General features: G+C 41.0%; 6 protein-coding genes across 6 annotated transcripts; 2 read left to right on the top strand and 4 right to left on the bottom strand.

Moving 5' to 3' along the window:
- Positions 1–68,521: 68,521 nt before the first annotated feature.
- Positions 68,522–96,284, bottom strand: galt (galactose-1-phosphate uridylyltransferase). Its single transcript, XM_030085273.1, has 11 exons — positions 96,152–96,284; positions 94,943–95,112; positions 94,645–94,720; positions 93,821–93,869; positions 89,501–89,630; positions 88,567–88,623; positions 82,783–82,905; positions 78,893–79,025; positions 78,391–78,474; positions 69,745–69,899; positions 68,522–68,903 (listed from the first exon to the last, which is right to left on the bottom strand). Exons 1-11 carry the CDS (start codon positions 96,186–96,188, stop codon positions 68,826–68,828), a joined length of 1,092 nt encoding a protein of 363 aa, XP_029941133.1. The 5' UTR covers positions 96,189–96,284; the 3' UTR covers positions 68,522–68,825.
- A 369-nt stretch (positions 96,285–96,653) lies between these two features.
- Positions 96,654–100,195, top strand: sigmar1 (sigma non-opioid intracellular receptor 1). The gene is made up of 5 exons (XM_030085274.1): positions 96,654–96,846; positions 96,924–96,975; positions 97,477–97,625; positions 97,801–97,893; positions 97,987–100,195. Exons 1-5 carry the CDS (start codon positions 96,717–96,719, stop codon positions 98,214–98,216), a joined length of 654 nt encoding a protein of 217 aa, XP_029941134.1. The 5' UTR covers positions 96,654–96,716; the 3' UTR covers positions 98,217–100,195.
- Positions 100,196–100,754: 559 nt separating this feature from the next.
- On the top strand, positions 100,755–107,105 carry katnal2 (katanin p60 subunit A-like 2). The gene is made up of 16 exons (XM_030085460.1): positions 100,755–100,845; positions 102,074–102,144; positions 102,453–102,619; positions 102,788–102,824; positions 102,954–103,056; positions 103,137–103,238; positions 104,325–104,390; positions 104,491–104,568; positions 104,841–104,939; positions 105,755–105,818; positions 105,890–106,008; positions 106,090–106,181; positions 106,253–106,363; positions 106,444–106,606; positions 106,668–106,770; positions 106,845–107,105. Exons 1-16 carry the CDS (start codon positions 100,795–100,797, stop codon positions 106,979–106,981), a joined length of 1,563 nt encoding a protein of 520 aa, XP_029941320.1. The 5' UTR covers positions 100,755–100,794; the 3' UTR covers positions 106,982–107,105.
- An 8-nt stretch (positions 107,106–107,113) lies between these two features.
- On the bottom strand, positions 107,114–111,333 carry hdhd2 (haloacid dehalogenase-like hydrolase domain containing 2). Its single transcript, XM_030085461.1, has 9 exons — positions 111,278–111,333; positions 109,920–110,029; positions 108,903–109,005; positions 108,701–108,806; positions 108,479–108,563; positions 108,148–108,313; positions 107,939–107,989; positions 107,669–107,732; positions 107,114–107,541 (listed from the first exon to the last, which is right to left on the bottom strand). The coding sequence occupies exons 2-9, from the start codon at positions 110,018–110,020 to the stop codon at positions 107,438–107,440; spliced, it is 780 nt and encodes a 259-aa protein (XP_029941321.1). The 5' UTR covers positions 110,021–110,029; positions 111,278–111,333; the 3' UTR covers positions 107,114–107,437.
- A 2,909-nt stretch (positions 111,334–114,242) lies between these two features.
- Positions 114,243–115,100, bottom strand: ier3ip1 (immediate early response 3 interacting protein 1). The gene is made up of 3 exons (XM_030085462.1): positions 114,943–115,100; positions 114,681–114,782; positions 114,243–114,390 (listed from the first exon to the last, which is right to left on the bottom strand). Exons 1-3 carry the CDS (start codon positions 115,031–115,033, stop codon positions 114,335–114,337), a joined length of 249 nt encoding a protein of 82 aa, XP_029941322.1. The 5' UTR covers positions 115,034–115,100; the 3' UTR covers positions 114,243–114,334.
- Positions 115,101–117,110: 2,010 nt separating this feature from the next.
- skor2 (SKI family transcriptional corepressor 2) lies at positions 117,111–126,866 on the bottom strand. Its single transcript, XM_030084825.1, has 9 exons — positions 126,692–126,866; positions 122,853–124,869; positions 122,188–122,251; positions 121,489–121,569; positions 119,332–119,397; positions 119,142–119,240; positions 118,880–118,947; positions 117,759–117,822; positions 117,111–117,196 (listed from the first exon to the last, which is right to left on the bottom strand). The coding sequence occupies exons 2-8, from the start codon at positions 124,839–124,841 to the stop codon at positions 117,766–117,768; spliced, it is 2,424 nt and encodes an 807-aa protein (XP_029940685.1). The 5' UTR covers positions 124,842–124,869; positions 126,692–126,866; the 3' UTR covers positions 117,111–117,196; positions 117,759–117,765.
- Positions 126,867–144,179: the final 17,313 nt, after the last annotated feature.

Below are 144,179 nucleotides of genomic sequence, written 5' to 3'. Positions count from 1 at the left end.
TGGAGCCTTGAATTTATAATGGGACTCATGATAGATGGACGGCCTACAAGCACATCAGCTGTGTGTTACTTATGCATGTCATTAACTCGCTGCATAGAGTGGAGTCAAACTGCAGAGCAAAGCATAAACACTCAATGAGGAATGATAGATGGACAGTCTGGCAGGTAAATAGGCGGACAGGGAGAGCCGTGCATAAATATGCTGGAGGACAGAGAGCAAGTCGAATAATGAGGCAGATAGGAAAATTAAGTCAGACTAATAGATTACTGCGGCGCCGGCAAGATAAACAATTTAGGAAAAGAACAGACACATGGGAAAGGTGGTTTAGAGGCAGAAAGAGGAGCAGTGTTTACATGCACCCCAGGACCTCAATTACAGAGGACAGTCAGGATTTCATTTTGGTTATTTACACGGAGAGGAAGGACCACTCCTCGATCAAATACATTAAAGTAATTGTTGCTTATCCCCCACTGCACTCTGTGATAGCCATGATCCTGTTTGCTAAATGTGAGCTATTGAAAAGAGAAAAAAGTGGAGAACAAGTACCTGATTTCACTCTTTCTGGGTGGCTGAATGGAGGCTTCAGTAGGCCTGACACCATCATTGATGATAAAAGACAGGGGTGTCCAACTGCAGTCCTTGAGGGTCATTCTCCTGCGTGCTTCAAATGTCTCCCTGCTTCAGCATACCTCAATCTGATGTTGATCATCATCCAACTTGTAAAAAAGGAAAATATGAAACCCCTCATTGGCCTCAAAGACACCCTTGAGTGGTGGAGCAAGCACCCAATGAAGCCACAGTTGAGAAATCCAAAATTTGAAAACCACAGGAACCAAAATGAAGTGAGCTGCTACTGACGAGACATGCAGCGGAGGCGACAGTTCAGATAAGAAAGAGTCAATAGCCTGGAGGTTAGCAGTCATGGACCTGGGGGCTAAAAGACTAAAGGCCCGGTCACACTGCCGGAACTTTGCTGGAGCATTCCTTGAACGGTAGGGAGGGGGGGGGGCCAAACGCTCGTCACCGCGCACAAAATGGGAAAAAAATTGAAAACACGGGCGTTGGCTTCGCGGTGCACCGCTGAAAACGTCATTACTTTAGTGTTGGTTTAATGGTAGTGGGCATTGGTTTAGCGTTGACGCGAGCGTTGGTGTAGCGGCGTTCTGCGCATGCAGGCGTTGGCTTGGCAGGGGTATAAAGTTGGCTTAGCGGCATACCGCTTGTGACTACGGAGCTGAACGGATCGTTTTGATGCAAGTTCTGATAGATTTTTGATAGAAGTCGATAGTTGAAGTTCATCATGCGACGTGGACAAAAGAAGAGGAAGGCTGGAGAAGGAAAGGCAGCAGCCTCCAAGAAGATCATTACTGAGCAGGCAGCTGAAGCAATGGAGTCAGGTGAATAGATGTGGCCCACTGGCTGGGTCAAGAAATGTTTAGCAACTGTGAAAAAATACTGCACCAGTCATAGCAAGTCTCTCAGCATCCATTGTGATACAGTTTTACTGTAACTTTGAGCAAATTCGATATAGATGAGGTCTGAACTCAACGGCAGCTCGATTCCAAATGAGCTCCTGGTCCATTTCTCCCCGTATTTATAGCCAAATTCTGGTCCCGCTCCGACACCTCTATACCAACGCCAAATCAAAGTTCATTGCCGCCATGAATTGCTGCTTCAACGCCGGACACCGTTCCAGCAACCCCGTGTCCGCTCGTAAAACGCTTACAACCGCTCCAGCGAAGTTTGTGCAACGTTTAATCGCCGCCCGGGCAACGCTGGCGAAGCAGCGGTGGTCCAGCGTTCAAGATTTCTGCATTGACCTAGCGGACCCAAGTGTCCACGAACTTGCGTCTGGCGGTGCCAAACTTTGACTGGGCGTTGGTGGAGCGGGGGTGAATGTTGCCGGGGCGGAAAATTCCCCGCTCCTCACCGCTCGCAATATTTTGTGCAACTCAAAACTTTCGGAGCGGTAGGAGAGCCCCTCCAGAAACATCAGCAGTGGCCGAGCATATACGGCGTTGCTTTAAAGGGGGCCAACTTCTGTTAAACAGTGGTGAACGGTTACGAGCGGTGATGAATTTTTTTTTCACCTCTCCATGAACGCTCCAGCAAAGTTCGAGCGGTGTGACCGGGCCTTTATGGGAACAGGCAGAGAACAGACTAATGGGAGCATGATACTGGCAAGGAGAAGGCGACTCTCAGCAGCAAGGGTTCGTGCCTTGTGGTGCAGCAAAGAATCATCCAAAGTCTCACCAGACTGTGGCTGTGACAGGGTGCTGGCTGAGTCCATATGTTGGCCGGTTCCTTCTGTCACAGGGTGATGAAGGAAGGACTCAAAAAACTGGACAGAGCAGGTGGCGAGTCAGGCACTCCTTTATTAAATAACAGGGAACTCCAGAACACGAGGAATGCAACATAAAGAAAGCCTGGAGCAAAGATGTCCAAAAAACAAAACAGCAAACAGGACAACAGACAAAGAGACAAAGGTGAGGCACATCAGGGCAGGGAACAGCAAGGAACAGCAATCAGACATGAGAAAAGGGAGTCAAGGAGCTTAAAACAGGAAACAACTTGAGCACCTCAACATAACACATCAAATGGTATGGTACGAGTAAATAATTTATTTGGTAACTTACTAATTTCTTGGAATTTCTTCCAGGCTTACAATACTCTGTTTAGCAATCAATGAATGCATGAATAGTGCTGCAAACAGAGATAAGTGAAGCTTGGGTAGTAGGATTTTGACAGTCCATTAAAATGATGACAATTTTAGCTTTGAACATCTTATAACCATAACCTTGGTTTATACGTTTGATATGTTCAAGAAATGCAATGCCTTGTCTAAGAGGGACTGTGTTACTGATTTCATATTCTTCTTTTTTTTTTAATCAGTAGTTGTGGTCTTACAGGAACATTTGCATCCCTTACTTGCCAAATTTCCTCCCAGCACTGGTAAAGAAATGGAAATCCCAAGTTACCCTCAAACTGTTGACTCAGATTTTTAACAGGCAAAAACTTTCTTGGCTATTAATAACATTGTAAATCCACCACACAAGAAATGTTGCTCTTTTGGACTGTTTTGGAAGTCATACACACACAAAAAAAAAGAAAAAAAAAATGGCATAACTACCAGATACATACATCATTAGCAGATCGTTATGTGGTTCAGTTATTTACTGAATTGATGAGCAGTTCACCAAAATCATTACTTCTGCTCTAAAATGCAATTGGCACCACAACATTAATGTGTTTTTACAGAAAGGCAGGCTATCGTGGTCTCTCTTTAATGTGTCTGTCGTTATTTTTTACTGTTATTTTATTCTGTTTTTCCCAGAGCTACACTCAAAGACTGCTATCTATACCGCAAATATGAATTTTCCTCTCTGCTGAAACTCTGTTACCCTCACCATTTTCATTCTTGCTGGGCCTTTAAGTCATTGTCTGACAGAGCTTTATGCTCAACTTGATAACTCAACAGGTTTAACCTGGAAAAAAAAGAGAGAGCTTGCACTTCAGAGATAGTTTCAGAAATTTATACTCACACCTCTGAACTAGTATTATCACTGGCACTTCTGTCAAATATTTGTTGTACAATGCAAGCTTTTAAAGAGAGAGAAACGCGGCTGTGACAGCCTCACGGAGAGCAAAGACTATCAAGTGTTGAAGAAAGATTTCACCTGCTGATCAGGAGCTATTGCTGGACGGTTTCATCAGCTGCACCAAAACTTCTTCCACTGCCAGCCAATCGATATTATATTCTCATATCCGAAAGAGATATGATGTTGTGATATTTTATAACAGAAACATTCTGTGTTTAGATTGGTGATCAGTCAGTAATCAAAACACACATTTACTATTCTCACCTCATTCAGCCAAGTTTTTATTATTTCAAACACGCCAACGGGTTAGGCTGGATTTGTTTAATCAGGCAAAGTTAATTCATTTGACTTAGTGTTGATTTCATCAACAAAAATTTCGACAAAATATCCTCATCAACAAACCTTTATCATGTGACAAAAACGAGATGAGCAGAAACATAAATGGTGGTTATGTCCATCCATCCATCTTCAACTACTTATCTGGGACCGAGTTGCAGGGGCAGCGGTCTAAGCAGGGATGCCCAGACTTCCCTATCCCCAGACATTTCCTCCAGCTCTTCCTGGAGAATCCTAAGGCTTTCCCAGGCCAGTCGAAACCAGCGTGTCCTAGGACTTCCCCAAGGCCTCCTCCCGGTGGGACATGCCCGGAACACCTCCCCAGGGAGGCATCAAGAAGGCATCTTAAACAGATGCCCGAGCCACCTCAGCTGGCTCTGCTCGATGTGGAGGAGTAGCAGCTCTACTCTGAGCGCCTGACAGCGACCTGAGCTCCTCACCCTATCTCTAAGGGAGCGCCCAGCCACCCTACAGAGAAAGCTCATTTCAGCCGCTTGTATCCGGGATCTTCTCCTTTCGGTCATGACCCAAAGCCCATGACCATAGGTGAGGGTGGGAGTGTAGACTGACCAGTAATTTCAGAGCTTTGCCTTTTGGCTCAGCTCCGTCTTCACCACGACAGACCAATATAACAACGGCATCACTGCAGACACTGCACCGATCCATCTTTCAATCTCACACTCCATCCTCCCCCTCCCTCATGAACGAGACCATGAGATATCTTAAACTCCTCCACTGAAGCCAGGGTCTCTCCACTGACCTGGAGAGGGCAGACACCAAATCTGAAAAGTGTCTGTGGGCCTTGGACCATGGCCTCTGATTTGGAGGTGTTGATCCTCATCCCTGTTGCTTCACACTTGCCTGCATGTGCCTATGCTTGAATATGGTGCTCATTATGGACAAACTGTGACTAGCACAGAAGTCCCATAACAGAACAATGCTCGGGTTCTGATCAATTAGGCTGTGCATCCCAACCACCCCCATCCAGCTCTCACGTTGAAATCTCCCAGTAGAACAATGGAGTCCCCATTCGGAGAGCTTTCCGGCACCCCTTCCAGGGACTCCAAGAAGGCGGGGTACTCTGTGCTGCTGTTAAGCCTGTGAGCCAAAACAACAATGAGGCACCTGTTCCAGACCCGAAGGCACAGGGACATGACCTTCTTGTTCACTGGGGTGAACTCTGAGGTGTGGGGCTATAAGCAAATCCACACCAACCCACCACCTTTCACCGCGGACAATACCAGCAAAGTGGGCAATCAAGCCTTTTGAGAGGGATTGGGCTCCACATCCCAGGCTGTGTGTGGAGGTGAACCCGGCTATATCTAGCCAGTACCTCTCAACCTCTATCACAACCTCAGGCTCCTTCCTCCGCAACGAGGTGGCATTTCATGTCCCAATAGCCAATCTCTGTGTCCAGGGATCGGGTCGTCGGGCACCCTGCCGTTGGCTGCCACCCAATCCACACTGCACCCGGCCCCTATGGTTATCTTTAAAGTAACACATTACTGCCCATCACTGGTCCCATCAGTTTGACAAATGTGGGTTTGATTGTAATATTATTGCATTGTATGTTGCCATCCACTTTATTTCTTTATATGTTAAACTTCAATATATTCATTTTCTGTTAATCATGTGATGCTGTTTTATTTATTTCATTTAAATTTATGTGTGTGTACCTCCAGGTTTGGTTGGTAAAACATGTTGACCAGAGCATCTTTCATGTTTAAAATGGGTGTAAATTTCCTGAGTTTAAAAGGTAACAACAAGATAATATTAGGATAACCGCTAACTAAATCTAGACTAAAATTGTTCTGGGTTATTCTGACTGAAAAAGGATTAAAATGCTTAGACTTTTTGTTGACTAAAACTTGACTGGACGAAAAACAACATAAACTAATAAAAACTAAAATGACAGTTTGATACAAAGACCACACTAAAAGTAAAATCAATACAGGCTGACAAAAATCAACACTAATTTGACTGGAGCTTGAATGTCATAAAATCCAATGTAATGTATGACAATATGGCCTCAATTCAATGTAAATGCGTAGAAGAGAACTAAAATGTGTTTGTAACACACTGGAGGCTCATTTTCATTATTGTGACTGCCCTAATTCACATCATCAACAAGAGGAAATTGGTTTGTTTAATCTATAACTGGACTACCTGACACAGAGGAAATAATAAAGTAAAACAATATCACAGTGATTAGTCCCATGTGCTAAAACCTGAGATGAGATTTGCTCATTGATGCATGACATGACAGGCCTTAGCACTGCAGCATTTCACAAGGAAAATCTATCAAACCGTCCTCTATGCATGCTTTATCCCAGTTTGGAGCCCATCTACAAGAAAGGTACATCTTGTACAAGTTGAGAGTAATAAATTTAATTCTTGTGGATTCTTTTTGTAAGCAGGTCATAAGGTTACTAAAATTTCCGTGATTGCCGTAGTTCCATTTACACTCCAGTAAAGTTGAGTTGGAGCCCTGTTTTTTTTTTTTTTTTTTTTTTTGGAAGTTCATTTCCTATCTCATGAATCAGCTGCTTTGTGTGGAACCATATTAAGTGTGAGGGCTTTACTTTAGCTTTACTCGTGCTGCATTGACTCAGCGATGAAACAGCTATTCATCACGGGCACAAGGCATTGACATAAGCAGCTAATGAGGCCATTTGCTAACGCTGAACGATGGAGACTTTTAATAAGGAAAATCCGAAGGATACAGATGGAAAGCAGCTATAGATGAGTGATTGTGCTGAGGGAGCGGAAGATCCCCTAGTCATCTATTTCAGTAGTAAAAAAAAAAACATGACCTGAGGGAGGACGCATCCTGCAGATCTTCTTTTTCTCCCCTGATGACTTTTATCCACATATCCAAGTGTGATCACAGCTGAAGGGGCACAAACTGAAGCAGCAATGCATCTTAGTTTTTACTGACATATGGAAAAACTTTTTCTTTTCTCCTGTCTTTGTTTTGTTCCATCAAAAGTTCCTCCATTTTAAGAGTTGTCTGTCCTAGATACCAGATTTTATACAGGCTACACAGTTTATATGTATTTACTTTTTTTTTTCTTTTGCCAAATATGAGTGGTTGTTTTCTTTTCTTGTTTTTTTTTTTATAACAGATTTTCTTCAGGTTGGAAAAGAAGGGAAGGTGAGGATTTGAAGACCATAGTGAGACAGGATAGTTTTGATGTGTTGTTGCAATAGTAATAGTGGTTAGTGCTCCCCGGTTCATATCTGACCTTTGAGGCTTTTCTGTTTGTGTTGTTCCTGTGCATGTGCACTGGCTTCTTTTCAGTGTTAAACTTGCATCTAAGTAGGGTGACCAGATGTCATGCTTTGTGCAGGACAGTCCCACATTTACTTCCATATTTTTACACGTCCTGCAAACTGAGATGGTGTCTCCACATTGTTTGTCAGCAGTCAGGCTTCAGTTTTGAAATGCATGTTTTATAATCTGACAAATGGCTGTGTGGAAAAAGAAGTGAGGGCTGTCATCAGGAGGCAAGGCGAGTCTGCATGATTACATGAATGTAGGATATACCTCTGAGGTGCACGCACCAACAACAAACTAATCCAAACCAGCAAAAAATGGAGGGAAGGAAGGAAACAGCATCTGTACGATGGTGAAGAAAAGGAAATATAGTCACAACAAAAACTGGGAAACTATCAATCCCTGGGTGAACCCAGAGCAACACTAATACCCCTTTCCCACTGGCCAAAAAACCCGTTTAAACCCGCTAAGTCATGGCAGTGGGAAAAGGTTTGACCCGGGATTTCGACCCGGGTCGTTCACCCTGCAATCGACCCGGTAAATTCCCGGGTCAGCTTTCTACCGGCTTTTAGTGGGAGGGACACATCCAGGAACTTACATGATGACGTCGACGCAGCGCGGCTAAGTTAGCGCGCTAGTTGTTGTTTCTGGACACAGCGTGAGATTTCCTTCGGCAACATGACCCAGCATTGGCAAGATAGCGAGACCAGAGAGCTTCTCCTGATCCGTGGGGAACAGGAGATTCGTCTACAGGTAACAGCGTCTGTTTTCCGCTGCATTGTTTACTTTCGTTTTGCTCCGTCGCGCTGATGATGTCATCAACGTGGGACACCATCAGTGCGGGAAAACGCAGCGACGCGGCTCGCCAGCAGGAGGTGAGACGCGGGTCTGGAGGTGGTGGGAAAGGCGTCTAAAAAGGCGATAGTTAGCGGGTCGCAGACACGGGTCGACCCGCTAGTTGCAGTGGGAAAGGGGTATAAGTGGCGGCTGGCCAAGAGACACAAGAAACCCTAATAATGAAGTAACAGTGTATGTGCTTCATTTTCTTTAAATAATCTTTTAATAAATTTCTTTTAATAATCTGAAATAATAAAAAGCCAATAAACTTGGGGTGCTTTTTTTGTAGGGATTCCACCAATCGCTGATGAACAAGGACATAAAATTAAACCAACCAGTGCCAGTAGATGGCTGCAGCTTGGGGCTCCTTTTAAATCATCCATTGCTGTGTGGTTTATAAACACACTGTTTTTAAGTTAACACACAGAATACACACCTAAAAAAAACTGCAAACACTCCCCATACACAGAAAAGCGTAGTAATGTTAGAAACTGAGGGGTACAATGGAAATGTTTGGGGTTACTTTGGACTCAACAGATCAAGAATGTATCGGTATCTAACACTATCCCAAATTGCCCTGCACAAATGTAGTTTTTTGTCCCATATCTGAGAAGTTGGGATCTGGTCAGCCACCACCTCTGAGCCTGGTTCTGCAAAGATTTCTTCCTTTTCAGAAGGAGTTTTTCCTTTCCAGGGTGGCTTATGCTTGCTCATGTGGATCTGTTGGGTTTTCTCTGTAGAAACGGCCTACAAATGACTGTGTTGTATTTGGCACTATGTAAATAAAACTGAATTGAACTGAATTGGTCACTCTATGTATCATTGTCTGAGTAAGAGTTGTTCACTCGAAACGTCTTTCTGCGTTCACTGGAAGCTATGCGTGCCCTGAAAACATGCACCCCTCTCGTTCACCTTCACTGCACTCACAAACAATTAAAAAGCATACATTCTTCTTTAAACAGTGTTAAAAAGATTTCTTTCTCATGTACACAAAAGCAGATGTTCGGAAAGCCTGGAGGCCGGAGTTCCAGACTTATCTTGGAGGCCGATACAATGTGTTATATTGGAGCGAAGTTTATATGAAGCTTCTCAACGGACAGGACCACCTGTTTAGGTGTTGAGAGAACAGCAGAGATGAGGGGAGGGAGGAGGAAAGAGGAAGTGAGGTGGGTGCGGAGACTTTCACAAACACAGACGGAGATTCACAGTAGCCTCCGCTGGGAAATAAAGGAGAGGGAATAGGGGAAATGGGAAAGAGCAGAAAAGTGGGAACTAAAAAGGAAAGATTAGAGAAGGACAGACAAACAGCCTCATGGCTGACAAGACTTCCTGGTGAGGCCCCCAGGGGGAAAATGAGACGTTTGGGGAATAGAGAGGAAAAAACAATGACAAACACGGAGCGACTGAAGCTCGGATAGACCAGAGAAGACAACATCAAACAGAATGAGAAATATATTGTCCAAGTCAAAAACTTGCAGACGGAGCAGTTGCACACTTTTATCTTAAGTTAGGTGAATGTCATACCCTTGTGTCAAGTCTGTAAATGCACCAGATGTCAGTGATGCTCCTGAATATAAATATCCACATATTTAACATCAAGGCATGTTTGAGAGGGACCAGACAATTGGTAAATTATCAGGATATTGCTCATTTTCTTGCAGCCTTTGTGCATCACTTCTCACCTCGGCTTCGGATTGGAAGTCTCCGACAAAAACAAATGCAGAGCATAAACTGAGACTTAAGAGGCTGTAAATCTGTCTCCAAGCCAGATTTTACAATCTTTCTGCAGGTGTGTTTATTGAAAGGTCAGTTGCCGCCAGATTGGATGAGTAAAGTGGTGTATTAACTAAATTTACTGAGCTCACACCTTCGTAAACAGATGGAGCGAGTGCAGAGTGAACAGCTGATGGATTACAGTAATGCTTGGGCACACACGGGGCAAGCACACACACTTAACTGGGTTATTTGAACATAAGCACAAAAGCACATATTAATGTAAGACCCAAATTTGTGTCGGTTCACTTTATTCACATTCCAAATGCGAATGAAGCCAAATCAGAAAGGCAGGTCACTTATTTCGGGGTTTGATTTAAAGCGGCCAGCAGGCGGTTCACTCTTTGTGCGATTGACTTCTGATCACTCCTCTTTAAAATGGATTACAACAGAGAATTGGCTCCGGGAACCGAATTGCTTCCATGTTCAAACAATGACGGGGCTCGGTGTCCTAATCTGTATGCTAATGAGCGCGTTTGATATTTCATCTTAAGCCTCTGTCCTCCCTGCCTGCTCTGCTTCTCTGATGCCAACAATAAGCTGTAAGGCAGTGATCAGGAAAGCCAGACAGCTGAAATGGAAGTAGAAAAATGTCTGTTGTAAAAAGACCAGAGTACATAAAGCCATAAAAAGCTGCAACACTCAGCTGTGTCCCTGGAGGTGTGTTAATAAAAGAGCGTCTCTCTCCCTCTCTCTCTCTCTCTCTCTCTCTCTCTCTCTCTCTCTCTCTCTCTCTCTCTCTCTCTCTCTCTCTCTCTCTCTCTCTCTCTCCCTCCCTCTGTCTCGCTCTCGTTTCCAGACAAAGGAGGCTGATGAGAGGAAACACAATAGAAACTGAAATACAGGAACACATGGAACTCTGAAATTACTTAATTGTGAGGACACATTTTTTGGAGACTATTATGATCAAAACTCAATTTTGCATGTTTTGTTAAAATTCAGATGATTCTAATATGTGTTTACGGTACACAGAAAATTGACCTTGTTAAAGTTTGGACAGGATTTTGTTGAGTTAACATATTGCAACATTTAAAATCAAACAACTATGAAATACAAAAAGTCAGCAGTGTGATTAATACTTCTAAAGCAGTTTCAGTGCTGTCGTACTTCTCTGTCTTATCTCCAATCCCGCCTATAAAACTGAAACAATACATACATTATACCAATTTAGAACTGAGTTTTCATTTATCAAGCTTCCATCCATCCATCCATCCATTTTCTACTGCTTATCCGGGGCCGGGTCGCTGGGGCAGCAATCTCAGCAGGGATGCCCAAACTTCCCTGTCCCCAGACACTTCCTCCGGCTCCTCTGGGAGGATCCCAAGGCGTTCCCAGGCCAGCCGCGAGACATAGTCTCTCCAGCATGTTCTGGGTCTTCCCTGGGGTCTCCTCCCAGTGGGACATGCCCGGAACACCTTCCTCGGGAGGCGTCCAGGAGGCATCCTAACCAGATGCCTGAGCCACCTCAGTTGGCCCTTCTCGATGCGGAGGAGTAGCGGCTCTACTCCGAGTTCCTCCCTGGTGACTGAGCTCCTCACCCTATCTCTAAGGGAGCGCCCAGCCACCCTACGGAAGAAGATCATTTCAGCCGCTTGTATCCGGGATCTTGTCCTTTCAGTCATGACCCAAAGCTCATGACCATAGGTGAGGGTGGGAACGTAGATTGACCGGTAAATCGAGAGCTTCACCTTTTGGCTCAGCTCCCTCTTCACCACAACGGACCGATACAACGACCGCATCACTGCAGCCACTGCACCAATCTGCCTATCAATCTCACGCTCCATCCGTCCCTCACTCGTGAACAAGACCCCAAGATACTTAAACTCCTCCACTTGGGCCAGAGTCTCTCCACCGACCTGGAGGGGGCAAGCCACCTTCCTCCGATCGAAGACCATGGCCTCGGATTTGGAGGTGCTGATCCTCATCTCTGTCACTTCGCACTCAGCTGCGAACCGCCCCAGTGCATGCTGTAGGTCCAGGTTCGATGAAGTCAACAGGACAACATCATCTGCAAAAAGCAGAGATGAAATCCTGTGGTCCCCGAACCGGACCCCCTCCGGCCCCTGGCTGCACCTAGAAATTCTGTCCATAAAGATTAGAAACAGAACCAGTGACAAAAGGCAGCCCTGCTGGAGTCCAACATGCACCGGGAACAGGTCCGGCTTACTGCCGGCAACGCGGACCAGACTCCTACTCCGGTCATACAGAGACCGGACGGCCCTTAACAAGGGGCCCTGGACTTCGTATTCCCGGAGCACCCCCCACAAGACACCACCAGGGACGCGGTCGAACGCCTTCTCCAAGTCCACAAAACACATGTGGACTGGTTGGGCGAACTCCCACGAACCCTCGAGAACCCTATGGAGGGTATAGAGCTGGTCCACTGTTCCACGACCAGGACGAAAACCGCATTGTTCCTCTTGAATCTGAGGTTCGGCTATCGGTCGAATTCTCCTCTCCAGTACCCTGGAATAGACATTCCCAGGGAGGCTGAGGAGTGTGATCCCCTATAGTTGAAGCACACCCTCCGGTCCCCCTTTGTAGACAGGGGGACCACCACCCCAGTCTGCCAATCCAGAGGCACTGTCCCCGACCGCCACACAATGTTGCAGAGATGTGTCAACCAAGACAGTCCCTGCACATCCAGAGACTTAAGATACTCTGGGCAAATCTCGTCCACCCCCGGTGCCTTGCCACTGAGGAGCTTACTGACCACCTCGGTGACTTCAGCTTGGGTGATGGACGAGTCCACCTCTGAGACCTCAGCCTCTGCTTTCTCCACGGAAGACGTGGCGACGGGATTGAGGAGGTTCTCGAAGTATTCCTTCCACCGTCCAACAATATCCCTAGTTGAGGTCAGCAGCTCCCCACCTCCACTGTAAACAGTGTTGGCGGAGACCTGCATTCCCCTCCTGAGGTGCCGGACGGTTTGCCAGAATTTCTTCGAGGCTGACCGATAGTCCTCCTCCATGGCCTCGCCAAACTCCCAGACCCGAGTTTTTGCCTCCACAACCACTCGGGCTTGCAGTTCGCTTGACCTGCCGGTACCTGTCAGCTGCTTCTGGAGTCCCATGAGCCAACAAGGCTCGATAGGACTCCTTCTTCAGCTTGACGGCAGCCCTTACTTCCGGTGTCCACCACTGGGTTCGGGGGTTGCCGCCATGACAGGCACTGGAGACCTTACGACCACAGCTCCGGGAACCTGCTTCGACAATGGAGGTAGAGAAAATGGTCCACTCAGACTCAATGTCCCCAGCCTCCCTTGGGACATGAGAGAAGCTCTCCCAGAGGTGGGAGTTGAAAACCATGCTGACAGAGGGTTCCGCCAGACGCTCCCAGCAGACCCTCACAACACATTTGGGTCTGCCAAGTTTGTCCGGTTTCCTCCTTCGCCAGCGAATCCAACTCACCACCAGGTGGTGATCGGTCGACAGCTCTGCTCCTCTCTTCACCCGAGTGTCCAAAACACGCGGCCGGAGGTCAGATGATATGACAACAAAGTCGATCATCGACCTCTGACCTAGGGTGTCCTGGTGCCAAGTGCACTTATGGACACCCCTGTGTTCGAACATGGTGTTTGTTATGGACAAACTGTGACTAGCACAGAAGTCCAATAACAAAACACCACTCGAGTTCAGATCGGAGAGGCCGTGCAATCCAATCACCCCGTTCCAGGTCTCACTGTCGCTGCCCAAGTGGGCGTTGAAGTCCCCTAGTAGAACAATGGAGTCCCCAGTCGGAGCACTGTCCAGCACCCCTCCCAGGGACTTTAAGAAGGCTGGTTACTCCGCACTGCTGTTTGGCCCGTAAGCCGAAACAACAGTGAGGTATCTGTCCCCGACCCGTTAGGCGCAGGGATGTGACCCTCTCGTTCACTGGGGTGAACTCCAACACATGGCGGCTGAGCTGTGGGGCTATAAGCAAACCCACGCCAGCCCGCTGCCTCTCACCGCGGGCAACGCCAGAGAAGTGGAGAGTCCAGCCCTTCTCAAGAGGTTGGGCTCCAGAGCCCCGGCTATGTGTGGAGGTGAGCCCTACTATATCTAGCCGGTACCTCTCAACCTCCCTCACAAGCTCGGGCTCCTTCCCCGCCAACAAGGTGACATTCCATGTCCCTAGAGCTTGTCTCTCTGTCTAAGGATCGGGTCGCCGGGCACCCTGCCGTCGGCTGCCACCCAATCTACATTGCACCCGGCCCCTACGTTTCCCTCGGTGGGTGGTGAGCCCACCAGAGGTCAGGCCCACGTCGCCCCTTCCCTTCGGGCTGAGCCCGGCCAGGCCCCGTGGGCAAAGGCCCGGCCACCAGGCGCTCGCTTACAAGCCCCAACCCCAGGCCTGGCTCCAGGGTGGGGCCCCGGCTGTGCCATACCGGGTGACGTAACTGCATTTGTTCTTTTTCGACTCATAGAGGCTATTGAACTGCTCTCAGTCTGGCCCGTCACCCAGGACCTGTTTGCCATGGGAGACCCCACTAGGGGGCATAAAGCCCCCCAGCAACATAGCTCCTGGGATCATGCGGGCTCTCAAACTCCCCCACCACGATAAGGTGGCAGTTCTAGAGGGAGTTTATCAAGCTTCACTATGTCTAATTGAGTTGTTAGCTCCATGATCCAGGCACAATGTTTCATTGTTAGATTTGTTCTAAGTTGAGTTTCCCAGGGTTTACAGCCTGAATGGGAAGTAAAAATCTTAGCTAGGAGCAAAGAGGTTCAATCCCATCTGCCAAGTCACCAGACAAACTGTAACAATCTCATAGAAAACAATGATTATTCTTAAACACACTTCTTAAGAGTACTGGACAGGACACAATATGCTGAGATATCGGTGGTGCTGTCATGAAATAGAACTACCTCATTGCTAGAAACCAAGCCTCAAAGCCAAAAGTATCATATAACTGGCTTCATGTGGACATTGTCCCCATTCTTGGTACCAATGTTTGGTTTTGTAAAAATACAGGCATTTTTACTATATATGCTCTGCATCGCAATTAAAAAAACTTTAAAATATAAAGGTTATTATGTCACTATTTTACCAGTACAACCTCCTCAAGATGATATTGAGCCATATGTGACACTTGAAACAAAAATGTGTTTGACATGGGGTTGATTTAACAAGACTACTTGTCTGTAGACGTCGATTATAATAATTAGTCACTTCACTTAATTCCATTTATTACTTAGAATACTTTGACTTCCTAAAAAAGCAAGAACTGTATATTTCTATTCTATGCAGTTTTGTTTAACCTCCTGAGTAAATAAATGTGTTCCTCCTCCCTACACCTGTTAAGTTTTCTCCATGGATTTATTTCTTCTGCCATTGCAATCTACCTGTTTTCTCACATTTCACATTATGAAAAGGTTTCATCTGTGTCCTTTAACACAGGTTAACTTGGCCACAGATTGTGACACTGTGGTCTAAAGTTCTTCACCTCGTCCATCCATTTCTGGTGTGTCTCATGTCAGAATGGAAGGGAAATGCTTTACTTTACCATAATTTCATAACCAGGCATCAGCCGTGCAATCAAAATGTGTCTGAATCCCTTTAATCACATATCAGAATTAACACTTGTGCAACGCCAGAACATTGATCCAGAAGGTGGATCTCATAATGACGAGGAAGTTTTATCTGAGGAAACGATGTCCAATGATGCTCCACACAGTGCCAGCAAGCATTTCCTTCCAACCAAACAGGAAAGCAGCTGATTACACTGATTAGCACCTTCAACCAGTGAGGACGGTGTAATCACTGGAATCACCTGCTGCTGTGTTTGGTTGGAATTAAATCCTGCCTGCTCTCGGGCCTCTGTGGCATATGGCAGGAAATCACATGTGCCACCAGTTTGGAAATCCACTCATGTGCACCAGACACAGAAAAAGCTTGATAAGTTTGAATTGAAAGGGTGCACTTTAATTTAGAGCGCCAAATGAAAACACTGAATTCTGAAGGATCAAGGTTACAGGTCTTTTTGTGAAACTAAAGCATTTTTCCTTCAGATCCTGTTTTTTTCTTCATTTTTTTTTTCAGCAGGGTTAAATTGTTTTAATTTCTAATTTATTTAACAGCAAAGTTCTACAAAAATCTCTAAAAAACTCACATACACACTTTTATTTAAAGAAGCGCTCAGTTACTTTGTCAAGCTGTTGAACACTTCGTATGTCATAGTTTAGGTTTAAGATGACGCAAAGGCCAGCTATTTATTTTTAGAGGCTTAGAAATTCTTGTTTACTGGATGGTCATGCATGTTTTAAATGGATGTTTAATGATTTGTGCAATATTTGTAGTACTGTTCTATAATATAATCCATGAATACATGGGTTTGTAAAATATTGTCAGTATTCCAAATGATCCATATAAACACATTCACATTAAAATGGGTTGAATGTATGTTCTAAATAATTAAAAAAAAAAATTTCCCTTTTCTGACTTTCATTAAAATAAAGTGTAGGCGAGGTTTACTCATAATTTGGGAATTAATCAAACTTATTTTCTTACCTTTTGTGACACATTTAAATTGTTTGTACCACATCTTCTTGAGTAGGGGAAAAACCTCCTCAAATCAATGCTCATCAGCAGAGGATACTTTACCACCGCTTCATCATTTTCTCCAAGGGCTTTGATTCTGGTTATTTGGGTTTTTGGTTTGCTCCAATAAAATGAGCTTTTCCTCCACCAACAGCTGAGTCTGGCGCTTTGGATCCTCCTCTGAGCCAAACACAAAACCCAATTCCAACATTTTCTAGTTGCATTGCTGACTTCAATATCACAATGAGTCATGTTCTCCATGAAATGGTTCTATTCGGAATCAAGTGTAATATTATTAGATTTGCAAAAAATTACATCATTTAAAAAATATCATTTACCACAGTATTTTATCTTTAGAGAGAGTACAGTTCTGGAGTTTTCAGATTGTAGACATCTCAGAACAAGAACTAATAGAGAGTAGAATTACTTTGACCTCAAAATGGTACAAGTCAGGCCAATCCATAAAGATTTTTTTTTTCAACAAAAAAACTTGCTGTTGTCTAACAATCTTATCATCGAACCAAATAAAGAGCTGGAAGAGAGATAGAGAGATCAGAAGAAGCAAAAAGGGAAAAAAAAGAACATTTTAAGTTAATACACATCTGAGAGTTATAAAAGATTCCCAAGGAATGAGAAAATTGATCCAAGTGTCATGAAGAAGAAGATTAGAAATAATCTTATTTAGTGGGTTGATGCATCAGTGGTCAAAGGTTCACCCACACACTCACACATAAACGCAATCAAATGGAACTTATGTACCAGAGAAGTGTGATTTTTGGCTGTGGGAGGAAGTCGGCATCTCAGGAGAAAACCATACATGCAGAGGTGGAATATACAAACTCTACACAGAATTGCAACAGCCTGAAGCACACAAACACCTTGTGAGCATCTCAGGATCATATGAGTTGAACAAATTAGATCTTTATGACCAGTCTGATGTTTCCTACATTGTGTCTCTTGAATCTAGTGATTTTAACTCCAATCATATCGTTAATATTGACACAGGGTTCATTGTGGTCCTTTATATTCCACGTCGTGCGGCCATATTTTTCTTTTAGTGTCTTGTTAAATGACCGGTGAGCCACTTTTACTGTCTTTTTCTCGAATATAAGCAGCATCCTTTACTTCTCATAAAAATGAAAACCCATCTTGAAGTCAAGTGCTCAACTGGGGGTGAACCGCACTGCTTTTTGTCAGTTCTTTAAATATGCTGCTTTTTGTCAGTTTAAAAAAAAAAAACATTTTATGGGTACTAAAAGTGTATTTTTATATTCTGGCGGTCCATGCCATAATCTAAGATGAAGGGTGTTTCTGCTTGTGGTGGAGGATGGATGCGCACCTCCCACCGTTACCTCCTTTATTTATTCCATCCTCCTCGATGCTGAATCCTTTGTGAGGAGCTACTGGAGATGGCAGAATTCCACATTAAGTCCGAGAGGTTTTTTTTTTTTTTTTTTTTGCCCTTGTGGCTTGTGGTAAGAGACCAGAGAGGCACAAAGGATTTAATGAGGCCGGAGGACTGTAAAAAAACCAGCCAGTCTCTGGGAAAAGCACCGCAGCGCTCGAATTGAAATGTTTTCAAGTGCAGGCAAGACTTATAAGCCTGCGCTGTAAGTTGGCTGGACTAATTGAGGAGGCCTGAGCTTCTGTCAGACAGCTTAAACTGGGACAACAGTATCGTGAATGTGAAAGTTTTCCGCTTCTAAAAATATGTTGAATCCAGTAATTTATGATAGAGTATAAGTGTACAGTCCTTCGTGAGAAACTTGTTCAGATTATTCTCGTTGGATGCGAAGACAAAACTATATAACCTTGCAAAGTTTTCGAATATCAGCACAGCCTTTGAAATTTACATCTCTTAAAAAAACTGTTGAATAATATGTGCAGTTTGTAGTCTTTGGGTGGAAATGCTCCTGTTTTTTTCCCTACTTCTTTCTTTCTCAGTTTTTTTCTGCTTCTGAGCAATTTCACAGACAAATGACTTGAGCCGTTGCTTGTGTCTCCCATCGCTCCACTGTGGTTTCCAAATGAACGCAGTTTAATTCATTATTGTAATGTCCGTCCAGTTAATTTAACTCCAGCAGTCCGTGCAGAGAGGTTGGTCTAATTGTTGGTCCCCACCAGAGCCACCACAGGATCTCAGCGGGGCGGGAAGATGAGCCAAAAGCCCCCCGCCGAGAGCCCACTGCTGTTGTGGACTGAGACAAAGCAACAATTAGCAACAATTAGCAATTATTCTGAGCTGCTAAAGTGAAACTAACGGCTCACGCTGCTTGGCTGTGGGGATTAGCGCCATTGTTCTGAGTCCAAGGAAGAAAAACGGCACTGATCAGAGGAGAGTTTAGCTTAGCCCAGAGTGTCGAGGAAACATAATATGTAATTAGCCAAGGTCCATATTTGGAATTTGTGACTCTAGACTTAACTTGCTTTCCTTCCCCGTCAATCTGATTTGCAGAATACGCCACTAAAAACAGTCAACTTAACCTGATTTATTGTGATGATAAGTTCTTCTGATGTTCATGTTATACTTGACTGTAAGTGAATAGATTATTGATTAGCTTCAATTTCCAATACTTAGCAAGTGTAATTGGCTTTTAGTAGTTTTGTGGTTTCTTTTCTTGTGATGTTGTGACTCTCAGGCTTCATTTACACGACAACATTTGAGTGAAAATGTAAAATTTTCATTACGTTTTGGGTGTCTGTATATACAAATTAGTGTTCCCGATAATCCGAGGATGTGAGTGACGGGATAATCTTTGGCAAACAGACTCTGCTGTTCTCTTGCTATTGCTAAAGTCGTTAGGTGAATCTTTACAGATATCTCAAAGGTATTCAGACAGTTTGTTTTTCTGGTGAGACAATAGATTTATAAATATCTCACAATAAGTTGAATCAATGACCAACTTTGGAGAAGTTGTATACAAGGTGATGTTTGTGATGAAAAAGAATATTATGTTCCCATGAAAACGTAACTCTGTAACTACTGTGCTACTGTGTGTGTGTGTGTGTGTGTGTGTGTGTGTGTGTGTGTGTGTGTGTGTGTGTGTGTGCGCGCGCACCAATTTCTTTGTACTTTAAATGCACCTGATTCACTCAAAAAGGGAACGGACGCCTTTAGAGTCTCCAGTTCTGCTTATTCTACCCTGCTGACTGATACAGAAGTAAATGTCCCAGTGCACAGTAAACTGGGACGAGTGTTCACTCCCTCCCCGTCGAATAAACAGACATGACGCAGGCATTTCTCAGGTGCATTTGCAACACCGTAGTTCTGGGCTTAAAATTGAGAACAAGACGGAATAATGCACGACCGATAAATCTCTTTTCCTTCTTCATCATTTTGAAAAACACGAGTTTAAAAAAAAATATGTGACTTTCAGCCTAAGCGTTCAAAGGAACTCAGAGCTTTTTTACTTTTTCCAGAGATTTAACTGACTGAGTAAAAGTCACCCGAGTTGATCCTTCAGTCTTATACAACTTGTTCATTATGCAAGGTGACAGGAAGGAAAAAGGAAGACTCACCTCAAACTGGTTTGATGTTCAGTATTCATCTATGAGCAAATACAAACACCGAGGTTGGTCACGCTCCATTTGTTGGAATTTCCCTCCTTACATTTTATCCCTGATAAACCTCACTTTTTCCCTCCCTTCTTCCACTTCCCTGTTTTCAGAGCTCATATTACCTTCAATAGTTGACAACTCCTCAGAGAAGGAGTGTTATAATTGGATGGAGGAAGGTGTTCATGCTATGAGACTCAGCCCCCCCCCACCACACACATAAAAACCCCCTTCTCTCAGTGCTCAAAGTCACAATCAATAAAGACTTCCTCTCCGCTCTCAATCCGCCTTTCACTTTCTTCTTCATCCTTCCCATTTCTCGCATTCATCCACTTACCTTTCACTGCCTCTAATGAGGCCGTTGCTCTCACCGTTGTGTTGAAATTTCATTGTTCTCCCAAGCTTGTCCTTTCACTCTGCACACATGGGCAAGTGCGCACCGGTTTTGTGTGTGTGTGTGTGTGTGTGTGTGTGTGTGTGTGTGTGTGTGTGTGTGTTCTGTTTGTTTTTTTTTTGTTTTGTTTTTGGTGAGAGGACCACACAGGCAGTGGTGTTGAAAAGCGACCCAATTAGCGGCCCTGCTAACGAGCGAGGACACGGCGATGGCGGCGCAGTGTTTTCAGCGACGCGACTTCTTCAGTGCACTCCTTCAGAATACGGGAAGACGCGAGAAGAAGCTTGACGCTGCAAGAATTGCAAAAGCAAATCAAAGTTGAGTGGATGTTATAACATGTCACAGATATGGAGGCAGCTCAGCGGGGTGGGTTTCGTTTCAAATCTGAGAGTCTGAACAACCAAAGTCTGGGGGAAAGAGAAAAAAACAGAGTGTCAGGGGAAATGGTAGTCTGTTGTGGAGCTATGACATTGCCGTATAATACAATTCTGGGATAACAGTAAGCAATTATCAAATTAGTTGTTCACCTTCATAATTCACACATTCACAAAACAAATGTGCTATTAGTGGCAAAAACTAAAGGTGTGTTAATATTGAACAATTACAGGTCGGTATGGCCACTTGTCTTCTCAAAGTAAAACGTGGGTTTTGCTTTATGCCGATGATTGACTAATATAAGTATTTTGTGTGTGTGTGTGTGTGTGTGTGTGTGTGTGTGTGTGTGTGTGTGTGTGTGTGTGTGTTTAATGACATTGAACAACCCTGCTGACATTGGGGAATTTTTGACAGAAGCTTGAAAATACACAACTACCACACTGATTAGTAAATCAACCACTGAATCAGGAATTAAAGTAAAGAGAGCTTTTTAAAGAGCTCTTGAGAAGTAATAATGGGCTACCTGTGAAAAGTTACAAAAAGTTGAAATGTTCATCAATCTAAAATCCAAAGGGTTTGGAGATCCATGTACCTAAATATAATATACCTAATCTAATATCACAAAAGGAGTCAAAGAAACTCAAAAAATTATTGGGCCGCATTGGAAATTAGAAAGGTCGAAACCAGATCCTTGTGATCTGCAGGCAATCAGGCAGCACTGCATCAAAAATATGTATGAACCTATTATGGAAACTATTGCATGGGCTTCATAAATCATTGTCTGCACGCATAAAGCAAAGTGGAATCCACAAATGGTAGTTAAAGCAGAGGAAAAGATGTGAGAGGAATTCAAAAGTGACAGAATTTTCTCAAAACTAAAGCTCCTTTGAGAGGACTGAGGCAAAATATGGGGAGTAAAAATCATTTTATCACATGAATCAAAAGAAGAAAGATGGAATGAAAACATTCTATGCTGTGGTGTGAAACAAGAAGCGTGTCTGATGGCATGAAAAGCACCAGAAAAAGATTCTCTGAATCCAGAATAAATGTATGAAGAGGTTTTTATGGAAATATATGCTCCTATTCAACGTCTCTATCAAGTTGGGCATTTTCAGAAAAACAATAACAAACCAAATAAAGTATCTATCAAGATACCAGAGCTGACAAAAGCAAAAACCCAGAATGACTGGTCACCTTTAATGTTGACAGACAGAAGAGAGAGGACAGATTACCTGTTGATCAGAATTAACCATTTTCCATTAGATGCATCATGCAACTCTTGATCTTATAGATTTTCTGTGTTTTATGACTTTTTGTACATGAATATTGTTTTGTCCTAATCTTTTTGACATCCATACTCATACGTATTGGATACTAAGACATAAGGAGCATTTCATTAAGCTATCGTACATTCGCTGACCGTTTAAGTTGAGCAAACGCAGAACGTACCCTTCAGTGTAACGACGAAGGTGGTGCAGATAATTACAGCGTACAACAACACATTGAAAGTGACCCGGCGATGCTTGTATCATTACAGTGATTCATTCAAAAATTATCCCTTCATTCATCATCAGCTCAGCAGCAGCATTTTCACTGGAAGCTAATAATGTGAAAATTGCATTCCTGTACCTTTGACGGCTGAAGTGATAATGGCATGATTTGGGTGAGCCATTTCCTCATCCCCGATGTGTAAAAGGTGAACTCACAGTTAATTATAACCCACATGATCATGCGGCAGGAAATGTTTTTCCAATAACTGGTTCATGATTCTTGACAAGCTCCAAAATTAGATCATGATTTTTTGCTAAGTAGACTCATAATATGAAATTTTGGGCAAGCCGTGCATGAGCGTGTCTGCTTACAGAGTCACCAAGATGATTTGTGCTTTCGTCAGTTAGTCTTCAGCCCACATCAGTGTGAAGTAAACACGTGCAACAGCCAGCTGAGCTTCCAGACGACCCCGGAGCTGAAAAGAAATGGAGCTTTGTTATGCACACATGAACACACAGGAAGAAACACGGAGGACCGTGTGAGTTCCCTCCACATACAGGCTGCATCCCACACCTCCTGTTCATGGTAGGAGCTGTCCTATTTTGACTGGATCTCATTTACCGCAGCCCGAGGCTATCAATGCCACCCCCTCCCTGTCTCCTCACCCCAGCGCAGCATCAGCGGCTCTCCCTCTTCTTCTCCACAACCCTTCTGTTTACCTCTCCTCGTCTGCCTCTTCTCCCTTTGTCTCAATTCAATGAAGCCCTCGTGGAAGCGAACACTTCCGAGAAATCTCACTATGCTCTGCAGCAATAATGAAATGTTTCTGTCCTTTTTCATACAATTCAATCACAAGAAACTGTGTGCGGAGGTAGTTTATGAATACAGTTATTGTCAAAACAGGATGAAAGAACAGAAAGGGAAAAAGACATTCATGGCATCCTTTAGCATTTAAAATGCATAACCTACAAGACAGATGTCAACCTTCAAGCAGAAAACTATTCACATCCTTTCGAAAAGGTTAAAGATAAGGTCAAACTCACAACCAAAAATAAGCTTAATTGTAAGTGCAAAAAATATGAAATGATCAAACATTAACTAGAAATGTGATGAAATAACAGTTATATTGTCACAGGGTGTCATTTGTGGGTGGGCGGGCAATAAAGAGATCTACACTACTTCATCTGAAGGTATCCTTATACAGCTGAATTATTTCCATTCCAGTTTTAGTGGGCAGACTAAGCAAAACATCAAATATCTGTTCTGCCTCCACAAGTTTCACAAGGACAATCCTTGATATATTTCACATAATAACCTCGAGGACTGGGCACTGAGAACATTTTAGAAACATCATAATAGCAGTATTCTTCGAAGTGCCACCTTTAGTCCACTTATTCTCAAAATCATGCCTTCATACCTGCACAGTTAGATTATTATTGTGGTGTGCATTGAAAGAGTTTTGCTTGGAAGTAAGACAACAGAATGTATGTATTTAGTAAAAAAAAATTTCAAAATGAACATAAATACAGAACGCGGGATTTCAGAAAGAAAGATACCTTCACACTCACTGGGACCTGTTATGATTGGGATTGAGAGATGAGGACTCAGCATGCCGTTGTTGATGGAAAAACACATTTTACACCAAAATTCTAAAAAGTTTAAGAGAATGTGACCCAAATGAATAAGGAAACAGGAGGCTCGAGAGCACAACGGCCACACAAAGAGAGAGAAATGTCAAGAAAAAGACAACACAAGCCCATTTTATACCCAAGTCACTCGTTGGTGGCAATCACACACTGAGCCACGGGTGGGGAACAGAACTCAAACTTGAGGAAGGGAAGCCAAAGAGTGACTTTTACATGCTGGAAAAAATAATATCACAGCGCTTTATTACGTAGGTGTGCCATACTGCACACAGCCATCATGAAAATTAAACCTGGTGTCCTCAACGCTGCCTGCGAAGGTGACGTCTGAAGGTAAAGCCTTTTATTACCTAAACTCCAACGCATAAGAATCAGCTTGTGTTTCAGAGGTCTGAGGCAGAAATACTGTGGCAACCTTCATACATATTCAAAGTTCAGGCTTTTCAGCAAATATCAAGGCTGACAGTTTTTGCTAGAATAAAAACATAGCACTCTGACAGGCAGAATCTGTTAGAGGTATTGTTGAGCGCAATGCTGCTCCTCTCCAAAACCCATGACTCTGAAAGTATGAACTTTAAAATAGTGGGGTCATTTTGCCTGCATAAAACCACCTTTGCTCTGTTTTCCAGTCCTAAACCGCCATGTTTTTCTGGTGTAATGACTAATTTTCCCCTCTGGCATGCCTTCCCCTGAGGGATCAATAAAGTTAATCTTACGTTGCCTTACCTTATCATACTTTGGAACCCATGCTCATTAAAACACACTGGCACTTTTGCCATATGGAGGCTGAATAGAAGTAGGCCCAAGGCCCAGAAATGTGTCTAAAGCTTAACTCTTGTGGCAGCAGTGGCAATATGTTTTAATAAATCTCGATCTCTGACTCACGGGGAGTGCATTTCTCATTTTTTGTCCCTGACTAAAGGAGCTTTAATATCTCTGGAAATATGGGTTTGTGGAAGCCGCAGGGCTTCTGGTCCATCTGTCAAGCAACTGTTCATATCACAAAACTTTGCTTTCTCCCAGTTAAACAGTTGCTGGTAGCAATAGATGATATGACCCCTGAAATCAACCACAGTCCATCTGAGAAGGATCTATACCTTTTGCCACTGAGTGGTATCTATACCTGCTGAGGTATCTATACCTTTGAGCCAAGCCAGAGGCTAAAATACAACTTCTAACTATGCCTTCACTCAAAGGTAAGGCTTTAGACTTTCAAATGGTGAAACAAACTAACAAAACAAATGGTTCAGTTTCTTATTTTGTAAAAAAAATGAAAAATAATCTAAAGTTAGTAGAAAGTGATTTTATAGCAACTGTGTTGTTTTATTGGAGTCTGCTATTTAGCTTGTTACCTTTAAATCCACCACTCTGAAATCAGTCTTCATTTCTTTGCCATCAACCAGCATTTGTTGTAATTTTTTAAAGTCTCAACTTCAAGAATCTTGATAAACTAATAACAAGAAAAGATTAATTTCTGGTTCTTTCTTTTGCTTTGCAGCTACTTTATTCTGTTTGACCTCTCATTTCGGTCGATCCTTGCCATCGCAGCGATGAGTCAAGACGTCTAATTAACCTCCTGCCTGCACACATCGAGACCCCCCCCCCCCCCCCCCCCCCCCCCTCCCTGACGCACACACGGAAGTCATGCATGAGTCATCCCATCAGCGCCACGGTTTGTCTTTTGGGGTGTAAATGCTGGGCAGCACTTCTCGGGTCAGACGAACCCTGCCCCGCTGTCTCGGTGCGGAGTCAAGCCGCCTAATCTCCCACCTCCAGCTTCCCCATGCAAAGTCAACAGTAGCTGCCTCCTTCATTTACCTTGTTAGCTAAACTGACAGTGGGCTGTCTGGCCCGCAGCTTAACGGCTTTAATGAGCGGAGGGCCTCGTTAGCGCTGTGTGGATGGCTAGAGACAAATGAGCTTGTTAAGTCCAGGCCATGCATATTCTTAATTAGCCTTTTGTAACATGTTTGATAGCACAATCATCCCGAATGTGTGGGAGAGAAAGACCGTGTGTTCAACACTAAACGGGTTTAAAACTCCTGAATAACAGCCTTCAGGTTGATGAGTTAAAAATATGTATTCATTTTGCTAATTATGTCTTTATTTATGCAAGGTCAGTTCAGTGAAAAAGAGCACACAGTCACAGCAACACGGCACCGAGACACACACACAGACACACACAAACGCGGATGTTTAATATGCTTACAGCATGAATTACTGGAGAAAACCAGTTATTGGTATAGTTGCTCAAATGCAAAAATAAAAACAAAAAAGGAAACACTGATTAGAAACACTGATTAGAATATGTATGTAATTATCTTTATGCCTGCTGGCAATGAGCAATATGTATATAAGGTTACTTTTTGTCTTACTGCTGATGTGTTGTTGCAATAATCATCCAGCTCAGCACAAGAGAAAACAAAGGTTCAGATATGCGGTGTGGGATTGCCAATAGAGATGCATCATGGGGTGCAGCCTGATTCTGAACTCGGGCTACGTATCCCGTTTCCCAGGAAAACTGATTATATGCACTTCACATTTGTAAACGTTACTGATTTAAACAGCAATGCATCCATTCTGCTAGATTTAGCATTTGGCTGTCAATCCACAAGAAAGTGCTACTTAAAATCACTAAATTGGCCAAATGCCAAGAAAAAAAATGGATTGACTTTATAAAGAGAAGGAAGGAAACTAACAATAAGTGCCATGAAGATGGCGGCACTAATGCTGGCAAAGAGGAACTATTGGAGGGAGCGGTGCTCTGTGATTCTGTTAAACACCTCGAGGCTTCACAAAACCACCCTTTGAGAAATTCTAACACATGTTATTTGCTTTTGTATCGCAACACTGCCCCGGCGGCTAACTGCTACGTTCGATGTAAATGTCCGTAAGGTTCCAGGAGATTTACTGAAACGCTGAAGTTATGAACGCAAAGTCCAGATGGATGTTTTTGTGTGTTCCCATTTCCATATCGAATGCAGAGCATCGTCAGAAGAAATGAAAAAGAAATGTAAAGTGAATGTCTTTTAGATCGAAGTAAATTGTGACTGTCAGTTCTCACATTTGAAAATTTGGTCCAATTGCTTCAATCGATAAAGCATTTTAAAGTAATTATCTTTGCTCGGCATGCTGTGTTTTTATGTTTCCTGGCATGATGATTTTTTTTTTTCATCAAGCAGAAATATTGTTCATAGTATTTAAAAAAAACTAAAGAAAGTAAGCTCTCATAGAAAATTCAAATATGTCTGAGACAGCCTACAACCTTTGAAACAGCTCCATGCTCAATTCATTTCAATGGATCTGGAAAAAAAATCATTTTTAAATTGCACTCTTTTATTTTAACAACAGGCCACTTGAATACAGAAGGCAAGTGCGGATAACATGAGACTCAGAGGGAGATCATTAAGAATAAGAATGAGCAAACAGGAGGGTGGGGCAACAGGAATCCAGACACCAGAACATGAACATTTGATGAAATATAACGGTGGCAGTGCCTCAGATGGTAGACATTATCCTTAAATCACATGCTTCAACCCCTCATTTTGCCCTATTCATGAAAGTGTCGCTGAAGAAAACGCTGTACTCATGTCAGTCGTCACCAGTGTGTGAACGTATGGATGGGACCGAAAAAGTAAAGCGCTTTAAGGACTGCTAAAGCAGTCAAAAAGCTCCATATAGGTGAAATCAGACATTGAAAAATAACTGCCCAGAGACGTAACACTCAATATGTAATGATAGAGAATATTTTTTTTTCTCTCGTGCTGCACTTCAAAAACAAAATGACTTAATTATTTTTTTCACAGCTCTGGTCTGACTGTTCAGCTTCTCAAGACTCATCCTGTAGACTACATTGTCTGAATAGACAGAAATCTGAGTTCTCCAGTTTAGTTCAGTCTTTTTTTCTCTCTCTTCTCATCCCTAAAGTTCCACATCTTGTTCAGTATGAAATGTCCTGAGGCCTCATTTATGAACATTGCTTACGCTCAAAACAGGCTTGAAAAGGCCTTTCACTTTATACACCATCGTCAGGATTTTAAAAAAGTTAACGTTTACCTGACGTATGGAGACTTTGTACGCAGGAGAAGCCAACTGCACAGATGGTGAGGTGGAGAATTGAAGCCAGATTCATCGCATACATTTAATTTCATCACTTATCAGACTTCAAGGTTCCGAAGGTTTCTTGCACCTTTTATAATAAGCTGCAGAAAAAAAAACACACCATCTTTAATTAAGCTCTATTTTCAGACAGACATTACACACTACTCATCATGGATTTAGATATTGTATTGCAACACACTTCAAGAAAAAATATTGGTCTGCGTTAGATTAAAGACTGTCAACTTGACACATGCATCTGCCTCCTCTTTTGACCACATTAACTTTTTCCACATTGGCGACCCTGTCATTCGAAGTGGAGTCAAGCGCCGGGCCGCTGCGATCACGCTGCCTGACTTCTGGCAACACAATCCAGAGCCATGGTTCCAGTATATCGAGGCCCAGGTAAGCCCGAGGCCAAGACAAGGTACTCCTATACAGAGCCGGGTCTACGCAGGGGCAAGAGGGGGCCTGGCCCCCTCAAATAAATGTTGTGCCCCCTCAAACTAAATCCCCCAAAATATATTAGTGCGAGCACGCACTGCACCATCCTCGCTCCGACGCTACATGCGGATTCCGCCCCCCCATAAACTTGATATGCCCCCTCTGAAACTGATGTCTGGCGACGGGTCTGCTCCTATATGGTAGCGGCTCTGGATTCGGCCACCACCAGCCGAGTGATGGGATTCCCGCGGGATCTCACCGGCCCAAAACGAGTACGGCACCCTGAAGGTGCAGCTCCTCCATCTGTTCCAGCTGTCTGACGCCTATCGAGCCTAAACACGGACTTGGAGCTCTGCGGCAGTGAAACACTTTCTACAGAGGAAACTTTGACAGGACACCTGTCGACTCCTTGTCTCCCACCACTTCTGAGAACTCAACACATCAGCTGATGACATGCTGCCGTCCACTCGTTTTTCTTTTGTTCGTGATTCTACTGTCACCACCAAATATTGTTTTCCGGCCTTCTTCTACCCCACAAGCACTTCTTCTTCACTCTATGAAATACTGTATTTTCATGTTTTCTCTGCCATGATGAGTGGCAAAGTATTTGATCAGCTGGCAGAATTGGGGCCGACTTGACTGGTTACCGGCAGAATAATCAAGAGATGCTTTGCATTGATCATTTATGGTAGAAAGTGGGGATGTTCAGGGCGGGACATGAGGTGAATCTGCTTTCCAAGCCAGCTGTGATTTTAAAAGGGAAAAGGGCATGCAGGTGAGCCTGCACCACTTTTATAAATCTGACTTTTTTTGGGCATACGCCATTTATTGCTTTTGGACATACGTCAACTTTTAGTAGGTATCCTACACTATAAGTGAGGTCTCTGGTCAAAGTAAAACTTTGTTTTTGCCACCTCTTCCCCTGCAGTGTATTTATCCCACTTCAGAGGTTTCTGACAGGGTCCAGCTTGGGTGCCCTGACCAGGAGACTGAATTCCTACTTATGATAGGTTATGAAGCTCTTCAGGCACACAAGCCTCTTGAATCATATCAAACTGACTATCCTCCTGAAAGTAAAGGACCACGTCACAATTCCAATTATGGCTTTGATGAAGAAGGAGAACCAGCGAGGTTCCCTCTACAAAACTCCCATTCCTCAAAGTCCAGCACTCATTAGAAATCCCAAATTAAGTAGAAACTCAATGTTTCCTGAACAATATTTATACGAGAATATTTCCTTTTCTGTCTAACACCTAGATGCACTTGAAAGAGATGACTTGTAAACTTAAATCATGCAATAGTCAGAATAATGCATCTTTAAGAAATAGAGCAGTCATGTCATGAAAATGACCAGACATACTTTTCATGTATAGTTATAGACATTGCAAAATCGAGGCGAGTTTTACTAAAAATTCATCATATATCTACAAATTGAGAAAATAATTAGACATCTTCACCTTTAAACAGCACATTCATGACACCAGGCTATGTCTGTTTTAAGAAGAAGAAAAAAAAAACATGATTGTCCATGTTTTGAATGCAAACATTGTAAATTATTGCAGGTTTAGCTGATTTACATGATTTTATCCATCCATCCAAGTTGGCGGTTTGCTCGAGTTCTCATTAGTTGTATAGAGGCCAACCGTGTAAATGAATCTGACTCAGTAGAGATCAGGAAAGGAGATCAGTCGAGGACATCCACCAAAGCCTGATCAGTATGTAACACCAGCAGGAGGTTGTGGAAAACTTTGAACGCTAATTGCTCAGTGTGATTTTATGCTCAGTAAGAGACCAGTATAAATCATTTTGAATCGGTATTGACGCGCTAGGATCAGAAAAGCTACAATTAATTGAAACAGTCAAATAAAAAATAAAGCTGCACACCCACAGCAATAGGTGTATTAGATGTAAAAACAGAAGCGTTCAGGCTCCTTTGGGGGAGATCATCAAATATACAGAACCTCAGTGGAACCGAGCTGAAGAAATTGGCCAAACTTTGTGGAAGGAAACATTAGCCTTTGGCTACAAGCGGAGGGTCTGTTAAATTAGCTCCACTGGTAGTGCGGCCGCTTCTCCTGCTGGCAGCCGGGGAGCTCATGGGACAGGAGACCTTTAGCAAGCTCGCTGTAATTGGATGGACTCCTTGGAGCCCTCACTGGTCTGAAAGACTAATGCAGTCATAATTGTTAGACAAACAGTGTACGTCTCCACATTATGCAAACGTAATGTTACATTGAAGATAGCAGAACAATGGCAGCATTCACTTTTATTCTGCCTCTCATACTTCCTGTCCATCTGCTATTGAAGGATCTGCTGCAGGAAGCATAATCAATAAAACCGTAGAAGTCCTTCGGCACATGGGAAAATGTGTTCAGTCTTGGATGATTGGCACACTTATTGGTTGAGAGGATGGTTCCACTTCCCAGAATCAAATGCTTTGTTTCCAACCAGTCAGACTTGATTCAATAGACAACATCAGTTTGGCTTGTGCTAAACAAACGCACAGTTGACAGGCTTTGTGCTTTTCATAGTTTTCAAAAAGTTTTACTTGAAAATCAGTAAACAACACCAAGGATTAGCAGAAGTCAATTGATTTGTGTTTATTTTCTGTGAATACCGCCAGTTGTCTGTCACAACTCGTCTCAATGAGTAATAACAGTGCCCGTCTGTTAACCACATGCTTTATCTGAACAAGACCAGCAATTTAACATTCACTAATTCATTTCTGAATACAGTTCTGTTTTTTATTTTGATTGCGACAGAAAATGGTTTTTCCAAGAGCTTCGTGTGCTCTTTTCATTCCCATTTCGCTGCTCTTTCAGTGACACGCGCAGATAAAAGCTGAGCAATCCATGGCTTTGTGATAGTGTGGGACATCACCCTCATTAACATGTCTGACATCATTTTGGAGAGATGGTGATAAATCACAGTGCTGGCAAAGCCAGTAATTGGCTCCCTATGGTAATTACGGAGTGGACCTTTGAAGCAAATAATCATATAAATCCTTTATATTTCACTGAGATAATGCTGGGAAACAATCTGTTTTTTCTCCTCTACCTCAAATGTGATGAAATTGACGGTTTGTTTTATTTTGCTGAACAAACACGGCTTTTCCCCAGCAACACAATATCATAATGGAGATTGAAATCAGTGTCTCCGTCCCTGAAGACTGCTCCTGACTGGAGAATGATGCCAGATTTGTGTGTTTTGTGCAAAGGTCCACTGCTTTGACAACAAAGTCACTGACCCCCGCGCTAAAGGTCGCACAGGAGATGGTGTTTCATGCTGAAGTGACAACAGCAATCACAATCAAGAGGAAAACAAAGAAGAAAAATAAACGTGTTCCCAGGATTGTTTAGAGAAATCAGAAGTTATCCAAATATACTGGTTGGCTCAACAGATAGTCAAGCATTCACTCAAAGAAATCAGAGCAGCCACATCTTGGAATCTTATTTTGTGGGAAAAAACAACTACCTAAGCAGAGAAATTCTGTTTTTATCCAGATCAGGGGTGTCAAACACATTTTAGTTCAGAGGCCACATACAGCCCAAACCCATCTTGAGAGGGTGAGACCCATAAAATAGTGCCATAATAACTTTTACATTTAAACCTCAACCTTTTTATTTGTTGTGGCACAAAGTACACATCATGAAAATGTCTAGATTTTGTACCTATGTGACTTACAACATAATAAGTGTGCAAAGAGTGATGGATAGGCAAGAAGACTTGAAGATACACAACACGCACACACACACACACACACACACACACGCCCAGTCTTGTATTTCTATCCTTGTGGGGACCGTCCATTGACTCCCATTCATGTCTAGCCCCTAACCCTGACCCTTACCCTAACCCTAACCCACACCACAACAAAGCCTAACCCTAAAGAAATGTTTTTGCACTTTTACTTTTTTCAGTAACAACAACATGGTCAAGAAAACACTGTTTCTCCTACTTAGGACCGGAAAAAGGTCCCCACAAGGCACGTCGTTTCACGTTTTGCTATCCTTGTGGGGACATTTGGCCCCAACAAGGATAGAAATACGAGAACACACACACACACACACACACACACACACAAAATGGAACAAATTACATATGAATTAACAAATTAATGTGACACATTTGGGAAAAAGTGCTCAGGACAGCTTTCCCATGTATCACCTTCCAGGCCTGATTTTCATATAATACTTATAGTGTTCAAAGACATGTTTTCAGATGCAATTGAGAAATTTTATGTGGGAGCAAAGATGCTTTTAGCCCATTTTCAGCAATCATTTAAATTAATATTGTTAATTATGACAACAATACTATTACTACTACTACTAATGATAATAATGATAATAATATACAGCTGAGCTCAGAAATGCATATGTGTATAATTTCGTTGTGAGCTGGATCCTCCAGCTTTCAATAATTATATTGTTGTTGTCTTTAAGGTTTCTTTTCATAAAAACAAAACCTAATAAAAAGTGTATTGGGAAAAAAAAGATAATGTTAATGTTCATCATACTTTCTGATGCAAGTTAGAGCGAAATGTCAAAAAAAAAAAAGCTGTTTCATTATGCATGTTTTCACAAACTCATCCTGACAGCCTGGTTTTGAGTCTGGTTTGATGGCAACAAAGTATCCATGTTTCATGGCAGCATCACTGATATTTCTAATCAAGTATCAGTACTGCACTGTGTCTACCACTGTAAGAAATTTGATTGAAAAATAAATGTTTTCTTTGTGGCTTGATGGACTGGATTTGAACCTCTTGCAGGTTTTGGCCCACAGACCTTATGTTTGACACCCCTGAATCAATGAACTCTATAGAGAGGTTGTAAAACACTGCGTGGATGGTCTCTTTTCACAGAAGGATTTTTTTCTCTCCTTTTCATTTATTTTTTTCAGAATAAATCTTATGATGATGATGAAAATAATGATGAAACTATTAAATATTTCATTAGCTCTTAGTGAGATAGTGATAGTGTGATTTTTGGTGTCAAATTTAGACAAGTGACACAATTTTACAGATATATATCATTTTTGCAATAAGATTTTCTAAGTATCTCGTTTTTCAATGTAATGCATTGTAATATAACTAAATAGCACAAATTTAATTGAAATACAAAAGAAGAAACACAAACTTTGCTGGATTATAAAATCCCTTTGATCCATTCACTCAAATAGACTGATTTTCTTTCAATCCTTCATTTTTTTGAAGATTATGTGAATTTGTAGCCTTGAGTCTGTCTTTTTTTCTTTTCTTTTTTTTTCCCAGCATTTGACAGTCATCCAATCACATTGACTGTGCATGAGGGCTTTGGACTGTGGTTGGACTGTGAGATGAGACTCCCCTCTGTGCTCCTTAGTGCTTGAGCAGCATGAGTCATTGCGAGACTCTCATCATTTACTTGTGGTGTCCAGGACCTCGAGTCACCCCCACACTTTCTGCAACCTCCTCTTTTATCCCTCTGTGAGGGAGGGCCGTCGCCATTAAACTTTTATGAAGTAATATCAGACTTATTTTCTCTGTGCGAGTCGCCTTTCTGAAGACTGTAGTCAGAACACGCAGCCCTCAGATGACCTCTGTGTCCAACATTGTTGTTCCTGGGGTTCTGCAGAGCAGTGCCACCTCAGCAGTCCATCAACAGAGCAGTGGAATCAACTGGATTGCAAGAGATTGTTTGTCTGTCTCTTTGACGATTCCACTTATCGGTTCTGCTGCGTGCGTGATGACGCACCATGCACGGAGCGTAACGCTGGGCTCACGCTGGGCTCACGCTGGGCTCACACCAGCCACGGTGTGGCTGCAGTCCGGCTCCGGCGCCGCTGCAGAGCCTGTCTGGCGGTCCGGAAACTTTCAGCAAGGATCCTATTTTTCCGCAGTCCAGGGCCCTGCTGCGTCAATCTCAGAAGGAAAATAAATATGTGTTCCAAAAACAGTGATTTCTGAGAGAATCATTGGTCAAGTTTTTTAGGTGAGCAAATAAGGTGACAGTCATGCTACAGCCACACTTCACAGATTGAAATTCCTTTAATCTAAATAATAAGATTTGATTTATTGATTTGTTTAGCGATGTCAGCAGAATATAGAAAGGTTGTTCCATAAAAAACAAACTGACGTACCGAGCCTACTCCAGCTTTATTTGTATCTAAATAAAACGTAAACCATTACTTCGGTTTATATGAATGGTTAATGTGCCAACGCAAACCGAGATGCAACATTTGCACTAAAAATGCCAGCAGCAATTACATTATCTGTTAAACTGTTTGTCAACCAAACAAAGATCTCTGCACCGTCTTCTATGAAATGATAGCAGCCATAAAAAGCAAATGGATATCTCATTGGATCTTCCTAAGTTGATTTTTTTCATTTTCTTTTATGGGCTAAAGATATGATGTTTGAATTACAAGGTTGTAATGTTATTCGCTTCTTCCGGTAGCATAGGAATGCCTCTAAATCTCCCACAATGCCGCAGACTGGTCCTTTAACCGCCTCACATTTCAAACCACACTTGCCCTTGTCTCATTGGTAATTTACACCCTGTTTGATTAATAAGTTATATATCAAATTAAATAATTGATAATGAGACTCCATTAACATTTTCATGGGTAATTGATAAAGCAATTAGCCATCTGTTGATGAAGCGGATCTCTGAACACATGCTGACTGGTGTAATCCATACACACACACTGACAAAGATCAGAGGATACACACTCACAGCTGTCACCGCACGGCTTATTTTATCCCGAGCAAGGGTGTGTGTGTGTGTGTGTGTGTGTGTGTGTGTGTTTGTGTATGTTTACAATTACACATCACAATGAAGCATCGCCATGTGTTTCATTGTTGACCCAGCAAGTTGGAGGGCTTGTGTACTGTCTGTTTGTGTGTGTGTGTGTGTGTGTGTGTGTGTGTCTGTCAGGTGGGGCCATCTGCTCTTCCGGTTTTAGAACACAACATGTTTAAGCAGAAATGAGTCTGAATCAACAGAGCTTCACCTCACCTGTGACCGCGCCATCTGACGACAGAATTAAACACTTACAAGAGTAAATGTCATCGGACTGCTCCCACCTGCACCATCCTGCGTTAACATATTTCTTCATGGTGCTTCATCAGCCACCGCTATACTTTTTCTTTGATGTTTAAGGAGTCCATCGGGGAGTGTAACAAACATGGAAATGATTACGAGCTGCATTTAATACTGTCAACAGTAAATATGAAATCGTATTTCTATTTAAATATTGGCTTCAAACTGATCAAAAGGGGCCACATAAGGTGCAATAAACATTTATAAATAACATTTATACCCAGAGTTCAAATATGGGTCATGGCTTTCAAAGTGTATCATTTGCTTTGATTTTTATTTTCCTTTCATAGGAAGTTAAAAAGCAGTAACTTCACCTGCTCATGGTTTTTCAAACCAGTCGGTCCTTGAACAATGTTATTCAATATAAGTTATAACAATATAACTGTTCACACTTATCATGTTGTGTTCAAAGCACAGCTCAAAAATGATTTGTGGTAGATAAGGATATCGTTCAAGGTTTTGTCATTTTTCAATCTTAATAAAAAGTCCTTTCCATTCTTTAAACTACGTCACTGCTTCTTTTAACCTCTATCAGAATGATTTGGAGTTATTGAGAAAATAGTTTTGTTTCTGAATGAAAAAAAAAGGTCAAATGCTGATTGGGATCATTGATAATGCTAAATCTGGTGAATTTCTGTTGACAAGCATGATATTGTGTCTCAGGAAAGGTTTTATGACCTTAGTATTCGAGTTGAATCAGGATTTTCACATCATTTTCTTAAAAGTTTCTGTACTCTGGGACTGAATGGTGAGATCGTGCTTGGAGCTCTTGCTTCACTGCGAGAATGTTGTGGACTTGATTTCAGGTAAGGTTTTTCAGTGTGGAGTTTTCATGTTCTCCCTGCACGTGTCTCTCTGTATTTACCCTGTGATGGAAAGGCCGTCCATCCAGAGCGTGTTGGGATCAGATTCAGCCTCTTAGGATGGAATCGGATGGATGCGTAAACATGGGAATTACAGAAACTTTCATCCTCAATTTTTGTTATAGAATAGAATACAAACATTTTGTTAACTCCAGATGGAAATTCCTTAACAATAATTTGAACAAATATCAATAATCACATAAATGTGGCTACTCTCCATGTTGTATGTATATAATCTTGGATAACTGCGATTTGCTTCTGCAACCTTAAAAAGTTAGAGGAAAAAAAAACAGAATGAGTCTGTGAGATTTTCCATGTATTCGTCTTGGGGGAAATTAATCAGCACTTCAAAGATTAAACTGTCTTCCCGCTGAGAAACAGACTGGCCACTGAGTTGAGGACAGATGCTCTGCAGTCACGGATGTTTACTAATGAATATGCCATCCACAATTCATCTTTACTCAGCAACTACTACTTTAACACAAGCTCGGAAAATATGGTTAGAACTCTGGAAGTGTTTTTCCCTCATACCTGAAAGAAGCCTCAGGCACCTCTGTGAATCGAGAGACCTGTAGAATCTCTCACGTCTATTCCTCTCTGTCTGACAGGACATGTTTCTTGTGAAATGTTTGAAAAATAATTAGTTTTTTTTTTTTCAGTTTCTGATACAAGAACGTGTAGTTAGGTGATGGATAACTGGCTCGTGAACATAAAGATGCTATAATCCATCTTTAATGATGATTTGAACATCTTGTTATTAATTTACCATCAGGTTTCCTTGAAGTGACCCCGAATCCAAAACCCTGCCTGATATTTCCTCTCTTTTTCACAACTTTCAGCCACTTCCTGTTCACCTAACTTCTCTTCTGTTTCTCTTTTAATGTTTCTCTCTGCTTATTGTTACTGTCAGCTCTCATATCACTCCTGCTTTGTTTTTAACCCGTTCTTTCTCATTCCTTGAATCGTCCCTTCTCATTGGGCACATCCTCTCCTCTCCTCTCCTCTCCTCTGCTGGCAGCCAATTAATCTTGCCTAGCGCTAATTCCTCATGAGTGCCATTTAGTGGCAGCTCAGCGGGAGGACCCATAAGGATTTAATGTGTTTATTAAAAGTTTGACTGCTGGTCGATGGGGACTTCTCTTCTCCCAGTGGTCTACTTTCTGTCTCTGCCAGCAGGACAATGCACAGCATGTGCATCTGTGTTTGTTTGCCTCGGCGTGTGGATTCCTCAGGGCGGCTGCTTAGTAAATGACTCTAAATATGTGTGACAGGTTGGGTGGTGTAAAATGAAGCACACAGCCAGAAGTAGCCTGGTAATGAAGCCCCTACTCTGAATAAATGTCTGAAATAAATGTTTGAATAGATCCCAGATATTTCACCATGATATCCAAATAGGCTGTTCGGAAAAGAAAAAAAAGAAACTGATAGTTTCCTTTTTTAGACCATCTTAATTTGTCCAAAAAAGAGTGATAATGTAAAGTAATTTGGCATGGCAGTAGTAACAGGATGAGATGAGGAGATATTTCTCTGAGTGATACAAACCAGTAACTCCCAGCACTACTTTTTTTCCCCAGAATCCTCCAGAGACTGTCTATAAAAGGCTGCAAACTCATATCAGACCTTTGATTTTGCCAAATATCTAAAGTGGAGCCAAATGCTGCCAAACACACCCACTCTCAATAACCTACCAAAAAATGAGCCTTCAGAATTTAGTTTATCAAATCTGGTGTAAAATGTAAAAAAAAAAAAAAAAAAAAAAAAAAAAAAAAAAGTGTTGGTTTGGTTTTCTTCAACTTGAGTAAATCTAATTTTTACAGTCTGACAAAGCCTCACCCTTGTTACCACATCACTGAAGCTCCCATATGACTTATTCTTATAGGGAAAAGCACAAAACCATCAAACAACACGTAGTTATCATCTGTAGGCATAAGTGTTAATTCAAATCTTTAGGTCTGCTGACGGAATCATAAAAACAGCTCTTAATACACATACAATCACAGCAATCTTTGATTCTTAAGCTTTATCACTTGCTGAAAGTGAAGATTTGACTCTTTGAATGCTGCAGTTAGTGTGAGTAAAACACTTTTAATGCCAACTGCAGCCTCCCTTGAAATAACATGTAGTTCAGCACCACGGAGAGCTCCTCTAGTTTCACGTATCCAGACCGGATCTACCGAAGCATCTTCAGATGCAGTGCTGCTGTTTTTGTGATGGGAGATTTTTTTTCCTCAATTGGACCCCCACAACCTTTGCTTTCATACTTTATTATGAGATATTTATGTGTTGTATCTCTTCTTAGGTCTTACTATCATTTCTGAATGCTCAGGTTTTCTTGCACAGCTCCCTGACAGATTCTCCAATAGTTTTGACAGCTACATTCTCCAATTTATGGGATTCCACAGTGCCACATTTCATTGTGTGTTTGCGGGGTCTCGTCACTCCATCAACCCATTTCAAACACACAATTCTCATTTCTGTACTCCTGTTTGCATGGTGTTCTCCTTGATTGATCACCCAGAAAATTCAGTCATTCAAAAAAAAGTTACATTTTATCACTTAAGCACACACATGCATTATGCTTGTTACAGAATCTTATTTTTCCTCATAAATCGTCATTTTCCTATTTTATCTGACAGTTTATTTATATGGTTGTGGTTGCTGTTCCTATGAAACAGTTAAAAATCTGTGTAACAAACTCTTTGGGTGGCTCACACACATTCTCACACATGCAATTAACTAGGACGCCGCAAAGTTGTCTCTTTGTCATCTCTTTGTTGCAGCATAAGCACAAGGAGACAAGACCTTGCCAAAGGACAATCTGTCAAAATCTGAGCAGAACGCTGGCAGAAGACAACAACCAGACAATCCCAGATATCATGAGGCTCGCTGCCAAAATGAAGACATGGCGCTGGAAGCTGAGAAAGTGAAAGTTAAAGGCAAGATTCATGATGTTGGAGGGTGATTATGGAAAGAGATTGAAGGGCAAAAATATCCTTCAACTGACGCCACACACATTCAGTGCATTGACACTTATCAAAACAAAACATTCTTTAGTTTTGAATCAAAGTGAAGGATGAACGTGTTTGAAAAAACACTATTGTTAACTGTCTCGGAAAAGATTCTGAATTTGTGAATCATATCGATTTGTTCACTTGTGATTCTGAATTTCACCACGTTAAAACTGTCATTTGGAGAAAGTGATCAAGGAAAGGCAAAAGGTGGATCACCTGGAGGATCGCTGGAGACGTGACAGCAGATAAACTTCCATATTAACTAGAATGAGTGAGGAGCAGAGGATGGACACATGTCTCATTAAAAGCTTTCATGGTGACAGTTTTCTGTTGATTGACAGGAGAAAAGTTTTTGTTTTTCTTTTCTGTTTTTATTCTTGAAGAAAAGACTGGTTGGTCTCTGTCATTGTGGGACTTGAAAACATCCCTGTGTCCACAGGTGAGAGTAATCCCGGCTGTGGGATGGCAACTAATGAAGCTGCAGCTTCAGTCCACATTCCCTCCTGGAGGTAGTGTTTCATCTCCTCAAAACAAACACAAGAAAAGACTGAAGGTGACGAATGTCAGCTGGTATGTCAGGCCAGGCGTGGACTCAGAATACAGCCAGGAATCACTTTTTTAGGGAACCAGTATTTTTGTTGCCTCAAACATTTCAGAAGACTCACTGGAATGACATAGGTCTTTTGTCTCATACATTAACTCCTATTTCCTTTGGATTTGAACTGAGATTTTTGCTTTAATGCCACCATTGAACTTTTCCTAAATTATTTTGAAGACCAAAAAAATAAAGGCAAATACAAATGTGACGACCTACAGAACCCACACTGTTGCAATTTCTTGAAATCTGTGTAACTGTGGGAATTATTCCTTCTGGATGCATGGTTCATACATTGTGATCTGCTTTGCATCTGAGGGCGCTTTCACACCTGCAGATCTCAGGCTGACCTAGTTGAGTTTTGGTGCTGAGTGACGAGTTAATCGGGTCACTCTGATGTGCCCCAAAATAGCTGCACCGAGGCTGGTGTCACAGAGAGCTCTACCCCACTCTTTTCCTCACCAGGAGACAATTTTCATGCTTGTTCTGATGTCTCTGTCTGTACACTTACTGCTGTGCATATCTTCCAGATACATATAAAGTTCTCTTTGTCTCATTACTGAACATTTTCTGTTCTTGTCTTTGTACCACAGTCACAACACGAGAACATTTATATGATGCAACAAAATGTTTTCACATAAATTAATGGCTTGATATAGCCAATCTGATGCTAGCAAATAGGTAAAATAAGTTTAATTTGACAATAAAGTATGTATGGGGAATATCCACACCACATGACTTCAGTTTGAATGGTTACAGCTAAATCAGACAAATCAAATTTACCCATCGAAGCAAACTCATTTCTTAAATGAAATTCTCATATAGAATATGTTGTCTCTTCACCTTTAATGAATCCAATGTTCAATATAAAAATAACAAACTGACCTGAAACATGTGGTTTTTACACCATTTTACATCTTTGCAATCAAAACATGCACATACTTACAATTGCCAAGAAAACAATATTCAACATAGCATGAAGTAATACAACTATTCATGAGCCTGGAACGCTTATTTTTCTGCAATTTTTTGCTTCCGTACATGTGTGATGTTTAAAGTCTCTTTATTTGAAGCAGGAAAACAAAACATGTCAAGACCATTGTGTTAAGTGTGATTGTGTTCATGAAAATTAAGATTTCACTCACGTCCTCCTCCCACCCAAAGTAGTTGAAAGTAGTTATGGCTCACATCATCTTGTCTCCCCACTGAAAGACTTGATTGTTTCTTCTGGCAGAGAAAAACCAGTGAGCTTGCATCTGACAGTGTTGACAATCTTTAACAGTTACCATCACCTAAAACCCATTTTGGGAGCCTAATGTTCTTTATAGGAGCCATTCTAGCTTAGAGCAGCTGGAACATAAAAACAGATTGGAGCCTATATACATAAAGGGCAACCTGATGAAGTCCTGCAGATAGTTTCAACTATGCACGCGCTGAGTTTAGCTGCTGCCATCTCTGCTATCGTCTGCGTATAAGAGCAAAACTGACAAAAGAAAGAAAAGTAAGGAAAATCAGGGTTTATTTTCACTTTCAACTTCATTCTTACTTTGCACCTCTGAGTAGATCGAAAAGTGTCTATTCTGCATTGAGTGGGCTCCAGCTCTGAAAGTTTCAGCTGAGTTATCGTCTTGTCTTTAGGAGATTCAACCTTGATTTGCCTTTGAGTTTAACCACCTGTATTTAATGCTCTCTGGAGGGGGGAAGTGCAAACGCCATGCCAACACTCACTCAATCTCTCTCTCTCTCTCTCTCTCACACACACACACACACACACACACACACACACACACACACACACACACACGCACGCACATACACGCACGCACCTGCACCAAAATTGACCACACCTGTATTAAATGAGCCAGCAAATGGAAATCCGCTGCCTGCCCACATGCATATACACTAATATGCACATACATTCCAGTACAGATATCCAGAAAGCCACGAGAATCTGCTGGTGCAGAAGCACGCAGAATGGCGGCATCATTCTGTGCACCCCGACAGGAACGACTCACAAAGGAGCAGTTCCACAAATTATTGTTCGAACCTGGGCGTATAAAAATCATATACATATATCCTGGTTTCCCCATGTGTCTCTCTCTCTTCCACACATACACAGTCACATTTAAATGTTTCTAAACAGATCGCACAGAACATTCAAGACAGCTGGAGTGCCGTCCATTTTTATGAAACTATTTCACGGTCTGTTTGCTCAAAAATTAAATTCACTCACCTTCCCCATTCTGCATTCGCAGACACTGTCATAAATACACATAATACTGCTGCACAAAGGTAGATGTAAAGGATCCAGTTTGAAGTGAAGGATTTATACACAACTGTGACAGAAAAACATGTCAAATAAATTAGATTTAACCTAGTTTAAGACATGTTGTCTCAACATAAACCAAACAACATGATGTTCTGTGAGAATCCCTGGAAGATTTCTATCTAATTCAGATTTTACATCATGCAAACATAAAGGACAAACAGCTTGATATTCAGAGAAGATCTCTGTAAACATTTATACGATCTTTTTTTTAAATGAATATATCTTTTTCTTGCAAATAGGATATGTAACCATACATAATTACAAGTGTTTTGCAGAAGTATGAATAAATGTTACCATGAAACATAATGTAATATAATGCAAACATACCTCTATAAATACTGCATTTTTTTAATCGTGATAATGCTCATTTCTTGCAATAATAAATTGCTTAAATGACAAGTTTTTAATTGACTTAAATACTGAAATCAATACAATATCTAGTATAATTTCTGCCTTATTCCATTTGGTAGCAAATCTAAGAAAATATTAATACGGTGCAATTAGCTGAATAGGACAGCTTCCATTGTGTTGGTGATGTTTTATTAAGATTAATCCATGAGAGGACAAATGACTGATACAATCTGGTACACTGCACTGGCTGACATTTTTTAAATACACATCTTTATGCCTCTTAAGTCAAGCGTTGTATCGAGTTTGAGGAATCCACATACAGTGATGAGATTGTTAAAACATCACCGTATGTAGCACCCTTAAAAAGACTGAGTACACTTGAGAAAGGGCAAAGGTTTATTTCTCAAACTTTGGCATTTCAGCTCTTTTCAAATGGCATGTTTCATCCACAAATACATGCACTTCTTTATTGTGACAGCCTAATCAAAATAATAAGTTCTCCAGCCTCCAATTATTGGAATTACCCACAAACTTAAATCTTATCCCTGCTCTGCCTCCTTTAACAGACTGTTTCATTGGACAAATTGCCCTCAGTCTTGCTGAACAGCAAAAGCACAGATGCATGGATTCTCACACACACACACACGCACACACACACACACACACAAACACACCATAACAAGGTTTGAACCTTTGCTGATCAGTCACAATAAACCCACACTGGAAAGATAAGTGGACCCGAAGCCATTAGAGCTCTCTAACAGATACTGACATGCTGAGTTTAGATCAAGTGTGTGAGTGTGCGTGTGTGTGTGTGTGTGTGTGTGTGTGTGTGTGTGTGTGTGTGTGTGTGTGTGTGTGTGTGTGTGTGTGTGTGTGTGTGTGTGTGTGTGTGTGTGTGTGTGTGTGTGTGTGCGTGCACCAGCAGGCCCACTTCATTATCTTCAGTCTGTCTTTACTAAGCTCAGAGACCCTACGAAGCCCAGCAGCTGTCATTTATATACTGTCATCTACCACACACATTTCAGACTGACAGAACAACCCTTTTGTGTTGACACACACACACATACACACACACACAAACAAACACACGCAAATGCACAACACACATGCACACTGAGACACTTGTCATGAATTTGCACTCCTTTTTTGCGTACTCTCTGGATAAAGTGTTTATCCTGATGCATGCATGAGTGCGCATACACACACACACACACACACACACTCTTTCAGAAATGCAAAGTTGATGGCCTCATCAAGTTTTAATCTACATTGTACTTTGGACAACAATTACCATCCTTCCCATTCGTGGTATCGCTCAACAGAAATTGGTCACTCAGGGTGAATCGCTTGTTATTGCAGTAATTACATACAGTGGTTGTAAATCTCTTCCCACAGTGCCTCTTCTCATTTATTGTTTCACATTTCCTCACACTGCTGCTTTCTCAGATGCATTTTTTTGTGCTGCATTTCTCACAATCCTCATCTATGCCAGCTGTTTGGATTGTTTTGCTGATAAATGCTGGTGGACGGATGCATGTGTTAAGACTCCATTATCCATTTATTCATCTTCAATACCTCTTTTTTCACCTCAGGGTCACAGAGTGCTGATTGAGGAGTTAGGCGTTAGGAACCTGAGTAGTGACCTGTGGTGATCGAGATAATTTGGGAGCACTGCTCACCAAGCGTTTTACATTATTTATTTCTGACTTTACAAATCTTTCTGAAGACAAGTGAATCTGTCTTCATTAAATAGTAGCTTGATAATGACCTGCTTGCATTAATCGGGCCTCTTTAAGTATGAAGCACCTGAAACATGCTGGTCAGGAGGTTTGCCAAACCCATGAGTAAGAAATTCAGATTTATTTGATTGAATTAGCCTTACATGGTTTAATGAACCAGTGGGTGTCCCGCACACCTTGCAAGGTATCCTGATGAAATTACTGAACCACAGAGAATTAACAAGTAATACATTAAGTGGAGATATAACCTGAGACATATGCAAATGTCTTATGACAGCTTATTTGTAAAACACCCCCTTTCAGAATAATGTCAGAGAGGGCAGTTTGCAGCAGGGAGTGGATGATTGACCTGGTCAGCAGGACTTTGTTCAGTCATGCAGATTAAACCAATGCTGAGAATGTAAATTAAATATAGCTGGGAGCTTTAATGAACAGAGCGAAGTTCAAAATCCATCAGAGTATCAAAGGAGAGGGTGGATCTAACTTTAAATAATATGGAGACTGAACGATGTTTCATCCTGTTTGTGAATTTCTGAGTGTGTAAAAATCTGAGAATCAAAAATCCTCACATAATTGTTTTTTTTTTTTCCTGTACATGCATACATTTGATCAAAACTAAAAGAAATCTGTGTCTTTGTTGTCTATATAATTTGAGGAGAAACATCAAATATGTGCAAACTTTGTATTCATTCCGAGTGCAACTCTTCTGCCGCTTGCAGGCCTTGGCTTGTGCAAATGCCGCTATCATGCCACTACGTCTACCATGCACAATTACTGGAAAGATCTCTTATGATATTCAGGCAGGTGGACAGAGTCCTGGTGAAGACCTGGAACGATGTGACAAAGCCATTTTTCAATATATTTTTTCTTTATTTTTTGGGAGTTGGGGGTTGCTTATGCACCCTGATCTTCGACTCTTTGTGCACTGAATCTTGCATCCTAATGAATAGCTGTGCTTCTTTCTTTTTTTGTGTTTCACAACCGCATCACCAGTCAGCAAGCATCTAGCAGGGGGTCTCATCAGGGAAATTTCCAATGTGGCAGTGCAGTCCAATAGGTTCTCACATCAATATGGATCATATTTTAGCTCTTTTTTTAATTTTCACATGGTATTTAGGGGGGTGTCAGGGGAGATTAAGGATATGTCCAACTAATTGCTGTTGCAGGCAGAGTGGTTCCATCCGATTGTCACTGACACGGACCGATATCTGCTCTCGATCTCTGGCCCCCTCTCAGCTTGAGGCTTTAGGTAAATGTCTCCCTGGCGAACCCCGTTGCAAAGGCGGCAATTACAATGCACTCTGTAGCTTTTAAGTCAGACATAAATCATTTCCATGTCACCACTTCTGAACTCTTGCATTCCCAGGCTGTCAAGTGATGGCGTCACTAAAGCTTGAAACAGCAGGGAACTCCACTGGTTTTACCAAACTGCTATGTCTTTCAGAGAAGTCCTGCTATGTTTCTTTCTCTGCTTCTGTCCTGTATCTCCTTAGGCCATAAGGGCCATAAGAGTAAAATTGGTTAATATCTGACAGTCTCAAGAAAACAGGAAAAAAAATGAGTTCAGGCAAATTTATGGCACTGTAAGCTTTTCCAGTTTGCATACGAAGATGCTGGGTAGGACAGACACACACTAAAGCGGTTTGCTAAAGTGGCAAAATTGGTTGCTTAACTTCTTCTTCGTTATATTACAACGCTGTAAAAGATTTGACAGCTGCTGCTTCAGCAGCTGGCCCTCGAAAATCTGTTTCCCTCGTGTTTCTCTTGTTGTAATAGGACCAGAAGTTCATAACATGTGCAATTAGGCGCTTGGCTGTCATGCTTCTTCCAGAGAATACTTTTATTAGATTAAAAATATTTTACAGCTAATTGAAAAAAATGAGGAGAAAAGCACTCCAGAGGGCTATAAAGCTGGAAGTGGGGCAATAGTTGACATGGTGAAACAGCTCTAATATAGCAAAGGATCTCAGCTTTATTTTAATTTTTTTTTTCCTTAATCTTGGAATAAAAACAAAAATAATAACTGAGTGATTGACATATTCTTATTTCTTTTTCATGGGCCACTTAAAGTTTAATCCAATATGAATTGGGCTGTGAAATGTCATAAAGATGATAAATCTTCCCTTATTGTTGGTGAATAAAATGTGCGCCTGCCAGAATTTTGACATTTCAAACGCCTCTTACAAAATTAATTAAGACAACAAGGAATTTCATTAAACTAAAACTGGAAATTCTGCCTGCCACAGAGCTTCTTCTCAGACAGAAACGTGTAAAACAATGACACTTCTCAGTACACATGTGTCATTAACTTTCTTGGGGCTGGATTTTATGTGTTGTAACTATTACCCTACTTGTTACAGTAACTGAACTATAAGAGGCGTTGTGGTGAGGATTGTACTTAATATGTCAGTACAGAGACTCAAAATATTAAATGAACATGAACAACAACACATATCTGTTGCACATTTTGCAGAATCTTAAACATCTGCAGGTGAAATAAATGAGCGGTTTTGAATTTCACAAGTCCGACTTTATTTCGGGAATACAAACACAATAATGTGCAATAAACGCTGAATAACATAACTGATTATGGCACCAAACAACAACAACAACTTAGGAACAATAACGGAATCACTTTTGAACCAAGAAAACAGCACCCCCCCACCAAGAACATGTCCCACAATGCCTTTCGGCCACTCACCACAGGCCGCCGCTACAGTATAATCAGTATTACCCAAATAACTCCGCTCTAATGTTCAGTCTACTACTGATGTGAAATGAAATGTGTATTTGATCAGGTATCTGCTCCATCAAAATTATCAGCAGGCAGTCGCTTTGTGATTGGATTTAACTGTCAGAGAGAAAAATCTCCTGGATGCAGTACATAAAGAGGGATTTAGAGAGCTGCAGTGGAGCGCGGCTGTGACAGGCGGTATTAATCTGTCCTGTTCGGCTCGGTGTCAGTATTACCAACGAGACCTGAGTGTGCCTGTGATCTGTGGACATCATCCACTGGACCTGTCTTGTTAGAGTGCAACCCCAAAAAAAGGCATCGGCACACGAAAAGGGAAGGTTCAAGCACTGTGTGCCATCCACGTTCACGGCAAAAGAAAGTCTATGAGCTGCTAAAAGTGTTGTTCAGCCGTCTTAAACAATCGTAGGATGAAGTGGATTAGTAGATGTGGGACCTACAAACAGCCTCTGCCGAAAGATTGTCGTGTTGTTTTGCTCCTGTAGCTAGTTTTCTCTGGAAGTGTTTTATTACCGATGTCGTATCGATAACAATGAGTCTCACTCCTTATATTACAAGGGGAGCCTTATGAGAGCACTTCTCTATAATGAAGGCCTTGTGTCGCAAAGTAGACACCTTTTAATTTGCTTCATTGATACAAGGAAAAAATAATTGGCAGTAAACTAATCGTGTTGTACATAGGGACCTCTGAATCCACACGGCAAGAGTTTAAATTCACATAATTGGTTTTGTGATGCTGTTATAGAACAATGCAATGTTTATGACAGAGTTTCTAAAAATAGTCCTAATTCCACAGCAAAAGTGACTAATCATCACTGCTTCACAGCTATATTTTATTTCAGTTGGTCTGACAGTTGCACTTGACAGACAGTGAAAAGGTTTCTCAATCTGGGACCTATGGTTTTTTTTTTTTTTTTTTTTAAGGAGAAGGCAAAATATCTATTGTATCCTGTTCATGTGAGACCTTTTTATCTTTGCGCTGTAGAGCAGTTGCAGCCTGTGCTGCAGAGATCAATAAAACCACGGCCCACTAAAGAAGGCCTCTAAAGAAACGTATAATGGTTCCTCCATTAACTGTTTAATATATTTAAGATGAGCCGAACACGACTCCATCTGTTAATCCAAGGTATTTGATGCACTGTGAAACTGGGAAAAAACCAGCTAGGGAGTGATTATTCTAAAAACCCCAAAGCTAGTTTTAAATAGAAGATAAACATATCAGAAGTATGTCATTTAAACCAATTCCAAAATATAAAGTCTGTGCTGCTGCAGCACTTCTCATTCCCAGATTGCTTTTAATAAAGGTTTTGGACTTTCTCTCCTACCTCTGATTGCTAAAAACATTACAGTGATGCCAAATTCTGGCAAAAACAGGGTCCTTGAAAACCAAAACAACAGGTCGTGTCCGACATTGACTTTAGTTCATCATAGCTTGGTTTTGACAGCTCAGTAAGAATCCCTCTTTGTGCTGAATGCTGTTCATACAGCAAGCAATGATATTTTGAGTGGGCCAATGTTTTGATCCAGACATTATCCTGAGTTATTGCGCTCATTCTGTATGTACATTTCATAAAATGCTCGACCGCATTTTCAGATGCGGTACCTTCATTTTCAGATCCGAAGAGGAGTGTTTTTATTTCTGAACCTGGTGGGTAGTTAGTGCCAAAGCTAGTGTGGACTGTGTTTAACTGTTACTCAGTGTTGTTAAAGCAGATCACAGACAAGTGAGATTGCTGTGCGTGTTCACGAATTAACCGTCTGCTCATTGTTGAAGCTCCAATTTCAGACATAAATCTTTCATTTTTGCTTGTAAAATTCTGCATATGCTGTTTTTAGGAGCGTCAAACAATTTGTGGAGTTTGTATGTCTGTCTCTGTGTGTCTGCCCTGTGTTGGACCGTGCAGGTTAGACCCTCTGCCTTCAGCCATCAGTAGCTTGGATTGGCTCTAGTGGCCTGTGACCCTGAACTGGACACAAATGGCTGTTTAATATTTGGCCAATCAGATGAAGCCCTAATCATTATATTTCACTTCAATATTTCAATATAACATCATATCAGGTGGTCAGAAGGGCCAGACGTCAGAAGCACAAAAGAACAAGAATAAAGGAATAATGACTAAAACCAATCCGTCAGCACCGGTGCAGCATCTAAAACACTGCCGTATTGAACTGCAGATGGAAATATGAGTGGTACAGTTTCGTGAGGTTGAAATTGGCTCCAAGAAGAAGCACATTTACCTGGAAGTGCATATCCCAAAACACAAAGACATCAACATTGTATATTGAATTTTTCATTTCTTCATATTATGACAGCAGGACTCAACAACGCATGTTTACCTAATATCATGGAGCCCTAAAGACAATGTATATGTGATGCTGAACATGAAGACAATTCTAAAGGGAAAATGAATACAAAAACTAATTTTCTGTCTTTTATTTTATTCCCTCACCAGTTGCTGTTGCTGACTTTTAACCTATGTATGGTACACTGCTTTCATTTTTTGTTATGAAAGCCTTTTTCGGTTTGCCTCAAATGATCTGCTCGTACATTTGGGCCCCCATCCTGAGAACATTTCAGTCATTTGTGAGATGTTTTGTATTTTCAGTAGTGACCTGATAAGGGCTACAACAGAGACAACATCCTGAAATAAATTTTCAAAGCATAGTCTGCTCATGAGATGCATTAGGCCCATTTCCTGTTTATCTTATTTCTGCTGGTTTTGCATGTTCAAATGGTCTCATAGAATAAGATCATATTTTTAAAAAGAAGCTTGTCAGCGTTTCCAACAGTGTAGCACAGAGAGATAAACATTATTTATTGAAACTCTTAGAATAATTTATAATATTAAATCAGAGATGCATCTCACAACAACCATAAATTCCCATCAGGATCAAGAGGATGTTGAGGACAATGCTGCTAACTCTCTTTTCCCCTCATCTCTGACTCCATGCAGTCGTCCTTGCGATCCTCATGTCGAGGCCGTTTCCTGCTTCCTGGCTGACAGATTGGTAACTGCCCGATAAGGTCTGGCTGGTTTGGTGACCGGGCAGATGGCAGCTAACTGGCCTCATAGTCGGCCAGCAGCGGACGGCCATTCAGACAGTCTGCCAGCCGACAGTTTACCTGCGGCTGCCAGCCCGTGGTGGGACGGAGGCCGGATGCTACACAGATCGGCTTGTCCTCTGCTTGAGTGACAGAATCAGTGGGGTAAAATTTTAAAGCATGGGTCAACTTGAAGAGATTTCTATTGTTGCCTTTCAGAGGCATTCTGTGAGTGTCTTAAAAAAAAAAAAATGACCCAAAACTTTATTTACTCATCAAAAATGATCATTCGGTGACATTTAAGGAAAAAAAAAAAACATGAAGATTATTCTGTTTTATCAAATGTATTGTTCTTCTTGTCAGTGCCCAGCTTACTTTGCAACTGTTTATTAAAAACGACAGAACTACCCAAGGTAACAAGAGAACAATTTTCTTGGCCGTTGTACATTGGTTTGACAAAATATTTGTGTTTGCTGTTGCTACTCAATTACAGACGAGGACAGATCACCCATGATTTGATTCCAAACATTAGCCTGTTGTCAGGAGGATTTTTCACTGTGCGGCTTTTCAGAAAGAAGTCCTCTTCATCTCCCGTTGTCAGTGCCTTCCTGCATGGTTCAGTCCTCTGAGAGGATTAGGATTGATTCACTATAGATTGGTCGGCCATGGCTTGTCAGCAGACAGACGGAGCACCAACTGACTTGTGCTGCTGCGTATGTAAACTAGCGTTAAGAAAGATGGGTTTGAAAAAAGGCACGTGTTGTATTGGCGGGTGAAGAAAGAGATAAACTAGTCCATATACATCCCCCACTAAAAGTTTGTGAAGTTGTGCTGCTTCTCTTTCGCCTCAGAACTTTCACACTGCAGCTGTTTTCAGTATTGTCAATCATAAGCCGTAAAAGACCCTTCGACTTCAGCCTGGTATTTTGAATATAAACTTGTCAGTAAGAACTCTTTGAGGCTCATTCACGCTCAACATTAGAAATGCATACTGATAGGCATGAAGCCTTCCATCCAGACTGCGTTCATTTCATTTCATTCATATTTCTGTTTGTAGCTTTCAGATATAGAGCAACAGATCAGTACAAACAGTATACATGAGGGCAGTGTGGCCACTGTAGAGACATGAAAAGAACTATTTGAGGACAATTTCTAAGTTCTTTTTCTGATACTTAAATACTTTTATAGCATCGCTATCCCCCCAAGACAAAACCTCTGCTTGTCACCTCCCACTGTCGTCCTTCAGGGAAAACCACGTCCATATTGTGTGACCCACCTCCCTGATACTGTAGCACACGGTGGCAAATCTAAGTTTCAAACTTGCTTTCTAACCTCGCTGCTTAATTCCTGTGGCGAGGAACAGCAGGCAAATGGTGAGAGGTTCATTCCGGATGTGAGGCTCCTCTTGGCCGAACCAGTCGCAAAAATGCCCCAGAGAACAATGTGAAATATTGACAAAATGCCTGTCATCGCTACTTTTCCTCATACCAGAGAAAAGAATGCTCTATCCTTCAAATTCTTTCAATTTAACAGCCTTCTTGACAATGCCGCCTTCGTTTCATCCTTCCTCTCATAAGGTACATTGTTAGACTCTCTTCAGCAGTTGCTATGTTTGCTGTTATCAACACACCTTTCGCTCCTCTGTTGCCAAAAAAAAGAAAACTGCTTCCAGAAACTGCTGTTTCAGAGTAGCTTGGACAGAGCAAAATGTCCAAGCAACGTGCGAAAATAATTTGACCAGGACACATTCATTGCTGAGCGTACCTTGGGCACAAATGAGCCTTTAGGGTCAAGACTATCCCAACTCACACAAAAGGTTTTTGACTCATTCAATAAGTTGTGCATAGAGCTTCACTGCAGTGTTTGCTGAATGTTGCACTGCTATTGCGAATGAAATATCCCATTGTATAAACACAATGTTTCTTGACTCAAAATATTTTGACATACTTGAACACTACAGTCTAGGTTTTCTGAGTGATTTATTTCTAAATGAGGAATTCCGAGCACAGCAACATTACTATCTGCAGAAATATAACATCTTGGTAATGCCAGGTCATGTGAGTACCAAGAAATCGATAAAAAATAAATAAATAAAATTAAAAGCTCGAGAAGAGCATATGGTTGAGTAAAATGGGCCAGCAGAAGTAAAACAAGCAATGGATTCTATCAATATTTATCTGTGAAAAGCCCTAAAGGATATAAGAAAAGAAAAACCATGGGAAAAGGCTCAAACCAGAATGGTAGCTTATGCCTGTTTTCGAATGATCATCAACGCTACTGAGCTTGAAGCATGACAGAAACGGTATCATGGACAAAGAGATGGGAGAACAGAAAAAGAGAAAGGGACGTGACGGGGCTCAGACTGGGAACCTGTGTTAGCCAAACAGAATGAACCGCCACTGGAGCCGTGCCCTGACTCTGATCTCAAATAGCTTCTTTTCATGTCTTTATATGCTGCCATCTGGTCAAATCCTCAATCTTGCAGTTTTGTTGTTTTTATGAGACTCTATAGGATTAACTCGAGAATGTTTTTCAGCAGCTTGAAGTGATGAGATTCTTCTCAGACTTGCTGCTCTCTTCCCCGTCCTAATCGCTAACGCCCAGGAGCTGCCTTTGTTGCTTCTGTTGCCTTTCTCACATGTTTCTGGTTCTCGGCTGTCGCTCCTCTGTTGTCCTCATGTTCTGTTTAGTTTTCTTGTATGTTTTCGAGGGAGCCTTTGTTCCTCTGCCTATTCTTCTCTCCACTCTCTGGAACACAAAGAGTCCCTCCATTCTTTTGTTGTCAATGCCTCTCTGCTTTGGGTACAGTCTGTGCTTTCCTCTCTTCTAATTTCTGTGATGCTGAAAGCCTGACATGTGGAGCGTAAAAGACACAGCAAACTTAGATCATCATGCATTTTATCAACGTTTATGATATTATTCAAATTCTGTACTGTTCTGCAATACATTGTTATGCTTTCTCACATTCACAATGCCAACATTTGGTCTTTTGTTTCTCACTTATCTTGAAGCCAATGGCTCTGTAAGTGTGCTTCAGATAACAAATCTCAAACGTGATATGTGTTCAGCACAGCTCTGATAGACATTCAAGTGCAATCCACAAACTAAAACTGCATTAGTGATACGAAAAGCAACTTGGAAATCTAAATCAGAGCACAGACATTAGAAGTGAGTACTCATCCTTTAAGCTCAACTTTCTAACTCAGACTTTTCCAACTTCTAACATATACATTTATAGGGTTTTTTTAAGCGGGGAGGAAAGATGAAGTAAGCAGAGCAATCATGAACAATTGGGAGTCGAAAAGGTCCAATTTCCCAGTGGGAATAGTACAGAATGCTCTCAAACGTGGAGGATCCAGCTGAGAAAGTGAGAGGTTTTGAGAGAGCAGCGAGAAGCAGGTCTGAAGTTACTCAACTTGTCAGACATGTTGATGAAAGTTGAAAAAAAGCTGAATTCAAATAAGACGTCACCTTGTTTTGCTCTTAAGGCATGAATTCCTTCACTTCTCACCACCTCAGTTAAACAGATTTTCAGTTTATTTTTATAAAGCCTTTGATTGCCCTATATACCCTATAGTGATTGTTAGAATAGCAAACTGTCAGTTTTCCAACAAGTGTATTTATGAGTGTGAAGACAACTTTTAGTTTCAGGTTCTTGATTATTTTGTTAGACCTGTAAATACCGTGATCATAATTTTGCGCCTACTGAAATTTAACACAAGTGTTGTTTGTGCAGAAAACCGTTGATTCTTTTTATGTTTTCAGGCAGTATTAGGTGAACCCAGGGATGTATTTTATGTGCTTGCTACAGTATAAGTATGATCACACCAGTATGTTTGCTTTGTTTGAGGATTTTTATGTAGCTGGAATGAAGCAGAACTTCTGATCTTTCATATTTTATATCTAAAACAATCACTTCTGTTTTTTCTGCTAAGCTGGATGAAATTGTTGCTCATTCATTCTTGACATGAACACATTCACTTAATAAAATTATGTGGTTGCTGTCGTGCAATAACACTCTAAGATAATTTTTTTTTAATTTTGTCGAAGACAAAGTTTTCCTCCCTCCGATGCCGGGCCGGGCTCTCCTCCGGTTGCTCCTCGAACCTTACAGATTCTTTCTTGGATACCAAATTGAGTGCAGAAATAAAGAGTCCCAATGCAGATTTACAACACTGATTACGATTTATTTGTGCAAAACCTCTCGACAGAATTGTGGTCCTCTGTGTCCCTCGTCCATAAGGCCAATAGAAAAAAGAACAGAAAATAGTAAAATAGTAAAATAGTAATAGAAAATAGTAAATTTGTAATAGAAAATAGTAAAATTCCACAGTCATCAGCATAGAAATGGTGAAATATGTTTTAATATTCCATAATCTGAGCCAAGGGTATGTTAAACAGAAGAGTTAAGTAGAGGCAACCTGAGGACGGACCCTTGAGAATATGCGAACAATGTTTGATCAGATTCATAATTACCAATTGAAACAAAGTAGTCCCTATGTTCTAGATAATTTTTAAATCAATTTAGCACAGTCTCCCTAAGTCCCTCTCATCTCCCCAGACTGTTGTCATCACCTGTGTTGAATGGAGCGCTGAGATCTCAGTGCTATGATACCAAAGCAGTGGCTTTGCAGGCATCACTATTCCGTCAGTCCCCTCTCAGTGCTGTGATGAGACCAAAATCCAGATGAAGTGGTGTGAAGAGTATGTTTTGAACTGAAACACAAGCTGGTTAAAAAAACAAACACGTAAAAAAACATCTAAACCTCTCCAAAAATACAAATTTTGTTGAGAGTCTTTGGTTTATGCAATCCGATATATGTACTTAAGATTTTATAATGTTGTTTATAGTATCAATCCTAATGTAAAAGCTCCAGATGTGAAAACATCAGCTATGATATGAGAATTACTTTATGGTGGATTATTGCTACACTAATGGGAAAAACATAACAGCTAAAATTTAAAAATTGAGCTTTCATAGCAAATTACTTTGCTTGAGATGTCCTCACTTTAAAATTCACCATAAGGCTATAGTTGTACAACAATTGTCATTATTAAGTGTTTTTAACTTCAATAACAGTCTTTGATCTCTACCCTTCAAATGATTTAACTCTTGTTCAGAAAACCTAGAAATTGCAGACTGCACCAGATATAGGGCTGAGAAGACAATATACTTAATTTCTCGACTTTTAATGTCACTGATTTCAGCTGAAATGTACAATGCATGTAAGCTTTAACATGCTTATCTTTGCCCTCCATGTTGTAATGACTGTTTTTTCTTGCTTGCCCGCCTGCACCACATTCAAAGTGTTCTTTGAAGGCCACCTCTTCACCCGCAACGTGTCTGTCTCCAACCAGAGATTAGTCAGACGTTGGCTGTCAGAAATCATTCTAGTCACGCCAACAGTAGATGATAGATCTACTTTCAATTCGCGCAGAGCCAACTGATTTGACTTTGCGTGTGCGTGGCTCTTGGGGAATCGCTCGTAGCCCTGCGACCTGCATGTGTGGAGGACACTACGCCACCGTATTTACAAATGAAATGAGGCCCACAGCACCAGAGCCAAGCGAGCTCTCTTGATTGAGTTTTTATTTGTATCATGTCAAACAAGTTTAACAATATTCATATTATGAATAATGTGTGTCCATGTAGTTATGCTCATTAAATATGGTATTATTTTTATGTATGAGTAATTTGTCTAGTGGATAAAACTCATTTCAGCTACTTGTGTCCCTTATTTCATTATTTTTGGTCAAAGTTCATGTTCATAGTTCCCCCAGAAGAGTTTAAAACAGTAAAACCCATCTCTGACTCTGCAGCCAGTTTAACAAACCGCTCTCCAAACCAATACTTTGAGATGTTCTTGAGCTGATGCTGTTTCCTCTTATAAGTCACAAAGATTTGGATTTTTTTCTCCACATGCCCTCCTTTCCCATCTCCCCATTCTGAAACTTTTCTCCCTGTATTACAAAAGAATATCGAAGTACAACTGTCCGTCTAGACAGCAGACAGACTTATTTGATTGCAAGAGACCAAGACTTGGCATTTATAGACACATCTGTGGGAGGCAGATTAAGAGTCTACCTATCAAAATCAATCGCAACTTCATAATGTCACCTGTTCTGTTATTTTCATTCTACCTATCCGGATATCAAAATATCACCAATAATCCACACAGTTAAAATCTCGTCAGCTCATGGCTTTACTTTTTCAGGTCACCGTTGAGATTTCTATCTTGTGCAAAAATGACAAGTTATGAAAATATCAAAAGCTGCAGTAGAAATGGGAGCGTGCTGACGGCCATTTGCAACTCAGGTTCGTCTCTTCACATTTTCTGATATCGGTGGCTTTGGACAGAGGAAGAAGAAAGAAAAAAAGCTTGTGTTTTTCACAGCCTTGCTTGCCTCGGACACGTAGAGAAGGATCGTCTTTATTGCTGGCAGATAAACAGAGGGAGCGTTTTCTCAGCACCTCGCAGTGGGATTTTATTTATCGCACTTGGGGGAAGACCACATGTTGTGCTGAGACACATGCTTCGCCACGCTTGATAAATTAATCTGTGAGCAACTCACAGGAAAGCGGACATCCCCTCTTTCATTCGAGGCGAGAAGGTCAAAGCCTCTTTCCAACTTTTCCACAGCCAGCAGTGAAAAATTGATTTACATTCGGGAATCAAAGCCTGAGGGAAAAGGAGGGGGCGAGAGGGAGCGAGTCGGGCTTCCGCCGCTCGCCTGAGCAATAAAAACAAATTCGACAAGACAATAAATGGCACAATAAACATAGCGGAGTGGCTGGAGAGATAACATCCGGCAGTGGGCAGCACAAGTTAACAAGTGTTTGTTTAACAGCGCTACGACAAACATGGATAGAAATACTGTTTGTTTTGTTCTTGTAGCTCCGAGACCTGGAGGCTGAATCCAGAAGCGTTCAGACTTTACTATCTTGATTTGACCAGAGTTGAGGTTATCACCTGCAGCCCGTGTGTGTGTGTGTGTGTGTGTTTGTTTAGATATCTGAAAGAAGACATATCTATCTTTTCACATCCAATCGTTTCTCTCCCTCTGCAAGCTCTTTTTGAAGATTTCAAGATACTGCTGCGTGTTTGTCTTGCTTGACTTGCAGACATTCATAAGCATTATAATCCAGCGGCGTCCTCCGTGGTTTTATGAAGTGGAGTTAAGGGACTCTGGGTCTGCTCTGAGCTACAGCAACTAATATTCACTTTCTGAAATCCATCTGCTTGGTAATTCTCTCGACGGCTATGAAACTCCTACGTAGCCATGTGGGGCTATCGATTGTATCTGTTTCACTTGTCAGTGTTGGAGGGGGGAGAAAAAAAAAAGTGGGGGGGGAGAAGAAACAGGATAACACCAACAGCTGCTTAGTCAGCTCTCATACAGATGAATTATCCCTGGTTTATCCCTGGAGGTGGGAGAGGAAAGGACAAATGTAGAGGGATAAGGGGAGAGGGGACAGAGGAGGAGAATTAAAAAAAAAGAAGACGGTGATGAAAGTAATAGCACAGAGAAGGAAATTAGGGAGACTGTAGAAATGATGAAGACAGATGGAGAAGAAGCTACTCAAGCATAAAAAAAAGCCACAGAGAGCAGCAGGAAGGAGATACGATCCTTCAGAGTTATAGAGGAAAATGTAAGAAGGTGTATCGCATATTGCCTGTGTCCATAAAAAAAAATAAAATATCTTTTCTTTTTTCTTTTTTTTTTTTTTAAATGGTGAAGACATGGGGGTGGTACCAGAAAGAAAAAAAATTAAGAAATGAGTGAAGTTGTTTTATTATAAGAGATAATTTGTTTCTGTTTCTTCTTATCCTTAATCTGTATCCTTTTGGGAAAAAGACAAAAAAAAACTATCAATAAGTTCACAATGCAGCATTGTTTCACAGTAATCTCCCATCAAAGTGTTAACGTTACCTTTCAGTAGAGTTATGGTAAAATGGTAAATGGACTACACTTATATAGCGCTTTTCACCCTGTACTGATGGAGCCCAAAGCGCTTTAAACTGCAATATCACATTCACCCATTCACACTCACATTCACACACCAGTGGAGCTGGTGAGTTCAGTTTAATTCCACAAAGTTTAGAATAGCAGGATCTCATATTTTTACAGTATTTTTAGTACTTACTGTAATTTTTACAGTGATGTTATTATTATAAATTTATTTTGAATAATTTACTAAAAATATGTTTCATTGATCGTGCACTGACTGAAAAATTTGCAGACATGTTTGGACGTCTGCGTCAAGTGTGTGCTAAACTTGACCCAGACCTTTCAGCGTGTCTGTGGAGTTCAGCGACACCGCGACGGTGAGCAGCGCAGCGGCCCTCAGCCCCACGGTTTACGCTGCTGCTGTCAATTTGCCAGAGTTTAGGCAGCCTGATCCGGAGCAGCTGTTTCAGTATATCGGAGCTCAGTTCCACCTCCAGTGGATCACAGTGGATGACGGGAAGTTCATTCACCGCTACCTTTTCGGTCAAAGCGCTTGGTCCCATTTTGGCCCCCCAGCAGTTAAGATTACATGTTGATGGCCCTCAGCAGGACAGTTCTAAATCCATTTTGTAGTTAGTTTAAGCTCTAGACTCAGCTTTCACCTTTTTGCTTCCATTTTAAAATTCATTTCACTGTTTTGTAAGGTTTGTAAGTTTCAATCATTATCCTCCCCATCTGAAATCACACCCTGGATGTCCTCCAGTCCCAGAGTTTGCAATAAATCATTAAGAAACCCTCTCTAATACTCGGCAAAGCGCCCAACTCCATTTAGTATCATTTTCAATCAATAAACGCTGTTGTGCATAATAGAGATTGTGGTCCCTGCTCATGAATGCGTAATAATTCCACCTGCAGACCCAGTGCTTTTTAGATATTCACACATTCTCAGTTAAACACATCAGGGTTGAGACAATGATTTTGGAGTTTTAAAATGCAGTTCCACAGTTAATTTCAGAAAACTAACAACTTGCTCAGCCCTGACAATTGATTTTATTTATTTTTTTTTTGTTTTGATTTAGTCTTTCTTTGACCAGATACATTCTTACCTGTATTGCAACCCAGCCTTTGCTGTAGCATGGTTACATGGGCTATTAGCATTATCTATTAGCATTACCAGTGCCTCTTGGAACATTTAAGTTAAGAATTTTCCTCAGAACACTAAGAAAACCCTGTGGTATGTTTAAAAACTAGAGCTAATGATGGAAAAAGCGCTGCAAGTACTTTGAATGTCTCGTTTGTTTCTGCTTCTAATCAGTGCCTATTTTGCTGTTTGTGTAATCAGGACGCAAGCAAAGCTTAGTCATATTATGGCAAATCGTCACTGTTGAAGCATGGGTGAGTACATAAAAATCTGACTTTAGAAGTTAATATGAAAAAAATTTGATTCCTCTATCGACCTGAGTTATCCAGTTTAGGGTGGTGGTGTCGAAACTGAGCAGGTCACTTGTCCGTCAAACACAGCAAGACATACTGTATAACCACACACCTACAGCCATTTCATTATCATTCAGTTGCCATTCTATACAATTTTCTTGTCAGTAATGTCACTTGTCATCTGTCTTGTGTGCCACAGCTGGGATTTTAAAGTCTGTTACTGCCCTCTGCTGATTGCATACATCTCATTTAAATAGTAAGAGGACAGAGTGTATAAGTAAACCCCCAGCTCACTACAGGAGCCGTTTCCACCAGTTTAAGTGATAACGCTGCCTTCCGGCTGTTTTGTTTTCAAAGTGCTTTTGTATTTAACTTTTTTTTTTTTTTTGTCGCACTGGAGAGTTTCCACATGCCATGAAAATCATTGTTCTCCTGTTCATTTTCATCCCGCCAGCTCTGCACGAGTCCGGGATCCTACTGTGAAAGTTTTTAGCTCTGTTTGATGATTACTGCTGGAATGACTTAATGTGGAGCGCCGAGGCAGAGTAAGCCTGGAAAACTTTCACAAATCAAACCAGTGCTTGAACAGAAACCAAGGTGAGTGTTTTTCACAATCACATTTTGGTCAGTTTGGGTGTTTTCAGCCAACGTTTACTCACTATTGATCGTCCTCATATCAAGAAAAGCAACTATTTTGTTAAATGAACACGGCACCATTGCAGGTGCCACTTCTGAAGGTTTTTTTTTTTTTTAAACTACTATGATTTGAAATAACTTTTAACATTTGAGATAACTCAGGGTCAGTTTCAGAAGTAATAATTAAAAAAAGATGGAAAATTGATGCACCAAGAAGAGTTTTATTGTCACATTTACAGCTGTCTAAAAAAAATTAATAACAAAAAAAAGGTTTTAAACAGTGCAGTGAAAGCGTTATCCTTGTTGATGCTGTAACCCTCATTCAGTGCTGCTACTTCACATATCTTATTCAACAGTGCAGAGGTTGACAATTACAATAAAAACCCTTTTTCACTGAATTCCAAATTTTGGATTTGGTCATTGAGAATCTTTTTCATATTTTAACCTTCTCATCGGTCCTAGTTTGCAAAGACTGTTTGAGCAGCTTAAACATTAGAGAGAACTATCTCATGTCACATCAATGTTTGCTCCTTTACATAAACATTTAGAAAACAGTCAACAATCATCGTTGTTCATTGCCGCCCACTGAACCACCACTTTTCAGGAAAGTCTCTGCTTTCTCTGCAACATCTCCACTTTGAACCAACTTCATTTGTATTGTCAGCCGGAAAGGTCACCTGGAGCAGAGCGAGCCACTCATACTGAAAGCAAATGCAAATGTCAGTCCGTTATACTCTGACACAAGTTAAAGCTCCAGCACCCAACACTTTTTAGAAACAATAAATCAGACGACCGTGGACAGCGCATAATGGAGTGGAAGGACAATTATCATCAAACTGTATGGGTCTGTGCGGCTTTTTTAGACCTGAGCTCATCGTTTTGGCTTCGTGACCTTCACATTCTGCAGTCGACTTAATTGACAATATAAAGTAACATTTTGGTTCTTGGCCAGAAACCCACAAAAGACACCTGCTCGGCATCTCGTCAGCTCCGACACAGTGAGCAGCAAGTCAAAATCGAAAAGTCAGTTTGAATCAAGTTACCATGAGAAATCAAATGTGAATAAGCCTGCATTCAATGATAAATCAAAAATATTTTAATCTTTTTTTAATTTCAGATTTTATATTTTAAATGATGAGTAAGCAGGTTGATTGTGCGACACACTTCAACTTGCCAAAAATGTCATCAGTCAAGCTAAATGGAGTGATGGATTTATCAGTAGAGTGCAGTTCTGTGAACCACGGTGCATGCAGGTTTTTTTCTGTTATTCACAGCAACAAATGTCTACTGAGAGGATGTAACATGTTTTTGTTCTCACAAAAGGTGTTCAGGTTAGGTGGAGGTCAGAGGTCAGGAGACAAAGCCTGAACAGTTCTACATGAAATCCGGAAGATGTGACATCTAAAGTCTCAAAATGAGTTACAGTCGCTTATGAAATGTTCAGTGGAGGTTAAAAAAAAAAAAAAAAGTATAAAACTAACCAAAACCTGTTCCCTAACCCTGCATCACTGTTTAATTTGATCAATCAAACCAGCTCGATCTGGTGTGGAAATATCCCTATTTGTTTGTGAAAAGACTAAATATGTCCCTTAAAACTACTGGAGCTTGTGGTTCATGTTTTGTTTCTGTTATTTTGTGATTCTGAGACGATCCCTCCCCTCAGGCTCTTTGATTTCCCCTCCGCATGTCTGATAGCTGTTTCTATGCTGATGTGTTTCACCTGTGCCTGAGTGTGTGACTGTCTGCGTCTGGTGGCAGTGGTATATACAGGGCCGGCACGGGCTTCTCAGGCACCCTGGGCAAACCTGACGCCCCGTGTAGTGTCGCGGAGAGTTGTTGAGCGGGGGGGGGGGGTTGAATCGGCACTATCTGTTGAGGGGCGCGAGCGAGCTAACCAAGCAGTGCGCTGCTCAAACAGCCGTCACAGCAGCGCAACTTGGGCAGTGCGCCTCACGGTCACATCAAGCGCCCCCCTATGGCTCGGCGCCCTGGGCAAGTGCCCCGGATGCCCAGCCTAATCGCCGGCCCTGGGTATATATTGGGTATCTTCTGTGTGTTTTGGTCATTGGTTTCTCTCGTGTTCTGCGTGGGCTGCTTTTTCCAGTGTCTCGATGTTAAATGCTGTGACAGCTTGATTACAAATTTTGTTGATGTAGGCCAAAGATTTTCACAGTGTGGTCGGAGGCCCCAGAGTGACTGAAACGCAATGCCACCATGTCTCTCAAAAAAAAAAAAAACGATTTCTGGTTGATACAGCTGTAGCCAGTCATCATCAACAAAAACCGATTTCTGGATGCTTAAGATTTGAAATGTCTGATAATCCTTCAAAGTAAGTCTGCCACGTTTAAAACCTTTGGTTTTGTATTAAAACATTTAAAACCCGTGTTTTCATAAAATAATTAAAGCATCACCTTTCATGTATTTTTTTTTTCAATTCACAATTTCTACTGAAAAAAAGAAAAGAAAAGAAAAAAACATGCTGGACAAGGTTGTAGCCCCCTGATCCCCCGGGTGTTTTCTGCTGATGCACACCTCTGAGGCTCTCTGGCACTCCTGCCTCACATTATGGAAGCCACCAGTGTAAGAAATTGTTGGAATAGGAGCTGTGCTGAGCTCAGGAGAAGGGGGAAGCAACGTGGCTGATGAGGTGGGACACACATGGAGTGGGAGGCCGCCTTGTCAGAGCTTCATAAAAAATGGCACCCCGGCAATAAACTAGAATGATTTGCAGGGATATACCACATGTAATGCAATCCAATCCAATCGACCTCGGATAAACAGCTTGATGGAACAATAAATTAGAAATGAAACAAATCATATCTCAACCACAGTGTTTTCTGAGTCTGTGGAAAGTAGCTTTTTACATAAATTTTAAATCAACTTAAAGAAATACATGGAGTCCCCATCCATCCTGTTTCTGTATCTCCTGCCATTCTTCTTCATCCTCTGTATCCTCATCTGCTTTTCTATCCAGGATCTGTAGAATCCAGAGTGGTGTCAGGTGAACTGGAAGGAGGCTCCTCTCTAATTGGGTTCTGCTGAGCAGTTCGCTCTGTGCCGCTCTCTCCAGTCAGGTATGAGAAGGATGAAAACAGTGAAAAGCAGAGAAGAGGGACAATTTAAATTCTTCTGTTCAACCTGGTCTTCTTAGAAAGATGGTTTTGGCATGCCGAAGCGGTCGTTATGCCTGAAAACAGAAAGCCAAATGTAAAAGTTTGACATATTCTATACAAGTGGTTTTCATACCGGAGGTCCAGGGCAGCTTTAGGGTGCCACCAGAGGTCACGCAGGGGTCGCAACACACTGCTTGCTCTGAGTTCGCAAAAATGAGATCAATACATGTCCAAGAAAATGAACAATAAGACACTTTTAGATTCCCTCAGTGCCACTTTCTTTCATTTACAGTGGGTGTGCCATGCAGCATTTGGCTTCAGTTCCCAGCTGCATGACTGAAGCACAAGACTGGAAAGGACACAGGAGTGGATGACCTTTGTTGCCATGGTAACACAGATATGTTATTTACATTAACAAGGTTTAGGATAGAAAATGAATTTAAGCAATATGTTTTTTTAAGTTTCAAACTTCCATATATTGACTCCCTTTTATGTCCTACCGCACTTGCCCCTTTGCTTCCAGTATGAATTCTACAGCTCACGTAGGTTGTTTGTGCCGTTTACAAAATGAACCATGATCAGCAAAACACAGCACACTGCTGTTGTTGTGTCCTTTGGGGTCTGAAAAGAAACCGAAATGAAGTGGGAATCGTTCGCACAGATGTACTTGATATTACGCCCGCTCCTCCTGACCGCCTGATGAGTGGTAATCTGATTTGCCTTCTCCAAGTTTTGTCACTGCTCAACTTGTTGCTACAATGAGGACACGCAAATTATATGGATCACATTTCATAAGGCACATTTGGCATCATTAGCTGCACTGGGAGAACAATTCTCAGCCAGAATGGGTTGCAAGAGACAAACAGCAAGAATTTGGCAACGGCACCAAAGTATCGTCTTTCCACTGCCAGCTCGAAGATGCAAAGGAGCTACACACACATACACACACCGCTTACTGCCTGTGTGGAGGTAGAAATATATATCTTCAATACACACATATGCACACACAGGCAGTCTCGAAGGAGTGATGAAACAGATAAGAAGAGGATCCGCGGTGAGCCTGGAGGACTGGATAAATATTGACCTGAATGAATGAGGTCTGTCACAGTACATAAAAAGACTATGCACTCAGACACACACACACACACACACATGCACACACTTTGATGCCTTATGAGGACAGTAGACTTGTTTTAGCCATTTTCTGCCATTGCAACTTCCTCTAAACTCAGCCATATCTACCACTTGCCACACCCGCCTCCCAATTTTAACATCTCCCGAACAGTGCCTTAATACAAACATGCACTGATTTACCAAAAAGGTGGCCTTCATTTCTTGTCTCCATGGTGACAAGACGTCCCATCGGTTTGTGTACAATCAGGTTGATGTTCTCCTCACACACACACACACACACACATACACAGGCACATCCACACAGTCTCACCAGCATCCCTGCCCTTGAAGAACCCTTCAGTGTGTAAGCTACACACACATCCTCACCGTTCAAGCACATATTTTAACAAAGCCTGGGAATCAATATTAATATTAATGAAGCGGGTGAGATTCAGGAGAAGTATTATAAATAATAAAAGTGGCGGGCGGATGAGTGTGGCTCATATTGTGTCTTGCTTTTCCAGAAAATCTGAAATACAACAAAAAAATTATAAATATTTTCCATTTCATAAGCGCTGAAGGACTGAAGCACCGAGGTGCCTTAAAAGTTGAGTACAGACAAGGCAATCTCTAAAAATGAAAAGGCAAGGTATTGGAGTGTAAAAACTCTGGTGTGGTTATTGCAGTAACACAAAAGGATGGTCTGGCTCCTGAATTGGATGATTTCAAGATTTATTAGAAAGGCAAAAAATAATGCAGGTTTGCTGCAGAACAACAATGTATGAAGTAGCTTTACGAATATTTTGTAATGCAAGCTAAAACTAAATTAGCAGAAACAGACAGTAAAACAGTAAATAAAGGTAAAGTGACTGGGATACAAAGTCCACATAAATAACTTTCAATAATACATACACTGACCTCGTGCCTCATCGGAGGCTTTCTAATACATAAAACATTCTGCTGAGAGCATTTATTAACTTATTTTCGTGGCTTCACTTGTTTCCATTGTTTTCCCTCTCTACTATTCCCACTGAGAGCTCCATTACTAATGCCCATCAATCCTTCCATACATTCATCTTCTTTACCCCTTATAGTCGACATTGGGTCCTGTCACACACACGGAGAGCAAACAAGCCAGACATCCCGGTCCGGCCTGACTGAGCCGGTCCCAGATCACCCTGAGATACAGAATCTCTCCGCTGGGTTCCAGGTCTTCTCCTGACTGGACATGTGTGGTAGACTTTCAAAAGGAGGCTTCACAAGATGCTTCTGCCACTTCAGTTGGATCCTCTCAATTCAGGCGAGTAGCTTCTTGTGGGTCTACCCTCAGATGGTTGATTGAGGCCCACCTCCCACGGAAGAAAACCCGCTTTACCCTCATGTCCATAATCTTGCTCTTTTGGTCTTGATGGAAATTTGACCACAGATGGGGCAGTAGATCGACTGGCTCCTCCTGAGCTTGAGTGATCTGGATCTCCAGAGTTTTGACCACTGGTAGCAACATGCTATGAACTGTCACTCGAAGAGGACAGTTCTGGAGTGACGACAAGATGACGACAAATCCAATGAAAAAAAAACAACAGACTCAGTAACCTACGTGTCCCGACTGGACTTAGCCCAAAAAGGCTACGCTGTAAACCTTTTCCAGATCTTTGTTGTTGGATGTCTACCCTCAGATGTGTTACACTGAATACCCACGATATCCCCTAATTCTTATCACATCAAAATAAAGATTTCCTTTTATTCACAGAATCTTTCTGCGTCTTGGCTCCTTCCAGCAGGCCGAATTAGCCTCCAATTAGTGTCTATTAATGTGCATGTCTGCTTTATTCCTCAGGCAATTTTATATTTTGGCAGGCTTTGTGGAACTTCAATTAATGTCTGTTTGTTTCTACGTGTGAACTGATTGCTTTAGTTGATGTTAATTCCCACTTACCTGAGGTGACGGTACACTCTGGGTGAAGAGGTTGATGCTCAGAAGGAAAACACAATCAGTCCTCTGTAGAGCTGTTGGAGAATTTGCAGCAGGTTGCTGTGAATCCTGCAAATTAGGATCTATTTAATGTTTTTCAGCCTCAAGTTTTGGTTCTGTGTGATTAAACATTTTTGAGCATGAATTCTGTGAGTGGTTCTGAGGCTTCAAGTTTTTAGCACCTTGTGAGTAAGATTTAAGGATGACCTGCTGAAATAAAATGGTGCATTCAGAATGAATTCAGACCGACACAAAGCAAACCCGTTCTCTGGCCCTTCTGCAGAGCCAGACGTAAAGCAGGAGGGTGAAGGTATTTGGATCAAACCAGAAAGCAGAGCGACCGAACTTGATGGTGATGAAGTAAAGGCCACAGCAGAGTTCAATTGTCAGGCTGAACCCAGGTCATCCACCTCACTTTTTAAGCAATACCACCATCTACTGTTATCAGGGTGAGAGCACATCCCATTTAGCATGTCAAATCTGTATTGTGTGTATTAGACACGTGTGTTTAAATTGTTTTAGTCTATTTGGTGGTCGTACTTAATTGAAAATCAAACTGATGAATCTTCTTGTAGCTCATTTGTTCCCACCTTTCTCTAATAAGTACATTTCGCCTCAACGTAGACTCAGTGAACTAATTTACAATAGTTAAGTCTCTGTTTAATTTACCTGCATAAATCTGCCCGTTTAATTAAATTGTAGTCGTAAGAATTAACATGTGCGCACACCCACATGCAGCGGCTGTGAATTCAGCATATGATGTAAAATCCATAAAGCTGGGTTAAATATTTCATGTGGCACACTGAGTTACTCCACCAGGTGTTGAAGGACTCCGAACGCAGCCCTGGAGCCGTATACCTGAACCAGCTGCCGTCGTCATTCAAAAGCCCCTGCCGCTCATTTTTAAAGCTGTCAGCTCCGCGGTCTGAAAGAGTCCCATCCTCCGACTATTCACCATGGCATTAGCACTGCCGTTAATATTCATCAGAACTCGGACAGGACGGTCTGCCTTGTCCACCTGTCAGTGGTATGTTTTTATTCATAAGGTCTTTTGTGGTCGTCCTCCACTATGGCTAGACATCCTTTTTAAAAAGCATACAGAATGACTGTGTTCGGTCCCAGAATTTGTTCCTACAATCTCAATTTGATTCAGGTGAGAAAAGTGCTGAATTATTTCTCCCGTTCTGTCTGGAATCATTTTGAAGCTCATTTCTCTGGTTTTCTCTCATGCCCCTTCACATTTCCATTGGAGGGCCTTTCGGCTTCAACCAACAAAAAGGGAGTCTTGCCACATCAGTAATGTGAAAGTGTTTAACAATGTTTCTCACATTCACCCATTCACACACACTAATGGACAAGGCTGCATGTGAGGCAAATCTTCACTTGGGGAAATTTAAGAGACCACAAACCTGCTCCTACTTGAGCCATGTTGACATTTGATGAACTATTGATGAGCACTTATGTTTGGTTAATCTGTTCGATTTCACTGACAGCTGAAGCATTATCAATGAAATTATGGGAGAAATATCTGCATCAGATTTGAGGGAACGCTTTATATTTCCTTTCTGTGTGGGGAACATCAACAATAGCATGAGCCAACACAGACAGTAAATAGGCGACCGCGCTCTCTATTATTTGGCTAGTCTGTTTAAAGCAATGCAATTATACCAATTAGACCATGAAGGGCTGTATTAGAGTCCATTACTTCTAGCTGAGTAAACCTCATAAGCAGGCGACCAATATGAATAATATGGACCAAAATTCTTACCAACTACATTCACATACAAAATTTTACATCACAATTAACAGGTGCAGAATAAGTAATAATTTGGAGAAAAAGTACATATTTTAATAATATATCATTAAAGTTCCTGTAAAAGATTCAATCTGTATTCAAGTTTTATCAACTTGTGTTCAACGTGTCAAGCTCCAAACAAAAGAAAAAATAATCATTCTGCCGGTCTCTAATGAACCACTTTAATGTAAAATAAGCACCACACTGCATCTTTGGAGTGGAAATCTGTCAAACAGGAAACTCATTGGAGACTATTTCATGTTAGAATCGACACAAAGGCTTTCATTTGAATCTCAAACAGCTCATCGTGTCGGTGGAAGAAAATGCTTTGCAGTCGAAAGCTTTCCAGTGTAAATACACAACAAACAAAATGTTTAAATTCAACAGACGGGACAGCAGGGAGGAAGGGAACAATGTTTTCTCTTTATTTCCTTTGGAAAATAGAGGAGGGGTTTCACGTTCAGCCTGAGGTCCATAATTCCAGTTAGGAGCAAAGAACAAACTTAGTGCATACATAAGTATATTATGTCGACTGAGTCCAGGGCAGATTAGAACATTTCAAAGCCCCGAGTCAGCAGAGGCACTTCCGCATGATGCTTTTTAAAGTACATTTAAAACAAGAGCAAACACACAAGTGATTTCCGAAGAGTGCACTGCGGCTGGAAACAGGCCCCTCCATCCATTCCAAAGACTTCTTCAAGTTTTATTTCCCTCCTTGTTTTTCCTGCTCCTCTCTGGTTTTATAATGATCTTCTGGAAGGTTCCTTAACTTCTCAGCAGCCTAAAACAAAAGTACAGAAATGTTGACTTATTGCAGTTTTTAAACAACACTACAGTTCCAGTGGGTAAACATTAAATATTTTCAACGAAAACTTTATTTTTTGGAAGCTAATTTTGGAATAATTCTGACACATTACTCTTTCTCTACTCTAAAAACATACAGATCGAAGTTTAACTAGAATAAATTAACTGTTGTAAATGTATACCAATATCAACAAAATGGTTTAAAGTACTGTGTGAAGTGTTCAGGCATGTATGAAAGAAATGCAATTTATCTAACTGACTCCAGTTTTACGGGAAACATGTCACTCTGTATGGTCAGTGTTTATTTTTAACATTTGAATTTTTATTCAGAAAATGGTTAAAAAACAGAAACCGAGTGGTTATTTGACTTTCATTTAAAAATTCAAAAATTAAAATTGAAATTCAACGAGTGTTTCTTCATAAGCTTCCAGGAGGGATAAACAAAACATAAAACCCTGGTTGATTTTAATTTTTTCTGGTAACAAATAATTAATTATTGGCCACGAAGTACTAATTCTGTCCAGAAAATATTCATTCACGGCCACAATTTAAAGTTTTATTTCATAAGTCATGTCTTGGGCTCCGCACTTGAAGTGGAATTAGGAGTCTTGGAATTAATATTCTGGTAAGGTCGTGACCTTAGGCTGAATCAAATAATACAGAAGATGTTTGTACAGAAATAAAGGTATAGAAAATGTGAAGAAACAAGAATGTTGAACTGCTCTACACGATCTGCCAAATTCACCTGAGCTGCTATAATAGCTAGAATGCATAAACCAGTTTCTGTGTTCAAATGACAGTATTTATAACCGTGTCACCTGCTCGGGAGTGAGGTCCCGCTGCTCCAGGGCGAGCATTTCATACCCCACCATAAACTTCTTCACCGTCGCCGACCGCAGTAGAGGAGGGTAGTAGTGAGCGTGCAGCTGCCAGTGGGAGTTATCTTCTTTCAAATGGGGCCCAGTTGGAGCTCCTGGAAAGACAAAAGACAGAGCAAGAGGTCCTCAGCACCCCCGTGTGTCGTCTGAGTATCAGCGCGAGGGATATGAGTAAACGCCGGCTGTTAGCGGCGATATGATGAGCGCGGTCTTTCACTGTTCCCCTGTCGTGGCAAATGAATGCACGCTGGTTTCTGTGAGATACACTTTCTGAGTTCAGCAGCTTAATATAATCTGGTCAACAAGCGACTCACAAAATGGAGGAGAAATAAATGAAATGCAAAGCATGACTGCATTATTGGCGATTGAAATGAAAGGACTATGGCTGACTATAGTTGACAAAATTAGGCCAGAAAAAAAAGAAGTGGGTCCCTGCTTCCTAATATGTTGCTTCATTAATACTTACTTGTGGTAAAAGTAATAACAATCCTGGCTTTAAAAGCAAGTATTGTCCATTATAGCCAAGAAAATTAACTCTGTGTTGTTATTTTTGTATAATTGGCTCCTAGTCTCTGACAGCTTGGGCTATTACTCCAAGCGAAGTTTCTTCAGCTGCAAAATAATTGAGTTTGTTGTTTTTTGTGTGCATTTCCTCTTTAAAAAAACATTTATTCTATGGGATTCCAATATAGGCTTTATTTATTTATTTTTTTTAACTAAGCGGCTCATTTTAAAAAAATTCCTTTCTGGTCAGTATGAGGATCATCTTCACTATGGCAACATGCATGCACATGTACCGTACACACAAACACACACAAGTTTACAACATGGATGAGAAGCACACAACCAGTCTATTCAGCTGTCATCCACACTGTTCAAGGGCCTCTGCACAGACACTCCTCAGTAAACAAGTTCAATTAGAAAAGCATCTTGAAATGTATAAAAGCAAATTTATCGATGACGTGTTTGGGTGAAGATGCCACATAAAGAAAAAGAAATTTTCAAATGTGCTTTTCTGTAGCTGCTCGACTGAGTCTCTAGTGACTCTGAAAACCATCGCATCTAATTTACTTCAATTCTGTGGCCATCACGGCCTGCAATTATTATGTTTCTCTCTGATTTTCTCCCTCTAAACTTGTCATACGTAGCCAGACAAAACTGCAGATAACTGTGTGAAAATGTGTGTTATTACATTAAATGGTAAAATCTTCTAAAGAGGGTCATGACCGAATCTACATTTCCACTGATTTTTCACTGTAACATTCAAATAGCGACTGTGCTGCCTTAATGGGGGGTAATGAGGCAATCAGGGGAGCACAGACAGCAGCAGCATATATCTCTTAAAAAACACAGAAGTAGGAAAAAGGAGAGCGAGAGGCATTGTCGTGAGAAGAAAAGCTTCATTTCAGCGGGCTTCCCGACAATGAGGGCTGATCAGGCGCCGATTCAGACGACAGCAGGAATGAAGAAAGGAAACTAATGGACAGCAAGAGAGAAAGGGAAAGCATGAATAGAGGCATGCTCCTATTAGTGGACAATTAAACAGGTTAAAATTGCCTGAGAAAAAAAAATTACGTGAGAAAATGCACATGTGAATAATTCACAAGTCACTGAAGCAAACTATACAGAATCGACTGTACATCACCGCCATGTAACTACTCTGTGTGTCCTGTAATTTATGCTCCGTTGTTACGATGGCAACAACTGCTTTAACAACACTTCTTCCATGTCTACCTGCATCCCGAGTTCCTGATTTAGCATATTGATGTTGTTGTACGATATGTTCCTCTTGAAGGATTAAACAAGTAGTCAAAATGAACGCAAGATTTCCCGGGTGGCTCAGCAGCATGTGACCGCTCCTCTTCCTCTCCACGATGCTGCTAATATTTCAAGCTCTAAACAAGAGCTGGCTGCTGTCATATGATGTCAAATAAAACTAATGGAAGACTCATTACCTGGCCCCGGTGTGTTTGTGGATGAAACTGTGTGTTCTAAGCTGAGTGGACAGTGTGTGCACTGTGTTTTCAGTACACATAATTATGAATATAGAATTAGAAATATTAGGTTTTAGGATGATCACAAACAACATGTACTTAGACTACTGACTGTATGTATATACATGTAAAGGATCAGGGAATGGGAGTGGATTTAAAACTGTTACTACAGCAAATGTTGACATGGAACAATTTAATCATGCTCTTTATCTTTATTTAATATTTTTGCATAAGAATTCCCTTAGCATGTTTAGAATAAGAGATATAAGTCATTCATATGATCTTTTGTCATGTATCTATACGGTTTTATCTCATTTGAAAAAGCTACAAATTGCCCTGATAAGACAAAGGGTTTTGAATCAAATACAAGTTGCCATTTAATCTGAAACACAGGAAGAAACTGGAGTTCTGGGAGAAAAACAGCACATGCAAAGGAAGAACATGCAAACTATATACAGTATATAGGTATAATGTCGGTACTGATTGAGTGAGAGAGATGGTTCAGTTTGTGTGAGCCTCCACAAATTGGACAATTACAGCAACATTGCTCAAATCAATAAAGCAATAAATAGTAACTGGATGCATTGAAACAAACAACAAACATGACAAAATAAATTTGAATATTTGTTCAATTTAACAATGCATCCTTGCATTTAATTAGATACTGTATGTTTAAAAAGGCTGTTTATTCCCCTTCTTAATAGTAACATACTAGTGAGGTGTTTGCATTTATAGGATGGTTTCATCCATGAAATACCTGCTCTGCTCATGATCAGTGGTTTCTTCCTCTGTTGTTATTGACTCGTGACCATTTCTCAGGTGATTGCTGCCTCTCGGTGCAGAGCTATAAGGATAAGACTTGGAGGTCCAAACTTTATCCTCCAAGATGATAAAACGGAGTTTATGAGAGAAAACCTCCAGAGTTTGGGATTACTGTTCCGGGGCGTCATGGCTGTATATATTCCTTCCACATGTTACTGCAGCTTCTCTTTCCTAAAGGTATGGATTGTTGACATAATTTCTTCGTAGAAGCTTCATCATAGTTTTCCTCTCATCTAACATCAAATCAGATCAATTGCAGAAGATCCTTTGCTTTCAAAGATAATCGTTCCACCTTGCTAAGTTCCTTTTAGTGTTAGTCAAGTCCATCTGAAGGCTTTGCTTTAAATGCTTTTCATATTCAGCCATATTGTAAGTCTGTGAATTTGTCAGTCAGTTATAAAGTCCTTCCTGTGCCACATTGTGACATGGTATCATCCTTGCTGTTTTTCTCTTCACGCCCTCTGTTAATACTGAGGTTAATTCTACGATGTTTCTCACCCTCGCGTCACTTTCCTCTCGCTCATCACCTTGTTTTGAATTACATGAGACGCGATGTTAACAAGCGCAAATGTGACATTTCACAAATCACAACAGATGAAGGATAGATCTCAGAAAAGAGACGTGGTGTTAAACTGACAGCCCGCCCACAAGCACAGAGTGTCATCAATAATGTGTTGCATGATCATTAACTATAATGTACAATTTTCATAGCGTTACTGAGAATTTCTGATTTACTGTATTTATTATTATTAATACATGAAGTTCTACCTTTTTACTTCATGTAACAGCCACTGAACCAACAACAATAACAATAACATTAAAAACACATTGACGGTCTTTAGAGCTTTACATTTTGGTGGCAGCAGAGAAAAAGACAAGGAGACTGCAGCCAAAGCTTAACATGAGATCTGTAGGAACTTTGTCCAAAAGCACTTTGACCCCAAGATGTGCTTCAAAGATTTGCTATCTGACAAAATGAAAAAAAAAAAAAAAAAAAAGAAAAAGTGAGGCCATGATTGTGCTCTCTGATGCCCTCCGTCCTTTTTGTGTATCTTTCTTTTTGGAAACTATCTTTCATGTGAGCTTTGAGTGCTTTTTTGGGGGCAGGAGAAAGGTGACAGATTGACAGCAGCATGACATCAACCCATGGTGGGTGAAAAAAAATAAATAAATAAAGAGCCCCAGCTTCCTTTTTTATATGCTCTGAAAATCAACACCATGAAGAAATAAAAGCATTGGGATTTGTTTATTTTTAACTTAAATATATATACATAAGGACACCTGAAAGATGCAAATCACAAACTGCAAAACTGACTGACTGCAAAAATTATGCAAATATGCACACAGTCACAAAAAGACTTGCCAGATGTTTTCATTTGAAAAGCCTCTAATGGGTAACTGTAACTAACTTTCCAAAAAAGGAAACATGAAAAATTAGCACTGTGCTACTGAGGGCTGAGACGTAAATTGACTTCAGTTTAGCTCTGTAAGGATTATCTCCTGCGAACAAGCACTTTATTTACTGATACTCACACCAGCTGTTATGAGACAGGGCATGTACGAGAGTTGAGACGGAACTCATCTTCCCACACTTTGAAAATCCCTGAACTTCTCAAAAAAAAAAAAAAAAACTCACAGGAGTACAACTGCAGCTGAAATTGAACCTGCAACCTTTAGCTCTCACAAGAACCACTCTGAGCACTCAGGCGCGGTGACACAGCTCTCCTGGCGCCGTTCATCACCCCATCGCATCGCTGCACCCCGTGACACTCCGCTCCGGTCTGAACCTGGAGCGAGGAATTTCTGTGTCTTAACTCACTGAATGTTTCTCACTGTTTGAGAACAAGCATCAAAGTTGGATTTACTTTGTAAAAAAGGGGGGGAAAAAAACTGTCTTGAAACTCCCTCCTGCATAAGTGCTGTGTTTTTCAGGCATTGTTTTTCTTTTTATTCAGTTCAGTGTTTACTGAGGAGTAATTTAGTACTTGTTGCCGAGGTGACATTCTGCCTGTGATTCTTTTAAACATGTTTACTCGCTTATTCGCCTGCCGTCATTACTGGCCTTTCATTTCCTATTGTGGGTAATGAGCAGCGGCAGGAAAATGGGGGTTGCATCGCGAACGCATCACAATAAATTAAAATTTATTAAACCGAACATATTCAGGATATTGAACTGCAACAATTGTTGAAAACAGCTACACAGGCTCACTTCTTTTCTCACGGAGTGATGAACACACACAATATCGCAGAGCCACCAAACAACACGTGGATCCTGTTGGACTGAAGTGCTGACACCACGGGGCACCTTCACCCTCTTATGGAAATGTAATATTAGTTTGTTAATCGGGTTCACAAATTGAGTGAATATGGATGTCATCAGTGGAATCTGTCACCTGAAGAGCTGATGAAATGAAAAACACATTTCCACAGGAATAATTATCTTGTTTGCGATTACTATTTTTACATCAAAATCCATCATTTTCTCTTCAAGAAAAGCAGTGTCAAACGCTGCAGTGGTTAGTTTGGCATCGGCACTGTCATGGCTGATATCAGCAAATTGGTTATCATTCAATGTTAAACTGGTCGCGCCCTTGAGATTATCTGATGTAGATCAGATCCCAATTCTTACTTTTTTTTTTGTCAGCAGTGAGTGGCAGACACACACAACATTTCATCTGAAATTTTCTAGTTTTTCAAGCCATTATGTTTCAATTTACAATCATTCACCAACTTTATGGGATATTTACAGTCTGTCATGCTACTGCAAAGTCACCAAAAAAAAAAAGGCTAATGTGTTGATATCCTCATTCAAAGTAATTAAATACAACATGTTTTGATGTTAAAATGCTACATGACAGTAATTACTTCTCCTCAGCTAATATAACTGTCTAAAAACAAATCACAATGTCAATATCCTACGTTTTTGGTGGTTTTGGTTTCTGCATTCTATTTCATGTGGGTGAAAGCCTGAAATTACTCCACAAGTGAGAGCTCTTTATCCGAGAGAGCGCCTGCTTTACATAAGAGGGCACTTTCTTAAAGCTTTAAATATTCTGATGGGTCCGAGTGTGCATTGAAGTGGAAATACAGTAGCAGAGTGGGGAAACATCAAAGCCCAGAGATTCCCGTTTAATTTATTGCAGCGGAGTCTTTTGAAATGCGACCAGCGTTTGCCTAACCTGTAAGAAAAATGCCGGCGGCACCTTAACTAACATATATCTTCCCCCATGACACCGAACAAGCAAATCGATATGTGTTGGTGCATGGTAAGTGCTTTTGCTAAAATTTTACGACAGAGGGGAAAAAAGACAGAGGAATCGGGGTGGGGGGGGGGGGGGGGGGGGGGGATGCTGCCGGAGGATGTGAAGAAAAGTTCTTTGCATGTAAAATCATATTGATCAGACATTTGGTAAAAGGGCGATCATATCATAGGGGTACTTCAATTTGAAATTAAAATAAGATGAATACAATGATGGATAAAGAGAAAGAAATCTTAAATCCTCAAGTTTTTTTAAGTCCTAAAAAAAATCTAAATTATAACAATAATAATGTGATATTATGGACTTATATATTGTATTCCTGTGATGGACTGCTGACCACTCCGGGCTGTATGATGCCTTTGCTCATAGTCAGTTGGGACGGGATCCAGGAATGAAACGGTCCAGAAGATGGATGGATGGTACTGATAGTGTTTTCATAATAAAATAACACATCCGATGTCCAAAGTAAGACGTTTTATCATCTGCCATCATCATACATCATGAAAGACTTCTCATCTAAAAGAAATTCAATGTCAGCAAATACATCTCAAAAAAAGCTGGAGCAGAAGCAACGAAAGGCCGTAGGAGTAAGTGGAAATTAAAATAGGTATTTTGTGGTCTATAGCACCATTTTATAACCAGTAAGGTCATTAGGTAAGACCTCAGTAACAGCTTGGTGTAAAAAGAGTACTGTAGTGTCCTGAAAAAGAAAAACTTTAAGAAAAAAGTCAACATAAAACCATGAAACTCATGATTTCAGCATCAGAAATACTTATTCTCATGAGTGAGGCAAGATTAGGCTACAAATCAACAAGTGTACAGATTCAATAGAATATGTGCTAACACCCAGTAGCATTTCTCTTTCAGGTAAAACCTTGCACATTTGAACAAGGCGCTGCTGGAACACATACCGTATAAATCACAACAATGTGCTTTGAAATAAAAGAGTCCGGGGGCTGAACTGGCCTTCCTGCAGGACAGATCTTTCACCAATAAAAACATTTGATGCATCATGAAATGGAAACTCTTTGCAGCAAAGACCCTGGAGTCCCGAGCAAGTATAATCCAGCTGCAGATTAGTTTGGGAAAACTGGTAATCTGATGTTTATATTCATTGCACTATAGTCCCTAACTACTTAAGTGTTGGGTTTCACCTTATTTTACTTTAGATAAGAGCAGGACTACCTGTTTTCTCCACTAATGTTCTTTGTAATTGCTGCACTCTGTGATCTACGTGCCGCTTAATTGTCTCCTGGGAACTAATAAAGCTTTGGAATGGAACTGAGCATCCGTCCTCACCCAACACTGAAGCGACCGGTTCAATCACTTCCTGGATGCTTACAGATAATTGTTGGAAGAATTGGTGTTACACATGGCCCCGTTTCAAAGTTTGGGGAGTGGTCCTCAGTGTTTAGTGCCTGGGGGAATTCTGTATGCGGTTTGCATGTTGTCCATGTGTGCGTATGAGTTTTGTCCAGGTTAAATGGTGGTTCTGCACTGAGTGTAGATGTGAATGTGACGCAGAAAACTAAGGCTAAACTAAACTGCACAATAGAAGATTAGAAAAACGTGGTTTGCTCTGATGAGTCTCATTATCTGCTGCAACATTCAGATGGCGAGCCCCCTTTCTATCAATTAAACATTCTTTAAAGGCCACATGTTGACCATGTCCATCTTTTTATGGCCACAGTGAACCCATCTTCTGACCAGAAGGATAATGCGCCGTGCCATAAAGCCTAAATCACCTCAAACTGGTTCCTTGACAATGACTTTATAGTAATCCTATGGCCTCCACAGCCAAGAAATCACCTTAGGGATATGGTGGAATGAGACATTTACATCAGAAATGTGCAACCAACAAATCTGCAGCAACTGCATAATATGGACCGAAATGTCTGAGGAGTGCTTCCAGCTCTTTTGTTGAATCTATGCGACCATGACTGAGGTCAGTTCTGAAGGCAAAAGGTGATCCGAGTCCATGCTGGAAAGGCATCCCTAACAAAGTAGCCTGTGAGCGAGTATAGAGAAATGACGGGGATTTAGTGAATTAAAAAGCTCAGGGCTGCAGGACCGTAACAGAACTACTGTGAGTAAGGTGTGACAGGATTTTAATGCTTCCCCTCCTTCTGTATTACTTCTCATTTCTGTTTAAATTAAAGCTGCAGTCGAAGTCTCTGAGAACCTAGACTGAACACATTCGGTATGAAATATTCCGAAACTGCTTGTAATTGATTACTGTCACAGATGATCACACTTTGCAAGGACCGCTCCAAGCGGAGTGAAGCGCTTCTAGCTGGCCTGATATGTGAACAGCCTCCACTTTGTAGCAGCAAACTGCTTCAATCCACTAATCTGTCCCAATAATATGAGGTATTTAGACCAGAAAAATCTCTTTCATCTTTTCGACCATCTGTCCCCTTCTGCTTCTTTTATTTAACAAGAAAAAAAAAAACCGTCAACACATTTAAACAAAAAACTTTTCTTTTCAAAGTGTGCTCTTCTCTTCTTACCGTGCCAGCCCATGGAGTAGGGAAAAGAGACTTCAAACAGATTGTCATACTTGGTCAGCAGTCTCTTCATAATGGCAGCCAAATCTGATAAATGGTGAAACAGACAGAGATAAGATGTGAGAACTGGAGGACAGTGGACTGAAAAGACGAAGAAGATATCCGCGCTGTTGACAGTGAATGACATGATGAAAGGAACTGAATTAGATGGAAAAAGAAAGGAGGAATGTTTTTTTTTTCCAGTTAAACACAGTTTATTGAACTGCCTGAACTTTTCTCAAATGAAAACTTCCTGCTGAGCTTTAATGTGCGATGAATGAACATCGAGGATGATACACATCAGGAATCCAACTTGCAAGTTCCTCTCTGACAAACAGACTCACCTCAGACTGCTGGAAATTGCCTTATCGCACTCCCAGTCACTCACTCTGTTAGTACCTCACACACACACACACACACACACACACACACACACACACACACACACAGACCCACACACACTCACCCTGTCTCTCGCCTGTTGTCAGGTCACTGATTCTGAGGACATGTCTTCGTGGTAACAGTAGAGTCTGGTAAGGCCATGTTGCCCAGTATGGAACCACGGCCAGCCAATCAGAAGTCTGGACCACCACACGCTCCTGACAAAGGAGAGATACATATCAAAACGTTTCACAGTGTGTGTGTGTGAAAGAAATATGGCTGCACAGTGCCCTTTCTCAGTAAGAATAGCCTCAGTTTGAGTCAGGTGTTCCAGTCGCCTCGATAGAAAGGTTAAAAAAAAGATCTAATTTAGAACTCCATGGCTTATTTGGTCCAGTTATTTCACAAGATTAGGGTGAAATGGAGAGAATATGCTGACAACCACCGCTCTGACAATATTTCCATCTAGTGAATAAAACAGGCTACTTAGGATTGGCTGTTTGCGCCTTAATTATCATACACCGTTTCAAAGCAGATTGTGTGTGAATCTGAGATTCAACAAGCTGAAGAGTGGGCACAAACCCAACCTGACCGTACGATTAATTTGGCATGTGAAAGCTTCATAACATCAACAACGGTTTGCATCAGGATCAATGATCCTGTATGAATCTAGCTTAAAAGGCTGAGTTAAAAGGAAAGCAATTGAAACGATTAAATTAGCTCTGATTTCTTTGTATGTGTGTTTCCCTCTGTCTCTCTGGACCATCCAAGGTGTACCTCGCCCTGAGCTCAGATCGGCTCCACACCCCATGACCGAAACTTGAAAAAGTCGACTGTAGTAGATGAATGGATGGATACAATCCTAGCAGCATGGTAATTAGAAAACCCTCTTTGTGGCGAGCTCTGGCTTGCCAGAACACTCTCCCGGTACAGCCGCACCATCAGGAAATCATCTATTCTCAGTCCCTCTGCCATCACTCATCACATCTCTAACCTCAGAACTGGAAATGCGATTCAATACAGAGCTGAAATGTATTCTGTCCGAAAGACGTAATTATCAGTAATCAGACACCCGACCACAAAGGGCTGGGAATGTCTCCCACATACGTTTGAATAAGCTCGTCCAGCGTTAGACATTAGTGCATAATTAATGGCTCCACAGGGAGAGCTGGGCTCTTTAAAAACTGGAGAGGAAAACACAAAGTAAAAGATCCTCAAAGTGTTCAGTTCTCTTAATGAGGTGTACCGCCTGTATAGGATAGTACTTAGCACCAAGCAAGATACCGCTTTGAACACTGCTTTGCTTTTAACATAATAGGGGATCGTAATAACAAGCACTTTCTCTCCGTGTATTGCAAAAAAAAAAAAAGCCTATTCTCACAAATTTTCACTATGTTTTGGGTCAAGGTTTTAGGTTTGTTCTCCCACTAGTTTCTCACTGCCCCTGTACTTTTAACACGATTACAGAGGAGCAGAATGAAGATGGGAAACTGAGCACAAGGATGAAGACGAGAGATTGAGGATGAGGTGCGAATTGAAACAGAAAGGGGAGGAAGTGGAGGGTGTCTGGAAACAAGACACCTCACAGACACCAAATCCCTAAGAGTTTTATTCAATTAGCTTAGAAAGTTTTTGTTCCAAAGTCAAGAGTGTCACCTGGGAGCTGGAGCCCAATTCAAACTCCTCTAAACACTGCAGTGTGCCAATTTACGGTCCTAACCTCGGGTCAGGGAGACAGGAGGAAAGACAGAGTGAGGGAGACGCTTGCACGCACACGAGTGGTGGACAAGGCATCCTTGCACACATCCTCACCTACACGTACACACAAACACACACACACACACACACACACACACACACACACACACACACATCTGCCTCCACTCTGATTTTATAAAGGTCAGTCCCCATGAGTAGCAGTCGAGGAGATCCAAGTGCCTACTCTGCTCTTCTCAAAATCTTAATGCTATCCTCTCTATCTCACACACACACACATACACACACTCCCAGAAGAAGAGGTCAGTTCGTTCCCTGAATGAATTATTTGCCGATTTCTCCTCTCCGTCTCATCCACCCTTCACTCTTTCCTCTGACTTTGCATCTGTTTGTCTCTCCCATGAATCCTTCTATTGTTTCATCTCCTTTTTTTTTTTTTTGTTCTTTCCTTGTCCTACTTTGCACTTAAACTCAGCTCAGTTAATTCCATACTTTTTAATTAAGCCCACATTCCCTATTCAGCTGCTTGATAAAAAGTAAGATCTCTTTTCTGAGTCACTCAAGAAATCAACTTTTAATTCGGGAGCGGAGTGGGAGCAGAAAAGGTCTCCACTCGAGTGAGACCCGGAGTGGGCTGTGGCTGTTTGTGAAGTGGCTAATCAGCAAAAAAAAAAAAAAAAAAAATTAAAGCCGAGATTTGTTTCCTAAAGTAGAGAAATTCACAAAACCGAAACGCACTGCTGCAAAGCTGAATTATTTAATCAAAGCTGAAGTGGAATATTATGAATCCGCCAGTCGAAACTCAAGTACACGTTTGTCCGTCTCAAACTGAAAGTATTTGAATAGTCTTACGGTGTTTAACAGGACTTTCTTGGGTTTTGGAAAAAGAATTCTTGGCTGTTAATCGTGTATATTAAACTACTGAATAGTAAATATAGTATAAAATGAGAGTGACAGTTTCTAATTGTTCATGTGAATGTTTTGGTGTCAATGCTGTGAAATTTATTGATACTGGATGCCAAATAAGTGAACTAAGTTAATGGATATTTACGATATAAAGCTCTGATTCTCTGCTTTCTAGTAGTTTTTGCACTTCTTATGAGAGTTATGTATACTAAATCTCCCTAGTGATAAGAGGGTGGAAATAAAAGGGTTGATTCACACAAAGAAGTTGACGAAAACATGAACATGTGCATGGCAAGTCACATCACACTAACAGAACGGACAAACAAGAATAGTGCAGCTATACTTACCGACATAGAAAAAGAAACTTGCATCACATTTGGTGGACTTATCAGTGGATAAACACAAGTGAAGCCGACTCCGCAGCTTGAGGCAGTCAGGTGAAAACTTCACGCCTCTATCGAAGCTTAACTCACCTGTGGATAAGTTCTTTCACAGTTTCCTCGAGCCTCGGCTCGCTAATAAGACATTTGCCAACATGCTAAATGCGCTCGGCGCCGTCTTCAGAGGCTCCGGCTGCCGACGCTCCACACACATTACTGGGGAGTCAGTCAGGCAGACAGACGTACAGAGTTTCACCTAATCTCCGCGCACTTTGAAGATGGATTCTGCAGCATTATGCTAATGAGCATGTCTGCTGTCCAATCACACGCTTCAGCGGCTCGGAGACGGGCAGAGGATGCGGACAGGAAATCAAGAGGACGATGAAGTAAAGAGAAAGAGGGAGAAGCGTGTGTGTGTGTGTGTGTGTGTGGGGGGGGGGGGGGGGGGGGGGGTGAAAGCAGATGAAGGAAGGTGGAGGGAATCATGCAGCCAAGGTGAGAAAACCAAGGCGCCGCTTTTTTATTGACGTCTTTAACACTTTATTAAGAGAGAACTATTGTGCTAATTTGCAATACTGGAGTCTTCACTTTAGAAAACTTCACAAAGTCCGCCTTTAAAACTGACTATAGATATGAAAAAGAAAACTTCCACTCACTGTGAGCAAGCAGTGTCCACCATTAGTAATTTGACACCAACATCATCAGTTCAGAGCAAATCGTCATATAAGGAATTCTGTGATATTCTGTGTTCAGATTAAGAACCCACAGTAATCTGAAAGTTGACTTTTAGACAGTGTATTACAGTCGAATTTGATCTACAGTGTGAGAAACGCCCTACCCTCATGATGTCTGATATTAGACTAAAGATTAGACTCAAATTTTCATAAATCCGAGTTTCACCTGTCTCCTCAGAAGTTTCTAAATCTTGAAACTGACCTGATTCAGTGGGCTGTTTACAAGCGCGTTGCCATACCTGCTTCTCGGCTTCCTGTTTGGCGTACTGCAGCAGCATCGGCTCCCCGTGCTTCTGAAAGTACGCTCGCTGGCAGCGGTCGGATAGAGCTGGCTCATTAGGCAGGAAGTTGCTGGCCCACACCTACAGAAAGCGGGAGGAAGATGGAGGCAGATGATAATGATGATGACGCTCTGCAGAAAATGGAGAATTGATGAAATGTGTGTATGCATCAGAACTGCACTCTGCATTTAGAAAATTAAAGGGACATAACGTAGACCATTGCCCCGATTCCGGATAAGAACATTACATCTGTGATTTAATTGGGCTATTTGTCAATATTACTGAATCAATAAGTGTTTTACAGATGTGGAGATTTTTCGGTTCTAGAAGAGTTTCATTTTTTCAGGCTATCCAGGATTGATAAATGGTTTTTCCCCCAAGCCACCGCTGCTCATTTATTTCAATACAACCTGAAATTCAGCTGACACTGAGACCTAATTGAGATGGCTACTTTATCACAGCACTGTGGTTATGTTCCATCCATAAGCCTTAAAAGCCCTGCAAGCCCTTTTCCCCTCCTTCTGAGCATATTCAGCTTGAAAACTCTGCGTCAAAGACCAGCCTCACTTCTAGAAACACAGCATAATGGTGGAAAAATCAAAGTGAATTTCTGCAGACTTCGGAGTAATTTTTTACTTTTTAACTCTTACTAAATTCTTTTGTTGTGCTTTGCTTAAAAAAATTGGGATTTTGCATGCAGTATAGATAATGAATTGATGCAGATCTAGCAGAACAAATTTCCTGTTTTAGCATCATCAAAGTAACGAAAGAGAGTGTGGAAAACCCCTTCACTTCATCCATGGAAAACCATTTGAGTATATTTAGGGATTTTTGTTATCTTACTGACAAACTGTCAAACTCTACCGAAACAAAACTTCTTCAACAGATCTAATTTTGAGTTTTCCAGAAAGCGAGTAATGAGCAATCGCTTCTAATTAGACTAAAAATGTAAACATTACAGAAAAATACAACAAATAATGTGTAAATGATCTCAAATCCAACAGTAGATACAATAAATTAGCAATCAGTCCATGTGGCAGTACAAACAGACACGAGAGGGAAAAAAAAGATCCCCATTGTGATATCAACATCTCTGGAACAACTGTCAAGTTTGAAGCAGCTGTTTTGATATCTCACTGTGACAAACGCATCGCTCATTGCTCTCATCAGCCACCAACTGGCATCCCCAACCTGATCACATCCGCCCCAAATGAGACGTTGGTGTTATGTCTGATTGGGAAAGTGAGCATCCCGGGAGAAAACAATGTTTGAAGCTCCACATCAGATGAGGCACGGCAGGTCATTTCATTTATGGAAAGAGAGAAAAAAAAAAAAGGAAAGAAAGAAAGAAAAACATTCATTTGCATTGCTCACATCAACAGTGAAGTTTCCAATCTGACTGAGGAGTATTTTTAGGCTTTATAATGCATTTCTTTTGCATACACATCAGTGCACATCAGGACAAACATTTCTATTATCCTTGTTTGTTCTTTATGGTAATTTCCTGGCAGATATTTCGATCACAAACTCAGTAATACATGATAAACTTGAAAAAAGTCAGTGCGGTTTTGAGGGGGGGGGGGGGGGGGGGGGGGGTGCATTTACGAATGAGTTCATTAAAATTAGCTTCTCCGCCGATAAACAGGAAGGCAGACAGTGCAACAGCATGCAATGTGCTGTGGATTCATGGCCTGATGAGTGAAACCTTCACCAGAATATTGATCAGTTAGTGCAGGAGTAAGGAATCAAACCGCTCGGGTGTCTGCGTCTCGAATGAGAGGGATGTTTCTCTCAGCTTTTTAATATTTCCCTTATTTTTCAGGAGGCTTTTAACCTTTTATCGTGTTATCTGACAAGGATTACCACGTTTGTGTCATCAGGAGGAGGCTCTCTAATTATATCATTGTGTCGCTTAATGAACAAGGTAATAATCAGGTGCTCTCTGCAGCTTTAAGCAGCGGCGCTTCAGACTGCATTGCAAATTGTTTCCCTGATTAAACACTCCTCCACCTTTTCACCCACGACGCGGTGCAGCAGCAACACTCCTTTGAATTCTGTCGTCACTTCACTGCACTACGACTGCAAAATAAGTTGGCATTAGAATAATTTGTCTGTCACTGAAATACTGTACCTAAGTGTTTGTAAAAGTGGCACATTCTTCTCAAAAAGGCAAAAGGGAAAAAAAAAAAAAAAAAAAGGAAATAAAAGTGGGTCTCTTGCACTCTGATGCTGACTGCCGGGGCTTTCAAGCCTTCACAGCGTCCAGCACCAGACCCGACACGGCATCGGCTGCAGTTTCCTTCCGTCTCGGTGACAGCTGAGTGGGCCGGCCGCTGCTCACCATATAATCACACATCCAAAGAAGTGACACCACCGGTCCACTGGGCTCCAGTCAGATGTTCTGAGCAGCTATTCAATAAACCTGCTCTTTATTTCAAAGCCAATTATATAAATCAAATCAGACAAACTAGAAAAACAGCAGCTGCTCTGGCCTCAAATCTGCAAACAGGCACACACACACACACATAAACATATTAATCTGCTTCACCTTTCGACCTCTTAAATTAGCAACAGTTTTCCCGATAACACCAATTACTTTGCAACCGATGCTGCAGGAATGTTGCAAGTCGCACAATCTCTCAGTGGAGTTTGCATCAAACATCTTCTGTAGTTCACATCACTTGACACTTGCTCAGCATTCGACAGGTTTGAGATATTTGCCTCTCTTGGACATATTTTTGGAACAAAACTCAAGCAGTGTGTTTACAAAACCGTGCATCTCACCAGCTAAAACCCTTTTCAAATAGTTTGGGAAAACTGTTTTGCATGTTCCGTGCTCCAAGTTGTCACAGCCCAGAGAGATAGGGGCATTCTCTGCCGACTTTGAAGCTTCCAGTCTCGGTGGCTTATGATAAAAAAAAAAAAAAAAAACACACACAGCAGCGTCCGGCAGAAAGCCAAAAATGAATGTGGTTCCACACACATTGAGCCAGAGAGAGGTAGAAACAGAGAGAAGCAGACATGCTTCATGTGTGGATTAAAAGTGCGAGGCTGCTCATCTGCATGCCTCCAGCCATGTGTGATAGTGAGCGTGAACACAAACGCCCGCAAACATCTGGAGCCACGGATCTATTTGTACACCTGTGTTTTTGTTTTTTTTTGCACGCGCTGACCCATCATTTTCCCCCAAAAAACTGATTGTTGATTCTTAAAGAGACGAGAGAGAAGACGGCACACGGGGAAAAAAAAGAATCTGTTTGCCCAAAGCTATGACTTTTCACCAGCTGCAAAAACACCGTCATCCTGCAAACTTCATGAGTGAAAATACCCACTTCCAAAGTTAATAATGGAGCGAAAACTGTCTGCTCCTGAGGGGAAAGCATATTCAAACTCATTCTGTCTTCTTGACCGAGTTACTACTGTATACACTTGGGTTGCTGATGTAAAAGCAAAAGAAAAAGACCATTGCTACTCCAAAGGCATGTGTTTTTCTTCCTACGCTTACATAGAAACACATACAGCTCGGCTCCTCAGAGACCGGCGTCAGAGGAAATGTTGCCTAAAGACCGTGATTAGCATTTTCTCCTCTTTATTCTTTCTTTTAGATCTATGGTTCGTGTGTTTTGGCCTGGAGGACGTACCTGATGTAACATTCGCATGTGCAAACATTTAAAAAGTACTTCTTTTTTCTTTTTTATAAGTTGACTTTGATGTATAAGGAAAAGGGGAACATTTTGGACAGCAGGAAAACACCAACAACCACTCAAAATGCCACACGAAAACTGATCATATTTAAGAAACTAAGCATGCTTCACATTGGCAGCGGTTATGTAACTCCATCAAAAAATTTGAATGAATATATCACAAATATAGACTTAATCCTAAAAAAAAAAGGGAAAATCTCCTACAGCTGAGGACTATTTTCTTCTGAGGTCACTTACTGCCCTCTTTTGGTCAGTTTTATATGGACAGTGGATTAAACGTATGCTTTCAGGCTGCATTCATAAATAACTGAGAGGGAGGAAATGTATCTGAACAGAGCCAGACTGGGAGTTTTCGTCTGGGAAAGTGACTTTGATGTCAACCATACTCAAAAGAATAAAATCAATTACTCAGCTAAATGGACTCGCTGCTGTTTGTCACAACACCAACTTTATATAATTGATTATAATGATTTTTCAATATATTAAAAGTGAAAAGCAAAATAACGGCTGCACGGCATAGAGAGAAACGATCGACCTTGTGAGATTCATTTCATCTTCCTCTGATTGATGTATGAGGTGAAACGCTGGTTTGTCTTTTTTTCTGGACTCTCCTTTCTGTTCCGTATTTGTTGTTGTGTCTGGCTGGAAATTGGGACTTTCCCAATAGGGGATCATCCAGACGAGAATTCCAGCACCAAATCCCAGAGTTCAGGCACAGGTTGATGTCCGTTCACTGAGATATTTGCTGGGAGAAGACAATGGTTTGGCAGATCATCCTCTCTTTGTTTGACACATTTCAATCTCATAAAAGCTATCACACCCACACTGCACCAGCCGAGAAGAAATTCAAGTTAATGTAGAAAATACTTTAGTTTTTCAGATCTTAATTTTGAACTCCCTTTTCCAGCAGAAAACGACACTTAAACTAAACTGCATTTTGCATCAGTGATTTAACCATTCAGTCACTAGTGAAATACCTGAGATGCCATTTTAAAAATTCAAGTATAAAAAAAAAAAAAAAAACTGGCGGACGACAATATGTGTCTTCATGTCATGAAGAAAACATCTTGAAGAGGAAAGATCTGTTAGGTGTTTGTATCCAACTTTGCCTCCATCATTAACAGCGCTTTTTCCTCTAAAGTAACATACTGTCATCTGTTTAAGCCTTATATTACAGTCTTAAATATATCGTTATAGGACAAATTAAAGGAGTCTGTGTGCAAAACCAGATCTTTTCTTCTTCAGTTAGATTTTTAAGAATCACACGAGAAGCAAAAACATTAAATAGAATCGCACTAAAGCAGCCTCTTCTTGTCAAATGCTGCTCTTATATCTGGTTTTAACCTTTTAGGACAATGCTATACAAGAGTTGAACCTTTTGAATGAGAAGCAACTGTTCAACAAGAATTTTGCTTCTTCTTCTTCTTTTTTTTTTTTTTTACCTGCAACTAACAGCCTGTCTGTTTTTGTCAGTCCCCCACCTGGTTGTATCTTTTTAATGCCATACCGTGAGGTGACAGACATAAAATAAAAATCTATTTTTCTCCTGTCTCTCTCTCTCCGTCTTTGGCAATCGACTGCATCCGGGTAAAAATCGGAAAGACAAGAAAGACATCCAGCGGAGTGCGAGAAAACAGCCGAGCTGTAATATAGGTGTGAAGATGCATCAAAAACACAATACGGCAAGAAATGACAGACACACAAGCCTCTTCCCACTTCTCACACACGCCGAGGCGAGACGCACACGGCTGCTGATCATCTCGAGAAGAAGAGTCAATTAACGGCTCCAGGTGCGAAACTTGAGAGTGCTTTCATAACACACTTCCACTCCATTGTCATATAATGCGAGGCGCCTGCATCTCAGGCATGCAAATGAGAGCAATGTGACAGATCGGCTTTGTAAAGAAGAGAAGCGGCATCTTAAACAGCTGTGCTGAAGGAAAGCGTCCGTGCTTGTGCGTTTCTAAATATCTGAACCTATTTTCACTGTGGAGGCCTTTCACTTATTCATCATTAGTGTGTGTCGGCGTTTTCTTACCTGGCAGTGAGGATGTGGATTCGAACATCCCATCATCGCCCCCTTATTCTCAAAAATCTAGAAGATACAAGAAAAGGAGTGCAATATAATCATCATGTCATATTTACTTAACAGTGTTATTTTCTGTGTTTAAGTTTTCGTCATATTTTACAAGAACCACAGTTTGATAAGACGCAGAGCTGGGTAATTCTGAGTATTTGCTTTGGATTGTAGACAACTTAATTAATAAAGTGGTTCGAAACAGCAAAAAATAGACACATCACATTCTGAGGTGCTTAAATATTTATACTTTTTATTACTTTCTACTTTAATTATATGTCAGGAAGTAGGCACAGTTTGACAGTTCTGGTTGATTTCATGTAGAGATTTGTCACAACAGATCGTTTAAAAGCCCTTTTTACAAAAATCCATTCAACAGTTCTATTTGATCTGGTAATTCCTTAAAAAGTAAATTTAGGTCTGTAGTTTTTGCTCTACTTTGTATATTTTAGAATACTGACTTGTCAAAACTCCAGAAGCTTTTTCAGATTTAGTGTGCATAACCTAGAAAATCACCATCAGGAGCTTACAGCCCCGGAATCTCCTCTTCAATAAAAAAGAAATGTCATTATATGATACGGAGTGGATTTCATTACAAGCTGTACAATGTCCAGCATCGTATCTCATTCATATCTTTCTGCGGCTGTCAGAATTTGTGAGTTTGCCCAGAAGCGTGATTAAAGTTTAACTCGGTGTGATATAAGATACATTAACATTTAAGATAATGGAATGAGCAGAAAACTAAATGATTAGTGACTCCGGAGGACAGACGGAGGGGAAAAAGTTCAGCTTTGACAGTGTTTGAAATGTATCCAGAACTGGGAGACATGAGCAGTGCCGAAATGTGTTTAGGGATGTGTGTGTGTGTGTGTGTACGTGTGTGTGTGCATAATACCTGAACCCATGGGTATGTCATGCCTAGTTCTTCAACGAGCTCCGCCCACTTGTCGATCACCTTGACAACCTCTTGCTGCTTCATGAGAGGAAGGGTGACGTCGGACCAGGGGTGAAAACACATGACTTTACTGAGAAGAGCATAAAGAAGAAGGAAAACATGTAGGATCCATGTGAACTTACACTTTTAATTCATTCCAAACGGTCGACTCTGTCTGGCTTTGGCTTTTCTAAGCTTGTTTGTTTTTCCTCACCTTTTCAGTGCTATTAATAAGTGCTAAATAATCGAAGCGGTTCTAGATGTATTTGGCCCGGGCTTGGTTTACTAAAGTGGAGTGACAATTTTCCCAGATTGCTGTTTGTATCTGTGGTGCAAACAGAATCACTGCTCTGCACTTTGCTGAGAGCGCCTGTCAAATACAAACTGCACGTCGACTTTGACATCTTCTTCTTCTTCTTCGGAGTTTCTGCTGGCGCTCTTGTTGCTGCTGACGTTGGAAGGAATAGTGACTGAAAAGTGCGCTGCACACGCTGTCACAGCAACTTTGACAATTTGCCATAGAACTGTTGCAAACTGCAAATACACTCACAAAAAAAAAAAAGACCAGAATTACATTTAATGGTTTGTGTTCAGTCTTGTATTTGGGGCCCAGCGGTGCCAAAGCATAGTTACCAGTATTGAAAGGGCGTGCGTTGTTGCATCATCTCACACTGTAACTAACAGAGTCAAGCAACCAAAAAGCAGTTTGAAGAGGGAACAACAGAGCCATGAACATCACATCAAATGTTGCTCCACAGCAATAAAAACGAAAGCTAAAAACTCCAGAGACTGAAACTCCCTACACTCTCCCTCACTATGAAACAGACGGAATGTACAAAGTTAAATCACCTCACCGGGCAGCAGAGAGCAAAGATGGAAACTATAAATAATGAAAAAGAGGCAGACCCAAATGCACAGAATCTACACTCGCTAAGATGGAGTAGTTCAGCTATGCAGGGTGTTGTTATTTATATCAAGGGAGTTTGATGTTTTGTGTATTGTTTATGAGTCTTTTTTTAATAAAATTGTATATTTTCAGGAGGAAGTTGTTGTTTACCCACAGTATTACTGCCTTCAGGCGCAGTTAAAAAAAAAAAAAAAAACTGGCAGAGGTTTTTAAAAATGTAAAGCAGATGCAATTCCAAAGCACAATTTCTAATAATTACAAAAAACAAGAATGCAGCTACAAAAGTGGTAAAACATACAGGATGATAATGTCTCCCAGGATCTCAAAGGTGGGTTTAATGGGAAACAAAGTGAGGTCTGACGTGATGATTGCACAGATAACAACAGACATGGATGAGTGGCTGGCCCTGATGAATAATTTCACAGCGTGTGAGCTCACCCAAGATTCACATCTACAAAAACAGAGCTTATGTGCAATCAGGCTTCCACTCATACCCTTTAGATCTGAATTACATCCTGAAACCAGAAACAGGTTATTAATGTTCTTAATTGTGTTCAGGCAGTTCTTTATTATACTGTTTTAAAACCTGTAGCACCAAGGAGAAGCAGCTTCACCACGAGGATCAGAATATTGAAATTTCCCTCAACAGGCGAGCTCGTCTTGTACCGGATCAATAATTGAACAGACGTGACTTTGGTGGTTATGCTTCCAGCAAAACTGAATGATCACATTTATAAATTGTACATGAGTTGTGGGAGGTTGGAGTCCTGCATGTGTATTTTAGACCTCCAGTCAAACTCGGCACGCACAAGAAGAACGTCAATCCAGACCACCTCCACCCTCAGCGAGAATAAAGCAACATTTATGGCGTCTGCTCTTCCCTGGATTTTGGCCCATGCGCCTTATGTTTGACACCCCTACGCTACATCATATGTTTAAAAAGTTGCAACCATGTGAATAAATCTTATTTCAGTTTCAAGATACGCCCTACTTTTGAAGCTTTGCTTCCATAAAAGAAAACAGTCATGCAGATGTTGGAGTTAAAATGGGACTTCAACCCTGGTTTCCTGGATTAAGGTGTTAATCCCTCCATCCTCCTTGCAAATGGCACACTTTTTTTTTCATCATATGTTTTATCTCCTGTCTCCCAATATAGCTTCTGTCATAACAAATGCAAACATTAGGTGCCATAAACTTTACTTTAATAATCATTTTAAAGTCAAAGTTGCATGAAAAGTAATTTCATGGGTAACTTTGTTCTTTTTTCTTTTTTAGTTATTCGTGTAAAATTTCAGTAGGATTTTCAGGAAACTTTCACAGAAACTGCAGTTATATAAGAATTCCCTTCCAGGGAATTTTAAGGAAGTGATCATGCCTAAAAAAAGAAAAGAGTGCATGGCTGAAAAGGTGCACTCATATAAATCGTTAGGCTTTTTCTTTCTCTCTCTCTCTTCCCTCACCACATCTCTTTTTGGTCTCCTATGACCCAGATCCTCCAAAATCCCATTTCCCATCGCGATTTCTCTTCTAATTGGCTCCCTGAATGCTGTTGCAGGGAAACAAGCTCCAGTTTCCTCTTCTTCTTCTTCTTTTTTCTTTTCCATTTTTATTTGGCCACGGAACCACACCGACTGAATGGACTGTGAATGCACGCACACCAGCGAGAGCGGCGGCATTGTGGGAGAAACACACATGCAGCTGCCAGGAAAGAAAAATACCCCGAAATGTAACAATCAAAAACAAAAGACGACCGCAACGCGTCAATCAAAGCTGCCTGTGCGCTTCATCACTCCGTGAGCGAGCATGGAAAGAAATCCCTCACAGCGTCTGCGTCTGCCAGCACATGGGATTTAAACACAGGGTTCAGTTTTCTCCCTGCACATGCAGCCCTGTGGTTTGATTCCCCGTATTATTCAGCTGTTGATGCTGCCTGACAGCAGAGTTGCATCATCCAAGTATTATATGGCGAGAAAAATTACCCACACACTTTAAAATATAGACTTTTGCGTCGTATATAGTTGTCAAAATCGGATGTGGATTTGTTGGAAGTCAAAATTCCAAACAGTTGAAATCAATTTGAACTGTGTATTTATGTATAATAGGAAAAACAAATAATTAGGTCTCCCCTCTATCGTTCCATTATGTTCAAAATCTTTTGAGTCCACATTTAAATAAGACTCAGGATAATCCCTTTAATTTACAAGCTCACAATGGTAAACCGTAACACAACAGTGAAATCAAGCCGCGAGGAAAGATCCCCATCTGCTGGAGCTGCTGGTGTTAAAATGCCTGCTGTGGACTTTTGCTTTGGTTTCACTCGAGTGCTGAATGCGGGAAGCGTGCAGTGCGCTGATTAACAAAATTAACTTCACCTTAATGGTTGATTACAATAACAGAAGATTAACTGCGCCTCGGCTTGACTGCTCTGATTGCACTCATCGGTTGAATTATTAATTATCCATACTTTTGACTTTATCAAAATTTAGAATAGATTTACAATTAAGGTGCATCTATATAAATATAAAACAAAAACCTAAGTTAACCACATGTCAATTTATAACTAAAAATTGAAAATAACTTTCATCACGATCACATTTTTTTCTGATATATTTGAATTTAATGATGAAGCCGGTCACTGTACCAAACACATACAGTCGTTTCAAATGTTTCTAATTTACTTTTATGAGATGTTTTCAGTCAATTTGCTCCCTCTGCATGTTTTAGAGAGTAACACACAATGCCCCACGTGAAAAAAACACAAACAGTTGGAAAATTCAAAGTTACAGTCTGTAAAATCTAAGTAATGAAACATTTCTACATTTGGTGGCTACAGGACTAACTAATCTCAGAATTCTAACAGATTCCTCATTGATTTCTTTCTTCTTCTTTTTTAATTGACTTGATACTGTATTAACAGAGCTAGGGGGGATTGAACAAGCTGGTTAGCTGTTTATTGTTTCTAGCTATTTGGTTATTTTTTAAAGTCTTAAATGAAAAAATGAAAACAGAAACTCTGTAAAAAAAAAAAAGAATCACTGACGGCGTACTTTGTGATCAGTTGATCAGTGAGATATTTTCTCACAGGTAATGGTAGAAAGATTGTCATTTTAAGTACATTTAAAGAAGCTATCAAGTGAAATGAAGACAACTTGCTGTATAACTCAATTTATTCTACATCTAAATAAATAAATAAATAAATACGTTAGTATTAGTTGTCATTAATCTTTGTGTTGAATGTGCTCAGGCATATTTTGGCTTTCTGATTGTGAAGGTGAAAGTTTTGTGGTCCTCAAAGTGATAAAAACTCCCCACCTCAATCTTATTTAAGTGCAATCTTTTACTGCTTGTCCAACTAAAATAAAACAGGTTCTTACCACACGCCTCTGGCCGCTTTAGACTGAAATAATGGATCTTGATCTGACCCTGAAGAGGAGAAAAAATTATATTCAAGTTAAAATTCAGCAAACAATAAGTGACTGTTTTACAAAACAGCTGAAAATCTTCAAGAATAACAACAACCAAAAGAAAAAAAAAATGTTACAGTCAAAATCTGAGAACAAATGTTGTTTTAGAGCAGTGATTACCAGCGCGACCTAACATCCACCAGAGGGCGCCAAACATTCAGAACAATCATGATTTTAAGAAGTGCAACTTTTTATGTTTTAAAAATGTGTGAATCTGCATTTATGCCACAAAACTACGATTTCTTTTGAAAGTGCCTACAATATAAAGAAATTTGATCTTGCAAAGTAAGCAGTGGGAGTAAAAGTGGTGCATCGGGCTGAAGAGAAAGATGAATTATTCAAAATGAAATTAAGACAATACAAAGAGAGTGAAATAGAATATGGCTTCATTGAAGCAATGGACAAAATTGGAGCTGAATTCACCTTTTACGATGAAAAACTGGCAAATGAAACTTTGAAACTGTGCAAGTTGAAGTGTTACCAGACTACCAAAACCTTCTGAGATTGAGTGTAAACCCAAAGATTTTCTCTTTAGAGAGAAAGAACTCATCGTTACACAAAATATCAAAGAAATTTCAGTTCATATATAAAGTGTTTTGCAGTTCCTTCAACTTTTTGTAACTGTATGGGGTGACAGGGTGTGGTGTTTAATTTACAATGGTGAAAATTTGGGAACCCTCACAGAAAAAGGTTAGAAAACGCTGCTTTACAGCATTCATGGCACTGGAACTCACCTGGATCCGGAGCATCCGGCTGAAGAGCAGGAAAGTCATTTTCAAAGACAAATGTACTGTCATAGTCTGGATTTTCCTTGAGAAAAATCAAGAAACACAACCAATGAAGAGAAGATGAAATGGGTTAAATCAGACATCTCAAATCTTGTCATCACAGGTTGGCTAGAAAACAAAGGTTAGTTTTATTTGGGTAATTTTTACACTTTTCCGGGTCCTCTTTGAGGCTCTTATGGTCCCTCTGGCAGGCCACAAGCCATGTGTTTGAGACTCCTGAACATGTGTTTCTACCTCTTCTTACCTCTCCATTGGCTCTCGTGTTCCCAGGACAGAGTGGGTTGCGGGGGTCATATCTGGGCACGTGGTCCTCTGGAGGTTTTTCCACCTGACCGGCCCAGGGTCTCTTCATGCGGTGGGCCGACACGAGAACCCAGCTGTCTCGTAGAGGATTATAACGTAGGTGCTGGTGCTCTGAGGAGAACATGGAATAAGAGATGACGGTATAAGAAAACAGAATCAACCCATCCATCTGGAAGGAACCAATCCCAGCAAACTACGGGACATGGCAGGATATACTCTGAACTCTAATCCATCACAGACAACCACATCTAGACTCACTTTCACACCAAGGAGCTTTCTATATCACCAGTTAGTTAACTTCACATGCATGTTTTTGGAACCCACGCGCACACAGGGAGAACGTGCAAACTCCACACAGAAAGGATCGGCCAGTGTTTTAAACCCATGCCCTCCTTACTGTGAGGCAACAACACCAATCACTACAGCTCTACAGAATAAACAGTCTTTCACAAACACAAACTTTAAAAAAAGAAACTGATGCTGGACTTTGATTTGACACTGATTAAGTAATTGTTGGAGGTCTACTCTGTCAAATAAGAGTGCAAAGTACAAATGCTTAGTCCTGCCTTATCAATCATTTACTCCTTCTCAAATATGTAATCAGTTGTAACAAATTTTGATTTAAAAAGGCATGCATGCCAGGATCCACCACATGCACACTCTGCAGCATGCAACAGTTCATTCTGCAGGAACTGAAGCTAGCTTTGAAAAAAAAAAAAAAAACTGCCCAGAGTTCACTTTGTATGAGCTGACTCATCACATCTGGACTGATGTCAGCAGATTAAAAATAGCATTTCCATGCCAACACAAACTGAGCAATTGAAAGAGGCTTTGTTTTGTTTTGGGGAAATATCTCTGAAACATAATTTGTACTGCCATGGATGCAGCTAGTAAACAAAGCGTCAATCAATACCGCATTTGTCTTGCTTAATTGCTACAAAATGTCATGTTTCAGGGGATATGTTCACGGAGGATTTAGCACTGATTCCTACAATTCCTATGGAGGCAATGTTCCTGATTTTTGACAGAATAATGTTGGATATGTCATGGATGAGCGTCGATCCAGGTAATGTCAGACGAGCCTTCTGCAGTTTGATCTGAGTGAATAAATTGAAGTTTTAGACTCGAATCAATCGATACCACTACATACCTTTGGGGTCAAAACTGACGTTTAGTTTCCCGCTCATGTCGATTCAGAATTTCGACTGTTAGTCGTTAATTCAGTGAATCATTAGATCTTCTGTGAACTTTCTCTCACTGTGAATGTAAAAACTGCACTCCCCTGCTTCCTGTTTTTCCTCAATGAGTGAAGGAGTGTGCTGTTTGAGACAAATCAGTGAATTATAATACATCAGAAAAAAAAACAAAAGTAAGCAAATAAAAGTAAAAATGCTTAGATTATGAATATACGTGTTATCATAAAGCATAAGTATTTCAAATAAAAATTGGAAATGTTTAATTAAAAAAACCCTTCAAGAAATATACAAAAGAAATTAAATTGAAAAGAGGGGTTTTTATTCTTGACTGGCAACCCAGTAGATGCTGCTGAGAAGGCGACAACCTCGATCTATGATTGGCTGAGCCGCTAAGCCCCGCCCCCTGCTAACCAGGAAGAAGCGGAGTGTGCGCTTCACGCCTCCCCAGCCTGTTGACCCGTCTGCCTGCATGTGGCCGCTGCTCTAAAACTCTTGCTGAGGCCATTGTTCACCAGAAGGATGATTTTAAGATTGCTTGTGTTCCTCGCAGCCTCCGTCGTGGGCGTGCTGCTGCTGCGGCACTGGATGGCCTCAAAGCAGTATGTTTTCGACCAAGAAGACATTTCCAAACTGGCCAAACAGTACGCAGGTGAGCCAGCCAGCGAGAGCAAACCAGGTCAGGACTTGAAGTCTTCGAAACGGTCTGATTCCCCTGTCTGTTCTCAGGACAGGACCACGAGCAGGCTTTCCTGAAAGTGGTGGTTGAGCTGAGGAAAAGGTAAGAGCGACTTTTATTGTGCACGATGCTTATATCTGCAGCCAGGAGCGTTCATAGACACTGGGGGTTCTTATCTCTTCCAAACCACACAGCCTGGTGAAATCAGTGTCAGTGCTGTGAACCTCTCTGTGCACTGCAATGCTCAAGATCAGGGGTGTCAAACTGATTTTAGCTCAGGGGGAACATGCAGTCCAATTCCATCTTACTGATAGTCTCACCATAACTTTTAATTTTACTCTCCAAGGTTTTACTTTGTTGTCACGCTAACTATATGCTTTCAAAAACAACTGGTCATAAAAATGACTGTAGTCTCAACATAAAGTCATTTTCAGTTATGCAGAATACACTGAAATGTCTACAAAACATTACAACTGGAGCATTTTGTAACTTGTCAAACAGGAGCAGCTGTGGCTTCACATGGAATATGCCAACAAATAAAAAAAAAAACAGGAAGTCATGATGACAGCTTAACAATGCTACATTGTTTAAAACAAATGATAGGTATCCTGGACACATCCTGCCAGACGAAGACCTGCAGTGGGTGTTTGTGAATGCCGGAGGCTGGATGGGCTCCATGTGTCTGCTCCATGCTTCTCTCACTGAGTACTTACTGCTGTTCGGGACTGCAGTGGACACGGGAGGACACTCAGGTAAAGGAAGCTGAGGTCAACCTTAGATTTCCTGTTTCCATCAAACATTATAAATACTTCACCGTTGTTATGAGGTTTGTGTGTGTATTTGGGGAAACACTGTTGCAAGTTTCTAGACAGAAATGTGGAGCTGAAAGAAAATGCAGTCAGATTACAGTTGCTCTGCTGTCTTCAGGTCGCTACTGGGCTGAGATCTCTGACACCGTCATCTCTGGCACCTTCAGACAGTGGAAAGAGGGAACAACCAAAAGTGAAATCTACTATCCTGGTAAGCTGTTAACACTCGACTCGGCGCTTTTGAATTTTATTCATGTTTACGGTCTATTATTTCTTCCTCTACTTCCACACTTTTCCCCCACAGGCGACACCATTGTGCACGGTGTGGGAGAGGCCACGTCGGTGCAGTGGAGCGCAGGGACGTGGATGGTGGAGTACGGCAGAGGCTTCATCCCCTCCACGCTGGGCTTTGCTCTGGCAGACACGGTGTTCAGCACCCAGGACTTCGTCACCATGTTCTACATCTTGCGAGTGTACGCCAAGGCTCTGCTGCTGGAAGCCGGCACCATGCTCACGGAGGCGGGACTGTTTTAAGACACGGCAGCGATTCGGGTGCAAACGTAACATGCGTCACCCCAAAATTTTGCCATCTGAGGAGGGGGGGGGGGGGGGGATGATACGCTGATCAATTCAAAGTCAACATCTAAAATTTTCAGTGAGAGGTGATGCTATTTTAAAACTGCCCAAAATCACAAACCTCAGAAAGCATTTTTATTCTGATTCAACCTCCAGCGGAAATGGTCAAATCCTTAAACAACCAGCATCTTTACGTGTTAATGATCATATTATTTCAATATCATCCTCTAAGAATTGAGCTTTTACAGTTTGCCTCAGTAAATTTGAGATACCATTTTGACTAGTTTTTGGAATATTAACTTTTTTAGCAACATATCACAGTCACAGATAATTAGGTTGCTGATCTCGTACATTTGAAGTTCAGTGAACTACTTTTAAACATGCAATGCCTAATTTGACAAATTATTGCAAAGCCAAAGTTATGGTTTAATTCAGTGATGGCAGTTTCCCGTCTATATGCATGTGAAGTCTCTTTCAGTCTCTTCATTCACCACTGCACACTCTTTTGCACTATGGTTATTTGGGGGAAACGCTTAAAAATGAAAAGATGCACTAAGAAAAACCAGAAAATGCTCGTGTTATGTTTCATAGCGGGTTCTTGTAAGATGAGAAACAGGTGAAATTTTATTTTTCTAGTTTACTGTCTTGTGCTCATCTTCTTCAGGGTCTTAGTGCAGCAGCAAATTTTAAACAAAGGTAAAACTTTGAATTGTTTTTTTTTTTCTAACAATCCCACATCTGTGGACTTGATGTTCAAGATTAACCTTTTTACTGTCAAAGCAGGTTTATGTACAACAGCTAATCATATGTGTGGTTTCCAGAGTCTGTCTTTTTAAACTATTGATAGGAGAATTTACACCACATATTGCATGAATGAGGCAGTGCATTTTAAATTCAAGAAAAGCAAGAAGCTGTTTAGAGAAAATTACTGTTCTATACCTGAGGTCTCTGCTGTCCTGTGCTGTAATTGTCCCATTGTAGGTTAGTATGCAGCATGGATTCACTTCAGAGCAACTTTCAGCGCTCGACTCTCGCTTTAAGTGTAACTGAGTGGCAGAATAACGTGAGTGTGTCCAAGGAGTTTGTGTCTGTGTCGAGATTTTTTTTCTGAATGCCAAGAAAACATGCACAGAAGTAGTCATGCACATGAATGTTTGTATACATGTGCTGTTGATGGATGCAATATAAGTAACTCCAGATGCACACCCAAGCTATTCTGTTTCTTCATTATGGTGCTTTTCAAGATTGAAGTTTGCTCTGACCTCAACTTGTGGGAGAAGCTCCATTTTACCACATCTTACTGAGCAACAATGTAATTGTGTTATTTTTCACATCTATGTAAAACCAAATCCCTGCTGCCCAAGGTTTGTACCTGCAACGATAAAAAAAACCTCATATATGGACTGTTTGCTAAACTAATCAAGAACCACTTACAGTTTCCACTGAAGTAGGAATATGCTGCAGCAAGGTGCAGACGGGCGCTAATCGGTTTATTTTCCAGCAGCATCAGCAGTGAGCTCTCAGATGAATGCTGGAACTGTGAACAGATTATTGGAGCAGATGTGCAATTTATTGAAGGTACAGATTAAAACTGACAGTGCAAGAAAAATAAATGTTTTTGGAGTAAAATAGTTCTGGTCTGTTTTTATGAATTGTCACAAACACCAAAACAAGATCAGTCTGGAAGTGGTGTGAATTTTGTTTCTAAGATAAGGACGTGCAGTTGAGCGAGAGCATAATTTCAGCCCAAGGAATTTGGTGCAGGCCAAAGAGATTTGCACAACTACTGTGTTGGTGCAACTGGTTCGGTTGGTTGGTTGGCTCAAAACAAAAAAGTGGCCCGACGCCAAATCAAGTTGCTGACCCCTGATGTAGGATAAAGGCAGTAGAACTATGCATAAAGGCGGGCCACAACGAAGGGCTTCAAGCTGAACTAGCAAAGGATCGGTCTCTGTTCCGGGACCGTGAGCAATACCAGAGAAGCAAGAGACTTGAAATTTGGGTGAAAACGTTCCAGGTGTTGTTGCATGTAGCTGAATAAATGTAAACTTGAGTCTTTATTTGCTGTATGTTTCCTCTCTCCAGTCTAAGAATGTGCAGTGAGAATTAAGGCTTCAGCAGCCAAAATCTTACAATGCAAGTCAATGCATCTTACAATGCAACAAACGTGAAATCCCACATACATCATCAGGATTTCCGGTCCAGTATAGAGCAATTTGTTTCAGTCTCATAGTGATGTGAATGAAAAGTGAGCGATTATGTCAAGCATCTTAACTTGAGGTTTGATAACACTGGATTTGCCTCAAAAACACTTTACTGGGTAGATATATGTTCTTCATCATTACTTCTGATTAAAGAAAGAATTAACAAGAATATAAAAGGTAAAATCCGATGACTTTATTCAGAGCCATTCTTTGAATAATTATCTGCATTGTTCACATAAAGGTACGGTGGCCCGGAGGGGTCAACTGCAGCCTCACAAGGCGACTGCAGCAACCGACCAACACACAGACTCACGAAGTTTCCCACAGCCGTAATGGAACTTTCCTATCAATCGATAAAAATCGCCCATCAAGCCCGGGAGGCGGTGAGTGGACTGATGTTCGTGTTTGTTTTATTTTCTAACAACTTTCAGATGAAAACGACAGCGAGTTCTCAACTTCTAGCTTATGAAGGAGCATTTACAGCTTGAAGTGACAGGTATAGGTTAATAGTAAATATTATCTCTTGTGCGCGTGTATAACAAAGCAAAGTCCGTGGAATCATTCTCATATTTCGCATGTAGCCTGCCATGCTAGTTATACCTTCATTTAGTACAAAACTAATCCGCGTCCAGTGGTTGCCTGGTTACCGGTGTTTCGGATTAAGTGGTTTCCTTGTTTACTGATGATCGACTTTCTTTCGTGTCCGTCGTTGCTGCTAACATAACATCATATGATTAAACAAGAAGCACAAAAGGCATGACACTTTGAAATCATCTATGGGAATGCGATTAAATGTTCCTCAGCAGGACAGCCACGAATTTCTGCCGTTTTTAAAAATCTACTGTTACCGGCAGTAACGAGGGACATGACCGGAAGTGAGTCCAGTTAGCAGGAACACCAGTCAATCCGAAACACCTCCTGGTGACTTTTTTTTATGGTGCTTTAGTGCCCTCTGCTGGACACACGTGTCACTCCATCCCTCTCATAAAGCGCTCCTTTTCACTACAAATATCAAAACACTAAACCTTTCTCATTTACAAAGTTAAAGTTCGAGATATTTTATGTTTTGTGCATTAACAGAAACATCTCAAGTATTTTCGTTTGTTTTTTGTTTTTTTTTTTTGCAGTTTTTGTGAAAGCAAAAATAGAAAAATACACTCTCTGTAAATAGTGATCACAGTGTTTTTGTTTGGAAGGTGTAATATGTGTTGTTGTCATTATCTGGTTTCTGCACTTCATGTGATGTGGAACTCAACTCTGCTAATGCTTTCAGTTCTAGATATCAGCTAAAACAAAAAGAGAGAGACAGAGAAGAAGAATTATGACAATATTCCTGGCTACGGTCTAACTGTCTCACTTTTAATGTTTAAGTTTATTCACAACAAACCGAGGAACTCATACATTTGCTCATTGGTGCAGTGGTTGTTACTTTCATTTTATTGCTCGTGAGTTGAATGAATCCATAGAGAAGATGGATGGATTACACCACCTCTCCTTTCTGTTTAACAAGTCAAAGTGTTTATCTCATCATTACTGCGCATCATTGTACAACAGACATCAGTGCTGCCGGGCCTCAGGACTGATTTCAGTGTTGTTGTGCCAACTGTATAGGATGAACTGAAGACCGAGACGAGGAAGAAGAACCTCCTCATCCTGATTTATCACCACCTGCTCGAACAAGGGTCAGTTGGGAGTTTAGATTTGGATGTTATTTCTATTGTTGCATCGTAAATTTACATTGCACATTTGAGGAGGAATTCAAGTCAAGTTGCCACTTTGTATTGTATTCATAGTAACAAGCCCTCAAATGGTCAAGAGTGGTGTGTTTGTGTGTCTCTGTGAGCGAGAGAGTGAGAGAGAGAGAGAGACAAGCAATTCATCAAGAAAAGCCATTGAAAGTAAATCATCGGGGACAGCAGATGTCATTGACCTTGGCTATATTACTTTCTGATGTTCACGGGGTGTGTGGGGCTTTCTCCGGCTCCACCAGCTACGTGGCAACAGCTCTGGCCTTGGACCAGGAGACGAATGGAGGCGTGAGGAGGTTCGAGGTCTGTGACAACATCGATCTGGAGATGGTGTTGATGGAGTATGAGAGTTATCACTACGTCAAGTTCCAGAAGTATCCCAAACTCATCCGAAGAGGAGCAGAGTCGGGTACACACACATTTCCACAAGACTGAGCAACACTGAAGTTTTAGGCTTTGGGGGGGATCATTTTTATCGTAATCCTCTAAAAATCACTGCTTTGTGTGATACAGTGTAACAGTATCACACATATATCTTAATATATTACATGTTTATGTGTTGTTGTTGTGTGTGAAGGTGAAGGCAGACATGCAAAAAGTGGTGGAGTCAAGAGGTGAGTCAGTCCAGGTTTTAAATCTAACGTTTACTTTAATTTCACAACTATCGTCACACATCATCCTTAAATTACGCTGCAAAAAAAAATGGAGGTTTGATCAGTTCCTCATGTTGTTCTGATTCCCAGGAGTCCCTGTTCAGCTGTGAAGCCTCTTCCTAAGATCAGCCCGGCTACACGCCCTCAGTCTGGGAACGGATCCAAGAGGAAAATTGCAGTTCTCCATTCAAATGTGCAGCGAAAAACTTTAAGTATGAGTTTACTATTATATTCACACAATGGATTATGTTGACACTGAAACTCCCGTGACAGGAGCAGAGCGGCGTCCCCGTTCAGCCAGAGCTGACAGAGTTTGGTCTCAATGTGTCATCCCTGAGAAACGGACCGGCTGGGGAGGCCGTCAGCAACAGGAAGGTAATGCTGTTACCCAAAGATAAATTCAGTTCAAAAAAAGTCAGAAATCTATCAATGAGAATAAATACAAAAATACTGAGATGTGCAGTTAAAGCTGACCATGAAAAATAAGGGTTAAATGCAGATACATTTGTGGATGAATCACAAAAAAGACCTGAAAAATGAATGCAGCGACAGTCAGATGTAGGGATTTAAAAATTAAAATCATGCTTTAAATGCAGTCAGACATTCAAAATGTTTTGCTGAAAAACATACTTGAAATAATTTAATGTAAATGTGAAAAAGTAGGAATACATTTGAAGCACATTTTGTTATTCACCATATTCCCGATTTGTTTGTGCTTTTTTAAATATCCTTGTAAATAAATGCATTTTTTTTACATTTAATGAATGTATTTGTCAGTTCTTCTGACTCAGCAGTAGTTTTTTCCATAGCACTGTTACTCCATACATGAATCACACTTATCCTTATTATAAATTCCATTGATTTTTAATCACATGTTTCTCCCTTTTTATTTACTCATGAACTTTGTTCAATCTTTCAAATAAAATGGGATTATTCTACACTTGTTGCACATACATTTATCTTCTTAAATATTCACCTCTGTCTGAATATTTTATCCTTTTCAGGCTTTCACAATCGGCCACAACAGATCCTTCTTTTTATTTGCAACATGGTGCTTGTCTGGAAAAAAAAGGCAGAATCCATATTGAGAAAATAAAATAACAGTATGGAATAAAACACAACAGGGTTATATAAGTCTTCCAAATTTGTCTTTAATCATTTTTAGATAACTGGCACACAGTAAGTCTGAGGAGTCTGACGTTTTTCAGTATTTCTAACACCTGCTTCAGCTTCACATGTAAGATCTGCTCATACAGTCTAATCCTTCTAAGGATGTGTTGATGGGATGGATGGAGCTCACAAATTTAGTTTAGAATCCAGCAGGAAGGAAATAGAGCTTTGCTCCTGTATACTTATCATTAAAAGGGACAATGGTCCAGCGGGAGGACTCATTCAAGACAAGAAATCCAAATGAATGAGTGTCTGGGCTTCTTCTGAATGTGTGTGTTGTCTTGTGAGCAGACGACCGAGGGCAAAGCTTCGATGAACGACGCCGTCAGGAGAGAGGGCCTTGACTCAGACCATATGGTAACTAACTGCACAGCAGGACCAAAACACTGGAGAACTAAAGCTGTTACATTGCTTAAAGCGCCGTGCCTTTAACTGCAGCGATGCCTTTATGTTGCAGGAACGGCTGCTGAAGCCGCTCAGTGGCTTTTCGGGGATGAATGTTGAGATGAAGGAACTGGCCTCTATCATCAGCAGGGTACTACACACACACAAACACACAGATTTCCTTTTGACTTCAGTCACTGAAAATGATGTGAGGATGCTGACTGTGTCCACTAGAGAGCAATAAAGAGCTTCGTGATGAATAAATGGAGCTGTCCTATTAATGAAGGCCCAGGCTCTATCCATATCCCTTATCCAGTGTCTTACTCTAAAGGACACCTATTTACGCAAGCCTAATGTGTGTGTGTGTCTTGTCTACATGCATCCCTCACTCTGTGTTCTGTGTGTGTGTGTTTCCCCCTAAAGGACATCTATTTGCACAGCCCCAACGTGCGGTGGGAGGACATCATCGGTCTGGAGGATGCCAAGCGATTAGTCAAAGAGGCCGTCGTTTATCCCATTAAGGTGCGGCCGCTGCCCGAGCAAGCTGGTATTTCAGCGTCGCTCGCCCGTCTTCGATTCTGAATACATCTCCTTTAAAGGGCTTAAAGAGAAGGAGGGCAGCGGGGTCAGGCCAGTCTATTAGACTGACATTAAATCCATATCTGGGATAATACGCCAGCGCCCATACATAGATGGATAGACAGGACGAGAAGGGAGATAACACACACACGTGAAATGCCCTGCAGAATTTATTATACCACGTTCACACAATTTTGCCTGGGCGTGTAGATAAAAGCTGGCACACACACACACGCACGCAGAGAAAATACACACTTCTATCATCATCACCCAGACCTTTCTCATGGATATGATGACAACAAATCAGGTTGTCTGCATCCTCTTGACATTTACAGACAGAGATGAGGACTGATGTGTCTATCCTGCCTCCGGATCTTCGTGCCGCCCCGTTTTATTGAATAAAACTGTCCCTCCGCATCTCCACCGTCCCTAACTTTTGTCTCCATTATTATTCATTCTGCTTGGTATAAGGTCATCGTGGTGATTTGACTCGGCCTCCGCCTGCCACCGAAAATGCAGACTAATCTGCAGCGCGTGGTTTTCGCAGCGATGCATCAAATGTTGTCAGCTTTCCTTGCACACAGCTCAGCTGGTGAAATGCACGTTTGCAGTTTTGAAGATTTCCTCTATTGAACTTTTAGTTATCGGGTGTGTTGTTTTAAGTCAGACGGGTTTTATTGCCACGGAAGTTTCATTCAGATATTTCTCCCTGCTTTTCTCACTTCAGTTACACTCTTCTTTTCTCTCGCTCTCTATAGTATCCCCAGTTGTTTACAGGCATCCTGTCTCCATGGAAGGGCTTGCTGCTTTATGGTCCACCAGGTAAGGAAAATGTTCCCATCAGCACCCTGGACAGCGACGTCTCCTGTCAGATTTCTGATCATGTCACGCAGGCACGGGTAAGACGCTCCTGGCCAAGGCCGTGGCGACCGAGTGTAAGACTACCTTCTTCAACATCTCAGCCTCCAGCATCGTCAGCAAGTGGAGGGGAGACTCTGAGAAACTGGTCCGGGTGGGTTTCTCGCTTCGCTGGGATCAGAACAAACTGCTTCACGCTTCAGTTTGTATGTTCAACCGGTTCGTGTGTGAGCAGGTTCTGTTTGAGCTGGCCCGGTACCACGCGCCATCCACCATCTTCCTGGACGAGCTGGAGTCTGTGATGAGCCAGAGAGGGAGCGGGACGGGGTGAGCGCCTCTTCCAGGAAACACGATGCTTGGTTTGGAAAACAGTTTAAACACGAGTGTGTTTTTCTCAGAGGAGAGCATGAAGGAAGCCGCAGGATGAAGACGGAGCTGCTGGTGCAGATGGACGGCCTGGCCCGATCAGAGGACCTCGTGTTTGTACTCGCTGCCTCCAACCTGCCCTGGTAACATACCGACCACCTGGAGGAGTTTTTAAAACACAAATCTTCCTTTTACTTCTTTCCTGTTTCCACTCCTCTCTCAGGGAGCTTGACCACGCCATGCTGAGGAGGCTGGAGAAGAGGATCTTGGTTAGTCTTCCCTCCCTGCCGGCCCGTCAGGCCATGATCTCTCACTGGCTGCCTCCCGTCAGCTCTCCAGGAGGGGTGGAGCTCCGGACTGACCTGGACTATCAGCTGCTGTCAGAGGTGCGACGATCGCCTTGCTAAAACATTACTTCATTTTGACCACATTGTGTTTGTGTGTCAGGAGACCGAGGGCTACTCCGGCTCTGACGTCCGATTGGTGTGTAAAGAGGCGGCCATGAGGCCAGTTCGCAAGATCTTTGATGCCCTGGAGTCACACCAGGACGGTAGGACGACACACACACAGAAATACAGAGTTTATTGGAACGAGTCAAGCAAAACATCGTCTCTTTCACCACAGACACCGACATGCCCTCCATCCAGCTAGAAACTGTCACCTCAGCGGACTTCCTGGAAGTGATCGCACACACCAAACCCTCCGCCAGGAACCTGATGAGCAGATACACAGCCTGGGAGAGAGAGTACGAGTCCGTATGACTCTCTCACACACACACACACACCCATTGGTTCGGCTTGACACAAGAAGAGACCCAACAACACAATGTATCCAAAGAAAACGTCATCTCCCCTCCCGCCATTACATTTACTGAGAACATCAGTCAGTTTTCCTCAGTTCTGTTTATTTGTCGGATTTGAACATTGCTGTGTTGAACAGCTTCAAACATTTAAAGAATAGTTTCTTTTTCACATCACTGTGTCAAAACAAAGCGGACATACATTGTGGGAACATGCTGTTTGACCAGTAACACCAATAAAATACAACAAATATTATCCGCTGGTTTTCATTTAACATTCAAACATTAATTTATACATTCTCCTGAAAATCCTCTTGTTGACATTTATTTTCCTATTAATGTTCTCCGATTCACCAACTCTATTCTCACCCGATCAATCCTACATAAGGGAAAACAGTGCAAATGAAGGACTGATGGATCACAGCAGGTTCTGCAGGATGTGATCTACAGCGTCGGGGAAACTGTCACACGTCAGGTGTGGAGGGGGGCTGATTTTATTCTCGTCACCTTGTCTGTATTTACCTGAAACACGACAAGAGAGGTGACAGGAACAAAGTTAGAGCAACGCTCAAGTTCTCGATGTCACGTTTGGACAGCATGTAAAAGGTTCAAATGAAAAGAAAAATGAAGGGAAAACTGTCCTGCTCACCAGTTCTGACCAAAATACCCAGCATGCCTGCATCCTGAGCCCCGCCCACATCGTCCCTGGCATCCTGCAGGAACCAAAAACACAGAAGACTTCTTATATTTACATCAGTGCATTCTGTAGTCAGTGGTTTTTGGAGAAAATGTATGGTGGAAGTGAAAAAAAGACAATGATAAACATAGTTCAAAAGCATATGAAGTGACTTCCTGCTCTGTTTTATTGAAGCTGCTAGGAAACTTTTTTATTTTCAGTAATAACCAGTAAAAGACTTACATCTCCAATCATGACGGCTTCGCCGGGGCTGCATCCCAGATCAGACAGAGCCTTTAAAGAGCACAAACACAGGGGAGTGAGAAAATACGAGTCTTTCATCTGAAAACCATCAAAACAAAAACCAGACTGACCGAACGCCGCAGTGAGTCAGAAACTAAACATGATTGATGAGCAGAACTTTTAAAAGTTTGAATTAAAAAAAACCTAACCTGTGTAAAAAATGTCTTTTCAGGCTTTCCTACTACAGTAGCTTTACAGTCTGTGGCGAACTCCAGCCCCGTCACAAAGGGCCCGGGGCCCAGGGCCAGGCCGTCCTTACGCTTGTAGTAACGGGCTTTGTGGATGGCGATGAGTGGAGCTCCATCCAGGATCATCCTACACACACATACACACACACATCCATTAATATATCAAGACGCGCAACGATGTTCAAAAAGAAAAACCACTGGATCACAACAGCTGTTAGCAATGTTTATTCTGAAGTGTGTTTAATTTTTTTCTTGACACAGTGTTACAACAGAAGGTGCTGGACATTGGAACCTGAAAGCGTTGTTGAGTGTTTGGTAGTTGAAGTGATCGGGAGCGAGTCCGATGACGACGGCGTTCGGCTCCGACGTGTTGAAGCCTGCAGAGCAAGAAAGACGCTGTGCTGATGATTAACATCAAACGACACACCGTCAGACTCTAGAAGCAGAAACAAAACAAAAATTTTGGAAAGTTTACAAAGACAAAAACCAAACTGCTGGTTTTCCAGCGTCTTACCAGTGAAGTCTTCCAGGGCGCTGTCTTCCACCAGCAGCAGCGGCCGGAGCTGCTTCTGCTCTAACAAACTCCTCGCAGCGCTCAGAGAAGTGAAGATCTCCTTTTCCTGTTAAAGTGGAGTCAAATTTAAGAAACAGACAGCAGCTCGTGACTACAGACAACACAGTCTGAGCTGCATCGCAGTCAATGAAAAATCTTTCACCTGGACGTCGAAGTTGAGCCGCTGCAGCCGTTCCAGTAGGTTCCTCTTGCTCTCCTTTGTTGTGTTGGTCACAAACTTCACAGCCACCGCGGCCTGCCGTAACCTGAAGGCAGTGAAGCACAAGGAGAACATTTCAGAGTCGCATCAGGGCGTCTTGAACGAGGAAGCATCAGCTGACAGCAGAGGTTTTTAATCGTGTGATTTGTGAACTGTTACGAAACTTCACCTGCAGAGCTGCGGCAATAATTCCAATTATATCTGTTTAATAAAAAAATAAAATATCCTAATATCACTGATAAAAGAAAAGATGATTCACAGTAATGATTTTAAGCAAGATTGTATGATTTACTCATGTGGCGTCTGAAGATAATGTGATACAGTAGGATGCACCACTCACCTTTTTTCACTTTATTTAATTCTATTTTTTGGGGTGAAATACCTCCACTACACTGTTGACATTTTTTCAAATTCACAATTAAATCCATCAACATCCTCTGACAGTCCTTTTTTTTATGACTGATTTTAAAAAGCACTTATTCCCTATTTCAATTTTTTACATGTGATTTTATCATTTTTAAACTGATTTCCACTTCACGAGCATCGTTATATGTTCAATATTTACTTTATTTTATAGTTGTTTTTACTTTTGGTATTTTATAGCTTTTTTTGGTAGTTTTTATCAATTTTTTTTTCCATCATGTTTATCACACCTGTACATTATTTGTTGTGTTTTCACAGAAATACTGTCAGGGAGCAGAGATATTGTACAAATAAAAAGCTGTCAAGTCACATATTAGTCTTAAAAGATCACTAAAGGAAAAACAATCTGGTGGTGTCAGCATGAAGTCGCATCCCATCAAACTACATTCTTCAGAAATATATTTAAAAAATGATTGAAATATAGAAAAACTTAACATGTTTTTGAATAATTCAGACAGAAAAAGACCCATTGATCACAGTGGGTTTTCAGATCTCCCGTTGCTGCGTGCTCTCCCTGATTCGCGGGCTGTTTCTGACCTTTTGAGGGCATCCTGAGCGCCGGGCACTGCTGAGTCTTCTATATGCAGAGTTCCACTCAGGTCGATAAGCACCGCCTTCAGAGCTCGTCTCCCCGCCATGCGTGCCACCTGCAGGAGGGCGCACAACAAAGGCCAAGATTTAAAATGACAGGGGGCATCCGAGTGATACATCAGAATATCCCAGCTCCCAACAATGTGTAACTTACACTTAAAGCTATTTAGGGAAGCTAATCCTCACTCTGAGGAAGGAAGTATGACTTTGGACATGGTTACTTAACAGTACAACTTTTAAATTACTTATTTTTATGCACTTTTTAAGGTGGGCAGCAGTCGATTTGTTCCACATTATAGAGAACATGAAGGAATCAAAGAGCTGCAATCTCTGATTATGAATTTGCAGCTAAATGTGACCACAGCCTGCTGTAAACGGAGCTTTACTCTGTTTATAAAAAGCTTATTCTGCCATAATAATGTATTATTTTAGAGATCGCAAATCATAAATCACATTGGACGAATTTACCAGATTACTGTGTTGTTCAATGCTACATGAGGACAAACTGAGAGGATTAACAACGAGCAGCAGCGGTGGGCTTCTGCCTGGAAACCAGATCTCTGATTCTTTGGGTATTTCAGATGGTTATCCCCCATTATTTAGACATGCTTGGATTTCTGTCATGTAGTTATCAATGTGAGGGTACAATTAATACTCTTAAAGCACACTGAGAATAACATACTTACACACACACACACACACACACACACCATAGATCTACCGTTGTATTTATCTGAGCTGATCACAGGGAAGTGAACTGTCAGGGAAATGCCAAAAATCTAAACAAGCTTAGAGAGAGTGTGTGTGTTTGTATGTGTGTGTGTGTGTGTGTGTGTGTGTGTGTGTGTGTGTGTGTGTGTGTGTGCCTTAGTACATTGCGAATAACAGACTTTGGAGGGTTTTTAGCACCCAAAAAGGAAACAACAAAAGTTTTATTTATTGTAATCACTGCAAAAAGGTGTGAGATCCTGCTTCTTGCAGTTTTTCTCCCCCGATTCATGTCCAGTATGGATTTCTCTCTCTCTCCAGCCAGAGTCTTATGTCTACTACTCTCAACAAAACTGTCAGTAACTCGCTGTTTTTTTCCAAAACACATTCACCATGCATGTCACTGTACTGTAATGCCTGCACTATCGCAGTTTGCTCTCCTAAACGCTAGCAGGGGTCGTACTGGCGTCGTCATTAAAGTTGTCGATTAGCCTGTCGTGTCCGCTTGACCAATGTGACAAAAGTGTTGCTTTTTCATTCACACAAACGCCAAAACAGTTTAAAACTGTGAATGAAGTGGTGAAACTGAAGCTCACCTGACAGCTCCCTCTGTTTACCTCCACCGCCTCCTCCTCTTCTTCTTCTTCTTTCGTTTCTTCTGGCGCTCTGTGTAGTTTTCAGCTCACTGTTCGCTGCTGCCACCTCCAGGTAAAAATAAGCAACTGCATCTTCTCGGCCCCGTCAGGTTATAAATATTCAAAGTATGGCGGGTTTAAATCATCCAGTTTCATTTCTTCTTCTTGAAAACCGCTTCACATCCTGTTTCAGACTCATGGAGAAATCCTCTCCAAGCAAATGTATATCATGGATTACAAGTTACAACCAGAAGAACAAAACTTTTTAAATTCATCTTAGATAAAACCTCACAAGAAACAAGTCACATTGTGATGTGAGTGTGTTTTAGTGAGGCTGATTAAAACCACAGTAAAGGCTGATTTTAACTTTAACAAGTGGGCAAACAATGTAGAGGAATTTGACAGTATTCAGTGCTTCAACAGCGTTTTAGTTCTGTTGTGACCTTATTTTTCTTTCTCGACTGTTTCTGATTTTGTATTTTTTTTCTTTAGTTTTTTGTAACTTCATACTTATTCTAAAATTATGTTTTCATTATTATTATTATCAGTATTACTCTTATCATTATTACAAATGGATACACATGAATCACTTAAGAGGTTTATCCTTAACCACTAAATCACTCATTATAATAATTTAGAAAAAAAAAACATATGTGTCCCATCACACTAACAAGCAGCAGATGTATCGCATTAATGGCTCTTTTCAGGACATTCAGATAGATTTAATATGGGCGTATTATCAAAAAGCCCTCTCTCCCCACCGTGCCAGACAGATCAAATCCTCTTTTCACATTACCGCCACAGAATAACAGGTTTTTTTTCCCCTCTGTTTTGTTTTTAACTCTCTTTTTTGTGGGTATGTCACAAATATTTTGGAATTTAGATGCAATTTTGTGGAAAACATTTTGTTGAGAGGTAATCTCAGTGTCAATGTGTTTGTCTGACTAAAATATTTCAATCAGTGTTGATTGAAATCTCTACTTTGGCAGAAAAAGCACAATCTTGGGTCTGCTTTTTATATTATAATTGTCTGTTTTTGTACTTTTTTGCTTTTTCAACCCTAATACAGCTTTGTCTTGTTGCTTTATTGTATTGCTCATCTAAATTCGAACTGTACCTCTTTTGTTTTGTTTTTTATTATTCTTTTTATGAGAAATCCTCATATGGTCACAACTCTTTTTTTTCCCTCTTTTTTCTAAACGTATGCATTCAGTGACATACCTTTATATTTATTTCTATATTTAACCAATTTTCCTCCCCTCTCTGCTTCTATTGGGTAGATTTTTCAAATGAACAAGAGCACCAATAAATGTATGTATGCTGATATATTCCCATCAGCAGACACCAAACCAAACCTGCCTCCATCCTGACCTGTGACACACACACACACACACTTTCACACTGTGATCGCTTACAGGTTTTTTTTTTTTTTTTTCAGTGAGCCTCTAGCTAAACTCCCACTAATCACATATCAAAGTGGCTTTTCTGTGTAAATCCTCCCGATAAACATATGCTTTTAATTCCAGGAGATCCTCACCCCATCCGAACCCCGATGCGTTCAGGGACAAAAACTGATGTTAATATAACTGGAGCTTACAGGAGAGGAAATGCTGATAATTCGCAGCATATGGGGATTATTGATAGTGAAAGGCAGGAGATAAACACTGAATAAACACAAATATATCAGTATTTATACAGCACTGAAATAAAGTATTCAAATGTAGTTCAATTACGAAGGCAGCAATGAAGCTAAGCATTAAGTAAAATTCCTGCATGAAAAATATCTGCTGTGTTAAAGTAAAGAAGGATTTATACCAAAATTCGGTCAAAAGGAGAGACAGATGACAGGAATCAGAAAGGTATCATCCTGGACCACCAGTGTGTGCAGCAGAATCTGTAGATGGAGCGAGGGTAGATACAGAAAATACATTTATGTTTGGGAATCTGTAATATACTAGATTACTCTGGTTATTAATCTCAATATACTCTAATCAGAATGTTTATCAAAGATCAGACATAATTGAGACAGGAAACTCACAATGGAGGCATCAACATTATTAAAAAGGAGTAATATTTATTTTAAGACTAGACATCACCTCAGTGTGCGTGGCACGATGAAGGTATTTTGAATGTAAACAATGCAAAGTACATTAGTGAGTCATGTTTAGAAATGCTGATTATAATTTACAGTAACAGGCCAAACTGTACACTTTAATAGGTTCACAGAGCCGTCTGTGTGAAACATCTTCCCTGTCGAAATCTGGTATTTTTCATGCTAAACATTTTCTAAAGCTCAAAAAAGAGCAGAATTTTCCCCCTCTGCTTTGTGAAAATAACCATTTCCTACGAAGAAAGAAATAATACAGAAACAGAGTACAGAAAAGTGTGATATAAGTGAGGACAAACACTCTGTGGCACAAGACCAACACTGAAGGATTATCACGCTGGATGACGCTTGGTTCCTAAATGTTTAAACGAGTTCCGTCTTTTTGGTGTCAAATCAAGGAGGAGACGAGGAGACGAGGAGGCTCCACCTGCTGCTATGTCTTCTCATGTTTGTTCCCTTCGACATTTTCTGTTCCTCTTCCAGCTCTTTGGAGAAACTTGTCCAACCTGCTGTTGACGGATGATGGCAGGTTGTTGGAAGAGAGTGCAAGAGTGTGTGTGTGTGTGTGTGTGTACTCGTATTTCTATCCTTGTGGGGGCCAAATGTCCCCACAAGGATAGGAAAACCTGGAACGACGTGCCTTGTGGGGACCTTTTTCTGGTCCTAATGAGGAGAAACAGTATTTTCTTGGCCATGTTGTTGTTACTGAAAAAAGTAAAAGTGCAAAAACATTTCTTTAGGGTTAGGCTTTGTTTTGGTGTGGGTTAGGGTTAGGGTAAGGGTCAGGGTTAGGAGTTAGATATGAATGGGAGTCAATGGAAGGTCCCCACAAGGATAGAAATACGAACCTGTGTGTGTGTGTGTGTGTGTGTGCGTGTGTGTGTGTGTGTGTGTGTGTGTGTGTGTGGCTGTCAACCAAACAGCAGCAGCAGGACAATGCAGGCTGAATTCACTATTATTAAAGGCACTGTAATGAGAAAAAGACAAACACAGTGTTATTTTTAGTAAATGCAGTTGAGGAAAATATCAAGTTGAATAAAATGAGTTTGCTTTATAGAGAATCACAAACTGAAGCAATGGAAATGTGACGAGAAAATGTACAGCTTGGAATAACAATCTGCTGCATTTATGAATTTATACACTATATTAGCAGATATTTGAGAACAGATGAGGAAAATCAAGGAAAAAAAACTCTATGGGAGGGATTTAAATTTACATATTATCATCCACAGACATGGTTTTGATGAATCTTCTCACCTCTCATGACGGTCCGGACTGAACGGACCAGATTGAGGATCTGAGCTTTGACTCCAGGATCATCCCCAAAACCTCCAACTCCCTGATCCACACCCCAGCCGACTGCACGGCAGAGAGGAAGTACAGAGACACACCAGACATGAAGCATCCTCAGTCTGAACCGTGTGTGTGGCACAATAACACGAACCCGGCCAGCAACGCCCAGCCGGGAAACAGCCTCGCTTCGTGATTAAAATGTGAGTAAACACAACAAGATACTTACTCTTACTCAGAAACCTCTCCTCGTGCAGCACAGCGACGGCATTGGTGCATAAAATCGCAGTTTGGATGAGGGAGTAGAGAGTGAACGCCATGCTGGCACTTCTTCTTCTTCTTCTGCTTTCTTCTTCTTCGACTGCCGTAAAGCGGCAGCAGAGGTCGTGCAACATGCATACGAGAACTACAAATTTACGACACATACAAAATTATTCTTCATTCTTTTTTAAACGTTATAATAAACATTTTCGTGAATATTAACAAATAATATAGCTACTTAGAGACAAATAACTGCAGTGAGGTTTGTTTGGCCTGTGTACAATACTGACATTTATAAAGAAAAACTCAAAATACATGTTTTAATTTGCCTTTTTTCTTTTTTTTGAAATGCTTTATAATTTGTATTGGAGAGCCTTGGCCTTTCTGTGTAGAGTTTGCATATTCTTCCCAAGTATGGGTTTCCGCCAGTAAGTAAATGTGGCGTGACCTAAACAAGGTGTACTATATTTTGACCCAACTGGGAAAGGCTCCACAGAAGTTAGAAAAAGTAGCATTGGAATTGAATGTTGACTCAATTTTTAAACACAAAACATCATGCACTTTTTGTTTTCAGAATTTTTTTCTTTAATGCGGCTTTGATACAGAGGTAAACATTAGTTTAACTAAACTACATTGTCTTATGAAGCAGCCAAAGCATTAAGTATAGCCGTTACTGCTGTCACATACAGCAATTTTCAGTTCATTTTCTGACTGAGAAATTGGGCATAAGAAAGGCTAATATTATCAAAGCGATCTACATAAAGTTTGGAAGTTTAAAAGCTCAGTCTTTTTGGCACAAACTTCAACTAAAAAAAAAAGAGTCACAATGGTTTTTGTATAGTCTTTTAATTTACACATAAATAGTAGAGAAACTACAAGAACATTTTGAAATACATCTGCATTAACAGTTTATGATGATAACGTTTCTCAGTGTGTGACAACTTCATTCATTCTATAAACAAGGTGGGAGCGCTGTCATTTCTATTCTTTTGGACGTACACTGAACTGCACTGCCACCATCGTCATGTCTCTTTCGTTTCCATTCAACAACATAATAAATAGTATTTTCACAATCAGGGCCTTGAGGGTTTCAGACTCAAATAAATAAACAAACAAACACGTATAGATACACTGACTGCGAGGTTCAGTATTCTCATGACATTTTATACAGAAATCATTTACACATAGATTTACAGCAGTGAGTCTTTTGTTCCTTGTGGCTCTTCTGGAGAGGAAACAAGCCGCGCACAGCTGGCTTTCCATTTGTCTACCTGACATCCTACAGACTGCACAGTCTTCAGCTTCACACCTGGTGACGATCGAAGGCTCAAACGAGTACAAAAATGTGCCTGGAGAGTAAAAAGTGCCCTCGGTGTGTCCTTAAAAAAGTTACTGAGAACCCCGCTGCTGCTTACATGATGCCATGAGGTCAACAGGAAGTGAGACACGGGAGGAACCTCTACTTGAGAAATTAAAAGTGTAATACAATGCAGGTACATCTGAAGTAAATATAATACTTTAAGTCTTCTGTACAGGAGAGGATCACTCCCAAATACTACAAGTATGGGTACAAACTGCCAGTGTACGTCTTAATGTTTTCTAATTTTTTTGTTCCTCTGATATATTCATGTTGTGGATGTCTCAGACCAATCAGGCTGATTTGAGCTTACAGGGGCGAATCACATGATGAAAGAAGTCCCTTTGGGACTTTAAGATAATATAAAACTTTGTTTCTCTTCGTCTTTCGCCATTTTTGATGGCACGACACATTGACGCTTGGAGTCCATCCTCAATACAAAGTGTTGTGTATGTACAGGAGAGCCGTCAGAGCTGAGCCTTCCTGCTGGTCTTCAACAGTCGGAGAAAGTTCACCAAGGTCAACAAAGGCCAAGGTCACTTTGGTCCTGGTAAGATAAAGCTTGGTATGTGACCGCTAACCCACCAAGTGAAGGAAGAGGAAGGAAGTTGGTGTCAGGCCAGAAGAAATAAACATGATCCTGGGGAATGGAAATGGGTTCGAATCTTTTAATACAGAGTCTCTGATAAAGTGGTCCCAGGAAAACATCACAACTGTGTGAGGTTCTCTCTGCGTCTCACGCTTATATTTCTCTGTACAATTAGGGTGTGTCACTTAACAAAAAAAAAAAAAAAAAAAAGGGGGGGGGGGGGGTGTTCACCAAAATCAAAGCAATCTTCAACTTCTTGATTTTGGTTGAGTTAACCTGTGAAAAAAAAGTGGAATCAAACATTAGTTTCATATCTGGACTCCGGCAGATCAAATGTAACTCTCAGATTCAAGAAACAAACGACAAGCTGTCAGAGTGTTTGACAGAAGAATTGGCTTCAACAAAACACTCAAACCCTTTGATTCAACAATAAAAAATGAATAACTTCAGGACTTTACAGGATAAGTTTGAATGTGGTTTCCACTGTTTTCTGTTCTTATGCTGCTTTTTTCAGGGTATTTTCATCTGCTATAAAATACACTGAGTGACATAAAGTTGACAAAGTTGTATAGCCATTGAAAACTTCAGTAACAGCAAAAAAAAAAAAAAAAGACATATTTTTCCCCACTTAGCTTTTGTTGGAAAAATTATTTTTTGTGAGCTGGTAGCTTTTGTTTGTTTTGTTGCTTTTTTTTTCTTCTTATTTTCAAGATATAGTAAAAATTGTTAGATAAATTAATAATAGTAGAGGTAAAGTAAACAAAACACTAAAAGTGCAAATCTAACTGCTTTCTGAAACTGCAGATCTGTATGTTAAATTATTAATGCATCAAGTTACCATTCAGCTACTTGTTGAGATGAGAGCTGATCTTCTCCTTTCTGATGATGTTCGCGTAGGGAATCTGGACAACACACACAAAAAAGACAATAAGGTTAGATCAATGTCCAACGGGTAAAACAAATACACGCAGGATATATATCCCAGTCAAGAAAAGACACAGACTCATAGAAATGCTAATCTGACGCTTGTTTAAAAACCTCCAAATGAAACCAGTGAAAACACTCTTCAAAATGTGTAAACTGGAAAGTCTCGGCAAGATGTGGGAAAGTTTTGAGATCGTGTCCGACAGCAACATAAATTAGGCATTTTGCTGGAGTTCATCTGGGAGTCTGTGTGAAATTAATGTGCCATTACTCTCAGACGGATCCATCTGCTGCTTCCAGACACATTTATCAATTTACATGCTAGTATGTGAACATACGTGCTTCTAAATGAGCTCCAGTGCCATTTTTTTTTTTTTTTTTTTTTAAGTCGCCTGCCTTTGTGGTTACGCGAGTGCACCGCCGTGCTCTTGTGTGTGTGTGTGTGTGTGTGTGTTTTGGTGTACGTTTTGTCACGATGTGCACACAAGCGTGTACAGTTGTTGCATGTGTCAGAAAGCAAAGACAAACAGCGTCTGTCAGCCTGTCTGCCGGCTGCTCCGCTGATTGATGTCGACGGAAGCAGTCAGACGTCTGCGGAGGAACTTCTCACCCGTGAAAGACAAACTAGACGGTTTGTCTCCTGACGGACACGTAAACAACAGCCCCAGTGTCCGGTTGCATCCCCTCGGTGCCTTTATTTATTCATTATTTCAATCTTTTTTACCACCGTTGTGCCACAGGTTTTTGTAATTTTGCCCCAAAGTTACTGTGATGACAGAGTCTTTTTTACCTCTGATTTTGATTTCTAAAGTATTCTCTAATATTTCACTGACAATAGCCTCATAATTGGCCTTAATTATGTTCTTTGTGAAAATCATTACAAAGACTGTTTTCAAAAGCAATCAGTGGGGAGTTTTTTTTTTTGTTTTTTTTTTTTTTTCAAAATCTTGTATCCATAATGGGATGTTTTATTTGTCATTTGAAAGTGTATCTTGCATCAGTGTTCAGCACTGATTGTCCCATTAGCAGCCTTACCATCTGTAACTGCTGGACCATCTCCTCTCTGTAGGCGAGCTCTCGTTTCATCTGATCTTGAAAATTGTCTGAAATTAGTGAAAAGAGCGATGATCATCGGAGGCAGCGTTAGCACTTGACAAGTTTGATTAGATGTGGTTTTAAAGACAGCCGATGGAGGGAAAGGGCGAACGGTGAGAGGAAACAAATACGGGGAAGACACAGAAAGAGAAGCTGCCCTTCAGAAGATGTCAAAAGAAAAGGAGGGTGAGAGAAAACTTACGAAAGACAGGGAACGGTGAGGTGCCCTTCAGAGCGTGAAACTCCTGCTCCAGTCGTCTCCTGAAGTCAATCTGCTCAAGTAAAACCTTCTGGAGCTCCTCTATAAAGAAAGAAAACACAGACTGTGAGAAACCTGGAATATCAGCATGACGTAGCCAGCTGACAGTGTAATATCATCAGACATCCTTCACCTTTCTCCATATTCTCCACGTCTTTTTTCAGTGGCACAGGCGAGGCAGCACCTTGACTTTGATCCCCTGAAAACACAGGAAAAAGGTGTCTTTTTTAATATTCACCCTCTGAAGATTAGGCTCATTTATGTATTTCATTGAATTTGGAAATGACATTTGGTCTACAAGAAAAAAAAACCAAATATGTTCAACTCATTTTTGTCAGAGTCTGCCTGTAGATGTATTTTTACTAAAGATACAAAAATATAGAAAAACTTGGTAATATTGCACTGGTATTAGAAATCCTGCTTTGTTTCACTGCTTTCTTCTTCAACAGTGTTCTGCGTAGGGTTGTAGTTCCCCCATTGGCCTCTGGGTGTCAGTGAAAGCTTGTTGTAACGACATATAATCACCAGACAGCTCTAAGTTGCATTCACTGTTTGGGGTATTTGATCTTCTCTTGTTGTGAGATTATATCACATAAAGTGGAGCAAATCAATCCAACGAAAGCATAAACAATCATTTTAAAACAGTTTAATGCAGTATTTTACAGATTTTAACCAAATGAAACAGATAGAATAAATTGCAGACAACTGTTGCTTTATCAAATACAGTATTTTTTTAGCAGGTGAGCTTGTGATCATCAAGAATATCTATTGCAAAATGTTAAAAGACATTTTAAACCTTTTAACTAAATAGAAACGTCTCTTTTATACAATATGTACTTTGAAGGCTTTGTTAATCTACTTGTTGCGGTAAAAGTTCATACTCTTTACACGCATGCTGTTTCCTCAAATGTCGGAAAGCATCAGGATTACCGCCCACACGCACGACTTCTCACTGTAACATCTGAATTGTGACAATGAGGCATCCAGCACCTCAAATGAAGCAATCCAGCACCCTGGATATGTATATTTTCCTGCAGTCATTTCATGTCCTGGCTCCTTAAGCCCGGCTGTGCGTCTCTCTTTCTCATTTAGAGCAGAGAGAGCTCTCTCCTCTCCTCTCCTCTCCTCTCCCTCTCCTCCTCTCCTTTCCTCTCCTCTCTCTGTCTCATTTGACAAGCAAATTTGCAGACAGTGCCCGAGGATAACAACCTCGTTTGACAGTCAATTAACCGTGTATAGTCAAAGCCAAGGCGGTTTGCATTACATAAATGGAAAATTAGATTATTTTTTCTCCCTAGAAACAGAGGGAGAGTTTAAAGACAGTGGAGGTGGGGGGGGGGGTTGTGTGTGTGGTAGGACTCAGAGGAATCAGGCCTTCTAATCACGTAGAGCTTCCCACCGCCCAGGGAGACGTTTGGCAATCAGGGGAAAGGTGGTCTCATTTAATTTGTTTCGTGTAATTTTTCGAAATACATTATACATTATGCGCAGGGATCATTACGGTGTGTGTGTGTGTGTGTGTGTGCCGGGGTTGAGGGAGTGTGTGTGTGTGTGTGTGTGTGTGTGTGTGTGTGTGTGTGTGTGTGTGTGTGTGTGTGTGTAGGGGGGGTAGATATAAATGTTGGCACAGATGTCATAAAGCACTTTTAATGTCTTCCTGACAGATATAAAAAGGCAATAAGCTGTGATCTTTTTCAAACGGGAAAGGGGTTTTTGCGCTGAGAAAGGGGAAAAAAGGCAATTATGTCGGCGGCGATATGGGTCTAGGATGGAGATTGCCGGCGCGGCTGCTTATCTCTGAGCTGATGTTTTCTTGTTGAACTATAACGGCCCCCCTAAGAGTAAAAAGCCTCGGCGACAGCACCCGCTAAAGAGAGCGGCGGCGGCAGAAGCAGGAACAGCTTCACTACTGCTGTTTCCTCTGTGTGTGTGAGTGTGTGTGTGTGTGTGTGTTTATTGGATTCCCTAAACTCCCCGTCTGAGGTGAGGACCGAGTGGCGGTGGATAAAGATGAGGACTGGGGAGCTTTAACAAATAATCTGAGCATCATTTGAGCCACAAGAAAACTCTTCATGTAATTTTGAGCATGACACTCAAACTTTTTGGAAGAAAAAGAAAAGTTTTTTTGGTTCATTGTGATTAAATTTGAAGAATGTATATTTCAGAGAAGTGGGAGTAAAATCAAAACAAAATCTTAACAAATGCCAATTTCACATTTAATCAATTCACTTCTAATGCAACTGTTTTGGAATCACTTACAAAAAGGAAAAGGAAAAAGAGTATTTCGTACCTGAACTGTCCCTCCAGTAGTCCGGCGCTGACGTCTCGCTCTCCGGTACAAAGAAACTATTGTGCTGCTCTTTGTTTTCCTCTGGGGGAAGATGAGAAAGACAGATTCAGTAAAGGCTGAGCTGGTTATCCAGGCACATGGAGATAACTAATCATACGTGTGTGTGTGTGTGTCTATTTAGGTAAGTCACGTCACTGAGCGAGCGTGCGTGTGTGTGTGTTTGTCACCATGCTGCCACAAAAGCACAGAATATATTTTCTTCAGTGAAAAAGGTCAGTGTGGAAAGATGAGGGGAGCAAATGAAACGTCAGAGGAAGATGAGCTTCGCGGGAACGCCATAAAACTACTCAATCAGACAATAAACGAAACAAAGACGCGACAATACAACAGAAGGAGACATCTGATGAAACATGGAATAAATTGCGTGATGTTATTGGATGAAACGGTGTAGAAAAAAAAGAGAGATTGATTAAGCGAAGATGATAAAGCGGAATTAAAGATGCAAGGAGCCCACTGAGAAAAGAACGTGATGATTGGAAACTTCTAAGAAATGAAAAAGACAAGAATGTGTTTAGATTTTTTGCACCAAATGCTGGTTAAAATGTTTCAGATAGATCCATATAATTGTATTCATGGGGTACATATCTTTTTAAAAATGCCAAACAAAAACAAATAAATCTTGAAACTGATGTGACTCACCAGAAATGCTGGAACTGTCTTTGGTTGCGTATGCAGGTAGTCCCTCGTCCCTGTTTTTGTGAACCTGGAAAACACAGAGTTCATCATAAGCCTTTAGTTTATCCGTTACATATGCAGTACAACGATAAAACTGTGAATGTGAGAACAATCCGCATATAATAGTATATTCAGACTGCTTTCTAGATATCTTTTGTTTGTTTTTAGGATTCTGTGTAATTCAAGACCATCATGCATATTTTCTTTTTTTTTTTTTAAACGGACAAATGGTGATTTTAATTAGAAGCAATTTAGGATAAAGTGGATAGATCTGAATTATATTTGCAGTGTACGATGCAGTGGATGGTTTAACTAGCTTAAAACGGTCTTCATGACTGTGCCTGAGTCGCTCACTCCCTCCTCCTCTCGGAGGCCTGGTTAATGTGGGAGTCGACAGGTTAAAGATTAGAGTTGCCCTAACAGGCTGGGGTGACAGAGGGAGAACAAACACATTGTGGCCATTAAACAATCCACGCCTGTGCCTATTAGCTGGGATCAGAGTAAGGTGACTGTTTCAATTTCTACAGGGAGAAACCAGCCTATCAATCTGCTTATGCAGATCACACCGCCGCCTGACTGCAGCACCATTTAAATAATAATTAGCTAAAGTGGCCTGTGGGGATATTTACGTTTTTGTAAGCTGTGTCCTCCCGGTGAGGCGGGGTGGAGCTGGAGAGAGGCAGGCTGGCGGGAGGGGAGGCGGGCAGGCTGGGGGACTCCTGGCGGATGGGATCTGTGCTGGATCGGGGGGAGGCACTGGGATACATGGCAGCACTCCCCCTGTCCTTCCCCCTCTCCTCTCCGGCGCCGTCGCTCAGCGCCGAGAGGTACAGGCTGGTTTGAGTCTGTGGCGGCCGGCCCGTGAAGTTCCCCTCCTCCTCCTCGTCCTCCTGCTTCGACGACTCCACGTCCACTTCCCCTTCCTCCTCGCTCTCTCCTCCCTCTGCTTCTCCGTCGCCGCCGCTCTCGCTCCCGTAACTGCAGCTGCTGCTCGGAGACAGCCGCTGGTGTCGGTCCGACCCGGCAACCGTCACCCCGAAGTCCTCGTCTGTCGCCCCGGCGACTCCTCCGCCGTTGCCGTGGAGCTTGGCGATGCTCTCCGCATCCTTGATGACGGGGCGGAAGGCGGAGCCGTAACTCGGCTTCCTCGCCTGGAGCGTCGGGGTGTCCAGCAGCTTGAGCCAGCCCTCTGACGTCACGGGGCGGAGGTCAGGGGTCACCGCCGCGCACTCCGGGTCGAACAGCCCGGATCTGGGCGTGGCGGCTCCGCTTCCAGGGCCCATGCTGCTGCTGACGCCGTTCCCACTGCCGCTCACCGGTCCAGAGTCACTGGGGTCTGACAGATCCAGGAAGGCCTGCCTCAGAGACGGGTTGTCTGCTAGGGAGGACAGGGTGCTGGGCTGGGGCTGCAGGTAGGTGGGCACGGGGATCCCTCCCGCTGCTCTCGGTGGCCAAAACATGCAGAAAGGAGGATAGAAAGTGTCTTTGCGGCCCGGCCATAAAAGGCCCGACAGGCCTGCTCCTTTCTGCCCGGCCGAAACCTCGCTGTCCTCTTTTTTCTGCTGGCAGAGGCCGAACGCAGGGAAGGGATAAGGGGAGGGGAAGAGCGAGGTCGGAGGGAACTTCTGCAGCATGCCGAAGCCTTTGCTTGGAACGGGGATGACGGGGAAGCTGCGGGGCGTCTTACGGGGTGACAGACTGCCGCCGTCCAGATCGTCCTCGTCTTCAAATCGGGCTCTTTTCTGAGCGCCGAGGTCGGGCCCCATCATGTGAGGCACCACGGTACCGGGGAGACTCTTCATCGGCCCGATGGAGGCGCACTGACTGGAGGGCAGCGCTCTCTTTCTGCTGCCTCCATTGAACATGGCTTTGACGTCTTCCCATGCGTAGACTAGCTCATCGGCTGGGTGCTTGTCGCTGAGTTTGAGGTGTCGTCGCCACGAGTTGAAGTTGGCAGCGTCGGGCTGGGTGTACTTGGCATCTGGAGTACGGTGGGAGTGGAAAATAAACTTGTTTGGGGAGAAGTACATGTTGCAGAAGGAGCATTTGATGCATTTGGCCCTGGAGCTGTTGTAGCGAGCCGGAATGAAGTTGCCGCGGCAGCCCCAGGCGCACTCATGCGACACGTCGAAGGCAAAGTTGTCGGGCAGCTTGGGCGGCGCGTTCTCTCCCAGGAAGGACTTGCAGAGCCGCTCGGCTTCACGCTTGGTGATCATGCCGCAGCGGCGTGACGAGATGGGCATGGCGCCAGCCCGGCGGAGGATCTCCAGCTGGACGGGAGTGCACTGCACACAGGTGATGCCCAGAGCCACGCGGCGATTATGAATCTCATTATAGCTGTAGTTCTTGAGGAGCGTGTTGGAGATCTGTGCCAAGCACAGCCGCTCGTTGTTGTCGATGACCAGCGACACGATGGGGACGCCGTACAGGATGACCTGGCCCACCTGGTTGGGCTTGAGCGGCGAGGAGGAAGAGGAGGGAGAGGGCGAGGATAAGGAGGAGGAGGAAGAAGAGTGCAGATGGGCGGGCCGGGGTGGAGTCAGAGGCTCCTGCTGATAAGAGCCGGTGGAGCTCGTCATTATGATCTCATTAGAGCTTTGCAGATGGCTCTTGTCCATACTTCAGGAAAACTGTTTGCAGAGCAACCTGTTTGAAAAGAAAATAAGTTTATTAAGAGAAAAAAAACCCCTCTTTAGTTCAAGTTTACACACTGATTTTCAATTTGTACAAAATGTAAAATGAAGTCGAAAGGCTGCACGAATCATACACAGGTCATCTAACCCACTGGCTTAAACAGTAAAAAGTACTTTGATATGGTGTATAAAATAAATAAAGAGAAAAATCAGGTTAAGTCTATTTAAATAAAATTAGTATATTTAGTAAACCAATTTCTCTTTTGTAAGCCACAACACTATCCTTTTAAATATAAGCTAAAATGCACACTTATATGATAATAATAATAATAATAATAATAATAATAATAATAATAATAATAATAATAATAATAATGATAATAATAATAATAATAATAATAATAATAATAATAATAATAATTGCCTCTTGGAAATATGACCTTTTTAAAATTAAAAGGCAAAGGGAAATTGTTAGGTAAATTACAATAGTGAATTATCCCTGCTTTGTATTTATTCAAATGTGACCCAAAGTATTTTTACAACGTCAAAATAAGGAAGATATTAAAATCAATTTGAAAAAAAAAAAAAAAGAATCGCAAAAGGAGAGCTGAATGTTTCATATTGACTCATGCAAAACTTGTGCTGTCCTGCTTACACTCAATTCTTTGTGTGTTTGCCTCTGTGTTTCCAACAAACTGTAAAAGATTAATACATTCTTAATTACACTGAAGCACATTACCTTTATTCTTAAAAAATGCATAAGTTCAGGCTTACATTAATTTGTAAATGTTATTGCATAATAAAATCCTTACATGGAATAACTATAGAAATCACTGAACAGCTATTTTTACAGACTCGCCAATGTTTTATTGAAACCTCTTGCTTTCACAATACCAACTAACATGACCAGTTTTGTTTATCTTTTATGTAAATCATATGTATTTTTGCAAAAATGTTAGCGCAACTTTAATGTACAGAATTATTTAGGTGGCACACAAGTATAAATACAATTTTTTTTAATAATCTAAATGACTAAATCTACTTTAATACATATCAAAAACAAACCACATTTAATTATTTTGTATGATTCAAATTATATCATATGTCATTGCAACACCAAGTACAGTTTGTATAGTGACTTTGGTGTTTAATGGTTAGAAAATTGCGTTGAAATTCGATAATATAAAAAAGGGGTTTCATCAGTCAGTATTTTTCCCCAATGACTGACACACGTAAGAAGCCTTATAAGCAACACAGAAATCAAAACAGTTCATTTTCGTTCAGATCTATTTCGAGTGATGCTGTCTTTACAAATAATTGCTTTTAAATTGTCTTTTTTTTAACTTGGGGAAAACATTAAAAATATACAAATGAATCAACTTCGCCGACAAGGTCGCTTCAGCGAAGGAATGCTTCTTAGCGCAGGATTTATTTTTATGCATACGTCCTGAGCGACGGAGGAGCTTTAATATGTAGATATTGGAATCAACACTTTGGTTTGAGGGCATTGGATTGAAATACGCAATAACGTAAAGCACATATAACTCAGAATTTATGAGCATGTACGAATTTTACTTCTGAGAAAGTAACGGTGCAGGCTTGCATCAAAAAAGCCAAAATTGACTTGACAGGCGTCATACTTGAGTTTACTACTGCTAATAATAATAATGATGACAATAATAATAACAATAGTAATTATAATAATAACATACGGAATGCGTGCTGGAAATATCATTTTTCCATCGTTTACAGGCTTTTTTTCTAGGTTCGCATGCTACACAAAGATAACAGATAAAAGCTTCACAGTATTTTAGTCATTCTACAACATTTCTTACCTTTCACTTCTGGGAATAATCCCAAAACGCTTCTGTAAAGAAAAAAAATCCCTGTTAGGACATAAATCGATTTATCCTACACGCCTTCAAAACGCTCATTTTTTTAAAGCACGTTAAAAAAAAAAAATAGTGTCCGGGAAGCACGTGGAGGCGGCACCGTCTACGTCCCCCTCCGAAATGTGGACTGAGCTCGTGAGATGTGAGTAAACTGCGGCGCGCGCGCCGGCTTTATTCCCCTTTCAGAGCCTCCACGCGCCGTCCTAATCTCTCTCTCTCTCTCTCTCTCTCTCTCTCTCTCTCGCTCTCTCTCTCTCTCTCTCTCGCTCTCTCTCTCTCTCTCTCTCTCTCGCTCTCTCTCGGAGTTTGATTGGCGTGTAGCGCGAGCTCAGCCCACACACAACCCACACACGCGCGCACACCTCCACGCGCCAACACTTTATTCCTCCTCCCCGTATCCCGCATGCAGTTACGATAAAGTCTCGCGCAACTGTCACTCAAACGCGGAGAAAAGTGAGGTTCCGGGAGTCACGCGAGGCCGCGCCGTGCCGATGCCTCGGGCTTGGGCGCGCGCACACCATGCCCCACGGGTCTGAAACATGGAAAGTACAGACACAGCCATCACACCGGAACCTGTGAAATGGAATGAGATATCACTATGACTTCAGATTATTTTCTACTCCTGTTATCGAGAAGCCCTAAACGTGAATTATAAAACAGCCTTTAGAGCAAAATGGAACAACAGACTGGTTATAAAGAAAGATCAAATCTCTTATGGAAAGATGTAATTTACCACAAAATGCCAGAAAGTTGGAGGGTAAAAGTGGATGAAGTCCTGTGAGAGCTCATCTTCCCACACTTTGAGAACAGCTGACCCGATGAATGCTAATTTTGAATTAATCTGACACTCCTGCGCCTCGTCATAACTACAGTACAAGCTGTCGCCATCAGATGGGTGTCTGCTGGTCGGCTGCACACGCACCCTGAGTTGCAAATTAATTACCAGCAAATGGATGCTAAAACAGACTGCTGGCAGCAGAGGAGCCTGGCATCGGAGAAGTGGCTCTTAAACACAGACACACTGTGGAGTAAAACATTAGCCTGACCGTAGGGGCCACAGGAAGGCAGAGCAGGAGCTGAGACAGGCAGGCAGGCAGTCTGGGGATCAGAATTATGTCCGTCAGTGCAGCTGATACCCGCATTCAGAGCTGAGGAGGCTTTTGGAAATATGACTCTCCATACATGTGCAGGTTGTTCCCTGGAGACCAGAAGCAGCAGGGAGTGCACTGCAGTCTGGATCATCTCTTAATTGAGGGTCAGAGAAGCTCCAGGTGACAATACGCCTGAAAAGGGCCCTCAAGAATTTCTGGATGGATTTATTTTATTTTATTAGCGTGTCTGTGTGTGTGGGTGGGTGTATGTGGGTGAGGTGGGGGAGGGTGCAGGGGTTGAGTCAGGCTATGGAGTTTCTCAGCAGCTCCCAGAAAGTAGGCACAGAGAATTACTTCTTCCACTGAAAACATGCTGAGAACTACAGACGTGAAGAAGGCACAAGTCTAATAATAAATATGAAGTCCATAACCCAGATATCAGCTAAACCACTGTGTGATCATTCAACTCTTCACCGGCTCATGGGAAAGTATGTAGCTCCGAATACTGACTGCCATTTTTAATTAAGGGAAGGCAATAACAAAGTTGTTCTGAGCACAAACTCATCTTATGAATGAAACCTTTTAGCTGAAAATCACACATTTAAATGTCAGTTCAAGAGTGGGATGTCTCAGGATGGGATTATAATTCATTACTAATTAAATGCATCCACACTTTAGCTGCACTTCCTCCGAAAACAATAGCCCTTTTTTTTTTGTATTTCGTCCAAATGTTCACCAGTATGTGAAAAATGTGGTTGAAAACATGCCTGAGAGTTTGGTTAATAATTGTGATGATAAAGGATATGTTTATGTTTCCATTTATGGTGAGGAAAAAAGTTGATACCAGCATGATAAACAGATTTTCCATCAAAAATTACCTTTTTTTAATTAACGATTTTCAAAAGACAGACAGAAAAAATGATTAATAAAATACTTTAAAATGAAAGTCTTCATTCGACGAAATAACGCTTTTCAATGAAGGTAAAAAAAAGTTTATAGGCAGATTCCGCAACAGGCCTCCAACCATGCACAATATATTAAATGTTAGTAAAACTCACGCAGAAACGGTGACCGATCATAGAAAAAAACGGCTTTGCTCGATTTCAAATTATGCATCTATCTTTGTGAACAATGAGGGGAAGAGGCCGCTAGATATCGAGACTGGCTGTAATTTATTCCCGCACGATCGTCTCTCAATAACATCTTGATAAACATGACAGAATTGCTTTTAAGCGCAGTCTAAATCTGCGCGCGCACGCGTGTGTGTGTGCGTGCGTGTGTGTGTGGGGGTGTGTGTGTTGGGTGAGCTCGAGATGAAAAGAGAGCGCGAGCCCCATCTGCTCCGTATCAAACCAATTTAGGTTGTCACCGCGCGCGCTTTTGTCTCGCGGTCGGACGCCACGGGGACACTTCTCTGCGATGGGACACGAGGAGGGGAGGGGAGGGGCGGGGCGGGGGCAGTGAGCGCGAGCCGCGCACGGGGCCGCGTCTATTCGAGCCTGTGACGTCACAATGAAGGAACGACAATAAAAAGGCGCCAATAATAAACAGGGAAAAAAAAGGATGTTTAAAATATAACAATGTTGCATATTTAAATATTGGTTTAAGCAATATGCAACATTTTTTTTCTTTCTGGAACGCTCACTGATTTTTTTCTTCAACATTTTTGTTCATTTAAAAAATTAACAAACGTCAGCTAATTTCTAATGCCTGTTCATTATCAGTAATACTTGCACCAAAGGTTTTATTTTCTCTATAAAATGTGTCTGACAGCATGTGAAGCAGGAAAAAAAAAAAAAAAAAAACAGTACAATGGCTCTATTAGCCCTTCACTTTTCATAAAGCATTAGCCGGTCTCCCTACTGAGAAATTAATCATGCGTTAAAAAACGAATTGCGTGTGTGACCTCGGAGGGTCAAACCGTGGAGAAAGAAAAGAGTCCAAAACATAATAAATTAAGAGCTACACCACTAAGTGAGCTTCAGACATTTAACATCAGATCTGTCAATAAATGGACATGTTGTGCGTGAGTGATCACCATTGAAATGCATCCCCTCTGCATCAAACCTGAATTAACACAGCATCGAACAAGCCCTAAAAATAAACCCTCAACTAAATATTTGTGATTTTCCCTCTTCTTTTTTCACTTATGTAATTTATCAACCATAAACAGAACTTTTTTTTTTAAATTTCTGCAGATTCTTCAACATTTTATTGAACTAAATATATATAAAACAATCAATTATTAATCATGCATTCCTGCTTATATGAATTTATTGTGGATTTACAGGCAGATGTAGGCTACAATATGGCGCACAATCTCCCAGATTTAATCCTTACTTAACGCTGCGCGTCTTTTACTGAAGATTTACTGTGCATTACAATTAACACACTTCTTACAGAAATTAGAAAAAAAAATAAGATTATTAAGGGAGATTTTTTTTTTTCCCTCCCGTCCATTTTCCTTGATGAGGAGAAATCCTGTGGCTGAGCAGGGAGGCTGTGTGCGCGCGCGCGGACCTCGTGCCACCATTCACGCGGGTCATTACTCTCCTGCTTCACGGCGGCATCGATACATTATTAGAATAAAACAAGGCTAAAACATTATTGGTCTGTTTACAGTATCAGTCCTGCCATGTCACAGCTTATTAGGCTGCATTACGCACTCGCCACCCCGTCGGCTGTTTAAAGCAATGGGCCGATGCGTAAAAATCAGGACAATGATTCCCTTTGTTTTGGAAGAAATTAAGAGTGATTTATGCTACTTTTTTTCCTTCTTCTTTTTTTTTTTCTTTTTTAATTTAGGAAATGTTATCATCAGACGCAATCCATATGTTGAATCTAAACCACCATAAGGTGTACCAGACCCATGTGTTCCAATTCATCTTTTATTTGTCACTCGTCTATTTTCACAGGGCTGCGCCGCAGACGGACGCAGCCCTGTGAGTTTGTTCGACATGAAGCTCGCCTCAGGCGTGTGTACCAATTAGCGGAACAGAGCAGCCACTAAAGATTCCCATATTTCATCCAAGATCTGGAACATTAGCCAGTGAATTATTCAGAAATCATCTTTATTTTTGCTCTTTTTGCAAAATTGGTCACGACGCTTTTATTTTTTTAATCAAGCAGAAATACATGATACCTATTAAATTACAGAGTAATCAATTTGATCGTCGTTTATTACAAACTGCATACATATGAGGGAGGGGGCGAGAGAGGTGGGTAAAGATTTAAATATTGAATAAACAAAAAGATAATGACATTTATACATGTTTTCCCTTTATGGCAAGCAGATTTGTGTGTTTTCTCACCTTGATCACACATTACATAATTAGCGTATTAATAAGCAAAATGTGGTTTTGACACAATTAGAATCTCCCACTTCAACCATATTCGTGTTATACAATTTAATTTAATAAGAACGTCTTGGATATGCCATTTAGTGCAGCTTGCCTTTGCATGACATAAAAAGTCTTGGAGCTATAAATGCTGAGGTACACACCAGTGTTCGCTGGTTTATAGGAGAGTGGGGTGTTTTTTGGTGTTTACTTCAGAGATATGCTCGAGCGATTATGAATACTGTAACATGATATTGTTTAAGAAGGTGAATAACATCCTGCTGGATGTAATCAATTAAAACATATTGACTCCACTCTAATACAGTCTAATACAGTCAATTACAACACAGGTGGAAGGCTCTTTGACATACTTTTTGCTTACATGCAGACACTGGAAGCCCATTGTGAATGAACGACCAATGTCACTGTGAATTTTTACATTTAACCACCAGAGTCACAGATTAGGTGCAAACAGCGATTTCTGAGTGAATTTTTCAGTGTGTGGAAGGATCAGCCCTCCTACTCAGAGCTTGCACCACACTGAGGCCCACCAGCTCCCCCTAACTGTCTCAATTCAAAGTTTTGTCTGATTGTGGGACTTTGCAGAGTATTTCACATTACAAGAGGATATGATTTGTGGCTGTTGAGATTCAAAGCAAATTAAAAAAAAAAAATCAAATTCTGTTAATCGATTTGTGCATTTAATTAGTCTTCAATACATTCTGTCACTGTTAATTTTGCACTAAAATGCTGTCTGGTGCCCCCCGATGCAGGGGAATCGATTGGTTTAAGCTTGTCTACTGCTGGCCTGAACTTCAGACTTATCTACGGGTGGTGTCATTTCCCCACCATGAGCTTCAGCTTCACTGACATTTAAAACTTCTTGTCGTTCATCACTGGATGACTGCGGCCGTATCTCACGGCTGATTTTGTAAAAGGTCTAAATAAAGGATACCGTGGAGCTGCCGGGAGATGCCGTTTTATTTACTGAACGATCCGGGTCCATAATTAAAGGCTTGCTTGACTTTTAATGACCCCTGAACACAAGCAAACTTGTGGAAGTTATTCTAAGTGGAATGAGTAATGAGACGTTAACAGTGAACACTGAGCTGAAGCCAATTAGCTCAGCAGTGCAGCCAGACTGCTGGGCGCTACCGAGCGCTTTAAAGGCAAGCAGAGAGCCGGCGAGGTCAGAGGGGGCGGGGGGACAGAGCCTGTGCACGTCTGCTGCGTCTATCTGAATACAGGAACGACGCGAAACTCCTCTGGGATTATGGGCCAGATTTACCGAACAAGCAAAGGAGTGAGAAGCAAAAACATCAAACTCTAAGTTTGTTGACAGGATGAATCCTTTAACTCCAATATTTAGCTGTTTTTGTGGTCAAAGGTGCATTATCAAGGCGCCGTAATGGGACTGCTTCGACAACACTCCCTCGTACTCATGGGGACGCTCTGATACCAATCCAATCCGGAAAAATCTATTAAAAACCTCACGCTATGCTATGGAAAGCCGTCTGCAGTAATGCCACATACACAACACAATTTGAGGTTAATGAGCTAAATCGTGTAGAAGCACTGGTATGGCTCTTTAAACGTTTGATCTTCTGAATATAGCTCAGATTGATGTTTCCAGAGTGTTCGTGGTGGAGGCTGCTTTTGAAGCAGTAGCAAGTCAGTAGAACTAATGGTACTTTTATATTGTTTGTGTTGTGTGTGTTTATGAATATAATTTGTCATAACATTTAAGCAGGATTTAGGAAGACGATATAAACCGGCATTTTTTTTTTTTTAAGCATTTTTAGGGATTCGCGCAATGGCGTCAAAATAGAGCAACTAAGGAAAGCAAAGCGGGCTGATCAGTGGTACTTACCGGCTTTAAGGCACCCATTTTGCTCGCATTCAGTATGAGTTCCTCTACATGTATAGTACTGTTAGTTTACCTACTTCTAATCACTTATTTTTTAAAACAGTTTTGTGGCAAGAAAGAAATATAAAGAGAGTGGGAGAGAGGGAGAGAGGGAGAGAGGGAGGGAGCTCTCAGGCAAGCAGCACACTATCAGACTATTATCCCTCGTCCAAGAGAATCATTCAGCTCTCCGCGGGGTGTCAAAGCAACACATCTCGGCGGGGAGAAGATAACTAACCGAGATGATCTCACAGTATCGCGGCTTAATTTTCTTTACTGGGGAATATTCAGTGGTAATGTAACTTAAATAGGCCATTGTGGAGCAAACTGCATCGTTTTATATGGGACATAAAATCATGGAAACTCACCAAAAAGGAAGATTGGCACTTAGGCCTGCACAATGCGTTAAAATGGATTCTGAATGAATTACCACAAATGTAGTCCCATAAGGACTGTACACAGTGCTTTCTCTTGCTGTGTGTGAGTGTGTGTGTGTGTGTGTGTGTGTGTGTGTGGAAACAAAACCTTCTTATTTCAATCAAATGAATACGTTTCAAAATACAAACCATGATTAACACCCTGATTGTCTTTTCTCTCTTTATGTGGTTGAGAGGATGACATAAACTTCCTAATTGTCCTTAATGGTCATCAAGACCTTCATTTTGAAAATGAAACAGGCAAATTTTAAAACATGTATATTTATTTTTATCATAATTGGCCCTTGTGCATGTACTTACAGACCAGACAGCTGTTGCCCAAGAGCACATCGGCAGTTTGATGCAACCTGTCGATGACATGAAAATGTCAGATTTACACTATGGGATATTTCACTATTAGATTAGTATTTGCATCTCTTACAGTGTTACTTCTACCTGTGGATATTTTGCAATCCAAGGAAAATGACTTCTTTATTCTGAATCTGTTGATAATTACATAAAGTTTCCAGTTGGAGCTTAATGCTGCAGCTTCTAATGGTTTCGTAATGAACTTCAAGTTAAAGGGAGTTAAATTAAAGCTCCTACTTGCACTGTGACTTTTCAGTGTGGAGGCAACTGAAAACTGAAGACTATTAGGAATGTATATATGTAGCTTAAACAGTATACCTGACATACATAATAGCTGATAGTTAAACCAAAAAGTTGTTGCATTTATAATTTAATACAATTCTTTTTCTTCTATAAATAGTTTGAAGGCAGATTATGCCACACATGGACTGTTGAAATACAGGTTTGATTTAAGTAAGAATGTCAATGTTTTATTCATATTTACTTTACCTTAATACCTCTGATGGCATAGAAAAAGTCCATTTCAAGCATTCAGCACAAATAATGAGTTAGCTCTGACTTGTCAAACTTTTTTGCAACTCTTCTGAGGAACTCTGACATTTTGAGGATTCACTTTGAAATTATGTCTAAGAAATGAACAACTTTATATCCCATAATTGTTGGTGTATGTATAAAGGGACATTTTGTAATTGAAATATGCTAAAAGAAGATGATCAAAGCTGATGTGTTGGGTTGGCTCGGCTGGTTTCACGTGGACTGACCCACGTTGGAGCCGCAGCATCCTTTGCACACACCATGTCCAGGTACTTTGGGCCATGCAGCTCACATGCATTACACTTTCAGACACGATGCATTATGTGTCTCGTTTTTTCCGCCTGTCCATGTTTCTGACTCGTCCGTCCATCTGCCTGAGTAAACAAGAGCTATGTTAATGTGAACGTTAAGGGGCTCTATTAGTGCCACAGACAGGAAGCGGAACAACCCAGGCTTTTTCTATCCCTCCATTATTAATGAGGACTGGAGGTTAAACTACCGCTTAATCACCAGGCTGCATAGAGAGTGATACGAAGATGGAGGGGGGTAAATAAAAGCAGGGGGCGGAAAGAGGCGATATTCTGAGGAAATCAAACGGAGAGTGAGAGAGAGATTCGAAGAGGGAGATAGACATTAATGACCTCATCCGCTATGATCGATAACCGAATGTGTTTCTCCACAAATGAGGACGTGTAAAAACATCTCTGGTTCGCTCTGTGATGATTGGCTAAAATATGAGCTCATGCCATTGAGGCGGTGTGGACTGACTGTAACATATCCATTAGTTAAAAGTATTCAGAGAATGACATCTGTAAAGTTTAATGTGTGGTTCCTTCTGGGCTACAAACAACAAGCTGCAAGAGACTAAATAATCAGCTTACTTCAGTGTGGACATTGTAGGAAAGTGTCCCTGCACACACACACACACACACACACACACACACACTTCAATCCAGTCAACTCAGAGTGCAACCGTCACTAGATTGTTGGGAAGAAACCACACAATCTGGGGAAAATCTACCTTCTTTCTCAGAGGTGACAGTGATAACCACCTCAGTCCCATTAGTTCACTTTTAGTTTCACTTTCTTGGATGTGAGACACAAGCCTGAGATGGAGTGTAGTCCTCGTGTGTTTCTGAAATGCCCTGACTTGTCTTTTAATCTGGCAGAAAAACTTGAGTTTGGGATACAGTTTGTAGCTTTTTCTATCATCCAAAAGCGACTGTGTGATGGAGCGTGGGCCTTTTGAAGACCTATACTGTGGTCAACTCTTGGTAGATTATTGATAGGAAGCTCATTACCTATCAGGGAGGACATTTCTGATGTATTCTACAAGTACTGAAATATTTCTTCTGAACAGGTTAGCTTCATATCTGTTCACAATGACAACCACGTAATATGAGAAAATAAAGCACAAACCCTCCAGCACTGTGTATCTGTTTTCAAAACCACTTTATCTTTTATCATTTGGCACTGTTGGATTGTTTTAAAGGCAGTCCATAATTCTTTGAAAAATAAGGGACTGGCTTGTTTTGATATGACTGCATGTGCATTTTAGTGTTGGTTTTTTTATATTTTGCACCCCCCGCCCACCAGCACTGTCAAAAACAAACACCAGCGTTGGCTCGTGTGTGTGTGTGTGTGTTTGTGTGTGTGTGTGTATGTGTTCCTCCGTCCCTCTCGGCTCAATGAACCATCAGCGCGGCCCTCCCTCACCCCTGACAAGCTTTAATTGTGTAATCCTGTGATCCGACTTGTAATCCCTTCAAACACACAGCACGGCGGCGATCATGTACACAGTTACGCTCATACACAAACACACTCTGGTGATCTCTGTCAGATTAAACAGCAAACAGCAGATCTGGCTCTATTGAATTATTATGGGCTGCGAAAAGGTAAACAGGAAAAGGAGATGTTATTTCCTTCAATGGGAGTGATTGTTTTGATTTATTGATTTAAGCGGGCCTTTTCTGAAATCATGTGTTTTGATGCGACATGTCTGGGAAATCACTGCAGTAAAATATTTACATTGATGATGGTTTTGGTTGATGGAATACAATAGAAAATCAAATTAAAGGTGTGAACAGGTAATCATGTCAAACTGTCATTGCAGCTGCTTTTTCATTCAAATGCTAATGCTACATAAAACATCAATTTTCAATATTGATTCTAAAGACTGTCAAAAAGACAAAGGCCGTGCCTACAGGATGTTTTCAAATGAAATCTGAATACTTTGGTTGTGTTTTGGATGTCAGGGTGTCACAGTATGTGACCTGAAGCTAAAGGAAGCCTGGTGCTCAAGAAAAAAAAGGTTCCCTGGACTGGGGTCTGAGACCCCTCACATGAGGCCACACAGGCTCAACTGTGTATGCATCCTATGTGTGTATATATGTGAAATATGGCCGAGAGAAAATCTCTGGGAAGACCCAGCTTCCAGACTATAGTAGCAATTAACATTTGAACACAAAAAAGGGAACATTTTACGTTTTTGCTTTTCAATTATTTGATTTTTAATTATTTGATATTTGTGTTAAATGTAGTTTCGCTCAAGGGCTTGCCATTATAGATAGAGGCTGCCTTTTAAAGAGGGGCCACCGGGCAAAATGGTAAACAACAGAATTAAATGGTAATAATTATTGTCCCAGAAAATAATTATTGTTCAGCTGCCTATCTGCTCTGGTGTTTAAATAACAACCGATATTAGCTGCCATTTATTTTTCTGTGAGGCAACAGTGTGTGTGCGTGCGTGTGTGTCTGTCTGTGTGTGTGTGTGTTGGCTTAAGCTGCATCACATACGTCGGACAGGCATGACGACACACATATAGCTGAAGACGCAGTGGGTTCCTAGATAAGAAATAACGTGCTCTGCATTTTATTTTCTCTGAATATTAATCTTGTTTTTTAATATACACTATAAGAACAACAGAAATTCAGATACTTTATATTTAGTTTACCCTAAAAGTGCTTGGATGAAACAAAACAAAAAAAGAGGGACACATTCCAGGATGTTTACTGTGGTCATTTATGATAAGATATCAGATTGTTGTCATATCACATGTCTCTTTATTCTCTAGCTTGGATGTTTGTGTCTTTGACACTGCAGAGATTTGTTTCCCAAACAGGATCATACCCAGCACATATGGATGGATTTCACATCTGTATTGTTTTTGATGTGCTAATCCCACACATTAAAACTCAGTATCAAAACAGCTTTTATCACTATTATTGTTATTCTTGCTTTTTTTTTTTTGATCTCTTGTTGAATTACTGCTGATCCACTGATGCATAAGTACCCTTCTACCGAAGTGTGTGAACACCAGGGATTAACAGAGGGACTCTCGGGGTGTGTGTGACAGTGATCTGACAACACTAATGATAACAGAAATATGAGCCTGTTTTGTTTTTTTGTTGAGTCCAAAATAGAATTTCATGTCGTAAACACCGTGCACGATGCATGCTCCGAGACCGAACGCACACACAGACGTAGCGTGTCTCCACTAATGCGCACAGACAAATATGAGACACTGAGAAATGTTTTCACGTCTAAATATCATGGATTAATTTCTTTTTATAATATTAGAATAATCTTAGGGATCCGATGACAGATGTTATGAATAAAGGCGATAAAAAAACATCCATACTGGATAAACATTTATGCACAGTTCTAAAGCCCAACACAATCATTAGGCTCTTTTTTGAGTTTTGATTACATTTTAGCATGATAATACGGATATAATTATATATGTAGTTAAGACAGCGAATGTGGATTTTGGCAATGAACACACTTCCTGATGCCAAATCCAAAAAAAAAAAAAAAAAAAAAAAAAACCTGACATGGAGCCCAACATGTAACAGCACTGACCATATCTGCATGATACATCATACATTTGTCTTTTGCAGTATGCGTAATAACTGAATGAACTTCGATATGTTTCCATGCACTGTTTTTAACGTACTTGACTAATCAGATGGAGCTGGACTGCATGATATTTTTTACTTCTTTATCTCAACATTTCACCACATCTGGAATAAAGCCAGGGACACACAGAGCACAAAAATCAGCCACTGCTGGTTTAGAACTACAAACACACACTGGATCAACCAAAAAGAAAGGATAACCATGAACATCAATATCTTCATTGTTTTTGTATTCAACATAAGTCATACCACGATTGCAATTTTCTCAACTAATATCAAGCAGCTTTCGTACTGACGGTAAGAATTAATTTTAGGAAAAGTTTTTCTATTGTGATCCTCAACTCATCCAAATATGAAATTTCTTCTATTTCTTCAGTATGATTATTACTTTACATTGTGCATTTTTAAGAAGCAGCGTGAAAAAATGTTTTTTTACTTCTTTTTGCTGATTCTTGTGACTTCTTGTACCTGTGAAAATGAAAGGAAGATTCAGTTGAGATTTTTCAGAAAAACCACTAAAATCTGAAGAATTTTTACCCTAAAGATCGAGACTTCTTGACAGATACGGCCCTCCTGATTACACATCCATACCAGTGACATATTGTTGCTGCCACTGGCTTGAATTGGTCCCACTCTCCTGCACTTGACTTTTAAGATCTTCTTTTTTTTTTTTTAGCAGCTTTCACTTAAAAACAGGGATTAGAAATCCTGGCTGAGAGCATAAATATGTTCCGACGTGTGTATTTGGTTTTTATAAAAATCCCCACAGCATATTACACTTACATGGGCTCTGCGCGCTAAGTAAGAATCATGGAGTGTAAAATTGACAGATGGGGCTATTTGGGTTTCCTTAAGTGCTCAGGGACACTCACACAGTTTGGGTGGGTCTCTTGTCATCAGTGGTACTTTGGTTAATGATGACAGCTGCACTCAGTCGAGTGATTTACTTGTTTTAACAGAGAAGGAGAGAGAGAGAGTTATCATCCAACTCCCCCCTTCGCTCGCCACCACTCTCACTCGCCCTCTCTCCTCCTCTCCGAGATGAAATTAAGAGCAACATGTTGACTTGTAAATCTAAACATTAAAAACATATGCGGGCCATTAGCACACAGTCCGCAGATGTTGCCGCTTGTAATCCGGGCCTTCTGATGCTCTGATTGGCCCACAACGTTAATCATGAGGAGGTTAATGCACTGCGTGCAGACAATGGAAGTGCTCTCGGTGCCGGGAACAGAAAGCGATATACAAATACAGAGTGTCCATAGTCTCCATCATGCACAACTGTGAGAACTCTTTGAAAAGTGGAGGGCAGAAAGAAGAGTTTGCATCTCTCTCTCTCTCTCATCCTTCGACGTACGGGAGATCGAAAGTGTTTTGGGTTGTTGCCACAGTTGCAAAGTATTTCACATGTTTGTGTTTCTAAGATTTTTTGATGACCCACTCTGAGTTCTCATCAGGAAAATAAAAAATTATTAAAGTGGAAAAACTTTCAGTGAGCTCAAGTATGAGACTGGCAGCATCAGCTACCAAAATATGCTGTAAACGTTAACAGTGTTGAGTATATAAACATTTCGATGGTCAGATGACCAAGTTGCGTTGTCAGTTGTGTCGAGCACCAAACATAAATGGAGGCACAAAAACTTTTCACCTTAAAAAGTCATTTAAATGGGCCTCAGACTACAAAAAGTAAGGAGATTTGTTTGAATTTCAATAGAAATCTTGATAATTTACTATTTTTCTCTACATGTACTATACTTGTACACTTATCTCTGCTGTTTATCTCACTGATGCAAGTTTCTCACAATTGTGACAACCTTTGAAAAGGAAATACTCTTAAATCTTTCCATTATTCACATTTTTACCAAATATCCCCAAACATTTGCTTATTTTTGTGTAGTTAATGTTGTTAATGAACTGACGGTTTAAGTTGATGCTTCCAATACTGCTGAGTGAGATTTATGTAACTAAGACTTTTTATTACTTTAATATTGTGTACTCAAGTGTGTCGTTAATCAAAACTGAGAAAATATCATAAATGCATGTCGGTCTATTGGATTTGATTTCTTTTGCTTTATTTTAAAAAGAAGAAAAGGTAAAAGAAAAAAATGAAATCCTCATTAAATACATGATCACAGGGTGTGATGTCCCTTATAAATATAAGTTTGGGCTTCAGAATAGCTTTATTGTCATCATACATGGGGCAATGGTGAAAATATATTTATCTTCCACCTCCTACCAGACTTTAACTTTCTACTTTTAATTTAATTTCTTGCCTTTATCATGTAAACAAGTTTAAAAGATCAACAGAACCAACCGTGATCATCCAGTTGTCTGATCACAATCAAATCCATTGTTTTTCACATTGTCTGAGAAACATTATTAAATTTCATCCAGTCTATTTGTGACTGACGTGAATCAGGTTTTACTCTTTTGTCCAATCCAATCCTGGGTAGTGTGACTCATTCCTTATCTGTATCAGCCAGAATGGCTCAATAGTGATAATAAATCTACAAATATATGACTATAATTATTTAAAAACAACTCCAGCAATGAAATAAAATGTAAATTATGGCAGTAATGCTCTCTGGACAGATGTTTCAGTAATTACATTAAACTACACTTGTAGTTTAATGCATACACATAAACTGCCAGTTTAATTGCTGAACTGGCCATACAGATGGACAGGAGGGCAATATGAGGATGAGAAACAGCTTTAAGTTGATCCTCCCTGAATGTTACAGATTTAAATCTCTCTCTCGCTCTCTCTGCCATTTTGCTCAGCTCTCTTTTAGCCCAACTCGCCAGTAAACCTCTAAGCTGTATTTGAAAAAAAAAAAAAAAAAGCAGAGGCCACAAAGAAGATATTTAAGAGGAAGTGGATCCTTAAATGCCCCGGCTTGCTTGGCTTCTCAGCTTTGGAGCTGCAAATGGACCCAGCAGGCAGGAGTAAAGACCTTAAATACCTGTCCTTTTCACTCTGTGTCATGTTCACTTTTGTTCTGTAAGCACTTAAGTATTGAAGCAGCTCGACAGGTTGCTTCAGACAAATCGCGTCCATTAATGAAGCAGAACACAGCTCCGTCCATGGTGGAATTACAGTAAGATCCAGATGACCCTTTTTTCAGGCAACATTGTCAAGTATGTTGTGTAAAACTCGACTTAACCTGAATACAAGACATTTTGAGCTGAATCGTGCTAAATCTCTGCTTTTTACTCAAACCTCGAAAGCTGTGACCTTGGAGTTCTACATTTAAAAAATGTAAAGTGAAGGATTAGACTAAGTCTCAGTCCCGCAGGGGGAGAACAAAACCTCTGAGGTGTGCTTGAAACACAAAGATCACATCCCTCTTTAAAGGTCTTTAAAAGCAATACTGATGCTAAATCTACTAAGTTGAAAATAACGCAAACAGAAGTAACATTTTTGTGCAAATCTGTGGCTTCCTGGTGGAAAAACACAGAGACTATGAATATGTCTCTTAGAGAGATAGACTTTTTTTTATTAATATTACCAATAAATAGAAGTAAAATCAGCAGCGTTGACGCCAGAGGTCAGACAAGAATATCTAGACTATGTCAAAATAATATAAATGCAACACGAACGATGAATGTATTCCGATGAGCCTTTCTGACAACATGTTGAAGCTTGAAGCTGATGCGCCCCGAACCGTCCAGCGAAAAACAGGACACAGACGCAGCAGTTCACACAAGTTCACCAAAACAGAACTATAGACATCTGTGAAAACATGTGCTCTGATGAGTAATTTTTTCGGCCATTCAGGTGGTACGGTCAGAATTTGATGTAAGTAACATGAAAGTGGGCTTTGTAATGATGGGTCAAACTAACTTGGACCCTTTAATATCAAATCCAAGCCGGACGGCCTCCATAGGCACCGAAATTCAGTCCAAAAGTTTCCTCTTTAGTTGCAGTCTAAGAGACAACAACATTATGAATGTTCATTCAACAAATCTGCAGCAAATGTTCAGTGCTTTAACGTCCATATGAAGAAAATTCTCATGTTAACTTAACTCTTTCAGTTGCTTTTTTAATCTATTCCTCCAAAAATCCAAAAGTTGAATCTCAGTCTCGCCCTGTCTCATGTGTCTTTCGGCAAGACCAGCAAATTCAACGAGTTCCGGATCCTGCGTTCCATAAAAGCTTTGACCTTGGTGTGAGAGCATGTAAAATACATTGAGACATCAAAAATTAAACACGCTATTGAAATATTGTGCATATTAAATAAATACTACAGTCAAACCATAAAATATTAATCAACGGACACAAAAGAGTTTTTCAGGTATTACCTCTTTCAGAGGTTCTGCAAAGCATTTTTATATCTAAACTGCAATATTACTCAATGAAAAATATGTATCTAACCCAGTGTCGTTCCATTTATTTTTTTTTATCAGAGGCTGTGAACTCTTCCCTCCACAGACGTGGGATTAGTTACATATGCCTGTCGTCAGTGCTGCTGATCCAGGACATTTTTATAAGCCTCTAAATGTGCTTGAAACATTAGGTTCATCCTTGGCCAAAGGGCAAATATATTCTAGACAGAGCTAAGCTTCAAACTGTATTCCTGCACATGTTTTTTTTGCTAATAGTATATCAAGCACTGTCTGGAAATATAAATAAATAATATCGTCACGACTTCTTTTGAAATCTTTGTGACGATCACTGCAGCATATCTCGTTAATTAAATGACAAAGATTTCATTCCTTATTATTTCTTAGTTGATTAATACAGCGTGTGTAAAATGTAAAATACCGTCTTATTAAAGGTGTTCCTTGCCCACAATCTTTTGCCCTCAATTTATAAACACACACTGAGGTGCACACACACTAATAAACAAATTCACACTGAGCAAACAACTCGTGACCCAATCCAATTCTATTAGCAGAGGACATCGGGATGCCGCCGTATTGTTTTATATACAGACAGCATTTGAGTCGTGTGTAATTAGTCAATGCTTCCACACAAACTGACGCAGGCACATGTACAGCCAGCTAACATATGGCTACAAAGTTATGAATGGAGTCTGTGAAACTCACAGCTGAGTAAAGACAGCTTATTAGAGACTAAGAAAAGTGTACCGCACCGGTCATGACTGCTCAACACTTAAATCTTCTTTCATAAACATTTACACTCGGCTTTTGAAATGGGAAAATGGCAGCGCTGCGGCTCTGAGGTTCTCCAGCATATGAGGACATATGGGGTTTTATAGTAATGCAGTTCATATAGGTCAAACAGGCATCAAGTCGCTTAACTGCTGCACTGCTTGATCTGTAATCGCTCTCTTACCATCTCCGCTCAGACTTTCTGGTATTTACATTTGCTTCAACTTATAGCGTGACATCTGTACACGGAAGTAATCGAGAGTTATAATAAGATCAGAGCTCCAGCCAGCTCTGGATTTTCCATCGCAGAGGTTTATGGCTCCTTGATCTTTCGAGATGTAAATAATCTTCATAAGAGGTTTTCTGCTGTTGTAAAGATGGGCATTTTATCTTCTATTTCAAGTTGTGGTCGTTGAGCTGATACATCTTTTTTCTGCTTATTTTCATGATCTAAAGATGGAGTCCAAATTTGCAGGGATAACTGGAAGAAAAAGCTCTGGCTATGCACACATGCAATGGCACCATTACCATGTGTGCTCACAGCTTAGACATATAGGTTAACTCTCCAAATGTAAGTATTATTGGCCCCAGATGTTTCCATTATAGTCTTATTATTGTGTGACTTATTTCAGGATTAAGATTAAAACCTATGCATTGTAATTTAAAACACTGCATGCGTAAGTCAAACAGATGGTAATGGTTACAACTGGTAGCGTAGTTTAAAAGTCATGCACGCTTCGTCAT

This window comes from Salarias fasciatus, assembly GCF_902148845.1.
Source record: "Salarias fasciatus chromosome 7 unlocalized genomic scaffold, fSalaFa1.1 super_scaffold_4, whole genome shotgun sequence".
Taxonomy (NCBI): Eukaryota; Metazoa; Chordata; class Actinopteri; order Blenniiformes; family Blenniidae; genus Salarias; species Salarias fasciatus.
The sequence above is the reverse complement of the archived record's forward strand: the minus strand, read 5'-3'. Positions and strand labels throughout refer to the sequence as shown.

What these genes read in the sequence shown, in the direction of transcription:
- galt (XM_030085273.1), bottom strand. Translation starts at nt 96,188, where the DNA reads ATGAGCGGGAAACTAAACGTCAGTTTTGACCCCAAAG. An exon ending in ACACGAGAGCCAATGGAGAG is followed by an intron (nt 94,721 to 94,942) that starts GTAAGAAGAGGT and finishes ATTTTTCTCAAG; the next exon opens with GAAAATCCAGACTATGACAG. An exon ending in TGACATACCCATGGGTTCAG is followed by an intron (nt 88,624 to 89,500) that starts GTATTATGCACA and finishes TGTATCTTCTAG; the next exon opens with ATTTTTGAGAATAAGGGGGC.
- sigmar1 (XM_030085274.1), top strand. Translation starts at nt 96,717, where the DNA reads ATGATTTTAAGATTGCTTGTGTTCCTCGCAGCCTCCGTCGTGGGCGTG. An exon ending in ACTGGCCAAACAGTACGCAG is followed by an intron (nt 96,847 to 96,923) that starts GTGAGCCAGCCA and finishes GTCTGTTCTCAG; the next exon opens with GACAGGACCACGAGCAGGCT. An exon ending in GTGGTTGAGCTGAGGAAAAG is followed by an intron (nt 96,976 to 97,476) that starts GTAAGAGCGACT and finishes AACAAATGATAG; the next exon opens with GTATCCTGGACACATCCTGC.
- katnal2 (XM_030085460.1), top strand. Translation starts at nt 100,795, where the DNA reads ATGGAACTTTCCTATCAATCGATAAAAATCGCCCATCAAGCCCGGGAG. An exon ending in GCTGCCTCCAACCTGCCCTG is followed by an intron (nt 106,364 to 106,443) that starts GTAACATACCGA and finishes CTCCTCTCTCAG; the next exon opens with GGAGCTTGACCACGCCATGC. An exon ending in ACTATCAGCTGCTGTCAGAG is followed by an intron (nt 106,607 to 106,667) that starts GTGCGACGATCG and finishes TTTGTGTGTCAG; the next exon opens with GAGACCGAGGGCTACTCCGG.
- hdhd2 (XM_030085461.1), bottom strand. Translation starts at nt 110,020, where the DNA reads ATGGCGGGGAGACGAGCTCTGAAGGCGGTGCTTATCGACCTGAGTGGA. An exon ending in CGCCCTGGAAGACTTCACTG is followed by an intron (nt 108,564 to 108,700) that starts GTAAGACGCTGG and finishes CTTGCTCTGCAG; the next exon opens with GCTTCAACACGTCGGAGCCG. An exon ending in AAGCCGTCATGATTGGAGAT is followed by an intron (nt 107,733 to 107,938) that starts GTAAGTCTTTTA and finishes TGGTTCCTGCAG; the next exon opens with GATGCCAGGGACGATGTGGG.
- ier3ip1 (XM_030085462.1), bottom strand. Translation starts at nt 115,033, where the DNA reads ATGGCGTTCACTCTCTACTCCCTCATCCAAACTGCGATTTTATGCACC. An exon ending in GGAGAGGTTTCTGAGTAAGA is followed by an intron (nt 114,783 to 114,942) that starts GTAAGTATCTTG and finishes TCTGCCGTGCAG; the next exon opens with TCGGCTGGGGTGTGGATCAG. An exon ending in AGTCCGGACCGTCATGAGAG is followed by an intron (nt 114,391 to 114,680) that starts GTGAGAAGATTC and finishes TTCTCATTACAG; the next exon opens with TGCCTTTAATAATAGTGAAT.
- skor2 (XM_030084825.1), bottom strand. Translation starts at nt 124,841, where the DNA reads ATGGACAAGAGCCATCTGCAAAGCTCTAATGAGATCATAATGACGAGC. An exon ending in AGACAGTTCCAGCATTTCTG is followed by an intron (nt 121,570 to 122,187) that starts GTGAGTCACATC and finishes ATCTTCCCCCAG; the next exon opens with AGGAAAACAAAGAGCAGCAC. An exon ending in TGGTCCAGCAGTTACAGATG is followed by an intron (nt 117,823 to 118,879) that starts GTAAGGCTGCTA and finishes TGTGTTGTCCAG; the next exon opens with ATTCCCTACGCGAACATCAT.